General features: G+C 41.9%; 10 protein-coding genes across 17 annotated transcripts; 4 read left to right on the top strand and 6 right to left on the bottom strand.

The window, feature by feature from the left end:
• The first annotated feature begins 21,519 nt into the window (after nt 1-21,519).
• Nucleotides 21,520-22,986, top strand: LOC101168843 (uncharacterized). Its single transcript, XM_023963539.2, has 5 exons — nt 21,520-21,649; nt 21,723-21,775; nt 21,860-22,294; nt 22,373-22,877; nt 22,941-22,986. Exons 1-4 carry the CDS (start codon nt 21,621-21,623, stop codon nt 22,849-22,851), a joined length of 996 nt encoding a protein of 331 aa, XP_023819307.1. The 5' UTR covers nt 21,520-21,620; the 3' UTR covers nt 22,852-22,877; nt 22,941-22,986.
• Nucleotides 22,987-32,046: 9,060 nt separating this feature from the next.
• Nucleotides 32,047-33,436, bottom strand: LOC111948799 (uncharacterized). The gene is made up of 4 exons (XM_023963537.2): nt 33,347-33,436; nt 33,221-33,273; nt 32,701-33,135; nt 32,047-32,622 (listed from the first exon to the last, which is right to left on the bottom strand). Exons 1-4 carry the CDS (start codon nt 33,373-33,375, stop codon nt 32,144-32,146), a joined length of 996 nt encoding a protein of 331 aa, XP_023819305.1. The 5' UTR covers nt 33,376-33,436; the 3' UTR covers nt 32,047-32,143.
• Nucleotides 33,437-43,953: 10,517 nt separating this feature from the next.
• Nucleotides 43,954-45,433, top strand: LOC101171517 (uncharacterized). Its single transcript, XM_020709299.3, has 4 exons — nt 43,954-44,091; nt 44,165-44,217; nt 44,299-44,733; nt 44,812-45,433. Exons 1-4 carry the CDS (start codon nt 44,063-44,065, stop codon nt 45,297-45,299), a joined length of 1,005 nt encoding a protein of 334 aa, XP_020564958.2. The 5' UTR covers nt 43,954-44,062; the 3' UTR covers nt 45,300-45,433.
• Nucleotides 45,434-50,564: 5,131 nt separating this feature from the next.
• Nucleotides 50,565-52,020, bottom strand: LOC144981275 (uncharacterized). The gene is made up of 4 exons (XM_004076936.5): nt 51,877-52,020; nt 51,740-51,792; nt 51,221-51,655; nt 50,565-51,142 (listed from the first exon to the last, which is right to left on the bottom strand). The coding sequence occupies exons 1-4, from the start codon at nt 51,903-51,905 to the stop codon at nt 50,658-50,660; spliced, it is 1,002 nt and encodes a 333-aa protein (XP_004076984.1). The 5' UTR covers nt 51,906-52,020; the 3' UTR covers nt 50,565-50,657.
• Nucleotides 52,021-58,166: 6,146 nt separating this feature from the next.
• On the bottom strand, nt 58,167-59,582 carry LOC101171273 (uncharacterized). The gene is made up of 4 exons (XM_023963525.2): nt 59,436-59,582; nt 59,297-59,349; nt 58,777-59,211; nt 58,167-58,698 (listed from the first exon to the last, which is right to left on the bottom strand). Exons 1-4 carry the CDS (start codon nt 59,462-59,464, stop codon nt 58,220-58,222), a joined length of 996 nt encoding a protein of 331 aa, XP_023819293.1. The 5' UTR covers nt 59,465-59,582; the 3' UTR covers nt 58,167-58,219.
• Nucleotides 59,583-70,568: 10,986 nt separating this feature from the next.
• On the top strand, nt 70,569-78,678 carry LOC101171025 (alpha-internexin-like). Its single transcript, XM_004076935.5, has 5 exons — nt 70,569-70,965; nt 73,989-74,219; nt 74,324-74,851; nt 77,754-77,878; nt 78,052-78,678. The coding sequence occupies exons 1-5, from the start codon at nt 70,663-70,665 to the stop codon at nt 78,242-78,244; spliced, it is 1,380 nt and encodes a 459-aa protein (XP_004076983.1). The 5' UTR covers nt 70,569-70,662; the 3' UTR covers nt 78,245-78,678.
• Nucleotides 78,679-82,396: 3,718 nt separating this feature from the next.
• pcgf6 (polycomb group ring finger 6) lies at nt 82,397-90,324 on the bottom strand. Of its 7 annotated transcripts, none has more exons than XM_078931684.1 (11): nt 90,195-90,324; nt 89,759-89,861; nt 88,785-88,884; nt 87,644-87,740; nt 87,379-87,434; nt 87,193-87,252; nt 86,968-87,085; nt 85,620-85,647; nt 85,386-85,484; nt 84,031-84,117; nt 82,397-83,092 (listed from the first exon to the last, which is right to left on the bottom strand). In XM_078931684.1, the coding sequence occupies exons 2-11, from the start codon at nt 89,831-89,833 to the stop codon at nt 83,042-83,044; spliced, it is 771 nt and encodes a 256-aa protein (XP_078787810.1). In that variant the 5' UTR covers nt 89,834-89,861; nt 90,195-90,324; the 3' UTR covers nt 82,397-83,041. The 7 variants fall into 7 exon arrangements, with proteins under 7 accessions (XP_078787810.1, XP_023819269.1, XP_078787809.1 ...); XM_023963501.2 differs by having other exon boundaries at nt 82,397-82,961; XM_078931683.1 differs by having other exon boundaries at nt 90,015-90,251.
• Nucleotides 90,325-97,090: 6,766 nt separating this feature from the next.
• xpo1b (exportin 1 (CRM1 homolog, yeast) b) lies at nt 97,091-118,641 on the top strand. Of its 2 annotated transcripts, XM_078931682.1 has the most exons (26): nt 97,091-97,483; nt 99,634-99,765; nt 99,913-100,014; nt 102,095-102,167; nt 103,005-103,053; nt 103,543-103,604; nt 105,348-105,392; nt 107,345-107,526; nt 108,539-108,587; nt 108,698-108,817; nt 108,909-109,037; nt 109,109-109,267; nt 109,426-109,623; nt 109,997-110,135; nt 111,222-111,403; nt 112,706-112,862; nt 113,685-113,848; nt 113,941-114,075; nt 114,159-114,342; nt 114,963-115,069; nt 115,158-115,352; nt 115,440-115,608; nt 116,048-116,182; nt 116,286-116,445; nt 116,522-116,618; nt 117,383-118,641. In XM_078931682.1, exons 4-26 carry the CDS (start codon nt 102,099-102,101, stop codon nt 117,527-117,529), a joined length of 3,033 nt encoding a protein of 1,010 aa, XP_078787808.1. In that variant the 5' UTR covers nt 97,091-97,483; nt 99,634-99,765; nt 99,913-100,014; nt 102,095-102,098; the 3' UTR covers nt 117,530-118,641. The 2 variants fall into 2 exon arrangements, with proteins under 2 accessions (XP_078787808.1, XP_004076981.1); XM_004076933.5 differs by lacking the exon at nt 103,005-103,053.
• Nucleotides 118,642-120,312: 1,671 nt separating this feature from the next.
• sanbr (SANT and BTB domain regulator of CSR) lies at nt 120,313-131,051 on the bottom strand. Its single transcript, XM_011484095.4, has 21 exons — nt 130,865-131,051; nt 130,339-130,490; nt 130,100-130,268; nt 128,130-128,223; nt 127,820-128,058; nt 127,565-127,623; nt 127,185-127,345; nt 125,196-125,282; nt 125,010-125,120; nt 124,811-124,934; nt 124,591-124,743; nt 123,753-123,895; nt 123,514-123,607; nt 123,394-123,426; nt 123,176-123,275; nt 121,395-121,480; nt 121,203-121,231; nt 121,041-121,114; nt 120,878-120,966; nt 120,665-120,747; nt 120,313-120,582 (listed from the first exon to the last, which is right to left on the bottom strand). Exons 2-21 carry the CDS (start codon nt 130,486-130,488, stop codon nt 120,546-120,548), a joined length of 2,115 nt encoding a protein of 704 aa, XP_011482397.1. The 5' UTR covers nt 130,489-130,490; nt 130,865-131,051; the 3' UTR covers nt 120,313-120,545.
• Nucleotides 131,052-131,652: 601 nt separating this feature from the next.
• Nucleotides 131,653-134,395, bottom strand: pex13 (peroxisomal biogenesis factor 13). The gene is made up of 4 exons (XM_004076932.5): nt 134,054-134,395; nt 132,830-133,554; nt 132,493-132,615; nt 131,653-132,401 (listed from the first exon to the last, which is right to left on the bottom strand). Exons 1-4 carry the CDS (start codon nt 134,125-134,127, stop codon nt 132,055-132,057), a joined length of 1,269 nt encoding a protein of 422 aa, XP_004076980.1. The 5' UTR covers nt 134,128-134,395; the 3' UTR covers nt 131,653-132,054.
• Nucleotides 134,396-140,007: the final 5,612 nt, after the last annotated feature.

Genomic DNA, 140,007 nt, shown 5'->3' with positions numbered 1-140,007 from the left:
GATGGGAAAAGCCAAAAGAGAAAGAAGAATAAGACTGATCATTTGGGTTTTCTGTTTACAAATATATATATATACTTATGGAAATAAGATGAGTGATATTATTTGAAAATGCCAACTATTGGATTTTGAGATATCAGATTAAACCACCTTGATTATTTCCTCATATTCTGTTTCTTTACTAAATGTATATTTATTTGACTTTTTTCTTCATAAAAATATATTTTTTTTACATCGCAATTCCTGGTTGATTAAGTGTAAGTGAATAAATATCGACCAAAACCAGATTATGGCTATATGATAGTCACTTTAATTTTTCTGTAGAAAGTAATACAGAGAACAGGTAGCCGCCTCTCTGCAGCGCCAGCGGCTCCGGTTTGTTAGGACTTTGTTAGGACTTTGTCAGGACGTTTCGTGTCTTTTTGTCTTTAGTATTTATTTTAGTCTTGTTCTTTTTTGTCTTTTGTCATCTTCTCTTACATGCTTCAGACATCACCATGGTCAACAGCATGGATTTTTGTCGCTCCAAACTTATGTGGCTACTACTTTTTTTGCTACTCTCGTTACTCCTCGTAACTGAGTGCAACCCGCACTGCGGCAAGTCTATTGTTTACACCCGCGATCAGCTGTTTGCTCTGAGCAGGCCCTTTCTGCCTCTGGGCTTTAGAAACAACATCCCAGGAGAAATTTTGAAAAGACGGCGGGGATGCCGGGCTGGAGCCCGGGTCAAGGCAAAGAAGTGAAAACAAAAGCCCGCTGTTCCGGCGATCATTACGGGGAATGTACGCTCTTTGGCCAATAAGACGGATGAGCTGACAGCAACGATCAACATGCAGAGGGAATACAGGGAGAGCAGTTTATTGTGGCTTCATCCACATCTCTCGGACCACAGTGTCGCTTTACCTGGCTTTGTGACTGTGCGAGCGGACAGAGACGCCGTTGCATCCGATAAGAAGAAAGGAGGGGGAATAATACTCTACGTGAACGAGCGATGGTGCAATCCAACACACAGGAACAACAACCAAAACGCATTTATAATTATCACGGGGGACTTTAATCATGTTAACTTGGACGGGACTCTTACTGAATTTACGCAGTATGTTGACTGCCCCACCCGTGACAACAAAACCCTAGATCTGCTGTATGCTAATACCCTGGGAGCATACAGCTCTTCAGCCCTCCCCCCCTTGGGAGGTCTGACCACAATCTTGTACTGCTTTCTCCTAAGTACATTCCTTTGGTCAGGAGAATACCCCTGTCCAAAAGGAGGGTGAAGAAGTGGACTCCAGAGGCTGAGGAGACCCTGCAGGACTGCTTCGAGTGCACAGACTGGGATGCTCTCTGTCTGCCCCACGGTGAGGACATCAACAGCACGACTGACTGTGTCACAGAATACATTAAATTCTGTGAGAACACCATCATGCCCACGAGGACTGTCCGCTGTTACCCCCACAACAAACCGTGGATTACAAGTGACCTGAAGGCCCTTTTGAATGAGAAGAAGAGGGCCTTCAGGTCGGGTGACAAGGAGTGGCTGAAAAGAGTGCAGCACCAGCTGAGAGACAAGTTGAGGGAATGTAAGAATACCTACAAGGGAAAGCTGGAGGCAAAAACTCCAGCAAAACAACATGAGAGAGGTGTGGTCTGGGATGAAAAGGATTACTGGATGCGGTAGGAGAAGCAGATTATGTGAGGGCGACAAAGAAAGAGCCAACGACCTGAACATCTTTTTCAATAGATTTAGCTCTCCTACTGCACAGGTCCACCCCACCCCCCCTCCGGCATCCTCACAACCACCCATCCCTCATTATGCAACCCCCCTTCAACCCCCCTCTCCCTCATCTTCCTTTTGCCTACCTGACCAGACTGAAACCACCCCCGACCTTGCACCAACCCAGCCCCCCCAGTTGACTGTGACGACCGACCAGGTGAGGAGACAGCTGGAAAAAATTAACCAACGGAAGGCTCCTGGCCCAGACGGCATCAGCCCCAGGATACTGAAGTCCTGTGCCGCCCAGCTATCCACTGTTTTCCAGCACCTCTTTAACCTGAGCCTCAGTCTGATGAAGGTGCCGGACACCTGGAAAACCGCATGTCTGGTTCCTGTTCCCAAGAAGACTGCACCCTCTGGACCTAGTGATTACCGCCCTGTTGCCCTCACGTCCCATGCAGCTAAAGTTCTGGAAAGGATTTTGTTGTCCCACCTGAGACCTCTGGTGAAACCATCTCTGGACCCACTTCAGTTTGCCTACCAGCCACGATTGGGGGTGGAGGATGCTGTTATTCACCTGCTGCAACGTGCTCACTCTCACCTGGATGGAGGGGGGGACACTGTGAGGGTCACATTCTTTGATTTCTCCAGTGCGTTCAACACCAACCAACCCCTTGTTACTGGGCGAGAAGCTGCAGTGGATGGGTGTGGACAGCGCCTTGGTCTCCTGGATCATTGATTACTTGTCAGACAGGCCGCAGTTTGTCCGGCTGGGCGGTGTCCTGTCTGACGTGGTGACAAGCAGTGTGGGGGCCCCACAGGGAACTGTGCTCTCTCCCTTCCTGTTCACTTTATACACCAGTGACTTCCAGTACAACTCAGAGTCTTGCCATCTTCAGAAGTTCTCTGATGACTCTGCTGTTGTTGGCTACATTAATGGTGGGCGGGAGGAGGAGTACAGGGATCTTGTGGATAAGTTTGTTATATGGTCTGGAGAAAAAAACCTGCTGCTGAATGTGGAGAAGACCAGAGAGATGGTGATAGACTTCAGGAAGAAACCACCAGCTTCCCAGCCTCTCAGCATCTTGGGCAGAGAGGTGGCAGAGGTAGAGGAGTACAAGTACTTGGGAGTAACCATCGACAACAGACTGAGCTGGAAGAGCAACAGCACTGCTGTGTATAAGAAGGCCAGCAGCAGACTCCATTTCCTGAGGAGGCTGAGGTCCTTCAACGTGTGCAGCAAGATGCTTGAAATATTCTACCAGTCTGTTGTGGCCAGCACTCTGTTCTTCTCGGTGGTCTGCTGGGGGGGCAGCATATCTGCTAGGGACAGTAATAGACTGAACAAACTGATCCGAAGAGCTGGCTCTGTAAGTGGTTGCAAAATGGACACATTTGAATCTGTGATGGAGAGAAGGACTTTAAATAAACTGGTATCCATCATGGATAATCCTGAGCACCCTCTCCATCCTGTACTTGACCGTCAGCGGAGCACCTTCTCCAACAGACTAAGGCAGCTTCGTTGTCACACAAACCGCTTCAGGAGATCTTTCATACCTCACTCCATTGGACTCTATAACTTGTCCATCCAATAGATAAAGTCATTTATGGTCCGTCTATTTTCTCTCTCCTGATGTGGCATGCAATACGACTGTGCTAATTCACTGATGTTTCTTTCCGATTGATTGTTCTGGTTCTCTGTCGTCTATTGTGTGTATGTTTGTATCTTGAGCCTAACGCCGATGCTGCAACAACTGAATATCCCAAGCTGGGATCAATAAAGTATCTTTATCTTATCTTATCTTATTAAGCCTATAATTCAGAAGCAGAGGAACTTCTTTGAGACTGAAAGCACAAAAAAATGATTATATCAGAAAAACCACATGAAGCTTTAATTTTAGGTCTGCATGTTCACAAAAAGTTGAAACAAATCCCTAAATGAACCGAAAGCTGGATTTATTTTATTTAGAAGACTTTCATGTTCATCCATCCATTTATTCATCTTCCTAATCTTTTTTTTTTTTTTTTTTTTTTTTTTTTTTTTTTTTAAACTTGTCCTGTCCAACAGCTAGGCAAACAGATGAGAGCTGAGGGCCTCTTGTGTTGGACATATTTTATTTTAACAAGAGGGGTTATTAATCTTCAGACAAACCAAAGGTATGTCTGAATAAACCCCTTTTGTAATTGAGGCCAAACTTTATTAATTTCAATCATGTTTGAAAATCTTTGGTGTTGGACCGGACGGAAAAGGAAAGAGGGGAAGAAGAGAGAGGGACGTTAGAGAGAGGGGGGGTAGGAGGGTGATAATAGGAGGGGAAGGGGGGTAAGACCATGAAGCAGCATAGAGCAGACAGGTTTACTGGTTGTTTATCACCACGGTACGGTTCAAATGTAGTAAAAAAGGGCGGGGCCTGTTCACACACACTCAAATATTATCAACACACCTGCTAGCTGAAAAATGTCCACATGTCAACATGTACACAAAACAGATAGTGTTCACAAACGCATACCTATGCCTTTAAACCAACTAGTGTGAATCTTTCATTCATTCAATCATGCAAACTATTAGTGCAAAGGTGAGCTAACACCTGTGCTCAAGTGAGTGTTTATGTTCTTCTAAAATGGATGGTGGAATGTGAAAAGAAGGAGGAGGAGCGCCCAGCCACCCCCACATCCAGACCCCAGCCGCAGCAGCAGCGGCAGCCGTAATTCCCCCAATTCCACACGGGAACAGGCAGGGAACAACCGCCCCCCGGGCGACCAAGACCGCCATCCAGGCCAGGGCCAGCAGGACCGCCGCGAGGCCCCCAGAGCCAGAGAGCAGGGAGGCGCAGAGGGAAAGAGAGCGCCGCCCCAGCCCAGCCAGGAAAGCAGCCCCCCGCCGCACCGGAAGAGCCCAACGCAGGGCCCCACCGGAGAGGGACGCCCACAGCCCCAGACGAGCACCCCACCACCACCCAGGAGTTCCGGGCATCCCCCCGCCCCGACCCCAGGTACGAGCCAGGACCCCCCAAGGGAGACCCGCTCCGCACTCCAGGCAGCCACCCACCCGGCCCACGGTTGGTCCAGGTAGGAGCAAGGCAGGGGCCCGCCGCCCCCGCCCAGGAGGGGGGAACCCCGGGGAAAAAAGGGTGGCCCACAAAGGGTGTTATAAATATGGCCCGACCAGGCTCGGCCACGTTGGAAGTTTGGCGGGGCCCAGCGCCCAGGGGCAAGGACCAGGACCCACCCCCAAGGGACACGAACACCCCCGGCTCAGGTGTAATATGAACCCCCCCACCGTGCGGAGAGAGCACCGCCGGGCCCAGGGAGCCGGCACCCAAGGGACACGGCCGCCATCGCCAAGAGGCCCACACCCCCCACCAGGGAAGGGGTAGGGGACAGATGGACCCAGGTCCCACCTTCCTTGTAAAATGTGTGTGCGTGTATGGGTGTTTGAGAGGGTGTTTGTGTGCATGTGTGTGTGTTTATGTTTGAATGTATATATTGAAGGGGGAGGGGTGTGTGTACTAAGGGGGGTGCAGTTAAAATTGGCGAGTAGGGCACTAAGGGGACATCTCCTGATTACTCACAGTGATGTCCCCTCACCCTCCACACCAAGGGGCCCTAAATGTCTAAGGTGCGGTTAAAATTGGCGGGTAGGGTGCCAGGAGGACATCTGCTGCTTGCTTGCAGTGATGTCCAAGCACCCCCCCTACCAAGGACCCTACATGTCTAAGGTGCAAATAAAACCGAAAGAGGGGGGGCCCACTCCATACGGCAACCATAGGAGGGGGGCCACTCCCAGGTAGCCCCCCCCCCCCCCCCCAAGGCGCATCGCAGGCTAGACCCCCCACCCCCTCACCCTAATATGAGGTTATATGAGGAAGGGGGTAAGTTGGGGACAGCTGGTAGACTGTCCCCCGGTGGTCAAACAGCCGTCCCCCAGCCCACCCCCAGCAAAGGGGCCAGGGCCACCCGGCCCAGGGGCCCCACCCCCGGAGGCGCCGACACCCCAGGCCCGGCACCACCCACCCCACACAGAGAGAGAGGAGCCAGAAAGCGCCGCCCCCCCCGGAGCAAGCCCAGGCCCCCACCCCCAGACGCCGGCCCTAGATGAGCTCTGGTCAGGCCTCGACGGGACCGAGGAGGCCAACCGGCCGAGGCAACCACTGATTGCCTCAGCGGAGACCCCGACCCGCTAGCCCCCCCGACCCGTACCGATAATGGGCCCCCCCTCCCCTAATCATCTTCCTAATCTGCTTTATCCCTTTCAGGGTCAAAGGGTTGCTGGAGCCTGTCCTGTTGGGCAAAGTCAAGGTACACTTTGGACATGTCGCCAGTCTTTCACAGGGCTACACAATTACTCACACATTCACACCTCACCAATATCTATGAAGTATTTTCTTTGACTATAGGAGAACCCATGCGTACATGAAGAGAACATTTAAACCGTCCCGTCTGCTGGGATTTAAACCAGGCCCTTTTTGCTGTGGGGCAAGAGCGCTAACAACTGTGCCTTATCTAATTATCACAAGTGTTTTTGCAGTAATGGTTCATAAGAAAAGAAGTATGCTAATCAGAGATGTAAAAAGTAATTAATTAAAATCAAATGTAGTACGAATGTGTGTTTTATGTTGTGGAAAAAGGTGTATATTGAATAAAAGCAGGAAAATAAAGATGTACTGTTTCCCATGTTTGTCCATCTGTTAGCTCAACAGATAGACTTGTGATTAAGTCTGCCATCATAACCACCAACTGAAGTCATACACTAGTTCTGACCCCAGAACTGTTTTTTTTCTTTTAAAGAATGTGGCTTCCCATTTCCCCAGACTGTGTCAAACTGTAACAAATTAAATCAGGTCGTTAAATACAATTTTAGATACATTAAATAGACCAGTGTTTTTCAACCAGTGTGCCGCGGCACACTAGTGTGCCGTGGGAGATGGTAAAGTGTGCCGTGGGAAATTGCCCTCATTAACTGCTCTAACAACATTTTCCATCTCCAGGAGATCAGCTCTTTGTTCATCCAAACAGGCCCTGATAAAAAACTGAGTAATTAGGAATATAAAAGATCTTAAAATTACTTTTTCTTTGTGTTTATTTAATTCTATTAAAGACATTTTGATAATTATGACGGAACAGCGATTTACCTGCAGCTATAACAGTTTGCGGAAAAGTCCCGCCCCTTTAACTGTCTCCGCCAATCTTTCTTGAAGGCTTAATCACATATCATCAGTCTGACCAATCAGAAGTGCTTCTGTGTTAATCTGTTCACTTCCTTGTTCTTAATTTTGCTGATAAAGTCGCTCAGTTCTAACAAAAATACCAGCTAAAGCTCGTCTTTAGCGGTGTAGCTTTCCACAGAGTCCGGTGTCAGACCGTGGAACAAGTGAACAAAACAATGAAGCTCAGAGACGCTAGTCTTTCTGCCCCTTTTCGGACGTTTTCACACTACATCTCCCATGATGCATTGGCTTAAAGGGACAGCGCATAATGAGTCGACCTTGTGAAACGTCTTTAAACCACAACAACAAACAGTTTCTACATTTTCTAATTTAACTTTTATTTCAGCTCTTAGAAAAAACAGCCGCAACGTCCTGCTTTTTCCACTACAATTATCACAAAAATCCACGTGAGATTTCGGGGGGGGGGGGGGGGGGGGGGGGGGGGCGCTGTCGATCAATACAGACCATGAATTTCTTCTTTCTTTTTTTTTTTGGGATGCTTTTTTTTGGTGTGCCGCGGGATTTTTGTCAAGGTTAAAGTGTGCCGTGGCTCAATAAAGGTTGAAAAACACTGAAATAGACCATAAAGTTGACGGATTAAAACCTTTTCCTGGCAGGGATAAACAAACAAATGCTGCATCATCTATTTTGAAAGCCTTTGCCTTTTTTCTTTAAGCCTTGACAAGAGCATTTTGATGATTAAATAGCTCTTTTTTGGCAAACATAAAAACACCATTATAAAAAACTACAGAGAACACCCCAAAAACATGTAAGTTTAAAAACCTACTCTGGTGAAAATTGTTTTTCATATGTTCTTGTGGTATTTTTCTCACGATGGAGGACATGTATGAAGAGTATTTCTTTATTAAATTGTTGTGAATAAAAGCAAATGAAAAAACTGCCATTTGGATAAAAGGATATTGTGATGTAAAAACATGTGCAGGGCGGGCCAAAAGCTTCCAGCTCCGCTCCATTCTGATGCATCCACTTTCAGACAAATAGATATGTGGACGTCTTTGGTTTCCTCGTCTGACCTCTGGCTCAAAACTGTACGTCTGGATAGCTCTGATGTTCCTCACCATTTTTGTTGAACTGCTAATGGGTTGTAAGTGGCTGTAGGCTAGCAGGAGAGAGCATAAACAAAGGGCTGTTTGGAAATGAGGGAAGACTTACTTCGAGCCGATAGTCCCTCCCTCAACTATAAAACTCCTGCCGCTCTGCAGAAACTATGTCCTAGAAAACGACAGGTTTTTAATATTTTTTAAAAGAGGCATAATCATAATAAAAACACCACCGGGGAATGCTTATAGAATAGATTAAAAGACTATTTTAATAGAACTTTTGAGAGCTTGATGACCTCTTTTTCATAGTTTATAGTCACAACTTTTATGGTACCAAAACAGCAGACAACAGGCTTGTGAATTCAAAATTTAATGAGAAAGCTGCAGTGTTGAGGCTGAGAGCAGGTTTATTTGCTAGTGTAGTGACATTCAGCGTTGAGGCTTTCCAGGCATGTGTCGAGTAGTGAAGGGGGGGTTTGTCGACTTATTTATTTTATTGTTAATATGAATACTGTATGTGCTTGTTTGTTTAAAACAGCAATAAATGTACCGGCAGACTTTTTCAGACGCTTTGAAAGAAATATGGGTTCATGATCAATTTTTGCTATGAAGATTTTTTAAATAGTGTTATGTCTATTTTACCGATATAGTGTTATTTTTTTTTAATCATATACATTGTTTTTATAAGTAACATAATCTGCCCATATACTGGTTCTCCTTTATTAGGTGTTTGCTTGAGAATATACGGTACATAGAGTATCACTTCCAACAACTGTTTTTCGTTTGATAGTGCATGTGGGCTGTAATGACACCTCCCGCCGGGAATCTGAAAAAACCAAAGCGGATTTCATGGACCTGATTAATTTTTTGAAAAACTGTGGAAAGACAGTTCTCATCAGCGGTCCTCTGCCAGGATTATCCCGGAGCACGGAACGCTTCAGCCGTCTACTAGGTATGAACACCTGGCTACAAGCTGCTTGCCTGACACAAAAGTGCTGTTTTATTGACAATTTTAATCTTTTCTGGAACCGCACTTCTTTTTATTGTCTGGATGGAACTCACCCAAACAGGATGGGTAGTTCGATTTTATCAGCAAATATCAGATATGCCGTTCAGACAATACCACGTGACTGACTGTTTTCACAACAAAGCGCTCCCCCAGCTTCTTCTTCTGCTACTAAGGAGCCGCACGGCTGTCTCACCAGCTCCCCCTGTTGCCCAATTACCTCACAGAATCCCAACTGTTGCGCATTTATTTCCCAAAGAAAATCCCCTTTGTTAGTATACAATTGTTCAGCACAATCTAAACCCATTTGTAATATAACTGTCTTATATAATAAGAGGATTCATCCACTCAATTCATATTACAACCAGCTAAAGAACCATTATCCTCTTAAATATAGGAGGTCTAGAAATCCTCATAACATGATCACTATTAATCCTTTGTCAAACCCTGCGTCATATCTGACAAACTTTGGACTTCTGAACATTAGATCCCTGGCTAACAAATCGTTTACTTGCCAGGACTTCATTACTAGCAATAAATTAGATTTTCTAATGCTAACAGAATCCTGGCTTAGGGATGGAGACTGTGTTCCCCTAATAGAATCCTCCCCGCCCAATTTCTCCTTCTTTACCAAACCCAGACCCTCAGGGAGGGGTGGGGGACTTGCCATTCTATACAACAATAATTTTAACTGCACTTCAGCCACTTTTGGTGATTTTAAATCTTTTGAGTCTTTATATTTTTATATAACTGGTTTGAGTAAAGTTTTATGTATTCTTATTTATAGGCCCCCCAAATCAACCTCTGGTTTTATTGAGGAGTTTGCTGAACTTCTCTCCCTGGTTATGCCAACACATGATAAAGTTATTATTGCTGGAGATTTCAACATCCATGTGTGCTGCCCAGATAATCTACTAGCAAGGGAATTTTTAAACATCATTGATTCTTTTAACCTGGATCGAGCTATCACTGGATCAACCCATATGACCCAAAGGTCATACACTAGACATTATTTTAACATGTGGGATCTCAGTCCCCAATGTGTCATGTATGGATTTTATCATGTCTGACCACAAGTGCATTTTATTTTCTCCAGAACTAAATGGTAATCCTCCTGAGTCTAAGGCTAATTTCATGTACTCACGTGTCTTCAACTCATCTACTGCAGCAAATTTTGGAAATATTTTCTCGGCCCCTTTGGTTTTAAATTCTGATGCAAACAGTATTTTATCAAATTTTAACTCAGCAACTGCACGCATCCTGGACCAAATTGCCCCTTTCAGGTTGAGAAAAGTCCAAAATAAAAATCTGCCTTGGATGACTGACAGTATTCGCAACTCGAAAAGAATTTGTCGCAGAGCTGAGCGCAAGTGGAAAGCTTCTAAATCATCTGTGGACTTAGAAACCCTGAAAAACCACATGAATAATTTTAACCGTCAAATGAAAAAGGCAAGATCAGACTACTTCTCACAATTAATTAATACCAATAGAAATAATCCCAGGGTACTTTTTAAGGTCATTAATCAGCTAAGCGAAGCCCCACATACTAGCAATTTACCGACTTCCCCAGTAATCTGTGAGCAATTTGCAAATCATTTTATTAACAAAATTTCTAACATTAGGTCTCAGATATCCATTACCAAATCTCTGTCACCTCCTTTTCTGCCAACTCCACCTGCAAGACCCACAGTGATCTTTGAAGACTTTCAGGCAATCTCCCCCAACACTCTTTCTGAGATTGTTTATAAAATGAAACCATGCCATTGCTCTCTGGACATTATGCCAGTTAGATTTTTTAAAGAAATATATGGATCTGTTAGCTCCCACATACTGTTCTTAATGAACACATCTCTTTCAACTGGCACAGTCCCAGATGATTTTAAGGCTGCTATGATTCAGCCACTATTGAAAAAACCCTCCCTGGACCCAAGTTGCTTTGAGCATTACAGACCAATTTCAAACTTACCTTTTTTGGCTAAGATCCTGGAAAAGCTAGTAGCTGAGCAGGTAATTTCCTTTTTAAATAAAAATAAATTATTTGAGACCCTTCAATCTGGGTTTAAGGCCAACCACAGCACAGAGACTGCCTTGCTGAGAGTAATGAATGACCTTTTAATGGCTGCAGACTCAGGAAAAATATCGATTTTAGTTCTTTTAGATCTCAGTGCAGCATTTGATACAGTGGACCACTCCATTTTATTACAACGTTTAAAATCTTGGGTTGGGTTTTCTGGCACAGTTTTTAACTGGTTTTATTCTTATTTATCGGACAGGTTTTTTAATGTTTTCATCGGCAATTCTTGCTCATCCAAGGTAAAAATGACATGTGGCGTTCCCCAGGGTTCGGTACTGGGTCCTCTGCTATTTTCAATTTACATGTTACCACTGGGGGAGATAATACGCCAACATAACCTTAATTTTCATTTTTATGCCGATGATACGCAACTGTACTTATCTTTTAAACCTGGTGACCTTGGTCTTTTAAATAATCTCAATAGCTGCATTGCTGATATTAAAACCTGGATGGCCCAAAATTTTCTGCAGTTGAACATGGGCAAAACTGATGTGATTTTTTTTGGTTCAGTTGAGGCCCGACATGGTGTGGCTTCGAAATTGGAGTCTCTATCGAACAATGTCTCTTCAAGCTGCAGAAATCTGGGGGTGATTTTTGATACTGATCTTAATCTGGAGACACATGTTAAATCAGTGGTCAAATCTTGTTTCTGGCAACTACATAGGTTATACAGGATAACCCCCCTCCTATCAAAAAAATGTCTTGAGATGGTGATTCATGCTTTCATTTTTTCCCGTTTGGACTATTGTAACGCACTCTACACATGCCTTTCACAGCAGAGTGTGTATCAACTCCAGTTAGTCCAAAATGCTGTCGCCAGACTCATAACTGGAACCAGAATGAGAGACCACATCACTCCAGTTTTAGCGTCTTTGCACTGGCTCCCAGTCCGTTTTAGAATAGATTTTAAGATTTTATTGATTGCTTTTAAAGCACTCTGTGGTCTGGCCCCTAAATATATAGCCGATCTCCTCACTCCTTATGTACCTGGTCGCAATCTTAGATCTTTGGCAAAAGGCCTTTTAACAATCCCACAATCTAGATTGAAGACCAGGGGAGATAGGGCCTTTGCTGTAAGAGCCCCAACACTCTGGAACAGTCTCCCTGAAGAGATCAGGCTCGCTGGGTCCCTACCAGTATTTAAATCTCTTTTAAAAACTTACCTCTTCAGGTGTGCTTTTAATGATTTTATTGGTTCTTAAATCTAAACATTGCATTTTACTGATTTTATTGATTTTATCGATCTCATTGTTTTCTTGATTTTATTGATTTTACTGATTTATCTATTTTATTGATTCTAACCACTATCACCATCTCATATGTGTGCTGGTTTTATTTCTCCATACTGGAAACTGTTTTTAACACTGATTTTGTCTCATATTAACTGTACAGCACTTTGTAATCTGGATTTCGAAAAGTGCTATATAAATAAAGTTTATTATTATTATTATTATCTGACTGGTTTTATTGTACTGCAGATGCTGATGGTCAATGCATATTGATGGAACCTCCTGCATCACCACAGTCTGTCGTAATTGTAATTGATTAATGTCCTTAGGTCCTTAGTTGTCTGTTTGGTAGATCAGGCATCTTTACACAATTACACTGCAGGATGAGGATGAAAATGAAGAGGCGGCATCTGCAGTGACAGATATTGACAGACCTAGACCCATCGAGGTATGTGATGTCCCGCCACTCTTTTAATTCATGTTTTCAACGAGATACATATTGTCATTGCAATCTCACAGAGTATTGCTGGGGATGTTAATGCAGTTGAGGGTCAATGCAGCTCCACCATGAAACTTGGCAGTGTAAGAACATTTCTGCAGATACAATATCTCATGTTAATATTTGGTTTGTCTTGCAAACTTCAAATACCAATCATGTGGAATTACTTTGTCTTTGTAGTCTCCTGCCAAAGAGCTGTACAAGGTCTATCTACAGCGTAAAATAAGGAAATGTGACCTTGAAATAGAATTGCTGGAGCATCAGCTGAAGGTGAGACACATATGTGAACATTTAATATGTTATTTGTTGAATGGACGATTAAGCAATAAAGTCACTTTATTTCATTACAGCAAATAAAGAAATAAAACTATCAGCCTTTGAGTCATGTTTTTTTCTTTTTCGTTTATTGGATGTAATGTAGGCTGATTATGTCCCGTACCACCCTGCCATCTCTTTGGTCTGCAGTGTGAAATGGGGCATCCTCTGGGCCGTCTTCTTCAAGAGGTGGGGGGGCCCTCTCACCACTCATGGTGGCAATGTTGTGCAGTACTGCACATGCAGCTATAATGTCACATGGCCTCTCTGGTGTGACCCTGAGACCACGTAAGCACTGAAATCGAGCTTTCAGTATTCCTGTGGTCATCTCCACCCTGGCCCTTGTTCTGCTGTGTGCCAGGTTAAATTGTGCCTGTGGTCCAGGCTGAGTTTCAGGGTAGGGGGTCATCAGGAATGGTAGGCAAGGATACCCCCTGTCCCCTAGTAAGTAGCCATTGAAATGTCCTATAATGGCAGTTATATCGTATAATTTACATCACATTAAATGCATGACATTGTAGAAGGAACGTTAAGCAATTTATACCCTGGTGGAATTTGGGACCCAATGATGACTCTCTACATATCCTGGCATCATGAACAGAACCGGGCCATTTGGTTCTATGTTTGTGACGAGGTGGGTGGCATCACATATTAACCAGATGGTGGGGAACAGTAATCAGTATGAATAAAGGATGATAGGAATTATGATACAACCGCCATATATTGTTACCTGCACATTGATGCTATGCATGGACTTCCTTTTAACATACTCTCCTTCATTGACTGAAGGAGATTTAATAGGAATGTGAGTTCTATCCATGCGCCCTATCACATTTGGGAACCCTGAAATAGGAGGATATTTAATTAGAAACAATGGAATGATTGTGACTGAAAACAGTATGGATCTATTGATAAAGCAGAGTGTAACTGTGTCAAATAAAATTAACTGACAAACCTGCTATTCTGTGGAATTCCTCTTTAATGACCCTCAGTGGTTTATTCCCAGGGAACTGCACAAAATATCCCAGGAGGCGTTTGAGTGCCAGACATGCTGTCCGAACTGCCCCACACACAGTTGCCTTTCCCACATGTTCTGCATCACCCACGCTGTATAGAAAACTCCCAGTCGCAAAAAAACGAAGGGCAATGCATAAAATGTTCTCGGTGCTCAGCGCTGTTCCCCGATGTGTCGATATGTCGATAAGTTCGATATGAACGGCTTCAAAAGATTTGTTAAACAAATTAAGGAGTCTCTAGAAAAACGGTAACACTCCACTAAAGATCATTTGGAAACCCAAACACATCGATACGTGGTCTTAACACCCTCTCACGGCGGAAAAAACTCTGTATTATCCTCGCTTCTTCGTCCACTATGTGCTCTTCAAATGGACATGCCATGCTCCTTCACCCCTCTGAAAACAAACTAATCTTCAACTAAACCTGCTCCAGACCAGGTTAGGTTCAGAGCATGAGTTGCCATGGGAACTAAGCATACTCTGAAACTTACCTCTGTTTTTGGAACCGAAAGCGGTGGTTGTACACTTCTTCAGCCTCAAACTTACCGTGGGAGCTAGCATAACCTGCTTTCTGGAATAACCCCCAGTTTCGGCTTGCAGAGCACTGGTGAAGTAGGGTGGGATGTGGGGAGTGATGGAAGCACCTTCCTTTTGCCAAAGCTGTCCAGTGAGTGTTTAACAAAAGTTACCAGGCGTTTAATAAATGATTAATGGATTAAATGTTGCTTTTCAAATCTAAATCCTGCAGCCCCCCAAGAAAGGAGCTAAAAAACACATGTAACGTTAGCAATAAACATTCAGCTTACCTGAGAAGTCGTCTGCTGTTGCACACGGCATTCACTTGCTGGACTGTATCTTCACTTTAATGCAGTGATGTGCGGTGAGGTTGATGGCTGGTGAGGCACTGACTCCTCTGGAGTCCGATTTACATTGCAAGAACTGAATATTTCACCCTTCATCCAACAGCAGGTAACAGCATATAAGATACAAGAAGATATTTGTCTTACAGAGAATTTTTCTTTTATAGACATGGATAGACTTCTTGTGTATAAATTATTCCTATTTACTGTAAACAAAAAAAGTATATAGATGTGTTCAGCACACATTTAATTTTGACCTTTTGTAACTATTTCTGGTATTTTTCCAACTTCAAATTCTGGGGCTTCAATGTTATCAAATGCTGTCTGTGAAAATGATTCTTTTAGGTCTAAAATTTAGTTTTCAAATACTTACATTTTTTCCCCTTACCCATGTTATTTTTAAAAAACAAAGATTAAAAACCATGTTTGGCCTACTTTTTAAGTCCATGCACCGATCCTTCTCCACAAAAAGCTCTATGATTTGTTGGAAAAGTCTTCCTTATTTTCCTTTAGTCTAATGAGTCTATGCTGTGCTGGAGAAAGATGTCCTTAGTTTGTTCTGTTTCTACTACAAAGCAGCTGTCATCTCAAGTCTGCCCCCGCTTACAGCAGCATTCTGACCGCACATCTCTGTTAACATTGATTCTTGCAGTCAGACATGAGGCAAAGCACTCCAGAACCTCACCCAGATTTTCCGCTTCGTATGTGATCGTGCAACACACAAATTCTGCGATTTTAACGTCAGAAACTGTGGAAAACGTGTCGAGTCAACTGAAAATTTATATTTTACACGGATCAGTGGAAAATAACATTTACTTGATGTATTTTTTCCTATTCATTGAAATGACAGGTGAGGCCGAGTCTCACTTGCCTAGTCTGTCCGCATGTCACTATTTTGATAGCGTTAACTTGCTGGACTTTATGTGTACTTCGACTTTAAACTCATACATTTACGAGATTTAACCCTTGTGCTATCCTAGGCACTTTAACATTGGGGGTTGGGTCATCTAAACCCACTAGACAGTGCTCTGAACCTTTTTTCTCCAATGATTTGTGATCTTCACTGGTGTCAATGGACTACATGAAATCTTTCCACCTTTATCCACCTTTGTCATGGTAGGGAGAACACGTCAAAGTAAGGGTGGGGTCATCTAAGATAGCACAGGGTTAAAGTCATAAAATGTACATGTTTTTGTCTTGTAAAATTCTCGATGGAGTTTTGGGGCCAGTTTAACAAATAAAATGTAACAATTTTTGTTGGTGTTTGTTGAATCTCCTGCAGCGGACTGCTCCCGAGTTGCGCGCGTGCTCCCACCTGTGCTCTCAGGTTCAGACATTTCTCTGGAGTATTCACTGATACAAACGAGACTGGAGGCACTTTCAGCTTTCCGGCAGCCATCAACCAGGTCACCACGAAGAACTCACAGCAGGTGGCTCCGCCTTTATTTATACTGACAGGTAACTGTGCGCAAAACAAAATAGTTCCCCAAACAAGAACACGTAATGATATTCATCGTAGTTCAACACCCCCACTCGATGAAATCACAGGCTTTCACATAACATCAGTATTAATTTCCAAACATATAAGAACTAAACTTTTCAATCTTGGCTCTTGGAGCAGACTTCGTGAACACATCTGCAACCATGTTTTCTGTCGGGCAATACTCCAAAACAACTTTACCCTGCAACACATTGGACCTGATGAAATGATATTTTATATCCACATGTTTGCTCCGCTGGCGATTTACAGGGTTCCTTGCTAGGCGTATAGTCCCTTGGTTGTCCTCGAACAGTTTGGTTGTTGGTTCAAAGTTGGGGTCCATATCCTTCAAAAGTTGTGAGAGGTGAAGCGCTTCTTGAATGGCGGCGGCTAATGCCATGTATTCAGCTTCACACGTTGACAGAGCAACAGTTTGCTGTTTCTTTGTTTTCCAAGACACAATGGCTCCGTTTTGGCTAAGGCTGAAGCAATAGCCTGTAGTACTCCTTCTGTCCTCTAGGTCGTTAGCCCAATCAGCGTCAGAGTAGCCCATCAGTTCAAGTTCAGTGTCACATTTATTATAACACAGTCCATAATCCTTGGTTCCTTGTAAGTATCTGTACACATGTTTCAGTGCTGTCATGTGTTTTTCCCTGGGATCAGACATGTATTGAGACAGCCTGCTGACAATCCAACTTATGTCCGGCCTAGTACAGGTCATGATATAGATAAGGCTTCCTAACATGCCCCTGTATTTCCTCTGATCTGTTTTGGCCCCTTCTGGAGTTAGATCACATTTGATTTCACTGGGAGTTGCCCTTGATTTGCAATCAGACATTTCAAACCTTTCCAAGATTTTGAGAATGTACCTGGTTTGATTCATTCCAACAGAATCCTTTCCCTGTGAGAAATCAACTCCTAGAAAATGAGCAAGTTGCCCGAGGTCTTTCATTTTAAATTTACTTTTTAGTTTTTCCTTGACCTCCTTTAAACACACCTCATTGTTTGCAGCCACAACTATGTCATCAACCCACACTAACAGGATGACCTTTTCCTCCTCAGAGAGTTTAGTGTAAATACAGTGATCAGTCTGACTCTGCACAAAATTGTTCTCAAGTAGAAAATCATGAAGCATGAGATTCCAATTCCTACCAGACTGTTTGAGTCCGTAGATAGATTTGTTTAACTTGCAAACCAATTTAGCACCATTTTTTGATTTAACCTGAAAACCTTCTGGTTGGTCCATGTATATTTCGCAATCAATAGGTGCATGCAAGTATGCTGCTTTAACGTCCATTTGGTGTAGCGTCAGGTCATGCTGTGCAGCCAGCTGCATCAAAACACGCAATGAGGTCAAGTCAGCTGTCGGGGAAAAAGTCTCAGAATAGTCAAGTCCTTCCACCTGACTGTATCCTTTTGCCACATACCTGGCTTTGTAAGTTTCTTTCCCTGTGTCATCTTCTTTAAGAGCATACACCCACCTTCCCCCCACTGTCTGTCTACCCTCTGGTAATGGCACAAGTGAGAAGGTGTCAGTCTCTTTAAATGTTGCCATCTCATCTCTCATGGCCTTTTTCCATTTCTCTGCTGATGGTGATGCCAGAGCCTCTTTAAAGGTTTGTGGCAGTCCAACTGTAGCCCTGTAACAGTAGTCAATAGTCAACTCACGGTCATGTACCACACACTCATAGTCCTCCAAGTACTTAGGCTTTTTTTCTAGCTCTACCAGTTGAAAATTGAGTCTGTGTGTCAGTGTCTTCGTTAGTGTCTGGTTTTGTGCTCTCTTCCCTGTCTGTTTCTTCTCTTTGTGTCTGCGTTTCTGTCAGTTCAGGTAGTTTAGGTACCCACTCCATGTACTGGTCCTCCGCTTGGTCTGCGTCAGTCTGTGTCTGACTCTCAGTCTTTTCATTCGTTATAAACTGGACCAGCCTGTGTTTCTGAACTTTGTTTGACTCTGGAAAATAAATCATGTAAGCCGGTGAATGGCGATCGAAACCCACAAAAATTCCCTTTTCGCCTTTTGGGTCAAGCTTTTTCTTGTTTTGTTCATACACCACACAATCTGAACCAAACTTTTTCATTTTTGACAGATTCGGTCTCTTTCCAGTAAAAAGAAAATATGGTGTTTCCCTTGTCCTCTTACAATAACACCTGTTTCTTACAACTGCAGCTGTCCTAGCTGCGTAAGGCCACAACTCTTTTGGCAGGCCTGATTCTATCAACATGCAGCGCACCATTTCAAACAATGTGCGCCAGTTCCTCTCCGCAGTCCCATTCTGATGGGGGGAGTAAGGTGCAGATCTTTCATGCTTAATAGCATTGTCTCTGAGTAGTGACTGGAACTCTTCAGAGATGAACTCTGTGCCATTGTCTGACCTTAGGCGTTTTACTTTGCCATAAACTGCTGTATCTGCTAGGAACTGCTTTGTGGCTTCAACTGCTTTGTTCTTACTCCTCAGAAAATACACATAAATGGCACCAGAAAAATCATCGGTAAAAGTGATGGCATATTTGTACCCTTCTAGTGACTCTGGGGCTATAGGCCCACCCAGGTCTGTATGGATGAGCTCTAATGGTGCTTTAGCTCTTACATCTGCTTCCCTGTTTCTGCTTTCAGTGAATTTTCCCTGCAGGCATGTTTCACACACATTAGGCTTACACTTTTTACCTTTGATTTTCATTCCATCCACCACTGTTTCGAGTTTGATTATGTCATCATAATTACAATGACCCATTACTTCGTGCCAAGTTTTGAGATCATAACATGCATTACAGGTATCATCACAGTTCTCTTTTGCCACATCCAGGTAATACAATCTGTCTTTTACCTTCATTTCACATGTCGTACCGTTGGGAAGTATCATTTTGTTGTTGTTCTTTTCAAAGTTGAACTTTGCTCCCTTTGAAGATGCAGCTTCCACAGACAAAATGTTTTGTGGATATCCAGGAATCAAAAGTGCATTTGTGAGCTGGACACTCACCACTCTGCCATTGCTGTCAGTAAGTTTGATCTGGGCGTCCCCCTTTTTCAGTACACTGCCAGCAATCCGGGTTCCATCTGCCAATTGCATGACGTGGTCCTTGGGCCGAAACGTCTCGTCAAACCTGATGAATGCTTCTTCGTTGGTCATGATGTGAGCAGATGCACCACTGTCCACAAGCAATCCCTCTGGTTGTGCACAGTGAGGTTGCCATTCACTCGCCCGGAGTATGAAGGTCTCCCGCTCAGCAGGGTGCTCGTCTCTGGCCTGTGCGGTGCTCAGCCTAGTGTCCGTAAGGATGGCCATTTTGTTGCTATTTTGAGTGTAAGCAGGCCTGAAGTTCCGCTGTGGTTTCTTAGCTTTGCTTCTGCAGTCTTTTGCTTTGTGTCCAACTTTTTCGCAAATGAAGCATTCACCGTTGAAGTATTTCTTCTCATTATTTCTTGGTTTGGTCTGCTTTGCTTTGTAGTTGACTGTCATTACTTCGTCTGCTCGTGGCCTTGAGCGGTAGCGAAGTGAGCATTCAAAGCTCCTCAACCTAGCCTTGAACTCACTGAAGGTCAGAACCTCTCTTGTCTGCGTGACATGCACAGAAAATGGTGCATATTCATCTGTGAGTCCTTTTAACACCATGGCCACTAACAGTGCGTCGCTGAGGGTCTCTTTAGCTCTGTTCAGCGCTGCCACAATCTTCTCAACACGTGCTAGATAATCTGCTAGCTCCTCTTGATCAGCCATCAGCACGTTGGTTAATTCTGTGTAAAGTCCAACAATCCGCGGTTTTTCTTCTGATTCAAAATGGCGTCTCAGTATTTCTAGACTCTTCTTTCCATCGTCTGGCGCTTCATACAGGATTAGCATTAGCGTCTTATCATCCAGGCAACCACATAGTTCTGCATAAGCCAGCTCGTTTTTCCTACCGGCTTCTGGATCTGCAGCCCCCGCTTGCTGGCTCCCGATAATAGCCTCCTTCAGGCCGAGCGTTTTCAAGTACGCTAAAAATCTGGCCTCCCATATGTGGTAGCGTGCTTCGTCTCCGTCGAACCGCGGCGGGAGTCCGCGTCCGTGTATGGCCGTGCTTAACATTCGACTGGGCCCATAACCTGTTGAATCTCCTGCAGCGGACTGCTCCCGAGTCGCGCGCGTGCTCCCACCTGTGCTCTCAGGTTCAGACATTTCTCTGGAGTATTCACTGATACAAACGAGACTGGAGGCACTTTCAGCTTTCCGGCAGCCATCAACCAGGTCACCACGAAGAACTCACAGCAGGTGGCTCCGCCTTTATTTATACTGACAGGTAACTGTGCGCAAAACAAAATAGTTCCCCAAACAAGAACACGTAATGATATTCATCGTAGTTCAACAGTGTTTTTTAAAGTTACAACTAAAAAAGTTTTTGGTGGCCCTAAAACTCCATCGTACTACAGGCTGAGCAATTTACGATCTAAGACTTTTGTGAGGGACACTTGCACGCACATTTGCCCATATTTCAAACGGCTGTTAGGGCAGTTTTGACTGAGGCATAAACCACAGCTCATGTTGTTTGTCATAAGTGTTGCAAGCACAACGGCTGAAGAATTGATTGTTTCTGTCTGTGTGGCCATGTGACTTTTGACATCGCTCAAACAGCCCGATAAAGTGCTACCAGGACTTGGTTCATAAGCTTGAGACGGAGGTAAGCAGGGGGGTCAAATGGATAAACACCTTCCTCATAAAATGCTTTTCAAAAATTCACACCATTTGTTAAATTGAGAGGTTTTTGGTCATTTATATTAATCTTCAAAAAAGAAGGAAGTTGGAATAAAAGTATTAAGGCCAAACCATGATTTTCTCATTAAATCATCAATGAAAATCATAAAGGAACAGCTTTAAGGCAAGAATCAACTAAATACACAACAATTATTTAAAGAATAAATCAGTAAAAAGTAAAAAATAGTTTACTGGTAAGTTCTTATCTAAAACCTGTTCTTTACCTCAAAACATTGGTTAAAAAAAACAGAACACTTAAAAAAGTAAAATCCTACATGTCAAATGTGCAACAGTGCAGAGGTCTGATAGTCTCTTCCTGAGAGTTTGTGTCCAGCAGCTGTCTGTTGTTAACCCGTTAAGCTCTGATTGGTCAGGACTGGTCTCTGCTAACATTGATAAACCTTCACCTATGAGCCTTTCTGCACTGTGGCCTTCATGATGGAGACAGCAAGGTTCCCTCTGGGGTAGGACAGACCTTGCTTCAGAAATGTATACTCAAAACAATTGTATTTTACACATGACTCTTGATACTTTCAGGTTTTCCCTTTTTGTTCTGCTGGTTGTTCCATCATGTGGTTTCCCTGCCAAAGGTGATCTTTCATTCCCTTTTGATGACACATCAACATAGATGTTGTGTTGATCTTCTTCAGAACTTGTGCTCTTTCTGCTTTCAGGCTCCAAATCCACAGATCATGGCAGTGGTGACCAAAAAGCAGCAACTAACTTTGCTTCCCACAGAGGAGCTCAGATGAGCCGCTCTGCTCCTGTGCATTACAGCTCTCATTCAAGCGGCGTCTCTCAGCCAGTTCCAGTGTTTGTGCAGAATCCTGGTGTCCCTCAGTTTGTTCCCATGGTTCCATCAGGCAGCAGCTTGAGCTCTGCTGTTGCAGGATACCCTGTGGCTGTTCAGACAGGATCTACTGTTCCTGTGTTTTCCGGTGTTCCTGCAGCAGGAGTCTCTGAGGCAGTTCAGGTCCCTGTGCAGGCTCCTGGTTTCTCCCAGTTTGTTCAGACGGGCCCAGCAATGGTTGGCTCTGCTTCCCCTGTGTTTGTGCTGCATGAAGGAGCTGGTTCCACACAGCCAGGACCTGCTCAAGCTGCTCTGCCAGGTGACTCCTCTAAAAATGTGCTGTGAATGTTGTTTTCCATGAATCCTCCCCTTTCTGACAAGTGTCTTGTTTGTCCAGAAACCCAGTGGGCTGTTGCTCCTCCATCTTTCTCTGAGCAAGCAGCAGCTGATGCCCAGGCTGTGGGCTCCAGTGACTTCCTGCCACAAGTCCCTGCCCCTCCAGCTGGCCCTGTCCTCCAGTCTGGAGAGACTTCCAATATTGTGAAGGAAGCTGAACTTGGCAACTACCAGCAGCAGACGGAAGAGTTTGGTTACCCGGCTGAGGCGGCGCAGCCTGGAGCTGCTTTCACCAGCGTGCTTGTTCCAGGCCAAGGACTTGGTGGCTTCTGGGCTTCTCCTTATCCTGGCTTTGACTACAGGCTCCTGTATGGTCTGTACCCTCCAGGCACCTACACCACCTTCAGCCAGAACCATGAGAAGGGCAAAGACTACTACCAATCCATCCACTACTTGAAGGAGCATGTTTCTGAAGACCAAGGTCCTCAACAGCAGCAGCTTCAGCAGAAGATCTTCCATGGTCATCCCCAGAGATCCTGAGGCTCATTGGCCTGGTGGCATACTGGGTATGTTCAAATATTAATAAGGCACATTGTTCGTTGTTTAAAGTTTTTCATTATTTTTTCCAGGATTGCTGGCTGAATTTGTACGAAATAAAGGATCAAAAGAATCTAACTGAAGTGTTCTCTATAAATTAAGAATTTGCAATACAAGGATTAAACTGTGGTTCAGAGAATGGCCAAGCATCACTAAAACTGATATTGTTTAACTATTGAAAGTTAAACTCATTAGCCATGTTTTATAGAAACGTATGAAAACCTAAACTTCGTAGAAATTTCATTGTCCAAGAGAAGCAATGCTTAAATACTGTGGCACTTTGGGAGTGACTTCTTACTAAAGTTGTAGATCCGTAAACTATTGTAGTTAATCCTGCTAAGCTACTTTTGGCATTTCCAGGAGGTCATTAAGCGTCTCAAACTGATTTTTTTTTTTTTTGACGTAAACTATAATGTGCCTTTACTGTAAAGTCATGAGGACTGAGGAGACAACTCTTATAAAAAAAATAAACTATGGAAAAGTTTAACTTGACTTGCATGGAGGTATTACAATGACCAGTCCACCAATCCGGTGTATACACACAGATCCAGGTACGTTGTCTGACCTGGTAAAGAACTACAAAGCTGGGTAGCTCAGATTTGATCCACCTGAAATGTTGGGATTGTAAAATGGGGACCGGCTTACTAAGCACCAGCAATTGACCACAACCTGGAGGCAAATTTCAGAACTTCTGCAGAGACTAAAAGTCTTTGTGGCTAAATGAATAAAACATTAAGCTGTAAATCTAATGGGCTTCCAAAAATATGTAAAACCTCCAGATTACTTCAATTGTGTTTAGTCTTTCCATCTGCTGCGCAGTGTTCACTTGCTGCACTGTATGCTCACTTCAACTATAATCATGGAAATTTACAAGAAAGTGGCAAATGTACAACTTAATCTCAAATTTTTGGCCCTAAACTGTTCATTTTCTTTTCTGCAAGCTGAGAATTTCTTTTTTCCATTGCTTTGGCCAGACGGGGTGAAATTCTGTTCAAAACCACAAGTGAATACTTCGGCTTGAGAGCGGCAGCTCAAATTTCCAAAACGGTTGCTGAAAACTTATTTTATTCTAAACAGAACTTTACTGTAATCTCTATAAAACCAGTAAAAGGCTCATTGAGCAACTAACAGAAAAATAATCAAGCAGAGGTAAACTCATCTGCAATGCTCAACTAAGATCTTACATTTTCATTCCATTTGTTCAAGTGATAAACTGCAAAAAACTTTTAGAAGAGTCCATAGCAACTAAGCTAAAAACATACATTTAATGTCAACACTAGCAAACAAGATCTGTCCTCACTTTCACTTGAAAATCAAGTTCTGTACATGGACCAAAAATATTTCTTGAATCAGTGCTCTCAGTTGAAGGCCTTTAAAACAATTTAGACTTGGCCGCTTTGACGTTCCTTGACTCTGCCTTGAGGAAATTAACCGGAAGATTTCCTAGCGCTGTTTGAAGCATGTCAAGTCACATGACCACAAAAATAAGGCCTCTTCATGTCAGATCTGTCTAGCACAGAGGTGTCAAACTCATTTTAACCGAGGGCCACGTCAGCATAGCGGCTGTCCTCAAAGGGCCAGATATAACTTATACATGTAACTAAATGTAATGAAAAATGTAACTACTCCCTAATGTTAAATAACTCATAACTTTTTAAAGTGAAAATTACAGTTGCATAGAAACATGATTGCTTGTTTGACTTTAGCATTGATCTTTCAAATTTGGTGCTGTCACGTTAGGTTATATGGACAGTGTTTAAGTCCTAATGTTTAGTTGTCCAATCCAATATTTCAAGTTCAATTCCCCCTAGATATGAATAAATACACACCAATTTTTATTTTAAGAAATTAAAAACTTTTTGATCACCGCGGTGATGAACCACCAGGGGGCGCAGTGTCGCGCTTAACCGCAGCCCCCCCCCCCCCCCCCCCCTCTCAAAAAAACCACACAAGATCTATGGAGTCCTATACTGTTCATAATTAAATAAATATTTAATAAAATAAATATGGCCTCATGCAAATACACAATCAACCAATAAATCTCTCATAAATATATAAAAAGATCGTGAAATGCTGAAAAACCTGCACACTGATTTTAAATTAGCCATTATATCATTCAATATATTTCATTTTGCTTTAAAAACCTGTCCCTTATTTTAAAACAGCATTTTAAAATATTCATTTTTAATCATGTGGAATATTATTATAATTCTGTCTTTTTTCAGAAGCTCGTATTTCAAAATCAATATTTTCCAAAGTAGCTTTGTTTTTATTTCATGTTGGTGTTTTTCAGAATGGCTTATTTCATGAAGAGCTTTTTCAGGAGAATGAGTCTGTCAATCAGTAAAAGTGGGCGGGATCTAAACGCTCATTGGCTCATCCATGGATATCTACTCTTATTCCTCGATACCCGCTCAGCGGTGTGCCAGTCAGAGAGATGAAATATTTCAGCGATATCAGTGCGGCTTTGCTGACATTAGAGGATCAAATATAGACAAACTATCTGTCTGCTGCAGAAGATGCAAATATGAACGACTCTGTTTTTGTAGTTTGAGGGTTTGTGTAGACCAAACCACAGAGGAGTTTCGGTCGTCCACGTCTATAAGTCCCCCGTTGAAACACTCTTCATTCTTACGCCATTCACTCAGAGCTCACATCGTGCCTCACACCCGTGTCGGCTCGCAGGAGGTGAGCTGCGCAAAGCGGAACAAGCCTGCTCAGGCCTCCTGAACCTTATATTTTTCTATTTTCATTGAGACAATGATTATAATCAGGTCCTCTGATTTTATTTTTCGCTCCCGGGAATATGTTGAACCTTTCCTGCGATGACGTTTCTGACCGTGGTCGGAAAACGCAGCGGAGATCTGGGATTGATTGAGCAAAATTCTGCAGCCAGGGCTTACTCCAAGAATCAGGCTCTGTACTTTGGAGGAAACCTTTTTTTACTATTACTTTTCCAGGGGACAGGGCAACAGACCCTTAACTTGCGCTCACACACTCACTCTCGCGCTGCCTGGGCGCTCTGATTACACGTGATTTAAGACGTAGTAGAGACTCTCTCTGGGATGATCTCATGAACTCAAACATGGAAAAATTGTTATAATGTGAAACTATTCAAAATAAATAAACCTGATCTTTTAACACTCCATGTGCATTGTGCATCCATGCATTGTTACTGAGATAAGCGCAGGCAACCGCTCCATGTGGCTAACAGGCTAAAAACATTAGGTGGTAGCCCCTCCCATACGCGGCATGGTGCGTTCATAGAACTCCAGTTCTTTTATGTATGATTTATTTATACACTTTTCAAAATAAGAAAAACAAAAACAAAAAACAATTCAAAACCACAATTGCAAAGAAAGAAAAGAAAAGGAAGAAATGAATACAATCTTACAAACAATATACTGTGCTACCAACCTATAAACAGCAGAGACACTGCACACCTTATAACCGTTAATGTACCTGAAAGTTCACTGGGTCATTTCTAAGGTCAAGGACATGACATGCTCTAAGAAAGGTGACCGAATTTCAGAGAATTTACATGCAGTACCATTAAGAGAATGTCTGATTTTTTCCAGCTTAATAAAAGAAAGAGAGTCTTTTATCCACTTTGAGTGAGTGGGTGGGCGAAGATCTTTCCAGTGCATCAAGATAGTCCGACGTGCAAGTAGTGTCAGAAAGGCAATGAGGTCCTCTAACCAAGGAGGGAGAGAATGATTGTCCGGAGGTATACCAAAAAGGGCTGTCATTGGGGATCGGTGTACTTTGACGTTACAGACAGAAGATAAAGAGTCAAATACAGAGTCCCAAAAGTCAGAAAGCGACGGGCATGTCAAAAACATATGGGTAAGATTTGCAGGGCCGAAATTACATTGTACACAGTTAGGATCAGTACCAGGAAAAACTCTGGCAAGTCTGCTTCTAGACCAATGAGCTCTATGAACCACTTTACATTGAATAATACAGTGCCGGGTGCATATTGATGAGGAGTGAATTCGCCCAAGCACAGATCTCCACTGATCATTTATGTCTAGATGAAGCTCTTCTGACCAAGCCACACGTAGCTGGTCAGATGACGAATCAAGGGTGGATAGTAAAAAGCTATAAATTTTTGATATTGTACCCTTCAGAGAGGGGTTTATCCCCATGAGATTGTCAATCATAGTGGCTGTTGGGGCACTGGAAGGATCAGGGAAATGACGACAGATAAAATTACGAGCTTGCAGATACCTAAAGAAGTGAGTGTTGGGCATATTAAACTTTTTAGCTAATAACTCAAACGGAGCTAAAGTTCCATCTATGTAAAAGTCTTTTACTGAAACTAAGCCACGACTTCTCTACAGGGCAAAAGTCTTATCAGTAGACGATGGAGGAAACAGAGGGTTAAGATAAAGTGGGGACATGAGAGAGATTTTTTGAATTACCAGGTGCTGTTTCAGTTGAGTCCATATCTTTAAACAATGCTTCACTATGATGTTATCGGTGTAAGATGTGAAAGATAATTTAAGAGGCAGACTCAAAAGAGACAATAAAGTAGCAGAGGCAAAAGTACAAGATGATTCCTCCATTAGTAACCAGACTGGCTTAACAGTGTGACTATGACACCAAAATAATATTGTTCGGATATTATGGAACTCCAGTTCATAGAAGTTTTGTGGAACTCCAACAACCACCCAGCCTAACTTAGACCACTACTAGATGTTCATGAGAAGAGGAAAATAGCCGAACCGACCACAAAATCACCCGAATTATGCACACTCGGCCAAAGCCACTTTTGTCCGCAAATTTAGAACAAAAACTGCCCAATTTCGTGTAACACTGTGGATGTGTTGAGGTGCATACTCTCCCTAGTGTTGAGGAGAGTGTATTGCGCCGTCACGTTTGGTGAAGCATCTTGGATCGATGTAGTCACGGTGCTGCTGCTCATGTCTGAGTTAAGGAGTAGCCAATCACAAAAGTGTCTCCGCCTTGTGTAGTTTGATTGACAGACAGACACAGTCTCCTGAAAAAGCTCTTCATGAAATAAATACGCCATTGTGAAAAACAACAACATGAAATAAAAAAAAAATACTTTGGAAAATATTGATTTTGAAATCCGAGGTTCTGAAAAAAGGCGTAGAATTATATTAATATTCCACATGATTAAAATGAATATTTTAAAATGCTGTTTTAAAATAATGAACAGGTTTTTAAAGCAAAATGATATATATTGAATGATATAATGGCTAATTTAAAATCTGTGTGCATGTTTTTCACCATTTCATGATCTTTTTATATATTTATGAGAGATTTATTGGTTGATTGTGTATTTGCATGAGGTTATATTTATTTATTTAATTAAATATTTATTTATTTAATTATGAACAGTATAGGACTCCATAAAAATCCCCCGGCGGCCGTATCAGAAATAAATACAATTACAACTTAGTATTCTTTATTAACAATTAACAGTAACAACTAACTACTACCTAACTCAGTGGCGGTTTTTGATATGGGCGATGTGGGCGGTCGCCCAGGGCGGCACTTCATAGGGGGCGGCATTTGCCGTGCCAGAGGCGTTACACCTAATGTGCAACATACTATATTCAAAGAGGAAGCTTGAAGCTTTTAATTTGAAATTACTTCAGCAGCCGACACTTACTGCTTTTAGTTTGGCACATGAGACTCTTAAGAATGTCTTCCTCCTATTTGCTCTTCACACTTATGGTGAAAAAAAAAAAAAAAAAGAATACCTCAGAGTGAAACAACGTAAAACAGGCACATGAAAAGGAATTAGGCAGAACAAACACCCGTGCTCAACCCAATTTCGAAAAAAGCAGGCAATGGAGATTATTTCCCACAATTCTTTGCTCCGACACAGCAGACCCGATGCGCACGTGACCACCGCCCTCTGCTGCAAGACGCTTGCGGCCACACCTCTTTGCGGTAGTCTTTGGAACATTAGTAAAAAAACTCGAGAGGGGAGCGCAACTCGCCGGTGGCTGGCTGAATCACACTAACAGGTGATTGGGAGTCTTTTTCTATCTAACAATCAACTCTGGGCCGCAGCTGCGCCTCCCGTCATAGAGACGGAGCCGCGTGTGTCAGAGGGAAGGGGAGGGGGGGGAGGGGGGATGAGATCAGACCATTTTTTTAGGATTGAGTTTTTTTGGAGGATTTCTGCTGTTGATGTTGCACAAATTTAGGGAAATGCCAAATATTTTTGGAGTAATCCCACTGATGAGTTCTAAGATTTAGTCTTTAATGTTTTATAAGACCTAAACATATTAATCACAATAAGTTTTTTTTAAGATCTAATCCCTCTGATATGTTTCACAAAGACACACACAGGACGTCACACATTAAGACATTATTGCTAAAAATGAAGCAGGAGTCCAGCTCTAAAAAAAAATTTCTCTAAAAAATGATGAAAGAGTAAAAAAAATGGAATTATTTGATATAATTTCTTATTAATATTTCCAGGCTTTCTTTGCTTTTTGTCCTGCAGCATGTTCATATTTGTATAATTTTGACAGAATATATTTATATGGAGAACAAAATATTACAACTTATTTAAGGTTTAACTTGTGTTCCTGTTTTTATTCATATTTATGTTCAAAAAGTTCAGTTTAAAAGGTTTAAAAGTTTAGCTTTAGTGTGTTCAGTAAACATTTATCTTCTTCGGCCCAAAACCTTAAGCGTGTTTTTAACTTAGGCCCCTGTGTGACTGAGTTTGACCCCCCTGTAATACGAGTCTAGAAAATTCATGCATTTTTTGTGTAAAATGGCTAAATAGAAGATAGGGAACACAGCAGGATGTTGTCAAATTTTGTATGTGGGGGGGGAGGGGGGCGCTGGTGGGGTTACTCGCCCAGGGAGTAAGTTAGTGTAGAACCGCCACTGACCTAACTAATGAACTAATTATATAGGTGTTGTAGATTGACTGTGACTGTGCGAGGGCGCTGCATCGTGTGTAGGACTGTGAGGAGGGAGCGCGCACATGTGTGTTGGGGGTGCGTGTTGATTCCTCTGCAGTGGACCGCTCTCTAGCTGCACGCGAGTTTCACCTGTGCTCTCTGGTACAGACATCTTCTCAGAATATTATATATTACCCAGTAATAAACAGACTGCAGACACTTTGTCACCTTTCCGGTAGCCATGAAGCCTGACACCCATGAAGAACGTGGGGCAGGAGGCTCCCCCTTTGTTCATACAGACATGTAACGTTGCGCTGCAGCTTGTAACGGAAATGAATACAAATGGAAATTAATAATTAGAACGCAGTAAATTTGTTGTATTTCCTCAGGAGACGGAAACTTCTGTTGTAGAATGAGGATGTGTGCTTCTGAAAGTGCGCACCCGTGTGTGTAAAGGGAGCCGCGTGCCACGTGCAGCGCAGAGGCAGTGAGAGCGCGTGCCGAGACAGACAGTGACAGGCGTGGTGGGAGAGAAGGAGAGAACAGTCTGAAGGAAAGAAGGAAAGTCTGAACACAGGACTAGCAGAAAAAGTAAATTATCAGCAAAGATGAACTTGTTTAATGTGTTTCTTATAGTTCCAATCACGCACCATATGCTGAACTTTCAAAAAAAAAAAAAAGTGCAGTGATGAGGTCATCATCACAGACCTACTTGCGGGCCACAAAATGACATGGCGGGCCACATTTGGCCCGCGGGTCTTGAGTTTGACACATGTGGTCTAGCAGATCAGTGGATTTTTGAAGGGTTTGGGTTTCTCAAAACCTAAGCAATCCTACAGCAGTTGAACTTTCACTTACTGGTATTTTAGATGTCAAGTGGAGAACATTCACATCAAGGCAGCAGACGCCATGTTAGACCCTCAATTCTAAACAATTGACCAACACAGGTTGTAGTTTAACCATTTTTCTTTTATAAACTGGTAAGCCATGTCTGCCAGCAATCCTTTGTGCAGGATAGTTCCAAACTATAATAGCAGATTTAAGGCCAACATTACAAGCACATTTAGACTTTTGCACAGGAATCCTCCATTTTTTAATGGGCATTTCTTTTTTTAACTTGTCCAACAGCTGAGCAAGCAGATCAGAATTGAGTGCCTCTTGTATTGGACGGATTTCATTGTTACAATTTGGGTTTATCGATCTTCGGTGTACATTTGTATAAACCCCTTTTCGTATTTGATGCCAAGCTTTATTTATAAAAATTATCTGTATGCATTCCTTGTAGGACCGGACAGATAAAAGAGAAAGAAACAGTGGGATGTCAGAGATGGGGGATAAAGGGTTGGGAGGGGGGGGGGGGGGGGTAGTCGATATTACAAAGTTAAAAAAGTGTCCTGATTGCAGTACATAAGTCTGCACACAACTATTTACAAGTTGGAGGTATAATCATACATGATTAAAGATTTCTCCCAAAATTTCTGCACAGACAGGTGCACACAATTTTCACATTACCGATATTCATGAAGAGGGGTGTGGAAAAAAAGACGATACCAAAGGTGCAAAGGTGAGTAAGCAGGTGGGTGGAATGAATGTGTGCCTCTTAAATACTTTGATCACACTGAATGCTCCAGCAAAGGCAGGAGGCCCAGCACCCCACACCCCACAGCTAGGGGCAGACAGCGCAGCAACCCGGCCGATCCAGGCATCCAAGAACTTCACCGTCAGATAAAGATCCATGAGCAACCACCCTCCTGTGCACCTGACCCCCACCACAGACTGAGAGGTCAGGACCCAGCAGCCCCCCGGCCGAGGAGTAGGAGGAACCGAGCATGTGCAGAGCCGGAGCCCCGGCCCTATAGCCAGTGCTCCGACCAAATGAGACCTACGCCGGTGCCCACAGAAGGCATGCCACCGCCTGAGAGTCCGAAGCCCCCTCCCGCCCCCAACCCCAGAGGCAAGCCGGCACAGCCCCACTGAGGTTGAGGGCGTGGCAGAAAGTGACCGCCCGAGCGGTGAGACCGACAAGTGACCAGCAGAGGCCCCAGACGGGGCATTTCTGGGTCATTACAAAACCAGAGTTTATTTCTCTTTGCCAACAGCATGACTACTTAAGGCAACTTCCCCTCATCTCCCACCTTGTAGTGCCACTTACTGTCAGAAGCAAAACACGTCACTACATTATATCAGGAAGTGATTCAATGTTTGAGGCTGGTTTTAGAAATCCTCTACAGAAACAGGTAAATCCAAGTTTCCAGATCTGTTTTTATTAGGTCAAACTTAAGCATCCAAGTTCTAAATGAGGCTGAATGTGCTCATGATATCCTCCACGTTGATGAGCCTCAAGATCTCTGGGGTTGACCATGGAAGACCTTCTGCTGAAGCTGCTGCTGTTGAGGACCTTGGTCTTCAGAAACATGCTCCTTCAAGTAGTGGATGGATTGGTAGTAGTCTTTGCCCTTCTCATGGTTCTGGCTGAAGGTAGTGTAGGTGCCAGGAGGGTACAGACCATACAGGAGCCTGTAGTCAAAGCCAGGATAAGGAGAACCCCAGAAGCCACCAAGTCCTTGGCCTGGAACAAGCACGCTGGTGAAAGCAGCTCCAGGCTGCGCCGCCTCAGCCGGGTAACCAAACTCTTCCGTCTGCTGCTGGTAGTTGCCAAGTTCAGCTTCCTTCACAATATTGGAAGTCTCTCCAGACTGGAGGACAGGGCCAGCTGGAGGGGCAGGGACTGGTGGCAGGAAGTCACTGGAGCCCACAGCCTGGGCATCAGCTGCTGCTTGCTCAGAGAAAGATGGAGGAGCAACAGCCCACTGGGTTTCTGGACAAACAAGACACTTGTCAGAAAGGGGAGGATTCATGGAGAACAACATTCACAGCACATTTTTAGAGGAGTCACCTGGCAGAGCAGCTTGAGCAGGTCCTGGCTGTGTGGAACCAGCTCCTTCATGCAGCACAAACACAGGGGAAGCAGAGCCAACCATTGCTGGGCCCGTCTGAACAAACTGGGAGAAACCAGGAGCCTGCACAGGGACCTGAACTGCCTCAGAGACTCCTGCTGCAGGAACACCGGAAAACACAGGAACAGTAGATCCTGTCTGAACAGCCACAGGGTATCCTGCCACAGCAGAGCTCAAGCTGCTGCCTGATGGAACCATGGGAACAAACTGAGGGACACCAGGATTCTGCACAAACACTGGAACTGGCTGAGAGACGCCGCTTGAATGAGAGCTGTAATGCACAGGAGCAGAGCGGCTCATCTGAGCTCCTCTGTGGGAAGCAAAGTTAGTTGCTGCTTTTTGGTCACCACTGCCATGATCTGTGGATTTGGAGCCTGAAAGCAGAAAGAGCACAAGTTCTGAAGAAGATCAACACAACATCTATGTTGATGTGTCAGCAAAAGGGAATGAAATGATCACCTTTGGCAGGAAAACCACATGATGGAACAACCAGCAGAACAAAAAGGGAAAACCTGAAAGAATCAAGAGTCATGTGTAAAATACAATTGTTTTGAGTATACATTTCTGAAGCAAGGCCTGTCCTACCCCAGAGGGAACCTTGCTGTCTCCATCATGAAGGCCACAGTGCAGAAAGGCTCATAGGTGAAGGTTTATCAGTGTTAGCAGAGACCAGTCCTGACCAATCAGAGCTTAACGGGTTAACAATAAACAGCTGCTGGACAAACTCTCAGGAAGAGACTATCAGACCTCTGCACTGTTGCACATTTGACATGTAGGATTTTACTTTTTTAAGTGTTCTGTTTTTTTTAACCAATATTTTGAGGTAAAGAACAGGTTTTAGATAAGAACTTACCAGTAAACTATTTTTTACTTTTTACTGATTTATTCTTTAAATAATTGTTGTGTATTTAGTTGATTCTTGCCTTAAAGCTGTTCCTTTATGATTTTCATTGATGATTTAATGAGAAAATCATGGTTTGGCCTTAATACTTTTATTCCAACTTCCTTCTTTTTTGAAGATTAATATAAATGACCAAAAACCTCTCAATTTAACAAATGGTGTGAATTTTTGAAAAGCATTTTATGAGGAAGGTGTTTATCCATTTGACCCCCCTGCTTACCTCCGTCTCAAGCTTATGAACCAAGTCCTGGTAGCACTTTATCGGGCTGTTGTTTGAGCGATGTCAAAAGTCACATGGCCACACAGACAGAAACAATCAATTCTTCAGCCGTTGTGCTTGCAACACTTATGACAAACAACATGAGCTGTGGTTTATGCCTCAGTCAAAACTGCCCTAACAGCCGTTTGAAATATGGGCAAATGTGCGTGCAAGTGTCCCTCACAAAAGTCTTAGATCGTAAATTGCTCAGCCTGTAGTACGATGGAGTTTTAGGGCCACCAAAAACTTTTTTAGTTGTAACTTTAAAAAACACCAACAAAAATTGTTACATTTTATTTGTTAAACTGGCCCCAAAACTCCATCGAGAATTTTACAAGACAAAAACATGTACATTTTATGACTTTAACCCTGTGCTATCTTAGATGACCCCACCCTTACTTTGACGTGTTCTCCCTACCATGACAAAGGTGGATAAAGGTGGAAAGATTTCATGTAGTCCATTGACACCAGTGAAGATCACAAATCATTGGAGAAAAAAGGTTCAGAGCACTGTCTAGTGGGTTTAGATGACCCAACCCCCAATGTTAAAGTGCCTAGGATAGCACAAGGGTTAAATATCGTAAATGTATGAGTTTAAAGTCGAAGTACACATAAAGTCCAGCAAGTTAACGCTATCAAAATAGTGACATGCGGACAGACTAGGCAAGTGAGACTCGGCCTCACCTGTCATTTCAATGAATAGGAAAAAATACATCAAGTAAATGTTATTTTCCACTGATCCGTGTAAAATATAAATTTTCAGTTGACTCGACACGTTTTCCACAGTTTCTGACGTTAAAATCGCAGAATTTGTGTGTTGAACGATCACATACGAAGCGGAAAATCTGGGTGAGGTTCTGGAGTGCTTTGCCTCATGTCTGACTGCAAGAATCAATGTTAACAGAGATGTGCGGTCAGAATGCTGCTGTAAGCGGGGGCAGACTTGAGATGACAGCTGCTTTGTAGTAGAAACAGAACAAACTAAGGACATCTTTCTCCAGCACAGCATAGACTCATTAGACTAAAGGAAAATAAGGAAGACTTTTCCAACAAATCATAGAGCTTTTTGTGGAGAAGGATCGGTGCATGGACTTAAAAAGAAGGCCAAACATGGTTTTTAATCTTTGTTTTTTAAAAATAACATGGGTAAGGGGAAAAAATGTAAGTATTTGAAAACTAAATTTTAGACCTAAAAGAATCATTTTCACAGACAGCATTTGATAACATTGAAGCCCCAGAATTTGAAGTTGGAAAAATACCAGAAATAGTTACAAAAGGTCAAAATTAAATGTGTGCTGAACACATCTATATACTTTTTTTGTTTACAGTAAATAGGAATAATTTATACACAAGAAGTCTATCCATGTCTATAAAAGAAAAATTCTCTGTAAGACAAATATCTTCTTGTATCTTATATGCTGTTACCTGCTGTTGGATGAAGGGTGAAATATTCAGTTCTTGCAATGTAAATCGGACTCCAGAGGAGTCAGTGCCTCACCAGCCATCAACCTCACCGCACATCACTGCATTAAAGTGAAGATACAGTCCAGCAAGTGAATGCCGTGTGCAACAGCAGACGACTTCTCAGGTAAGCTGAATGTTTATTGCTAACGTTACATGTGTTTTTTAGCTCCTTTCTTGGGGGGCTGCAGGATTTAGATTTGAAAAGCAACATTTAATCCATTAATCATTTATTAAACGCCTGGTAACTTTTGTTAAACACTCACTGGACAGCTTTGGCAAAAGGAAGGTGCTTCCATCACTCCCCACATCCCACCCTACTTCACCAGTGCTCTGCAAGCCGAAACTGGGGGTTATTCCAGAAAGCAGGTTATGCTAGCTCCCACGGTAAGTTTGAGGCTGAAGAAGTGTACAACCACCGCTTTCGGTTCCAAAAACAGAGGTAAGTTTCAGAGTATGCTTAGTTCCCATGGCAACTCATGCTCTGAACCTAACCTGGTCTGGAGCAGGTTTAGTTGAAGATTAGTTTGTTTTCAGAGGGGTGAAGGAGCATGGCATGTCCATTTGAAGAGCACATAGTGGACGAAGAAGCGAGGATAATACAGAGTTTTTTCCGCCGTGAGAGGGTGTTAAGACCACGTATCGATGTGTTTGGGTTTCCAAATGATCTTTAGTGGAGTGTTACCGTTTTTCTAGAGACTCCTTAATTTGTTTAACAAATCTTTTGAAGCCGTTCATATCGAACTTATCGACATATCGACACATCGGGGAACAGCGCTGAGCACCGAGAACATTTTATGCATTGCCTTTCGTTTTTTTGCGACTGGGAGTTTTCTATACAGCGTGGGTGATGCAGAACATGTGGGAAAGGCAACTGTGTGTGGGGCAGTTCGGACAGCATGTCTGGCACTCAAACGCCTCCTGGGATATTTTGTGCAGTTCCCTGGGAATAAACCACTGAGGGTCATTAAAGAGGAATTCCACAGAATAGCAGGTTTGTCAGTTAATTTTATTTGACACAGTTACACTCTGCTTTATCAATAGATCCATACTGTTTTCAGTCACAATCATTCCATTGTTTCTAATTAAATATCCTCCTATTTCAGGGTTCCCAAATGTGATAGGGCGCATGGATGGAACTCACATTCCTATTAAATCTCCTTCAGTCAATGAAGGAGAGTATGTTAAAAGGAAGTCCATGCATAGCATCAATGTGCAGGTAACAATATATGGCGGTTGTATCATAATTCCTATCATCCTTTATTCATACTGATTACTGTTCCCCACCATCTGGTTAATATGTGATGCCACCCACCTCGTCACAAACATAGAACCAAATGGCCCGGTTCTGTTCATGATGCCAGGATATGTAGAGAGTCATCATTGGGTCCCAAATTCCACCAGGGTATAAATTGCTTAACGTTCCTTCTACAATGTCATGCATTTAATGTGATGTAAATTATACGATATAACTGCCATTATAGGACATTTCAATGGCTACTTACTAGGGGACAGGGGGTATCCTTGCCTACCATTCCTGATGACCCCCTACCCTGAAACTCAGCCTGGACCAGAGGCACAATTTAACCTGGCACACAGCAGAACAAGGGCCAGGGTGGAGATGACCACAGGAATACTGAAAGCTCGATTTCAGTGCTTACGTGGTCTCAGGGTCACACCAGAGAGGCCATGTGACATTATAGCTGCATGTGCAGTACTGCACAACATTGCCACCATGAGAGGTGAGAGGGCCCCCCCACCTCTTGAAGAAGACGGCCCAGAGGATGCCCCATTTCACACTGCAGACCAAAGAGATGGCAGGGTGGTACGGGACATAATCAGCCTACATTACATCCAATAAACGAAAAAGAAAAAAACATGACTCAAAGGCTGATAGTTTTATTTCTTTATTTGCTGTAATGAAATAAAGTGACTTTATTGCTTAATCGTCCATTCAACAAATAACATATTAAATGTTCACATATGTGTCTCACCTTCAGCTGATGCTCCAGCAATTCTATTTCAAGGTCACATTTCCTTTTTTTACGCTGTAGATAGACCTTGTACAGCTCTTTGGCAGGAGACTACAAAGACAAAGTAATTCCACATGATTGGTATTTGAAGTTTGCAAGACAAACCAAATATTAACATGAGATATTGTATCTGCAGAAATGTTCTTACACTGCCAAGTTTCATGGTGGAGCTGCATTGACCCTTAACTGCATTAACATCCCCAGCAATACTCTGTGAGATTGCAATGACAATATGTATCTCGTTGAAAACATGAATTAAAAGAGTGGCGGGACATCACATACCTCGATGGGTCTAGGTCTGTCAATATCTGTCACTGCAGATGCCGTCTCTTCATTTTCATCCTCATCCTGCAGTGTAATTGTGTAAAGATGCCTGATCTACCAAACAGACAACTAAGGACCTAAGGACATTAATCAATTACAATTACGACAGACTGTGGTGATGCAGGAGGTTCCATCAATATGTATTGACCATCAGCATCTGCAGTACAATAAAACCAGTCAGATACTCTATGTACCGTATATTCTCAAGCAAACACCTAATAAAGGAGAACCAGTATACATTATACATCATATGCGGTAATATTGAATAAAATATACAATGGAAATGCATAACACATAAAAGTAATGACTGAAATATGCGTTCTAAATGTGTTTGTTAAATGATGAGTGTATATTTGATGTATTCAACACTGATGCACAGTAAAATCATCAATTCGTCATGACTTATAATGTGAAATACCTACATTTGACTAAGTCACTTATGTTTGTGGCCACGTCCTATGAGGTGCCCCCTGGAATCCCATCCACGACTGGTCGCCTTTTATTGAGGGACAGTGCCAGCTCCTCAGCTGGGGTGAGGGAAGGTAGAGGTGGACCCCCGCCTGTTGGACGGGCCTCAGCCTTCTTTCTATTGGCTACATAACCACATTACATGGAACATTGTGTTTCATGACAATTCCTCTGTGTTGGTATCTTGATATTAATATTTTACCTTGTTGGAGAATGTTCTTGTGCTTCATCTTGACTTGGGTCAAGGTCCTCTTCGTTTTGGATGTATTACAGCTGATAACAGAGGAACCACAAATCATTCATTAGTCTTAGATATATATGTAAACTGCTTCTCATCTCCCCATAAGCAGTTTGCATCGCTATGACTATGGAAATAAGATACTCAGGCGTTCACTCTCAGTTATTTTTTGCCAAGCAGCCATTCGGTCTCTCGCTGATGCTGCGGTATTACTTTTCCTGGTGATGATAGGCTTAAATGCCTCATAAGCCAACATCAAAATCTCCAACTCCATCTCGCTGAAGTGTAACGCTCTCTTTTTTTCTCCACTCGTTTCCATGGTGACTCGTGAAATCTGCGATCCATAGAGAATGTGTTATGTACCTGCCGTGTCGGCGCATTAACCCAGGGTTACCAAGTCGAGCGTAATTACGCTAACTCATGTCTGTTGTTTTGGAACCGACATACCCAGAGTAAGCAAATTCAGGCGGATTTCAGCCAGAGTTCAGGGTTAAAGTCAGGGTAGTTTAAACATGCTTTCTGGAATACGCCCCTGGTTCGTACTAGGTAACGCATGCCTCTCATGTCAAAGGATATGTTGCTGCAATATATTTATTTTATTACTGTGACAAATAAATTAAAAAAAATAAAGTGGCTCAACAGAGGCTGAGCTATTTCCTAGTAAGTGAATGACTGACAGTTCTGAAGAGAGTTGGACGGAACTGTCTCGAGAGCAAGCAGATGGCTAGATCCAAGTGCAGCAGGTTTATTAGCTCAGCTAAAAGTCAACAAAGCTAAATCAGGGACAGGAAAGGGGTCAATTATAGGCATGAGATCTTCCAAAGAGAAGGAGATAGTCAAGATCCTGGTGAGAGTTTGGGCAGGGGGCAGGCAAACAGAGTCAGAGAAACAGGGTCAGAGGACAGAAGATCAGATCTGAATATAACGCTCGGTAATGAAGGCAGAGTGGCAGAAAACAATACCTTGCACTGAGCTTCACTCAGTGCAGAGCATAAGTAAGCTGTGGTTGATGAATGAAATAAGGGTCAGGTGTGCGGCTTCCAGGAAGTGTGTGCTGGGGTTGCTGGGACTTGTATTATGGCTAAATTCTGGGGACGGCTCCCGCCGGTGACCAAAGAGGAAGACAAAGTCATGACTTCTGACAGGAACAGTATAGCGTCTGTGTCCTCTTAGCGTGATGCAGAATTTCAGAGCCACTTAACAGTTATGCATAATCAGCACATTTATTCATAACAGAAACATTCCAGAGAATGTTTCTCGGAAACTGCGCAGCTCAGCCGCAGCGCCAGTCTCATCGCTGTCATCAGATTAGTGTAAAACACAGTACCGTTTATGAACAGACACTGAAACATACATTCTAACTTTGCCGTAACACATTGAGTAAGAGTGCAGGTTCAAATTCCAATTTTGACAAGATTGTGTCTGTGGGCAAGACACTTGATTTGATTTGATTTGATTTGAAATAGTTTATTTCAAGCAATCAAATAAGAATAATACACAAAAACAATACAACAATCAGTTATACATTCATACAATGACGTATCAAACTTAGGATAATTAGACATAAAATTAAATATTGCTTGAAAGGGAGTGGAAGGAAGCAAATTTATATAATACCACCCTGTTCTATCGTGACAAGTTTATTTCATGATTTATCGTTATCCAGTTCCTAGCTTTTATCAGACAGAATTAACAATCCTTAGGTATCAATAAAGCATATGACAAAGATGAATTACTTAAATTATTATGTAAAAAATAACTATTTTAGAAATCAACATGGCAAATGCAGATCATTTATCCAAAATATATGCAGATTATGTTACTTATAAAAACAATGTATATGATTAAAAAAAAATAACACTATATCGGTAAAATAGACATAACACTATTTAAAAAATCTTCATAGCAAAAATTGATCATGAACCCATATTTCTTTCAAAGCGTCTGAAAAAGACTGCCGGTAAATTTATTGCTGTTTTAAACAAACAAGCACATACAGTATTCATATTAACAATAAAATAAATAAGTCGACAAACCCCCCCTTCACTACTCGACACATGCCTGGAAAGCCTCAACGCTGAATGTCACTACACTAGCAAATAAACCTGCTCTCAGCCTCAACACTGCAGCTTTCTCATTAAATTTTGAATTCACAAGCCTGTTGTCTGCTGTTTTGGTACCATAAAAGTTGTGACTATAAACTATGAAAAAGAGGTCATCAAGCTCTCAAAAGTTCTATTAAAATAGTCTTTTAATCTATTCTATAAGCATTCCCCGGTGGTGTTTTTATTATGATTATGCCTCTTTTAAAAAATATTAAAAACCTGTCGTTTTCTAGGACATAGTTTCTGCAGAGCGGCAGGAGTTTTATAGTTGAGGGAGGGACTATCGGCTCGAAGTAAGTCTTCCCTCATTTCCAAACAGCCCTTTGTTTATGCTCTCTCCTGCTAGCCTACAGCCACTTACAACCCATTAGCAGTTCAACAAAAATGGTGAAGAACATCAGAGCTATCCAGACGTACAGTTTTGAGCCAGAGGTCAGACGAGGAAACCAAAGACGTCCACATATCTATTTGTCTGAAAGTGGATGCATCAGAATGGAGCGGAGCTGGAAGCTTTTGGCCCGCCCTGCACATGTTTTTACATCACAATATCCTTTTATCCAAATGGCAGTTTTTTCATTTGCTTTTATTCACAACAATTTAATAAAGAAATACTCTTCATACATGTCCGCCATCGTGAGAAAAATACCACAAGAACATATGAAAAACAATTTTCACCAGAGTAGGTTTTTAAACTTACATGTTTTTGGGGTGTTCTCTGTAGTTTTTTATAATGGTGTTTTTATGTTTGCCAAAAAAGAGCTATTTAATCATCAAAATGCTCTTGTCAAGGCTTAAAGAAAAAAGGCAAAGGCTTTCAAAATAGATGATGCAGCATTTGTTTGTATATCCCTGCCAGGAAAAGGTTTTAATCCGTCAACTTTATGGTCTATTTCAGTGTTTTTCAACCTTTATTGAGCCACGGCACACTTTAACCTTGACAAAAATCCCGCGGCACACCAAAAGAAAGCATCCAAAAAAAAAAAAAAAGAAGAAATTCATGGTCTGTATTGATCGACAGCGCCCCCCCCCCCCCCCCCTCCGAAATCTCACGTGGATTTTTGTGATAATTGTAGTGGAAAAAGCAGGACGTTGCGGCTGTTTTTTCTAAGAGCTGAAATAAAAGTTAAATTAGAAAATGTAGAAACTGTTTGTTGTTGTGGTTTAAAGACGTTTCACAAGGTCGACTCATTATGCGCTGTCCCTTTAAGCCAATGCATCATGGGAGATGTAGTGTGAAAACGTCCGAAAAGGGGCAGAAAGACTAGCGTCTCTGAGCTTCATAGTTTTGTTCACTTGTTCCACGGTCTGACACCGGACTCTGTGGAAAGCTACACCGCTAAAGACGAGCTTTAGCTGGTATTTTTGTTAGAACTGAGCGACTTTATCAGCAAAATTAAGAACAAGGAAGTGAACAGATTAACACAGAAGCACTTCTGATTGGTCAGACTGATGATATGTGATTAAGCCTTCAAGAAAGATTGGCGGAGACAGTTAAAGGGGCGGGACTTTTCCGCAAACTGTTATAGCTGCAGGTAAATCGCTGTTCCGTCATAATTATCAAAATGTCTTTAATAGAATTAAATAAACACAAAGAAAAAGTAATTTTAAGATCTTTTATATTCCTAATTACTCAGTGTTTTATCAGGGCCTGTTTGGATGAACAAAGAGCTGATCTCCTGGAGATGGAAAATGTTGTTAGAGCAGTTAATGAGGGCAATTTCCCACGGCACACTTTACCATCTCCCACGGCACACTAGTGTGCCGCGGCACACTGGTTGAAAAACACTGGTCTATTTAATGTATCTAAAATTGTATTTAACGACCTGATTTAATTTGTTACAGTTTGACACAGTCTGGGGAAATGGGAAGCCACATTCTTTAAAAGAAAAAAAACAGTTCTGGGGTCAGAACTAGTGTATGACTTCAGTTGGTGGTTATGATGGCAGACTTAATCACAAGTCTATCTGTTGAGCTAACAGATGGACAAACATGGGAAACAGTACATCTTTATTTTCCTGCTTTTATTCAATATACACCTTTTTCCACAACATAAAACACAAATTCGTACTACATTTGATTTTAATTAATTACTTTTTACATCTCTGATTAGCATACTTCTTTTCTTATGAACCATTACTGCAAAAACACTTGTGATAATTAGATAAGGCACAGTTGTTAGCGCTCTTGCCCCACAGCAAAAAGGGCCTGGTTTAAATCCCAGCAGACGGGACGGTTTAAATGTTCTCTTCATGTACGCATGGGTTCTCCTATAGTCAAAGAAAATACTTCATAGATATTGGTGAGGTGTGAATGTGTGAGTAATTGTGTAGCCCTGTGAAAGACTGGCGACATGTCCAAAGTGTACCTTGACTTTGCCCAACAGGACAGGCTCCAGCAACCCTTTGACCCTGAAAGGGATAAAGCAGATTAGGAAGATGAATAAATGGATGGATGAACATGAAAGTCTTCTAAATAAAATAAATCCAGCTTTCGGTTCATTTAGGGATTTGTTTCAACTTTTTGTGAACATGCAGACCTAAAATTAAAGCTTCATGTGGTTTTACTGATATAATCATTTTTTTATGCTTTCAGTCTCAAAGAAGTTCCTCTGCTTCTGAATTATAGGCTTAATATATTTTTTCTCGGTATTACTTTCAACAGAAAAATTAAAGTGACTATCATATAGCCATAATCTGGTTTTGGTCGATATTTATTCACTTACACTTAATCAACCAGGAATTGAGATGTAAAAAAAATATATTTTTATGAAGAAAAAAGTCAAATAAATATACATTTAGTAAAGAAACAGAATATGAGGAAATAATCAAGGTGGTTTAATCTGATATCTCAAAATTCAATAGTTGGCATTTTCAAATAATATCACTCATCTTATTTCCATAAGTATATATATATATATATTTGTAAACAGAAAACCCAAATGATGAACCCTGGTTTCACGGACGGAAGGTACCGCAAACCAGCATGAGCTAAACCGGTTCCTTTAATGATCAGTCTTATAATGTGTGTTTATTTTTGAAATGGTTACAAATAATTAAGAAAGTAATATATTTGCCAGATAAACCTCTGTGATTAGTAAAACTGACCAAACTTGACTTCTCGAAAAGGTGTTTAAAAGTTCAACAAACTGGCACTCAAAGATAAAAAAAAAATCCACAATATATGAATACAATCGAGACTAGTGTAAAACAAAAAAGAAACAAGAAAAAAAAATCTACCTGCAGCAAAGTTAAGCTAATTTGTTGACAACTGTTTTCAGAAAGAAAATGAGCAAAAATAAAAAACAAACGATAAAAATATACTGCTTTTAACTTCTTTAAAATTATATTTATATGTGTAATCTTTGTAACAGTGCAGAGGTCTGATAGTCTCTTCCTGAGAGTTTGTCTCAAGCAGCTGTCTGTCGTTAACCCGTTAAGCTCTGATTGGTCAGGACTGGTCTCTGCTAACATTGATAAACCTTCACCTATGAGCCTTTCTGCACTGTGGCCTTCATGATGGAGACAGCAAGGTCTTTTCTGGGGTAGGACAGGCCTTGCTTCAGAAATGTATACTCAAAACAATTGTAGTTTACACATGACTCTTGATTCTTTCAGATTTTCCCTTTTTGTTCTGCTGGTTGTTCCATCATGTGGTTTTCCAGCCAAAGGTGATCATTTCCTTTTGCTGACACATCAACATAGATGTTGTGTTTGATCTTCTTCAGAACTTGTGCTTTTTCTGCTTTCAGGCTCCAAATCCACAGATCATGGCAGCGGTGACCAAAAAGCAGCAACTAACTTTGCTTCCCACAGAGGAGCTCAGATGAGCCGCTCTGCTCCTGTGCATTACAGCTCTCATTCAAGCGGCGTCTCTCAGCCAGTTCCAGTGTTTGTGCAGAATCCTGGTGTCCCTCAGTTTGTTCCCATGGTTCCATCAGGCAGCAGCTTGAGCTCTGCTGTTGCAGGATACCCTGTGGCTGTTCAGACAGGATCTACTGTTCCTGTGTTTTCCAGTGTTCCTGCAGCAGGAGTCTCTGAGGCAGTTCAGGTCCCTGTGCAGGCTCCTGGTTTCTCCCAGTTTGTTCAGACGGGCCCAGCAATGGTTGGCTCTGCTTCCCCTGTGTTTGTGCTGCATGAAGGAGCTGGTTCCACACAGCCAGGACCTGCTCAAGCTGCTCTGCCAGGTGACTCCTCTAAAAAGCTGCTTCGAATGAAGTTCTCCATGAATCCTCCCCTCTTTAACAAGTGTCTTGTTTGTCCAGAAACTCAGTGGGCTGTTGCTCCTCCATCTTTCTCTGAGCAAGCAGCAGCTGATGCCCAGGCTGTGGGCTCCAGTGACTTCCTGCCACCAGTCCCTGCCCCTCCAGCTGGCCCTGTCCTCCAGTCTGGAGAGACTTCCAATATTGTGAAGGAAGCTGAACTTGGCAACTACCAGCAGCAGACGGAAGAGTTTGGTTACCCGGCTGAGGCGGCGCAGCCTGGAGCTGCTTTCACCAGCGTGCTTGTTCCAGGCCAAGGACTTGGTGGCTTCTGGGGTTCTCCTTATCCTGGCTTTGACTACAGGCTCCTGTATGGTCTGTACCCTCCTGGCACCTACACTACCTTCAGCCAGAACCATGAGAAGGGCAAAGACTACTACCAATCCGTCCACTACTTGAAGGAGCATGTTTCTGAGGACCAAGGTCCTCAACAACAGCAGCAGCAGCAGCTTCAGCAGAAGGTCTTCCATGGTCATCCCCAGAGATCTTGAGGTTCAACTTGCTACTATGTTGCAGCATATTCAGCTTTCTTGCAGGTCAAGGTTCAAGTGCTTTATCTCAACCCTGAGATCTTCAAGTGTTTTACCTGCCTATGTGTAATAATAAACTGGTTAATCCACTGAAATGTTTTTTTTTTCCCCATTACTACGAAATTAAGTGCTCCTTTGTTGGTAAAATGTTAATGCCAAACTTATAAATTTGGCAGACAATCAAAAGTTAAAGGAGGTCCCCATTTATGCCTAGCACTATGTATTTCTGTAGACTTTTTACTGTTAAACGGGGTTCTGCTGTATGAACACCTGTGGGCACGGATAAATTGAACATGAAGATATTCATTTTATCTCAACCCCTTGGGGTTGAAGCCAAAAATACCCAGGTGTGCAAAAAGTAGGACTGCAGTATGCGTTGGCTCGGCTACAGGGGACGCCAAACCAAAGGTGGGAAAATTTCACAGCATTTTTTTTTTTGTAAATATTTGCATATGATCAGCAACGGAAGACCAACTGTGCGCTGCTCCTCCCAGTCTTGTACAGAACGCGGTCCAGCATAAGTAAAGAACTTGCTGGAGCACGCTGTCACGGAGACATTTGGCAGCGCGCTAAAGATGTCTCTGTAGCACAGTCTCAAACTTTCAGTTGAACTTGCCCTAAATGTCAAGTGGAGAACATTCATGTCATGGCAGCACCTTAGACCCTCAATTCTAAATATTTTTTAGGCAGAATGCACTGCCTGAAAATTAAAGCACAGGTACTTTCGTTTCGAAAGTCCAATATTCCTTGGTTCTACATATTAGGTGATGGAATAGCTGCACTAGCCACAACACCTGACCAGGAAATCTTAAAGCCTTTTGATAGCCAAATGGCACATTGCCACAGAGGTCCAGTGTTCTACCACTTCAGGAGAGGACCCCCCCCTCCCTATTATAGGGGTAACAAGTAGCCGTGTTTACATGGCCAAAAGTAATCGGAATGAACGCCTGATCGGAAAAAAAGTGTCATGTAAACACGCCGTTCGGAATACTCTGCCCCGATCAGACTCGTTCGGATCAGAATTTCTTTCCGATCGAGATAGGTGGGTTATACCAATCGTTTATCCGATCGTGGACCATGTAAACGGTCATTCCGATCGTGTGTCACTACTGCTCTGGTTTACGTCACGCATAGATGGTGTTTCGCTGTGAGAAAGCTTTGGAGCGCATACGGGACCGACCAGCTGCTCTGCGGACGCCCCGTGAGAAGCGCCACTCCGCTCTCGCCCCTCTTTCACCACTCACGAGGTAGATGCGGGGAAGGGGCGCTTCGTGCCCCCCCGACGCTCACTCGGTCCACTGGCACCCGAGTGAGCAGAACAGCTGGATTAATAACTTTGTGTCTGAAGGGGGGGAGGATGCTTTTTTACGTGTGCGTTTTGTTATGTGTGGGAGAATTCAGACTGCGAACCGTCCCGCTGCTCTGTACGGTGGCCCAGAAGGGTCACAACACAACACATTAACTTTATACACAACACATTAACTTTACACACAACACATTAACTTTACACACAGCACATTAACTCACAACACAACACATTAACTCACAACACAACACAATAACTCACAACACATTAACTTACCTCACAACACTTTAACTCACAACAGAAGTAAAGCTGCAATGGAAGTGCTTTTATTTTTTTTTATTTGAGCAAAAAAAAAATGCATATTTTCAGCTGTTTTAAGGTCGGTTCAGCGGGTTTTTTCCCACTCATGAATATATAATAGCGGCCTACGTTAGGCCGTGTGGCTTTTGGAGTTCTACTGAAGCTCCGTGAACGGCAGAGCTTAATGGACCGGGCTCTGGACCTGTTGTTGGGGGAGTGCAACGCCCCGCCTCTTAGAAATTGTGTTCATTAAAGCCTGACAGTGCGATCTCTCCACATTTGTCGTGTCAAGTGTTGGGGACCGCTTGCGTGCGTGTGTGAGAGGAAGAGGGAGGGGAAGAAAGGAGAGGAGGTTGTGCGGGGACTGGGAGGGTGTCTGGGTGGGTGGGGGCTGAAGAACAGAGAGTAGCGGAGCACGTGCAGCGACAGAGAGGGGTGTGAGTGCAGCGCGAGGAGTGTGCGTTAACATTGTGTAGCTTCTCTTGTAGAAGAAACATGCTCCCTCCACAGCTCACTGTGACGTTAATTTCAGAATAAAAGCACTTCCATTGCAGCTTTACTTCCGTTGTGAGTTAATGTGTTGTGTTGTGAGTTAATGTGTTGTGTTGTGAGTTAATGTGTTGTGTTGTGAGTTAATGTGTTGTGTTGTGAGTTATTGTGTTGTGTTGTGAGTTATTGTGTTGTGTTGTGAGTTAATGTGTTGTGTTGTGAGTTAATGTGTTGTGTTGTGAGTTATTGTGTTGCGTTGTGAGTTAATGTGTTGCGTTGTGAGTTAATGTAAAGTAACCATCGACAACAGACTGAGCTGGAAGAGCAACAGCACTGCTGTGTATAAGAAGGCCAGCAGCAGACTCCATTTCCTGAGGAGGCTGAGGTCCTTCAACGTGTGCAGCAAGATGCTTGAAATATTCTACCAGTCTGTTGTGGCCAGCACTCTGTTCTTCTCGGTGGTCTGCTGGGGGGGCAGCATATCTGCTAGGGACAGCAATAGACTGAACAAACTGATCCGAAGAGCTGGCTCTGTAATTGGTTGCAAAATGGACACGTTTGAATCTGTGATGGAGAGGAGGACTTTAAATAAACTGGTATCCATCATGGATAATCCTGAGCATCCTCTCCATCCTGTTCTGGACGGTCAGCGGAGCTCCTTCTCCAACAGGCTAAGGCAGCTTCGCTGTCACACAAACCGCTTCAGGAGATCTTTCATTCCTCACTCCATTGGACTCTATAACTTGTCATCCATGTGCAATAGATAAAGTCATTTATGGTCCGTCTATTTTCTCTCTCCTGATGTGGCATGCAATACGACTGTGCTAATTCACTGATGTTTCTTTCCGATTGATTGTTTTGGTTCTCTGTCATCTATTGTGTGTAAGTTTGTATCTTGAGCCTAACGCCGACGCTGCAACAACTGAATTTCCCAAGCTGGGATCAATAAAGTATCTTTATCTTATTATCTTATCTTAATGTGTTGCGTTGTGAGTTAATGTGTTGTGAGTTAATGTGTTGTGTTGTGAGTTAATGTGTTGCGTTGTGAGTTAATGTGTTGCGTTGTGAGTTAATGTGTTGTGTTGTGAGTTAATGTGTTGTGTGTAAAGTTAATGTGTTGTGTTGTGACCCTTCTGGGCCACCGTAGCTCTGGGTTAGCGGCTGCAGCACTCAGGAGGAACCGTGTTCAAACAGAGCTCAGGCCGCTAGCTCACAGAGTGGCTTTGGGGTCTGTGTGAACTTTTCAGAGCAGAAATAAATGTCGCTCAATCCTCAGAAACTGTTCCAACAATCACGTGGATTTGTGTTTCCAGTTGTGTCCCGACAAAATAAAGGCTGATGTTATTCCCAGACATTTACGTGCAGCCAGGATGCAGATTGCTGCGTTTCTCGCACGGTCCTGGATTTTGTGTCCATCAGGCTAATGATGTTAGCCCATGTTAGCCTGTCTTAAGCCTTCTTCCAGCTTAATTCTTCCACAAAAAAGCACTGACCACACGGATTAAATGCAACGATGAGCGAACAGGCGCTTCCTTATATTCATAATAAAAGCACGTTTGGAAGAGTCTCGTATTACGGAGCTGCTCCACATGCTGTCTGTGGCAGCGGTTTGTTTACAACGGGACCTATTTCCGCATCTGGGTGATTTTACACTGCGCATGCCCAAATGATTCATTCCGACCGAAAGTGTGATCCATGGGAACGTTTCTAATCGGAAAAAGGTTTTCTGTGCCCATGTGCACGGGTCAATTTTAACCCGACCATTGATCAAGATATTCTGCCCATGTAACCGCGGCTACTGGCTGCATTTAACCATGCATCTGCCATCAAGTCTTTGTGCAGGATTGGTCCAAGATAGACCAGACTAAACCCTTGTGCTATACTAGGCACTTAACATTGGGAGTTAGGTCATCTAGACCCACTAGACCAGTGTTTTTCAACCAGTGTGCCGCGGCACACTAGTGTGCCGTGGGAGATGGTCAAGTGTGCCGTGGGAAATTGCCCTCATTAACTGATTTAACATTTCCCATCTCCAGGATTTCAGCTCTGTGTTCATCCAAACAGGCCCTGATAAAACACTGAGTTAGGAATATAAAAGATCGTAAAATACTTTCTTTGCGTTTATTTTATTTTATTAAAGACATTTTGATAAGAATGACGTTACCACGATTCAGCTGCAGCTCCGGCTGTATTTTGGAAAAGTCCCGTTCCTTTAACTGTCTCCACCAATCATTCTTGGGGGGCTTAATCACATGTCATCAGTCTGACCAATCAGAAGTGGTTAAAGTCTTCACTTCCTTGTCCCGATTTAGCTCGTAAAGTCGCTCAGTTCTAACAATACCAGCTAAAACTCGTCTTTAGCGGTGTAGCTTTCCACAGAGTCCGGTATCAGACCGTGGAACAAGTGAATACAATGAAGCTCCGAAAAGCGATCTCCGCCGGCCGTTTCATGCACTACATCTCCCATGATGCATTGGGTTGTGAGAGTGACAGCGCACAAGGAGATCTGTTAAAGGTCTTGAAACCAACGAACACACAAACTGCTTTTAAATCTTTTTAGAAAAAAAAGCTGCAGTTTCCATCTTTTTCTGCAACAATTCTCAAAAATGCATGCGAGACTGTGGAGGGAGGGGCTGTAGATCAATACAGACTGAGTTTCTCCTTTTTTTAATTTAGGATGCTGGTGTGCCGCGGGATTTTTTTTAAGTTTAAAGTGTGCCGTGGCTCAGAAAAGGTTGAACAACACTGCACTAGACAGTGCTCTGAACCTTTTCCTCAGTGATTTGTGAACCTCACGCGTTTCCAATTACATATCTTTCCACCTTTGTCATGATAGGGAGAACACGTCAGGGTGGGGTCAGCCAAGATAGCACAAGTGTCAATGCGGATGTTAAAAAAGCAAATTTAGACCTACACAGGAACTTTCCATCAACTTTTAAATGGAGGTTTTAGAATCATTGGCTCCATTACAAAAATCAAGATCTTTTAAACCTTCGTCAATGACAGCATGATCACTTGAGCACTTCCCTCATCTTCCACTGAATGTGCCACCATGTCAGAGGCAGCAACACATTTATGGTGACTGGGTTTGAGGCCTCGTTTTAAAATACTTAACAGAAACATAAGTCAAGTCAGGTTTCCAGGTCTTTTATTACGTCAAACTTTAGCTTCCAAGTTCTAAATTAGGCCTAATGTCCTCATGATGTCCACCATGTTAATTGACCTCAAGATCTCTTGGGATGACCATGGAAGACCTTCTGCTGAAGCTGCTGCTGCTGCTGTTGAGGACCTTGGTCTTCAGAAACATGCTCCTTCAAGTAGTGGATGGATTGGTAGTAGTCTTTGCCCTTCTCATGGTTCTGGCTGAAGGTGGTGTAGGTGCCAGGAGGGTACAGACCATACAGGAGCCTGTAGTCAAAGCCAGGATAAGGACCACCCCAGAAGCCACCAAGTCCTTGGCCTGGAACAAGCACGCTGGTGAAAGCAGCTCCAGGCTGCGCCGCCTCAGCCGGGTAACCAAACTCTTCCGTCTGCTGCTGGTAGTTGCCAAGTTCAGCTTCCTTCACAATATTGGAAGTCTCTCCGGACTGGAGGACAGGGCCAGCTGGAGGGGCAGGGACTGGTGGCAGGAAGTCACTGGAGCCCACAGCCTGGGCATCAGCTGCTGCTTGCTCAGAGAAAGATGGAGGAGCAACAGCCCACTGGGTTTCTGGACAAACAAGACACTTGTCAAAAAGGGGAAGATTCATGGAGAACAACATTCACAGCACATTTTTAGAGGAGTCACCTGGCAGAGCAGCTTGAGCAGGTCCTGGCTGTGTGGAACCAGCTCCTTCATGCAGCACAAACACAGGGGAAGCAGAGCCAACCATTGCTGGGCCCGACTGAACAAACTGGGAGAAACCAGGAGCCTGCACAGGGACCTGAACTGCCTCAGAGACTCCTGCTGCAGGAACACCGGAAAACACAGGAACAGTAGATCCTGTCTGAACAGCCACAGGGTATCCTGCAACAGCAGAGCTCAAGCTGCTGCCTGATGGAACCATGGGAACAAACTGAGGGACACCAGGATTCTGCACAAACACTGGAACTGGCTGAGAGACGCCGCTTGAATGAGAGCTGTAATGTACTGGAGCAGAGCGGCTCATCTGAGCTCCTCTGTGGGAAGCAAAGTTAGTTGCTGCTTTTTGGTCACCACTGCTATTATCTGTGGATTTGGAGCCTGAAATCAGAAAGAGCACAAGTTCTGAAGAAGATCAACAAAACATCCTTGTTGATGGGTCAGCAAAAGGAAATGAAAGATCACCTTTGGCAGGGAAACCACATGATGGAACAACCAGCAGAACAAAAAGGGAAAACCTGTAAATAAAGAAACCCATTAGAAGGCAATTGCATTTCACATTAAAGTTGATAAAACCCTGTAAGGAGCCATCAATTTCCTACCCCAGAAGGAAACTTGCTGTCTCCATCATTAAGGCCACAGTGCAGAAAGGTTCATAGGTGAAGGTTTATCAATGTTAGCAGAGACCAGTCCTGACCAATCAGAGCTTAACGGGTTAACAACAAACAGCTGCTGGACACAAACTGCTCTGCAGAAACTTGAGAAATGTATTATGTGTAGTAAGGGTTTTGGACGGTAGCAGGTGGTAAAGTGGACAGCGGGTCATGTCTTTTTTCTTTATTTTTACTTTAAGTTTTTAAAAAAGGGTAGAAATAAAATAAGAATTCAAACATTTTTAGTGTTCCTTTTGAGTCTTGAAGATGTGTGGACCTGTGTTGTGTAGACATTTTTACTATGGTGTGGTACACTTCATGAGAGGAACAAATAAAAAGAACAATAACAAGAAAAACAACATAAGCAGCCATTAAAGCCTTAAAAAAAGACTTAACACAAGCATGGAAAAATACAACACTTCTAAATAACAAAACCCAAAATTAAAACAACAATAAAGTTGTTTGTTCGAGATTTAAGTTTCTTTTTGATTTTGATTATTTAGCAGCTGGCAGTTATGGGGCAACCTGTCTCTTCATGGCAGATCGGCAACTTTGCTGTTTAACTTTGTTTAAATCTTGTTTTAGCTACTATATGGAGTCCTATACTGTTCATAATTAAATAAATAAATATTTAATTCAATAAATAAATATGACGTCATGCAAATACACAATCAACCAATAAATCTCTCATAAATATATAAAAAGATCATGAAATTGTGAAAAACCAGCACACTGATTTTAAATTAGCCATTGTATTATTCAATATATTTCATTTTGCTTTAAAAACCTGTTCATTATTTTAAAACAGCATTTTAAAAATATTCATTTTAATCATGAGGAATATATTATAATTTTACGTCTTTTTTCAGAACCTCGGATTTCAAAATCAATATTTTCCAAAGTAGCTTTGTTTTTATTTAACGTTGCTGTTTTTCACAATGGCGTATTTATTTCATGAAGAGCTTTTTCAGGAGACTGTGTCTGTCTGTCAATCAAACTAGACAAGGCGGAGACACTTTTGGGATTGGCTACTCCTTAACTCAGACATGAGCAGCAGCACCGTGACTACATCGATCCAAGATGCTTCACCAAACGTGACGGCGCAATACACTCTCCTCAACACTAGGGAGAGTATGCACCTCAACACATCCACAGTGTTACACGAAATTGGGCAGTTTTTGTTCTAAATTTGCGGACAAAAGTGGCTTTGGCCGAGTGTGCATAATTCGGGTGATTTTGTGATCGGTTCGGCTATTTTCCTCTTCTCATGAACATCTAGTAGTGGTCTAAGTTAGGCTGGGTGGTTGTTGGAGTTCCACAAAACTTCTATGAACTGGAGTTCCATAATATCCGAACAATATTATTTTGGTGTCATAGTCACACTGTTAAGCCAGTCTGGTTACTAATGGAGGAATCATCTTGTACTTTTGCCTCTGCTACTTTATTGTCTCTTTTGAGTCTGCCTCTTAAATTATCTTTCACATCTTACACCGATAACATCATAGTGAAGCATTGTTTAAAGATATGGACTCAACTGAAACAGCACCTGGTAATTCAAAAAATCTCTCTCATGTCCCCACTTTATCTTAACCCTCTGTTTCCTCCATCATCTACTGATAAGACTTTTGCCCTGTGGAGAAGTCGTGGCTTAGTTTCAGTAAAAGACTTTTACATAGATGGAACTTTAGCTCCGTTTGAGTTATTAGCTAAAAAGTTTAATATGCCCAACACTCACTTCTTTAGGTATCTGCAAGCTCGTAATTTTATCTGTCGTCATTTCCCTGATCCTTCCAGTGCCCCAACAGCCACTATGATTGACAATCTCATGGGGATAAACCCCTCTCTGAAGGGTACAATATCAAAAATTTATAGCTTTTTACTATCCACCCTTGATTCGTCATCTGACCAGCTACGTGTGGCTTGGTCAGAAGAGCTTCATCTAGACATAAATGATCAGTGGAGATCTGTGCTTGGGCGAATTCACTCCTCATCAATATGCACCCGGCACTGTATTATTCAATGTAAAGTGGTTCATAGAGCTCATTGGTCTAGAAGCAGACTTGCCAGAGTTTTTCCTGGTACTGATCCTAACTGTGTACAATGTAATTTCGGCCCTGCAAATCTTACCCATATGTTGCCCGTCGCTTTCTGACTTCTGGGACTCTGTATTTGACTCTTTATCTTCTGTCTGTAACGTCAAAGTAAATAAATAAATCATACATAAAAGAACTGGAGTTCCATGAACGCAACATGCCGCGTATGGGAGGGGCTACCACCTAATGTTTTAGCCTGATAGCCACATGGAGCGGTTGCCTGCGCTTATCTCAGTAACAATGCATGGATGCACAATGTACATGGAGTGTTAAAAGATCAGGTTTATTTCTTTTGAATAGTTTCAAATTATAACAATTTTTCCATGTTTGAGTTCATGAGATCATCCCAGAGAGAGTCTCTCCTTCAGGTCCTGCAGTCAAACTACGTCTTGAATTACGTGTAACTCAGAGCACCCAGGCAGCGCGAGAGTGAGTGTGTGAGCGCAAGTTAAGGGTCTGTTGCCCTGTCCCCCGGAAAAGTAATAGTAAAAAAAGGTTTCCTCCAAAGTACAGAGCCTGATTCTTGGAGTAAGCCCTGGCTGCAGAATTTTGCTCAATCAATCCCAGATCTCCGCTGCGTTTTCCGACCACGGTCAGAAACGTCATCGCAGGAAAGGTTCAACATATTCCCGGGAGCGAAAAATAAAATCAGAGGACCTGATTATAATCATTGTCTCAATGAAAATAGAAAAATATAAGGTTCAGGAGGCCTGAGCAGGCTTGTTCCGCTTTGCGCAGCTCACCTCCTGCGAGCCGACACGGGTGTGAGGCACGATGTGAGCTCTGAGTGAATGGCGTAAGAATGAAGAGTGTTTCAACGGGGGACTTATAGACGTGGACGACCGGAAATCCTCTGTGGTTTGGTCTACACAAACCCTCAAACTACAAAAACAGAGTCGTTCATATTTGCATCTTCTGCAGCAGACAGATAGTTTGTCTATATTTGATCCTCTAATGTCAGCAAAGCCGCACTGATATCGCTGAAATATTTCATCTCTCTGGCTGGCACACCGCTGAGCGGGTATCGAGGAATAAGAGTCGATTTCCATGGATGAGCCAATGAACGTTTAGATCCCGCCCACTTTCACTGATTGACAGAAAGACCCATTCTGCTGAAAAAGCTCTTCATGAAATAAATACGCCATTGTGAAAAACAGCAACATGAAATAAAACAAAGCTACTTTGGAAAATATTCGATTTTGAAATACGAGCTTCTGAAAAAAGACAGAATTATAGTAAAATTCAACATGATTAAAAATGAATATTTTAAAATGCTGTTTTAAAATAATGAACATGTTTTTAAAGCAAAATGAAATATATTGAATAATACAATGGCTAACTTAAAATCAGTGTGCTGGTTTTTCATGATCTTTTTATATATTTATGAGAGATTTATTGGTTGATTGTGTATTTGAATGGGGTAATATTTATTTATTGAATTAAATATTTATTTATTTAATTATGAACAGTATAGGACTCCATACTACTAGTGCTCTCAATAACAACAAGCAAAATTATGATGTAGTTAAATGCGGGTCACTAATACTAAACATTAGATCCATATCCCTCTTAGTCAATGAGTAAATTCATTATGACAAACTTAGTCTACTAGCCTTAACAGAAACTTGGCTACAACAGGATGACTATGTTAGACTGAATGAAGCCCCCCAAGTTTTAACAACTATCAGAAATGCAGGATTTCAGGGAATGGAGGTGATTTAGCAGTAATGTCACAGTTAAGCTTACTTCTTAGCACTAAAGTCAAACATGTTTATAATTCCTTTGAAAACACCATACTGTCTATAAATCACACAAACAGGAAGACTCAAAAAGCAGTTTCATTCATAATTGAAGCCGCGAGCGGCTTTGTATGGTCTGCAGGCGCAACCCCCCCCCTCGCCCTCAGAAATGGTTTAGAAAAGGTTTACATGCCACAGTCATTTAAATATTCAGTTGTTAAACCTCCTCTGAGAGTTGTAGTAAAGCAGCTTTACTGCCACCTACAGGACAATAGCCATTTTGAAGATTTTCAGTCAGTGTGCAGACCACACCACAGCATTGAAACTGCACTAGTTAAAGTCTCTAATGACTTATTCTTGGCCAAAGAAAAAGGACTACTCTCTATTCTGGTTCTGTTAGACCTCAGTGCAGCCTTGGACTCTATCCATCACAGTATTTTACTCCAAAGTTTAGAGCATGACTTAGGGATCAGAGGATCTGCCCTACAATGGTTTAAATCGTATTTATCTAATAGATACCAGTTTGTTAATGTAAACGGACAGTCCTTTCATTGCACTTGAGTTAGCTACAGAGTCCCACAGGGCTCAGTTTTAGGACCCATCCTGTTTATGCACATGCTGCCCTTAAAAACATAATCAGGAAACACAGCATTAATTTTTCACCGTTATGCAGATGATACACAGTTGTGTTTATCCATTAAATCTGACGAGAATGATCATATAGGGAAAAAGAACGCCTGCATCAGAGACATCAAGACCTGGATAACAATTAATTACATCCTCCTAAACCCAGAAAAAACAAAGGGTCATTATACCAGGTCCTAAAAACCTCAGAGATGCTCTGTCTGATCACATTGTCTTCCTGAATGGTGTAAACATAGCCTCCAAATCCACAGTTAGAAACCTCTGGGTTTTATTTGACCAGGATTTATCATTCAAGGCTCACATATCACAGGCTTGTAAAACTGCATTTTTTTTCACCTACGCAAAATATCAAGGGTCAGAAATACATTATCTAAAAGTGATGCTGAAAAGCTAATCCATGCGTTTGTTAAGTCTAGGCTGGATTAATGTAACTCCTTGTTAGCAGCGTGTCCTAAGAGTTCCTTAAGAAGTCTCCAGCTTGTCCAGAACGCAGCAGCTAGATTGTTAGCAGGAACTAGCAGAAGAGATCACATCACTCCTGTGTTAGCTTCACTGGCTCCCAGTTGAATCTAAAAATAAGTTTAAAATCCTCCTGCTAACCTATAAGGCCTTACATGGCATGACCCCAGCCTATGTTAAAAATCACATTGTGGCTTACTGACCAATCAGAGCCCTTCACTCAAAATGCAGGACTGCTTGTGGTTCCTAGAATTTCTAAAAGTACAGTTGGAGGTAGAGCCTTTAGCAACCAAGCCTCTGTTTTATGGAATAAGCTCCCAGCTCATGTAAGAGAGGCCGACACAGTTTCTACATCCAAAGTTAGGCTTAAAACATTCCTGTTTAGAGAGGCTTATTGCCACACTATTAATCAGAGCATATTTAACACATTGCTCTCCTAACTTACCTACTGCACTGAAGTTTCGAGAATAATTATAATTTTCATTACATCCATTATACATATTTCTCTACAGAGGGAACATTGTTTCATGATCCAGGGCGGCCCATTCCCCCTGCTTAGACTAATGCTATATTCTATTAATATTGATATGCTAAAAATGTAGATTTTTTGTCATTACTATCCACTATATGTGCCATATTGCATGTAATTTACTGTTATGTAATCCAATCTTTGATCTGATCAAAAACATTCTGCATATAAGACTGCAGCTACTGCCACACCCACGGCAAAATGGGAATAGATCAAGTACTGCAGTTATTTCAAGTTTACTCTAGACTAAATCCAGGTAAGATGTAGTTTTCCCAAATTGATTCTTGGTGCTTTAACCAGTTTGAACCATATGAAATGAGGGGTGGGATTATACAACTTCCTTCCAGTTGCTTCCAATCAATATGTCTAAATATCTAAGGTTTGTGTATTCTTGAAATAATCCATTTGAAAACAAAATCAGTGAAGTTTATGCAGCTGCTCATAGAGCATTACCAGTTAAGCAGCGATCTAGAAAACAAAGCCTCAAGTCCCAGGAACCACCTAGGGAATTTCCTGAAGTGTTTGTCGTGTAAAATGGGTCTCATCTCCAGCTGAAGCGGTCCAAGTTTGTTTTACCCCCAGCCGGTTTCAAAACCACTCGACTCTAGTCATGGAGCCCTAACAGGCTTTTGTACATTTAAAATACCTTGGGGTGTTGTCTCATGGCTACATATTGGGGGAAGGAACAATTTTATTTTTCCTAAATTAAATTTTCAGTGAAACCCAAAGTGCAAGCATTACAGATGTTTTAAACAATAGATGCCAAGACACAGCTCATCTGATAGCTTTTATTCAGAGCACTCAAGATCCAATCATGGTAAATAGCTTTATGATCTCTGGGGATGACCATGGAAGACCTTCTGCTGAAGCTGCTGCTGTTGAGGACCTTGGTCTTCAGAAACATGCTCCTTCAAGTAGTGGATGGATTGGTAGTAGTCTTTGCCCTTCTCATGGTTCTGGCTGAAGGTGGTGTAGGTGCCAGGAGGGTACAGACCATACAGGAGCCTGTAGTCAAAGCCAGGATAAGGAGAACCCCAGAAGCCACCAAGTCCTTGGCCTGGAACAAGCACGCTGGTGAAAGCAGCTCCAGGCTGCGCCGCCTCAGCCGGGTAACCAAACTCTTCCGTCTGCTGCTGGTAGTTGCCAAGTTCAGCTTCCTTCACAATATTGGAAGACTCTCCAGACTGGAGGACAGGGCCAGCTGGAGGGGCAGGGACTGGTGGCAGGAAGTCACTGGAGCCCACAGCCTGGGCATCAGCTGCTGCTTGTTCAGAGAAAGATGGAGGAGCAACAGCCCACTGGGTTTCTGGACAAACAAGACACTCGTCAGAAAGGGGAGGATTCATGGAGAACAACATTCACAGCAGCTTTTCAGAGGAGTCACCTGGCAGAGCAGCTTGAGCAGGTCCTGGCTGTGTGGAACCAGCTCCTTCATGCAGCACAAACACAGGGGAAGCAGAGCCAACCATTGCTGGGCCCGTCTGAACAAACTGGGAGAAACCAGGAGCCTGCACAGGGACCTGAACTGCCTCAGAGACTCCTGCTGCAGGAACACCGGAAAACACAGGAACAGTAGATCCTGTCTGAACAGCCACAGGGTATCCTGCCACAGCAGAGCTCAAGCTGCTGCCTGATGGAACCATGGGAACAAACTGAGGGACACCAGGATTCTGCACAAACAGTGGAACTGGCTGAGAGACGCCGCTTGAATGAGAGCTGTAATGCACAGGAGCAGAGCGGCTCATCTGAGCTCCTCTGTGGGAAGCAAAGTTAGTTGCTGCTTTTTGGTCACCACTGCCATGATCTGTGGATCTGGAGCCTGAAAGCAGAAAGAGCACGAGTTCTGAAGAAGATCAACACACATTCATCTACACTGATGTCAGCAAAAGGGAATGAAAGATCACCTTTGGCAGGAAAACTAAATGATGGAACAGCCAGAAGAACAAAAAGGGAGAACCTGAAAACAAAACATTTACATAAAAAAACATTAGAAAAGTCTTCTATTGCATTAGAGCTGACCTGTTTTAAAATTTTCTTTCCTACCCCAGGAAAACCCTTGCTGTCTCCATCATGAAGGCCACAGTACTGAAAGGTTCATAGGTGAAGGTTTATCAATGTTAGCAGAGACCAGTCCTGACCAATCAGAGCTTAACGGGTTAACAACAGACAGCTGCTGGACACAAACTCTCAGGAAGAGACTATCAGACCTCCAGGGGGTATTCCAAAAACTAGGTTATGTGAGTTACCACTGTAAGTTTGAGGGTAAGGAAGTTGATAACCTCAGCTTTTGGTTCCAGAAATGGAGGTATGTTTCAGGGTATGTCAAGTTGCCATGGCAACTCATGCTCTGAACATAACTTGGTCTGGAGCAGGTTTATTTGAAGGTTAGTTTTTTTTCAGAGAGGTGAAGCAGCATGACATGTCCATTTGAAGATGATTTAGTGGATGAAGAAGCTCAGATAATACTTTTTTCACCGTGAGAGGGTGATAAGACCACGTATGGCTGTTGGAAATATAAACTTTTTACATTGATCAAACTTAATTATGTGCTTCATAGGTAAATCATTTTTTTGAGTTCAGTCAACTTCAAAATTAAGACAGAGTATAAGGGCCACCACAAAAAAAAAAAAAAAATTATGAGATTTTATCTTGTAAATTAGGAGATAAAAACTCGTAAATTTATTGGAAAAAAACTCGTAAATTTACAATCAAAGTGGAAGTGAGCATGCAGAGCGGCAGGTGAACGCTGCTCAACAGCAGATCAGACTGACTAAACTCAGTTGAACAGGTGAGCTGAATGTTTATTGATAACGTTCCAAATGTCTGGAAGCTCATTTGATTGATTTACAAGTTATGAAAGTTTTATTTACTGATGGGTGGTTTGCAGGATCTCTGCAGCCCAATCATGAAGCCATCAGTGTCCCTGCACTTGTCCACTTCAATCCTTTCTTCCTCCACCAAAGACCAGGGGCCTCATTTATAAAACTTTGCGTAGGATTTGCGTCAGAAGTGGCGTACGGATGAAACATAGGACGTGGGTGCGCACCGAAATATTCGGATTTATAAAACCGTGCGCACGCACATCCTACGCATCTTTCCCTTATTAAATCACAACCAATTCTAAATGCTGCGCAGCTTTTGCGGCTTCGTGACACGCCCATAGTTGCCCATAAATAGTCCGTGAAACGCCCACAAATGAATATTCATTGATTGCGAAATCATGGCAAACACCGAGAGGAAATGAAAAAAACGTAACTTCACTCAATGTGAAGTAGAAGTTATCGTTGGCGAGGTGGAAAAGAGGAGAAAAGTGTTGTTTGGAGGGCACAGTGTGGGCATTACTATTGCCAAAAAGGCACGTGAGCGGCAAACGGTGGCAGACGCCGTAAATGCTGTAGCCTCACAACCTCGGACCGTGGCCGAAATAAAAAAGAAATGGTCGGACATCAAAGTCGAGGCAAAAAAAATGTCTGCCGCTGCATCGCCAGAGTGTGTCTGCCACCGGGGGGGGGGGGGGGGGGGGGGGGGGGGGGGGTGTTACACTGGTGCTGACTCCTCTTGATGAGAGACTGGCGGCAATAATTGGGGAATCCCTTAAGTGGAGTGGTGACTGAGGCGCAGGGGGGTCGCCGACACGCCAGATGCACCGGGTGACACCCCCCCAAAAGCCCGCATAGGTCCAACAGGACGGCTCGAGGAAGTCGGAACCGGCTCATAAGCCACTCGTCCTCGTTTGCCAGCAAGTCTTCTTGCTGTCTAAAGATGCGTTCATTCCGAATTCTTCCATTTGCCACATCTTCTAAGAGTGCAAGATCAGCCATTGTGCGTCATTACGCATTGTGATGGGACATTTTATTTCCCTCCATTTAACTACATCTGACAAGCTACAGATGTCGGTAATAATCGACGTGGAAATGGGAAATTGATCAGCGCAAATGTAATTTCTTGTTGCTTTCTGAATGGTTGAGACATACGCCATACATTGTTTTATCCAAAAATAAAACAAACTAAAGGAATATGCATGAATACCATGATTCCGTAGCTTATGAAGAAATGTTTTAATATGAAAACAACTTTCCCCAGTGGACAATTAATCTATCTATCTATCTATCTATCTATCTATCTATCTATCTATCTATCTATCTATCTATCTATCTATCTATCTATCTATCTATCTATCTATCTATCTTATCCATCTGTCTGTCTAATTGCACCTATATCTGCTCCGCCAGACGGACACATTAACGAGAATATCAGTTTTGTACATTATTTCGTTCTGTTAAATATATTATTTATGAGGATGAATTGCACAACATGCCAATATTGCAGAACATATTTCACTTTTCTTTCTGCAAATAAGTGTTTGTTTGAATTTCTGTTGTAATTTTCGTTTGTTGTTTTGTTTGTTTCACTGCTGATCGATCAAACGGGTGTTCGTGTAGGCTGTTAATTGTAAGACTTGCTTTGTGAAGTCTTCATGTTATTTATGAGAGGCAGTATTGTCATTTTCACTTTCACGTGTTTCTTCCATCTGCCGACCGTGTCGCCGTTTCTCATTTCACCCGTTTTTGTGCGTACGCCTGGGTCAGAGCTTGCGTGAAGGACCGCACATTTTCCCGTCAAGTTTGCTTTTTATAAATCTCAACTATTGTGTAAAGAGTGCCGTACGGCTTCTTTTGTGCCACAGCTATCATGTGCTCCTCAAGATCTCCAGCCATGCCACGCACCAAGAACTCAAGCCACAAACTCTGTCTAGCCCCTCGATCAGGGAGCTCTCCACAACCGGTACCAGAGCCTTCAATCAAGAGCTGCAGCCACGTTATCCACAGCTTCGCCAGGATCAACCAGTAACTCTAAACTTACTTACCTTTCACCTGTCTCTGCCTTCTGGGTTTCAGCATCGGGGTCCGTCCAGCGTTCTAGTCATGACAATTTAGTTAGATAAATATGTAAATTTGAGTTGTAAAAAGTCATTAAAAAAAATTAAGTTGGATAAGTTTCATATATATATATATATATATATATATATATATATATATATATATATATATATATATATATATATATATATATATATATATATATATATATATATATGCGTCACAATGAAAATAGAAATGAGACAGAAACTCGTGCGTTTATTTTTGTCATTTTTCTACAAGCAGAAACTCTTTTGCTGATAATGCAGCCGTATTACTTTTTTGATGGACGTATAATCTTCATACGCCGTCATTAAAATCTCAGACTCCGTCTCACTGGAGTGTAGCACTCTCTTTTTCTCTCCACGTGTTTCCATGGTCAATCTGGAAATCGGCGATCCATTGAGAATGTCTTCATGTACTTGCTGTGCACGAGCATTAACTCAGGGTTACCAAGTCAAGTGCAATTACACTGACTCATATCTGGTCTTTTGGAACCGACATACCCAGAGTAAGCAAGTTCAGGTGGATTTCAGCCAGAGTTCAGGGTTAAAGTAAGGGTAGTTTAAACATGCTTGCTGGAGTACCCCCACTGAGCTCATGACCCTGTTGTCAAAAAGAAATGCACAAAACAAAAAAACTGCCTAAATCAGAAGGAAATGCTGAAAGGATTTGTGCTGGTGCGCTTGGTTTGTTTCAGTTTCAGCAATGAAAACAATGGAAAAAGATAAATATATACTCAAGAGAATGCCAAGATGTGGAAAGCAGTGATCAAATCAAAAGGTGGCTACTATGAAGAACCTAGAATGACATTTTCAGTTGTTTCACACTGTTTTGTCATGTATATAATTCTACATGGATTAATTCACAATTTTGATACCTTCAGTGTGACTCTACAATTTTTAGTCATGAAAATAAGGAAAACCCTTTGAATGAGGTGTGTCCAAACCTTTGGTCTGTACTGTGTGTGTGTGTATATATATATATATATATATACACACAGATTTGGATTAATTGCATGAAAGCCAGTCAGAGAGGGCAAACTATAAAGTCCTTAAGTCTCACCCCAGGGGTGATCAGAAATAAAGGCTTAAACGCTTAAAGTGCTGCATTTTGCCAAGAGATGGCGCTGTTTCTCTTTGCTTCACATAGAAGCAAACATAGAAGACCTCATCAGTGGAGGAGCACCAGATTAAGAGAACCCTGGAGAGACAGAAGAACTTACCATACAGAAGGAGCAGTAACAGCTTAGTTCAGCAAACTCAGTGGACCTTTCAAAGAGATGTTCTATGAACTCGTCTGCTTAAGGAAGATTGCATTGTGCAGCTTCATGTAAGCACTTTTGAACACTCAGTGGTTAAAACATACCAAAGATCTACTCGAATGATTTTTGTCGCTTGTTTTGCTGAAAATCCCAACAATCAGAGGTCACAGATGTAAACAGACGATCAGAGTTCATCAATCCGCTTTCTGAGAGCTGCTCCCTGTTGGCATTTACATCCAGTGAGTCCAGTTTGTGATTACATTATTTGCTCTCCACATTTATCCCATCCCCTGGGGTAGCAGTGAGCTACAGAAGAAAGAAATATTTGGTGGTTTTATCCCTCAATCTAACCCCTCAACGCTGAGAGTCAAGCAGGGAGCATTTGGTCCCATATTTAGAGTTTTTAGTTTGACCGTGGATTTGAACTCACAACCTAACATAATGAAAATAAATAGCAGAATCAGTGAAGCTGAGTAACACGTAGGAGAAGTGGGGGCAGAACTATGTTAGTAGGAGAAACAATGAGTGAGTCAGCAGAAAAGGCTTGTTGCTAAAGTGACGGATCTGGAAGGGCAAACAAGACAGGAGCATAAACGCATCTAAGGAGGGCCAGAGGGCGAAGAGGAGGGCTCACAATCGATGTCTACATTCATAAAAAGTTTGCTCAAAGGAGCTCTGGTAGCTGAATATTAAGAGGGCACGCTACTCGCTCGGTCATTGAGCACCGCCTAACCCCCCCCCCCCCCCCCCCCCCCCCCCCATGCTCCATTGTTGCAGGGTTAAGGGCGACGTTTTAAAGCTCATAGAGCAAAAAACAGGGCTTCTACAAAGAGAAGAAGATTTCACTCAACGACAACACTGCAGATGTTTTCAAACGCAGACGTGAGTAGTGAATTAGCGAAGTGGAGAAGCTGCTGCGAGAAAAAGCAATATGCTTTCAAACCCCCTACCTGGCCAAACTGAGTGTTTTTCAAGGGGGAAAGACTGGGTGCAGAGAGGCTGGTCTGTATCAGTAATTCAGACAGCGGCTCCCACTCTGGACAGTCATGTCGACCATGCGTCAGAAAGGAAGTTGCAGGGAAACAGTGTCCAAAGTGGATTAAAAGGTGAAATTAGGTGTTTTTCATAAGGATTGATTAAAACTATGAGTGAGTGACAACGACGAGGAGAAAGTTGTTTTGCAGTTGGATGTTCTTCAAGTTGAATAACAGAGAGAAAAGGGGCTGCAGGTGAATAGACAGACATAACGGTGATGCGCCACAGGGGGCCCCCTGCCAACCAAGAAGAAGATTGGGATTCATCCTCCCCAAACCACCTACTACCCAACACCTGGACTCATCAAGAGCCACAAGGAAGACCCCGGCCTTGGAAGTCGCAATGAGGTTTGTACTATCAGCTTCGGTTGAAGTGAAGGGTCAGTTATCTGTTAAGGTTTTGTGTTCTGTGATTGTATTTTGTTTTTATTTTGGATGGTGGACGGGAATACAGTGGTTAGAAGGTGTTTTAAACATAAATGGTTAAATCATCAACAATGGGAATGATTTCATATAATGTGAAGGGTCTTACAAACGGGATCTGAAAAACGATAGAAACCCTGGAGAGAATTTGTGTCATTCAGATCTGATTTTTAACTAAATCCTGAGTAACCACTCATCTTATTCTATGTAACTGTGCTGATTTTTGTTTATTATTTTACATATGATTATAAATTTCAGTATGTTTATTTTAAGCTGGGTTGTTTCTATGTTCTATGTTCAAAACAAGGCTTAAAAAAAGAACTATAGATGTACTAAGTACAGTTTCAATGTACATACATCTCGTTCTTCATAAAAAACTTTCAAGAAAAAAAGTGGTAGCACTCAGCACAACTGTGTACATTGTGTTACATTTGTGTAACTATAATTCCATAATTCATTGTTTTATGTTTTCCTATTTTTCCTTTAAATCACATGTTCAAAATATCACATTTTATCATATCATACACTATATTATCAAAAGTATTTGCTCACCCGTCCAAATGATCAGAATCAGGTGTCCTAATCCCTTCGCCTGGCCACAGGTGTATAAAATCAAAACTCTCAGGCATGCAGACTGTTTTTACAAACATATGTGAAAGGAGCTCAGTGAATTTCATCGTGGAACTATCATGGGACGCCACCTGTGCAACAAATCTAGTGGTGAAATGTCCTCGCTCCTAAATATTCCACAGTCAACTGTCAGCTCTGTCAGAACAAAATGGAAGAATTTGGGAACAACAACTCAGCCATGAAGAGGTAGACCATGTAAACTGAGGGAGAGGGCTCAGCGGATGCTGAAGCACAAAGAGGATGCTGACTTTCTTTACAGTCAATTGCTACAGAACTCCAAACTTCATGTGACCTTCAGATTAGCCCAACTCCAGAATGCAGAGAGCTTCATGGAATGGGTTTCCATGGCCGAGCAGCTGCATCCAAGCCACACATCACCAAGTTCAATGCAAAGCGTTGGGTGCGGTGGTGGAAAGCACGCCGTCACTGGACTGTAGAGCAGTGGAGAGACGTTTGCCGGAGTGAGGATTCTCGCCTTTTCATCTGGCAAATTGATGGACGAGTCTGAGTTTGGAGGTTTCCAGGAGAACGATACATTTTGGAACTGCACTGTGCCGAGTGTGAAATTTGGAGGAGGAGGAATTATGGTGTGGGCTTGTTTTTCAGGACTTGGGCATGGCGCCTTAGTTCCACTGAAAGGAACTCTGAATGTTTCAGGACAATCAAAATATTTTAAACAATTCAATGCTCCCAACCTTGTGGGAACAGTTTGGAAAAGGCCCCTTCCTCATCCTCATGACTGTGCACCAGTGCACAAAGCAAGGTCCATAAAGACATGGATGACAGAGTCTGGTGTGATGGACCTGGACCCGATAGAACACAACTGGGATGAATTGTAGTGGAGACTGAGACCCAGTATGGAATTACAAATCTGCCAATAAGTGAAAGGGCGTAAAGACAACTAAGCGGGCGTATTTAGGAACTGAGTGAGTGAACCTTAAAACCGCGCAGGCGCAATCCTAACTGAGCAGTGATCTTGCGCGGTCAATTCCTTTTTGCGCGCTCATGTGGATTTACGCTCAGTGTTAATGGGGCGTTTTTGTCACTTTTGGGGCAGTAACCTTACTGGTTGATCTGATTGTCCAAAATTTGCATCTCTTATCGGCGAGGCAGAGGGGCGGGACTTTCATTTTTCAGTGGGTGACGGGCGGCTCTTGAGCTGCAGCGGCTCTTTGCCTTATATCATATTTTCTATATTCAGTACTTTCACAACCATAAGGTGAAAGTCTTACATTTTCTCCACAATGTACAGAGCGGCCCTAATGTTTTATTGTGTGACTTCAGTAAAGAGGATCTAGGAGAGAACAGCATGATGACGGTATGGAGAGAAGAGAGGGACCCCCCCCTCAGGGTACAAAAGTGCAGATATATGCATAATGCAGAACAACGTCGTTTGGAAACCCTGGAAATGCAAAGAGACTCGATTATGAGGCATAGTTTAAACTGCAGCTATCAGCTACGCGGAGGAACACGGGAATAGAGCAGCTGCAGTTCGGTTAAATTAGATCTTCAAAGATTCGGACTTCCTGCTTCAATAACTCTTCTGATAAACTTTCAAATGTGTCAGCAAGTATGTCAATTATTTTGTATTAACACAGGGAGTGAACTACAAAAGCATTTTGTAATGCAAAAAGATTGTTCTTATTGCTTTTTAATCAGAATTGTTCGTTTTAAGCTGTGAATGCAAACAGAGCAGCGAGCCGGCTGCCAAGGGACCGTCAATACAGTGCGTACCCTGTGAAACAGCATTCTGTAAAAATCAGTGAACTTTTAAAAAGTGAATACATGTCTATATTTATATGAACTGGTAATGAAGACTTGTCAGCATAGTCATGCTACATTATTATTATACTAAATTTTGTTAGAAAGTCAACCTCTATTTTCTTGCTTATAGTTTTAAAATTTAATAGAGATGTGAATCATAACAGAAATGCTCAATAGCTTTGAAGATGCTGTAGTTACTGACACAAAACTTCCTGTACTGACTAATCATGACCTTATTTTCCTACTACAATAAAGATTATGTAAAATAAATTCTAGCATGTTCAGAGCTATTGAGGATTTTTGACCAAATCTGATCCATTTGTAAATATGAAAAATTCCTAAAAATAAACAATGTACAAACAACTATTCACATTCTTTATTTTATTATGACAATAAAGTCATGTCAAGTTACTGATAACTTTAGTCATGATTTGTATCTATTAAAATTTGAAAAAGTATATGCAACAAGATAAAATAAAGATGGACTTTCCTACAAAATATGTATTGTAACAAGAATATGCTTCATAATAATTTTATGCATTTTTTGTGAGATTATTGATTTTTACAGAATGTGTTTCACAGTTCACAGAGGTTGCACTTTGTTGACGGTCCTTTGACAGCCGGCTGCTGCATGTCTGCATTCACCGTTTGAAGCGAACAATTCTGATTAAAAAAACGATCTTTTTTCTTCTGAAATGCATTTGTGGTTCACTCACTGTGTTAATACAAAAGGATTGAGATACTTGCTGACATATTTGAACGTTGATCAGAAGAGTTATTGAAGCAGGAAGTCCGAATCTGTGGAGATCTTTCTAACTTATCGAACCTCAGCTGCCAGAGAATTTAAAATAATGAATCCATGGTTCACAAGTGAGAACGCTGGAAAACCAACTCCGACAAGACAAGAAGACGCAGCAGCAGCTGAGTTTCCGGGGATAAGGAAAGGCCTGTGTAGGAAGATCGACTCGAGGCTCAGCGCTGAAACTCCAGCAGATGACTGTGAAAAGAGCCATCCTCCCCCCTTACCGGGACCCAGGGCCGGCGAGTTACGCCACACTTTGGGACTGCAGGACTTAAACTTGGGCTGAGGTGTCTGCTTTCACTGTTCTTAGGAGCCGCATAGCAAAGAGACGCTGTCTGATGATGAGGAAAGGGAAGCCGGCGTGTCTGATAGAGATGTAGTCCAGCTGTTTTAGATGCAGAAGATGAGGACTTTGATGGATTATAAATGCTGATTGATGACTGAAAAAATAAATCACAACCAACTCAGTTTTGCGCTCGCTGCCTTTTTTAAAACCCACACCAGCATGCACGTTTCACCGGTATGTGTGTTCACGTTAAATACAGAAAAAAACACTCAAAACTGAAACGGCTCCGTTTAATCCATTGCTGTTGTAAGGAGAGGAGAGGAAGGGGTTATGAGAAATAATATGGCTTTAATTGTGTGTTTGTCTGCCAGGTCAGTGTGTGGTGTGGCTCTTTGACTTTCACAGTTAAAAATGTCAGCTCCTTGTGTCAAACTTGTTCGCCCCCCCTCTCACCTGTTAGAGGCATTCATAAAAAAAAACCCGGATGTAACGTGAATTAAAACATTAACCAACGACCCAAAACTAAGGTAAGGAAGTGCAGCGTTTTTTTTTTGTGCTGTAATTTTTTTCTCATGTGAAATTCACTGCATTTGTTATCGTTTTAATGCTTTTAATCCACGTTACAGCCGCCGTTCCTTTTCTATTAAAGCCCCAAAATGAAAGTCCCGCCCCGCTGCTTGACATGCACATTTTAGCCAATCAGATCAACCAGAAAGGTTCCTGCCCCTAAGTGAAAAACACACCCCTGAACACCGCCCCCAAGTGACAAAAACGCCCCCTTAACACTGAGCGTAAATCCAGGTGAGGGCGCAAAAGAGAATTGACCGAGCAGGATCACTGCTCAGTTAGGATTTCAGCCGTTCAGTTGTAAAATACGGGTCGCTTGGTTAGAATTGCGCCAGCACGGTTTTAATGTTCATTCACTCAGTTTCTAAATACGCCCGCTTAGTTGTCTTTACGCCCTTTCACTTATTGGCAGATTTGTAATTCCATACCCAGGCCTGGCCAGGTTTGCTCCTCATTTAAAGATAGAAAAACACCTGAGATCAAGAAACAGCAACACTTGAAACATCAGACAAGATTTCTTTTCAACCCACTCCTTTTCAAGCACACTCTATTGCTTTATCTATATATTTAAACTACCGTACTGTGTTTCTTTTTCATTTATGTATGAAATAAAGAAACTGAAACTAAAATGCTCTCTTTTAGATTTTGGGAAAAAACTTTAAAAAAAAAATGACAAAGTAAATGCTGCATTCATTTTTGACCAGAAGAGGCAAAAGAACAATATATGTTGAGGAATTTATTCAAAATGTATTTTTAAATGAATTGAAGTAGGTAAGTTCACGCTCCTTCTTAATTTGTTACATTACTGATGTTACTGCTTTGTGCAGAGTACGAAGGAGCCCCTAAAGGACCATTAATGAAAAAAGAAAAATTTGAAGCAAAAAAAAACAACAGGTGTTAGTTGTTTTTTTCGTTTTTTTTTTACCTCAATTGGTTATTTGTTTCTTTCACCAGTTACTAACAGACATTAATACAAATAAATGGCTTTATTTTGTCATAAGAATCCAAATGCCCAATTTAATTTGGACCCTTTTTTGAAACAAACCACATGACTTTAAAACCCGTTTAAGATGACGTTCAGAGATGATGTAATTGTAACGGTAAGCAAGCAAAGCTGCAATCTCAAGTCAATAAGCAAAGTAAAACTCAATTAGTTCATGCAATGCCATTTCCAGGTAACTTGGGAACATCTGTGCGCAAATTACCTAGTAACAGGATGCGCACAAAAAGTTTTTTTTTTACTATAATTTTTTCTTTTTTATTGAAAAAAAATTTTTTGCTTCAATTTTTTTTTTCTTAAATGGCCCTTTAAGGGCTCCGTACAAGGGGAGCAAAATCTTAACTTAAAACTCTTATCACATCAATTCGTCATCAAAACACACAAAAGAGGCATTTTTATTATTTTATTCATCATGTTTATAATTAATACAGATTAGTAGTTTAGAAGGCCGGAACTCTGAAGCCAAACTGTAGACTTCTTTGTGCGTAAAGTGGTTCACTCCACTCCAGCCGTTAAGCTGGAGGCTCCAGTAAAGCTCTTTAGATCAGATCCGACATTTGTGTTACTGAGTCATAGCAAAGATGAGCTTCGGGGAGCGGTACGCAGTGTCATCCTACCAGAAGATTTTCGGGGACTCTCCCCGGCTGCCGGCCTCCTCCTCCTCCTCTCGGTTGAGCGGCGGCTCACCCCGCGGCTCCCCGGGGCTCCGGTCCTCCATGGCCACGGCGCGCAGCGGTGCGCCCTCCCTTAGCCTTTACAGACGGGCCGGGCGCTCCTCCACGCATTTCGCTCCGGTTCCGAGCGGCTCGCTCGACTTGACCCAAACCTCCGTGGTGAACAACGAATTTAAAATCATTAGAACGAACGAGAAGGAGCAGCTACAGGTGGGTGAGACTGGAGAAAAGAGGCAAAGTGGACTAAACATCTATGAGCGCGAGGGATCAGCAATGACTAATGTTTACCCTTTAGATGATGGATGGGTGGTTGGATAGATACTTTAATTTATTGTATCTAATAGTTTTTAAATAGTTAACAAACATTTGACTCAAACTATTTAGTGCACAATTTGAAGCTGCTTTAGAAGCACAGTAACCCTGCGACAGACTGGCAACCTGTCCAAAGTGTCCCCTGCCTTCGCCCATAAGTGGCCGGGATAGGCTCCAGCAGCCCCACGACCCCGAAAGGGAACAAACGGAAGATGAATGAATGAAAAAGAAGCAGAGTAGATAATATTGTGAAGGCCCCATAGTTTAAATAAGTTATATATTACAGTTTATTCTTCATCTTGACAACGGAAAAGAAAGTGGAGGATTTGTTGATGGGGGGGGGTGACTTTCAGAAAAGGGAAAACAAAATATTGGTTAAGATAAAAATCAGCACAGTGACGCAGCTGTGCCACACTGGAAAGACCATTTCCAAAAATATATCATGGAAGACTATTTAGTTTTGTAATGCCATTTTTTTAAACTTTCATAAAATACAGATTCAGAGCCCTCTGGTTTCAAGTATTTATATTTACATTAATTGGAGTTCCGGCTTACAAAACCCACAAAAGAAATACAGAAATAAATCACCCTATACTGTCTCAGTTTTCGCGAGACAGAGATCATGATCACATCAAAGTAATCAAAATCAAGTATTTATAAATCGTATGTCCATCCTCTGTACTTCAATAGGGGGCAAGGTCCATCTGGAAGAAGAAATCTTCATCTCCATCCAGATACTCAGCAGAAGGAATCATGAAGTCCTCTAGAGCATTCTGTTAGACTGTTGCAGGGATTTTGGATTGAAGGAAGCAGAGTTTACCAACACTGGACATTGCAGCCCAAATCATGATTGACTGTGGCGATTTCACACTGGACCTCCTGCATCTTAGGTTCTGCTTCTCACCGGTTTCCCTCCAAAGCCTGATTCCCAAATTTTTTGATTTGATTTGAAATGGTTTATTTCAAGCAATCAAATAGAAGTAATACACAAAAGCAATATAATCATCAGTCATACATTCATACAGTAACTAATCAAACTTAGTATAATTAGACATAATTAATAAAAATTGCTTGAAAGGGAGTGGAAAGAAGCGAACTTATATAATCCCACCCCGTTATACTATAACCATTTTATTACATGATTTATCAATATCCGGTTCCTAGGTTTTATCAGACAGAATTAAGAATCATAAGGTATCAATAAAGCACATGCCAAAGATGAATTACTTAAGTACTACGTCAAAATAACTATTTTAGAAATCAACATGGCAAATGCAGCATCTGAAATATATGCAAATTATGTTACTTTTAAAAGTCATTCATATGCTTTAAAACATAATACTATATCAGTAAAATAGACACAACACTGTTTCAGGAGTTATCATAGCAAAATTTCATCAAGTATCAAAAGTTAAAAACGTGCAAAGTTATGCTACATAAGGAAAGATTTTTGAATCATTTTATCAATTTTAGGAGCTAGTGAAGTAATATCATCAAAAGTCAATCAATTTAACAATTTTCAATAAGTGATTAATCATTTGTTTTACTTTTTTTAAATATTTTTTTGCATTTTTTATTTTTTTATAATAAGTTAATGCTGTAAGGGAAAAAAATAAAAAGGGTCCATAATCTGTCGATTGTCCAAGGTTGGTATTTCTTCTTTTACTGATAACAGCTGATCTCCTGGGTTCAAAACAGAGTTTATAGTTTTCTTCCATGTTATGTCTGCAGACATTAGATTCAGGTCCATATCCTTCTTCAGCTGATATCAGCTGCGGTGAAAGTTGAGGTCAAGTTGTCTGCAGGTCAGAACTCTGCTGCTATTCAGGTGACGTCAGGCAAAAATGAAAGGCACACTTTACTTTGGAGCTTAGATCACTGGCCAGCAGTCCAGTCCTTCTTTGCCTGACCCAGTTGAGACATTTCCTCCGTTGGCCCAGGCTCAGTATTGTCTTTTTGATAATCTGCTGAAGCCCCCAGTCGTCTCTTTTGCTGCTGCATCTTTTCCTGCCACATGTTTCCCTTCCAATAGACTTTCCGTTGATCTGCTTGGACAAAGCACTCTGGGAACAGCCAGCCTCCTTAGCCACGAACTTTTGTGGCTTACCCAAACTATGGAGGGGAATCAATGATGGTCTTCTAGCTAGTTGTTAGGCCTGTATTTGTTTCCCATATTGAGCCAAGCTGAGACAATTGGAACAAACTGAACCTATTTAATGACATCTGGGGAACCTGTGCAGGTGTTTTAAATTTAGTAGATGATTAATTGTAGAAACTTAGTTTAAAACATTCATGTCTTAAAACTTTTGGGCAGACTTCTCTACAGTATTGTCATGTTTTTAAAGTCTGTTTTTGTGGTTTTTATGAGCTGGAACTCCAATTTATGTAAAAATAAACAAATATTTTAAATTAATGAAGCAGTTGGCCCTAGATCTATAATCTATCAAAGTTTGATTTTTTTAAAATAGAATTATGGAAATGAATACAATTTTAGATGGTATTCATTTCCATAATTCTATTTTTTTTTTAAATCAAATTTTCTTCTGGAAAGGGTCTGTATGTGGGTATTGTATCTACTGTGTTCAGACTAGAGACCAAACCTGGGATATACTAGGCCTTGGGGGTGTGGCATCACCTTAGACATCAAATTATAGCTTGTAAAGTAAAACCAAACCTCAGAAGGGTTTCACGCCCAATTTAAATCATTTCAAACAGAAAAGCAACACACTTATACCAACAGAAATAGGTGGAATAAAACAGCACTTTTTCATGTTGTCTAACCTGTGGCCACTTCCTCTGATTCAGTAAAGCTAATTTAAATTAAACATCACTCTTTAAGATTTAGGCCACAAAAATCTGTGCATCTTTCCAATTTCCAAGGAACTGTATGATGATAAAGAATCATGTACACTGTTGCACAGGGTCTGAATGACCGCTTCGCCACGTTCATCGATAAAGTCCGACAGCTGGAGCAGCAGAACAAAGTGTTGGAGACGGAGCTGGTGACTCTGCGACAGAAGCAAAGCGAGCCGTCCCGTGTCGCTCAGCTCTACCAGCAGGAACTGAGAGAGCTGCGCTCACAGCTGGAGGAGATGAACAGGGATAAGGGCCACATCCTGATCGAGAAGAACAACATGGAGGACGAGCTGCAGGTCAAACCCAACCTAATGGTTTCTGAATTGGTTGGAGTGGTCAGGTTTACTGTTTAGAAGTGTTTTGCCTAATTTTTCTGAATTGCGAAGCTTTCTCCTTTCAGAAAGTCATTGTAAAATATGAGGAGGAGGTGAGGATTCGGGAGGAAACTGAGCAGACCTTGAGGTCCTTCAAGAAAGATGTAGACAACGCGGCTGCCATTCGCTTGGACTTGGAGCGCCGGATGGAGACTCTGATGGATGAAATCTCTTTCCTCAAGAAGGTGCATGAAGAGGAAATTGAGGAGTTGAGCAGCATGATAGGGGCACAGGAGGTCCCAGTGGGGCTTGAGCCCGCCAAACCTGACCTCACTTCAGCCTTGAAAGAGATACGAAACCAGTACGAGTCCATCGCCTCCAAAAACCTGCAGTCCGCCGAGGAGTGGTACAAGAGCAAGTTTGCGAGCCTGAGCGAGCAGGCCACCAGGAGCACTGAAGCCATGAGAGCCAGCAGGGAGGAGCTCACAGAGTTCAGGAGACAGCTGCAGTCCAAGACTGTGGAGATAGAGACCCTGAGAGGCGCCAACGAGTCTCTGGAGAGGCAGATTGGGGAGATGGAGGACACACACAATGCTGAAATCACTGCCATGCAGGCAAGTTTCTCTCATCTTAAAAAGTTCTCCAACAAAATTAATCTTCAAAGTTCTGTTGAGGGAATGATTTGAAGTTGAAGAAATTGCTGACACACAAGAACATCATGAATTCATACACCAGGAACAATTTATAACAAAATGCAAAAGTTTGAAATAGTACATAAAAGAAAAAAATGTCCCAAGAACGTGATAAACGCACAATCTTGAACTGGCATTTAGCCCATGGTGTTCACACCGGACAAGTAGGGAGGGGCTTCTTCTTTTGTTTCTCTACTGATTGGTAGCACCTGTCCACCATCTACAGTTGGATAAGGTTTGGTGCATGGTGGAAATCTCATGAGTCTTACCCCAGGTTTTTTTCTTTCACAGCTGTAATCTGATGTATGAAAGACTTGGCGTCATATATTTCTGACTGGGCACAAACCACCATTATTAATTTCTCCTTCATGATCAATTTTCAAATGGTTGGCACTTCCGTAATTAAAAGGGATGCCATACATTGGTTACTGCCAAATCGGAGTACCTGATTGGCCAAAGTTCTACCTGGTTTGACTTTCAACGCATGTCAATGGCTGCGCGTTTTGTACGTAGAGCCCAAAAAACTTGAATAGTTACATGTGAACGTAAGAGTTTTGAAAGCTGAAACCCAAAAAGCGAATTTACGCACATTTACAAAACAGACTTTTTATTGGAAGAGACCATTTGAAGGCACGTGTAAACGTAGCTTCAAAGCTGCAGCATTGTCAGCTCAGACTCATTTAGGGGTGTATTCAGACTGGAAAAATCCTTTGTTCCGGATCGAGTCCGCTTAAGTTGTTTCGGATCAAGTACTGAACCTTGCGTTTGGTCTGTATTCAGACTGGCATCAAGCAGGCCATTCTGTTACGGACCAGGGCTTGTAGACAAAACCAAGTGACTAAAGATCTCATCAGTCATTGGCCAGGAACTACGAGGGCGGGTCAAAACAACAAGAGAGGGACGGACGTGCTGCGATTTAAAATCCCGTTTTGGTCCAGTTGTTCTGCTCCAAGGACGGACTGAATTCCGACTGAGGAATATCAGAGCGAACCAAAACTCAGTCCGATTGGTAATGAACGGAGACCACCTCGATGTTCCTGGTCCCGTCAATGATGTCAGCGCTGGTGTAAAGCTGGCAGCCACCTGTGCATAGCAGGCTATCGCCCTATTTTTACGTGACAAAGACTCAAAGCAAACGTGAACCTGATAAAGAGTTTGTGCTATAACACTCAACCAGACCTAAACAGGATACATTAATCTCAGCTAGCATTACTGTATTGTCCATATTCACATCCATTTGTTCATATTTTTAAGCCGGCTCTGGGTTGGAGTGCGAGAAGATTCCCAAACTTCCATTCCTCAGACGGCTGAACTGGGTCACCTGAGGGGACGGCGAGGAGCTCCCAGCTATAAGACAGGATAACGTCTCCAGTAAATCCTGCCTCCCTTGGCCCTATAAAAAGCTGTGCTGGAAGAGTCTGGAAGGATTTCTGACCAGAAACTGAACCTACCTGAATGCTTCCTTTCAGCATTAATTGACAGAAACTCAATTTGTAAAAGTTTTACTCCAGATTTTTTAAGCTCCTCAATTCCCCGGATTCAGGGCATCAGTTCAATTATTCTGTGAGAAAATCCACCTTTTTTTTATTTTAAATGTTAAAGAAAAGGATCAGATCAAGAGTGGTTATTCTAATAAATAGAATGGCTAACTAACAGCCGTTTATTTCTTCTTGGGACCAGAACTTCCACTCAGTCACTCAGTCCATTTCTGACATACAGTCAATACAAGGGACTCAAGGAAACTACTTACAAAACATTTCAAATTGAGACTCCAAGATTTTCTTCCAATTTAGATTTTGGGCTCTTTCATTTTTCTATATTACAGTTCATTCATTCATTCAATTTTTAATTTCAAATCAAAACAAAAAATTACATAAAATAAAATAAGTCAATACAAGACTTTGAAAATTTGATTTGAAAGGGGATTGGAAGAAGCTTTAACTTATTTTATGTTAAAATGTGGGTCAATTGATAAAGGGTTTGCACTTCAGTTCATTTCTTTCTTTAGCATATAAACACACAAAATCTGAATCTTCTGACGGTCTTCAGCTAAGTTCACTCTCTACTACAGTAAAATAAGGACCTGGATGACCATAAATAGTTTGATATTCCAGTTTTTCTGTCTATCTGAGGCCTCTTATAAATGAGTCAACAAATCTTACACAATTGGCAGATTTTTTTTTTGATTGTTTAAAATGGTTGCAAAATAGTCTGACCAAGAACTCTTATTTTAAGAACAAAATTCTAATCACTAAGTTATTTTTTCTCAAACTAAAATTATTAATTAGATATTTATTTTTCTTGCAAGATAGAAAATAGGAATATTTTTCTTGAAACAGGGCTTTTTTTTTTGCTACTTCTTTTTACTTTACTATTTTTTCAAGGTATAAATTCCAGTGCAGGGGTGTCCAGCTTTCCTTCTTTGGACTGTATGAACTGTGCACATGGAGCAACCAAAGAGAGCAAAGACATCCAGGTGCTACGCAATGCCTCTTACTTTGAGGTGAATTCAGGTTCATTTCCAGTTCAGGCTGCGACCTTTGACAGCGAGCGCCTGTGACGTGCAGACAGCTGAAGGCTTTCTTAGTGCTGGATTAATCTACGACCTGCTAAATACAGGAAGGTAAAGTGAACGTCTTAGGCTTTTCATAGAGACAGCTAAGCTCTAAAGATGGTGACAGAAAAGGAAATCCCCTTATCAACTTTATAAGGGGACTTTTCAAGCTTTACATGAAACTAATGACGCAGTTGTGATAAAGGTTGCCAATGAATATCCAGGAAATTGTGAAGTTTTCTAATTTTTGTCTCTTTGAAATTGTTTCAGGACACCATTAATCACCTAGACAGCGAGCTAAGGAACCTGAAGGGCGAGATGGCTCAGCATCTGAGGGAGTATCAGGACCTGCTCAATGTCAAGATGGCTCTTGACATCGAAATAGCTGCGTACAGGTACTGGATTAAACTGTGTCCATAGATATCTAGAGGCAGACATTAAGGCTTTAAATAAAGACGTGGGAAAATAATCAAGGGAGACACAGGTTTCACAGAGTTTTTCTTACACTCTATATCAAAACGGAGTTTTGACCCCGGGGTTGTTTGTGGTTCTGTTCTGCTTTTCTCAGGAAACTGCTGGAGGGGGAGGAGACTCACTTCAACTCTGGAATGTCATTTGGGACTGCCAGCTACAATTACCAACCCCGAGCTTCAGCTGGCCCCTCCAAGAGCAGCAAGAAAGAGAAAGAAGGAGGCACAAAGGAAAGTTTTAAGGATGTTGGCGAGGATAAGGATGAGGCAGACATCAATTCCAACTCCTGAGGACAGACAGGGAAAGCATCAAGACAGATGTAGTTCATTTAATGGAACAAATTAACTCAAGTGTTTGACATTAGATTACTGTTTCACATAGGATTGTAGGAATTGTTGTCCGCTTTTACTTATTTGTGAACTATAATATATAGCTATTATTTATTCCTGTGACACAAAGACAGTTTTAGTTTGGGGGACAAAAACCAAAACAACAAAGCCGTACATTAGATGTGTGGCCAAAAAATGAATTTTAGTTGAATTTATTTTTGTGGAATGAAGTTGGACCTGTACAACCAATAAAATCTCCCCTCATGGGATATCCTATCTGATCTTATTTAATCAATTAAAAAGTGTATTAAGTTGGTGTTCAGGTACTTATAATATCATCACCAATGTGGATTTTATCAATTCAGTTGAAAAATAAAAACTAACATTGATTTAAATGCTCAGATTGACCTTTTTAAGAGTTGTTTCATACATTTTTGTGGAGATCTTATAGCAAAATGAAAAACATAATCAATTCTGTATTCAGAAATATAAAATATGTGTTCTTTTGGTGGCGTAAAAACATTTAAATAACCCATTTTTCTGTGAATCTCCTCACAATTCCTGAATGGGCTTCAAAGTCGTCTGTTTCCTTTGTTGAACTTCCTAAAGCTCAGCCTGCTGTGTGAACAGGCGCACCTCCAAATTCACACGGGGTGTCGGGTGAAACCCACTTTATCTCGTACTGTGTGGCAGACTGCTTTAAATGGCAAAACATTTAAAAAGAGCTGGGAAATCTTTTTTTTTTTTTTTTCATTTTCTTAACCGTTTTTCCCTTTCGGGGTCATGGGGCTGCCGGAGCCTATCCCGGCCACTTTTGGGCGAAGGCAGGGGACAACCTGGACAGGTCGCCAGTCTGTCGCAGGGTATTGACTGGGAAATCTGTGTTGCCATATCTGTAAAACAATCCAACTCCAGTGACCCCTAACAACTGTTTTTAGGAACTCTGAAAGTCAAAAGTACAGAACACTTTAAGGCAGGGGTCTGCAACCTGAGGCCCCAGAGCCACATGTGGCTCCTTCATTCCTCTATTGTGGCTCTTTGACTATCACTACGTTTTGTATTTAGATTTTTAACATGTCAGATAATAGAGTTAAATGATGGTATGACATATTTAATCTACTGTCAGAGTGATTTATAATTAAAATAAACTTAAGGCTCATGTTCTGATCTTCTGCTGGACAAGAGCGTCTGGGGGTGTATTCCGACTGGACAAATCCTTTGTTCTGGATCCAATCCCGAACCTTGCGATTGGTCTGTATTCAAACGGACCATTCTGTTACGGACCAAAGCTTGTGAACAAAACCACTTGACAAAGTAACTAGGAGGGCAGGCCAAAATAGAGAAAGACAGACGTACTGTGCTTTACAAGTCTTGTCGGGACAGTTAACTTATTAAAACTTTACATTTCGATTACCAGTTTTGAACGTTACTTTGGTACGGCAGAGAAATGCTGCAAGGCGGTTACTGGCAAGGCAACGTGCCATTTATGCTTTAACTTAGAGGATGCTAGAAAGTGCAGAGATGAGGAGATGTAGGTATGAAGTAGAGGATGACACGGGAGAGGATTTTCACTCCCACAGAGAGTAATCCTGTCCCATCCCACTCCCAGACCAAAGTTTAAAACATATTCTTGTCCCATCCCACTCCTGGTAATCTGACTCCAACTCCCGTTCCACTCGGGTTCAAAACGATCCCGCTCCTGTGCTGCTCCCTCATGTAAAACATTAAATGTAATTTTATTGTAACGTTTTGGGGTTTTATAAGGCAAATGACAATGTAATTTCTAATTGCAAGCTCCACATGACGTTGCATCACCATTAATTGCCATACATTTTTTCTTATTCCATCTGACTTCCCTACCAGCTCTCTGAACTTAACAGGAGAGTCTTGCATCCTGACTCTTCGCTGGATGTCATTCATTTCTGTCATCAAACTCGCCGAGGGTTGTAATTCTCTCCATCGCTGCCATCGATTTATGATTGCTGCAGTTTAGATTTAAGTGACAAACCGTGACTAGGAACACTGATTATATGCATATTATCAGAAAACTACTAAATGGTTCTGCCTTTAGTTTTTTTGTCACCATCATCATTGGTTGTAGTGATGGGAATTCTGGCTCTTCTTAGAGATCCGGCTCGATTGGAATGACTGACTAAATAGAACCGGCTTGTTTGGCTCCCAAGCGGCTCTTTAGGTTGTTTTATTAATTTTTATTTATTCCTTCCACAATAAAATGTGCAGAAAAAAGGATAAAAACAAAACCAGCTTTTTACAAATCAGCTTTTATACATTTTTTTTTCCTTTTACACAAATCTTAAGCGAAACAAGACAAAACACTGCAACGACAATACAAAATACAAATTAAAATGTGCAAAACCAGGAAAAAAAGGCTTATGCACAATAAAGGTGGGCAAATACAGTTTTTAGGAAGGTTCTCTCAGTCTTCAGGTACCTGCACAGGTTGGCTTTGGAGCCTGTTCTACATGGAATTGTTTTCCTGCAGACTCAACAGTCTTCCTTTGTATTATCAATAATAGTGAAATGGTTCTTAACTTTACTTGATATTTTTATGTTGTTGTAGTTTCTTTTTGAACCTGGCGCTCTCTTGATCGTACTCGGTTCATGTGCCGCGCGGGCGGATTCACTGGTTTTATCCCACTCCAGTAAGAATCGGATTCCGTCCCGGTCCCGTGATTAATGTTAGAGGCGAATCCCATCCCACATGAATACATTGACCTTTGGGAATCCCGACAAATGTCATCCTTTAGCATGACTGTACGCTGATAAGTGTTGAAGACATAAATTCTTTTGGTCCAGTTGTTCCGAAACCCAAGGATGGATTGTATTCCGACTGAGGAATCTCAGAGCGAACCAAAGGTTTCCCCTTTCTCTGGCATGATTGATTTGTTTTCGTAGCCCTCATATTATCTGTGTCGGAGCAGGGAATTGTGGGAAATAATCCCCATTGCCTGCTTTTGTCGAAATTGGGTTGAGAACGGGTGTTTCTTTTGCCTAATTCCTTTTCCTGTACTGTTTTACGTTGTTTCACTCTGAGTTATTTCATCTTTTATTTCATTATTTTTTTTGCACTATAAGTGTGAAGAGGGAATAGGATGAAGACATTGTTAAGAGTCTGATGTGTCAAAATGAGAGTGTGAAGTGTCGGCAGCTGCAGGCATGTCAAAATAAGAGCTCAAAATTGCCTCTTTGAATTTAGTAGCACATTGTGTGTAATGCAACGGGCATGGAAAATGCCACCCCCTGTGAAGTGCCGCCCTGGTCCACCGCCCACATCAAAAACTGCCAACTGTCGTTCTTTTACCAAAAACGTGTGGACCCAAGCTCCCTGCTCCATTCCGCAATGGGGAGAGGGAGGGGAAGGGGGGCGGGTTTACTCTTGCCAACAGACCTGCCCCAAACTCAGAGGTGAATTTCTAATGAACTCCTGCCGCTCACAAGCAGTTTTATCATAATTAAACACCGTTTAATTTGGATCAAAAGATGATCCGAGTGGGTTAGGTTTTAAAAATGTACCACTTCTTTTCTCAACCGACTGCGGTTAAGAATCTCTTCTATTATCTAAATGGTAGTTGCAGGAAAAACGATAAATTATTGAAGTAGCTGTTTTTCAATCACATCTTTCACTTACAGCTGAGGAATAATGAGAGTAAATGAGACACCAGACAAAGGAAGTTCATTATTTCTGCTTTTTTCCACCAGAAATCTCTTCAGTTTTTCATGTTAAACAGGCCTGCATGAAGCGGCAGTCCTAAAACTAGATCCTGAGTGATCAAATTCTCCACCAACACGCGATTTGACAGAAATCAAAGAGTCAATGTAATCAGTCGTTCTTCTCAGAGACAAAAAGGTTCTAACAGAATAGTTTTTTTTCTGGACCTACAAGTTCTTTTTCCTGAAGGACATTTCAAAGTTGAACCATCTAAATATGTAAAACACTAAAGATTTGTCAGTTAAAAACAATCTGGTCCTGTAGTTTTGGTTACCCATCAGTGCAACTTTTTTCTGTTTCTAAAAAGATCATCAAGAAAAAATGAAGAGCTCCATACTCGTGTATCAGCCTTGACTCTTGAACTCACAGAAGACACAATAACATGCAAACATTTCTGGTTGTTTTATTTATTTTTTGAAGTTAATAAAATACAAAAGTTTTTTGCAGGAAAACTTCCAGAAAATAGCATTTCCATTAAAAAGAAAATGCATTTTCATCCAAAGGACAAACTTGACCACTGTTCAAACCTTCAGGTCCCATTCATTCACTACTGTGGACACATCCAGCTTTGAGGTTTACAAACGTCTTTGGTATTTGCAATTTTTCTTACTTGGAATCACATGTACTCCTTGAAGAAAAGAGATCCAGGTGAATGTTGAACAGATATTGAAAGAAACTGAAGTTAAATCTAGTTTCAGCTACAGCAGCACTAGCTTCTAACAAACTGAGCCTTTCATTCACATGTTCCTGTTGGTGTGGTCCTTACTTCAGTAAACATGTTCCTAGCGTTCAACTCCTGAATGGATGAGTTGAGGTTTTTTTTTGGTTCATGTCAGACCGTTTTTCAGGAATCCCAACAGCTCATTTGTGACAGATGTTCTCGTCAGCAGATTCTGAAAAGCTGTGGAGCTTCATCCATAAGTCCTGCAGGAGTATTAAGGCATTGATCTGTTGGTGCAAAAACAAGCCGTCTTTCTTCAAAATGTTGAGAAGATCAACAAAAAAACAAAAAGAAGGCCACTTTGTGTTCAGGACTGGGAAGGCAAGACCAAACCAAAGTGTAGAACCAGCAGCCCGTCCTGCAGCAGAGACAATCAACACGAATAGAATAGTTAAAAGTGTTCATGAAGAAAGCTAAAGCTAAAGCTGCAGACCGGTTTAATGTCACACCATATGTTCACAGAGCAGCTTGTACAAGGCTGAAAGTTTGCTTTTAGCTTCCAGTTTCTCTGAACTTTTCAGGGTAAAGTTGATCCTGGTCCTCTGTTAAAAACTCTGCAGCTGCTTTAAACTTTATTTGTTCTCTAGCTTTCGTGTAAGAACTATTTAAATGGACCCATAACTGTCAAAGTGGAAGCTAGATTTATTTTATTTTTTTTAAATCAGACGCCAACTTCAACCACATCCGACTTTAAAGGTGCGACAAATAAACGCACTCAGACAAAAACGGTCACTAGAACTGGTATTTTCCAAAAAGAATCATAAATGGGAATCCACCATTTGAGCATTTTATTAGCAACATCCTCATAACATTAGACAGCCGGATGCTGAATAATATCCATTATTATTATTATGGTCTGTTGTAGTAAATCCATATTTGGAGGAAAGACTTTTGATTTTTCTGTTAAATGCAGCAGACTTTTATTTTGAAGTCAAAGGCTCTTCTGTTGCCTCATCGATTCTTTTCTGTATAAACAAACTTTCCAAATATGTTTGTTCTTTGTTAACTTTAGGGGTCTAGTGGTCGGTTAAGAAAGTAGCAAATGGATTTTCAACGTGGGACCGAGGGCCTTGACATGCTTCACAAATCAGTTGGATGTGGTGAAGAGAATCCAGTAGTTTTCCAAAATAAAACTAACTTCAGAATCAGATTGGAAATAAAACAGGACAAAAACCAATGGCCGAGTTTTTTTTCCTCAGCAGCCCCGTGGCAACTATTCCACAGACCGATCACGATCCGCAAGACTTGGGGAGGGCCGAGCTAAACATGTGCGCTGGTTTGTCTGGACTGTGGTACCTGTAGAGCCTCTTTGCCAACAGACTTTTGCACGTCTTTCAATGACTGGTAATGATCCAGAAGGTGATCCCCACAAACCATATCCACCTGCAGACACACGAACATTTACAGTTTTCATTTAGATTCCTGTAATCAATCAGTTCATTCTGTCTTTCTGTAATTGAAAGGCAACCTAGAAAGTTCCTCTGACATCAAATGCATTTCAAAGGAAAAATGAAAAACACAGGAGGAGCATCGCTGAGCAGGAAGTGGCGTCCAGCTTTGCCCAGACCGGCAACAGCCGTGCAAACATTTGAGGCCAGGAAATCAGGGTAAGCTGCTAATCCACTAAAGACTCCACTGCCTCCACCTGCACTCTTCTTGCTCTGTCGCATGTTTCTGCTCTAAACCCTCAAATGCTGCTTTTCAGACGCAGAAGGTAAAAAGTTTTGCTGTCATGTTAAAGTTTTTTTAACACTATAATCTCTCCTAAAAAGACATTGGATGATCTTCTGCCAAAGTTAATGAAGCCTAAAATCCCACTGATGAAAGCTGTGTTTTTATGGAGGACATATATAAAGAAAATTAAGGTTAAAATTGCATTTCTGAGCTTCTTCTTTATTCAAATTGCGAATCGGGAGCAGACGAAAAAAAATTCAGTTTGATAAAAGATCACATTTGTGACGTAGGAAATATGCGGGGGGGGGGGGGGGGGGGGGGGGGGCACAAGCTCCTCTGCTCCATTCTGATCATCCACTTGCAGACAAATAGATCCAGGTACGCCTGAGCTGGAATCTGGTTTAAAACTGTACGGCTGGAAAGCTCGGAACTCGCTCGCCGTTTTTGTTACACTGGTAATGTTAAGTTGGGGGAGTGAGGGGCTGTAAGCAGATGGGAAGTGGGGGTGGGGTTGCTCCCCCCCACGGTCCAGCCCAGAATTAAGAGGTGAATTTCTATGAACTTCTGCCGCTCTGCAGGAACTATATCCCAGTTGTTTCAAGTTTTTTTTTTTTTACAAAGACCAGCATTAACCACCACTGGGGACGCTTTTAAAACATGAAAAGATGATCTGAGAGGGACTGTTCTATTCTCCACATTAGTGACGGACAAACGCCTTCTTCCCTGTACGTACTCCAACTCTAAGCTCATGATAGTCCTTGAAACTGATCTTAGGAAGCGCAAGCTCACAGACACAAACTGTCCTTCACCTTTACCATGCAAACAGGAAGGTTTTGGTCTGTTCAAATTTGCTTTGATATCTTAGAGACACACAAACATGACCTCTCAACGACCTGCACATAAGGTTGCAGTCATTGAAGCTGATGTGCTTTAAGTTTGGCCACATTTTGGAATGATTGTGTTTGCTCCAGACTCACCTGGCAGGTTGAAGTCAGTTCCATCTTCTTCCTGATAAACAGCTCCACGTGACGGACAGTGGCCTCCCCCGACACGCGCACATACCTCCTCTCTAGCGGCTAATAAAAACGGCGTTTGAAAGCTTATTCAGCAACAGAAAATAAAACTAATAAAGCTAACACACAATCTCCACATGCAAATAATGAATAAAGATGTTCTTATTTATAACAAAGAAGCTGTAAACCATTGAATACCTTAAAATCACAGATTCCCTCTTCTGCTCTGAAAAACATACAAAAGACAAATGTTTCAAACAGTCTTTGCTGGGGCTCCTTGTGTGAAGTATCATCATCTCTTTCAGTGTAACAGACACTCCTCGTGTCTTATGTTCTATCACTAATGGGTTTTTTGCACTCATTGTTCATGATGTTAATTCCTCACAATATTTTCCAGATCACCAGCATTTCTGAAGATTTACAACTTTGAATGTTTTTCAGTTCAAATGTTAGGGGCGTCACAGGAAATTGACCTAATTTCTATTCCTACAATCAACTCAGATTGATCTGTCTGATGTTAACTGTTACTTGAATCGAACTGTATCCTTCCTCTTTCGGCTTCTCCCATCAGGGGTCGCCACAGCGAACAAGTTGCATGGTAAACTTGGCAATGTTTTACGCCGGATGCCCTTCCTGACGCAACCTTCTCAAACCGGGCTTGGAACCGGCACGGAGGCAGAGAAGGGAACAGGGAGCAGCCTGGAGTCGAATCCTGGTTTCACGGACGGAAGGCGCCGCAAACCAGCACGAGCTAAACCGGCTCCCTTGTATCGAACTGTATAATTTTTAAAAAATAATTTCAAAATAAAATTAAAAAATTTATATTGATATTGGAAAATACCATCTGGATCAGTCCATCATTCCAGCACAATGTGTGGAAACACTTTAAATTTAACTAAGTCATGTGACCATACCGTGTGCTAGAATGTTCCAACAATGTTCCCTTTGGATTATTTGGATGTGGAAAAACAACAGTGGGCTGAACTTTAGGAAACTAAACTCTGGTTTACATCTTTGTTTGTACACATATTTCATTTACTCTTTATTATATTGAAGAAATACAAGGAATCTGGAAAACTTCACCTGCAGTTAACCAGGTATTTCTCTCTCAGTCTCACTGGTTGAAGAACTGTTTCAGTGACCACAAATTATGATAGAAATTGAAGTTCAAATGAATCAAGCATATTTACAAAACCTGCTTATGTTTCTCTTGAATGCGTTAAACGGACTTGTTACGCCTAAAGAACAACGCAGCTCAACGGCACCAATAAATAACATGTTCAGCACGTTAGAATTATGACCAGAATTAGGCCAAAAGTTACAACATTAAATGAAAAATTGCAGAAATTATATCTGTTAGAAAAAAAACCCATCTTAAATTATATCTATATTAGACTTTAAAAAATGCAGCCGGTAAAGAAGATATAAATAATGTGGATACAAATAAAATACAATAGCAGCCATTAAGAGGTTTAAATGGCTGAAAATCTTAAAGAGAGTCAGTATTTTGAATTGCCAGCCTATTTTATGGACTTGAAGTTTCTACCCGACAAACTCCAGCAGAAGCGACACATCCAGCTCAGGGGGGATGGTGAACACGGACAGAGGAAAGCTGTCCCTTTTCTGTCTCTTCACCACACCGGGACCCTGAGGGGAGAGGACCACTGAAAAGACAGGAGGTCATGAGGACATCAGCTCTTTTAAATCTAACGATGGGTTCTACATCTATATACTGACAACAGGGTGCATCATCAGCATAGAGCATCATTACCTGGTTTTGGTACAGGAAGACCTCTTTCCTTGTAGAAACTGCATATTTGTTGTCTTTCAACTGTTGATTTTAAACAAATGACACATTAAAAACATAGCACAGTAAACAGAATGCCCAGCGTTAACCCCGTCCATGTCGGGCCCCTGATGAAATTTAAAGAAGAACTTGCTGCACGTCTGCACTCACGTCCTTCCAGGAAGGGAACCATTTTGTAAACAATATCCTGCAGCTGCCTGTCAGGTCTGGAAATGAGCAGAACAACAACATGAAGGTGTAAAAGAGGTGCGAGTGAGAGTTTATGCACGTCACTTCCTTACAGGGAAATATAATCATCTGGATTTCAAAACATTTATAAAATATGAGAACGCTTTCCATCTCGTGAAACCCGGTTAAGAGCGATCATCTTGGAAATAAAAGCATTTTTTTCTAGGATGAGACTAGAAGAACCCACCTGATATTGTACAGAGGCTGTGTCTGATGGACCACAATGGTGCACGTGGGGCACCGGTTGCTGTGGAAGAAATGCCTCACGATGCAACTTTTGCAAACTAGAAAAGACGAAACAAAGAAAGACAGAAGGGTTTCAACCTTTATTTTACTCTTAATTTAAGGGGGGAAAAACCAGCTTCAATCACCGTGTCTTACAGATGGGCAGACTTGGATCATGAAGGTCAAGCCTCAGGCTTTTCATTTTATTGTGACTTTTACATTTAGAACCCAAGTCTGCAACCAAAGACTAAAAGTGGCTCTTTTACCCCTCCATAGTGGCTCTCTGGCTGAAGAAAATAATATAGCATTGATTTAATTTAGAGTACTTACGTTTGTAGTTTCATTGCTAAGGTGCACCAAGAAGTTCGATGAATTATATAATAGTTTTTACATCCCTGCCGACATAAGAGGCCTTGTTCGCTCCACGCTTCCTCCAGAATGCAGATTTCATGTACTAAGCAAACCTTTAATCAAAAGTCTGATCTTTTGTGATTGATCAGTCTACTTTATGAGTTTAAAGCACATATTACCTTGCTACACAACAATGGGTAGCAGCTGTTCAGAGGGGAGTTGCTACAACATATTTGTATATTCTTTACATACCTTACTACTGGATAATAAACCAATGAATTAAAGTTTGTGTTCAGGTTAACAGGAGTAGTTAAGTAGGAAAGAATGGAGGACAGCTCACCAAAGTAAATGCCATTGTTGTCCTGCATTATTTAAAACCTTTTGTAGGAGTACCATTAGCTGCATTGAGATGATCCTGTTTGGCACAGGAAGTCATTTATTTTGAAACGAAGTCACATGAGCTTTTGTCCAAAGTAAAAAACAATTTCACATTTCGGGGGGAAAAAACGCAAGTTTCTCTTTATATTTCTGTAATTTCTTGATGCCAAAAAAAAAAGGAAATATAATTCCTATGTATTATAAAAATAACAATGTAATGAATCCAAAGCAGTATCAAATGTTTCTAAAGGGTAAAATAAGACGTTGTGGCTCCTACTAATTTTTGATTAGTGAGGAAAAGGAGACCCAAATGGCTCTTTTACTGTTAAACGTTGCAGACGTCAGGTGCAGACATCAACTCCTGAAGCACTCACATGTGTGCAGGCACTCTGTGATGGTGGTGGCATCGATGAGGAATCCACAGCAGAGGCCACAACGGATGTACGGATAGAACTGATTGAGGGGGAGCTTAGTCTGTTGAAACAAGAGGACAGAAAACTGACGACTCAAAACTAAGTTACAAACACTTACCGACAGTACTTAGTACAATTACTTTTGTATGTACTACAACTACATCAGCCAGATTATTGCCCTGGTTTTTAGCAGTTAATAAATTAATATTAGATAAGAACAGTTATATTTTTAGTCATTATTGTGGACGTGCAAAATCATTACTGAATCAATAAATACAATATTAGACCAGTCATTCTCTTTTGTATATTTTGAAATACTTTATTTTCTTATCAGCAAGATCTATTTTTGATATATTTCTGATACGATTAGTACTTGAGGTGATTTAATACGTTTGGAATGATGGCATTGATTATTACTGCTGATGATCGGTCTGATTCCTTGATGTTAGCTTTTGTATGTTAACGCTATGTTCAATAAAGCTGGAAAAAAAAACATTTAAGACAAAAATGACTTGTTACTGGGAAATAGAAGAGACCTCAAGTTCTTAAATCTTCAATAAATTTCACCTATTGGACAACAATGGCAAAAACATTTTTAAAAAACTGTTATCTTACTACTGAATTCTAGAAATCAGTGACAGCCTTGCTGTTTGTAACAAGGGGTTATTAGTATTTATTTTAATATGTGAAAACAGAAGAATTTGAACTATTTCTCTGATTTAGTAAGTTTTAAGATTTTAAAAGTTCAAGCTGATTTTTTTCATCAACATTGGCACTTTTACGTGAGTGTAAGTAAGTATGCATACTTTATAATTCTACTTGAGTAGTATTTTGAAAACCCCTTTGACTCTACTCGTCCATGATGATCACGCATGAGCTCTGGCACACAGTAAATGACAATAGCTAGAGGAAACAGGCGCGTGAAGGTAACGTACCTCGTCTTCTGAGTCGCTCTCAGATACATTTGTGGACCCTTCATTATTATTCCAACGACCAGCTGGACCAAACATTCCCACCTGACTCCTGCAACTAGTTAAACTAAAGAAGGGGGAAATAAAAATATACAAATAATAATAATAATAAGGGGGAAAAATTACCCCAACTTTAAGATAAATTATACTTGTGATTTTTTCAAGAGTTTTCCCTTAAAAAACGTTCAGTCATTTAGCAATGCGGGTCAGGTCAGCTAACCGTTAGCCTCGTTAAGGCTTAACGAGTAGAGAAAAACAGCTCGTTTCGACTCCCGCTTCTCCTCTTGAGTCTGTTAAGTCGAACCGTCCTTCTCTTCAATTCTTTTCACCTTAAATCTTTTGACAATACATTACAAAAAACGCTTTAAAAGTTTCTGTTTAAAATCATTTGGTGATATACCTCCTGTAACTTTATCTAGCTCGCGCGTAGTTTCGCGTGCGTAAAAAAAGCCGATTTCCGGTTTGTACTTTTCAGAATAAATGTGACGTTGGCAGACAATTGACCTTAGATATTACATTGTGATTCGTATTTCTTTCCTCGTTTCACCAATTCCATATTTTCATGAAGTGTATCAAAACATATCCATTAAAATGAACGGTTAGCGTCAACGATTTAAAGTCAGTTGTAACCATGGATTACCTTGTGACGCATTCCAAAGCTTTTAAGTCAAAAATTTAGACTAGAGTGCTGTAAGGAATAAAACGTTACATTAGGTTTTCAATTTATTTTAAAAGTTTTACAATCATAAGTCTTAAATAATACTTGAACTTCAAAATTGCCCATGATCATTTTCTGTTATTTTCATACATTTATTTTGAAGGTGACGTAAAGTGACGTACAAGTTGCATGTGAGTTTCTGGACCAGGGGTCTGCAACCTTCAACACTGAAAGGGCCATTCCGGTGTGGGTACCGGATCACCGGCCTGTTTCTCATCTTGTTTCACCCTTTGAAAAAATTCTACACTCCTTTGTATTTATATTAGCCTCCTTAATATATGTAACTAAATAGAAATACATTGAAATAGGAAGACAATATAGCATTTTATTCTAATAATAAAAATGTTTTCACTCTTGGCAATGGCACACATGAGTTCTTTTTATATTAAATCACTCTAGGTTGCATCTGCAAAACATGTCCTTCAATAAAAAAATGACCTGAAACTGTGTTGGTAAGGCAGTGAAAACAGATGAAAAGTTATGAACCGTATATTGATAAATCATGTAATAAAATGGTTACAGTAGAACAGGGTTGGGATTTTATAAATTCGCTTCCTTCCACTCCCGTTCAAACAATCCTTGATTTATTATCTAATTTGATATGTCTTTGAATGAATGTATGAATGCTTATTATTGTATTGTTTTGTGCATTATTTTGTGATTTCTTCAAATAAACCATTTAAAATCAAAATAAAATAAAATAAAAAATGTTAAACTATCCAAATCAGCAAAGGCATTTTCTTTTGTTGTAGAATTTTACTTTGGCGGGCTGTCATCCTTTTCCCTACTTACTGATGTTAACCTGAACATAAATATGACTTCATTGATTCAAGATCCAACAATAAAAGCATATAAAGTAAGTACAAACACATGTGTTGTATCTTCTCCTCTGGGGGGAACACAAGGCCTATTGCTTTAATGTAAAATCAACAGTGTTATAAGATAAAAAATGTACAAGGTTTATCTTTCTGTTACAGGAGCATTTTAGCATTGACCACAATGGAGGGGTAAAAGAGCTGCACGTGGCTCCAGAGCCTCAGATTTCAGACCCCTGCTATAGACCATGAGATTGTCATGATCTGTGAGTCAGCAGAAGTTGTGCTAAGATTTAAATTTATGGAAGATCCTGTACAACCAGTACAGGTGGATGCTGGTTTCTTTGTGTTGGTCTCCCCATCAGCACAATAAAAATGGTTCTGTGAGAACTTTAGCTCCAAAGATAAATGGGTAAATTTAACAATAAAGAAGGAACTTTAGAAACACTCAGATTTAAGTGGTTTAAATCGTGACCTTGAGTGCAAAACTGTACAGAAACAAAGTGAAAGTTGTGGAGTAACATTTACAGATGTGACCCAAAAAAAATACATTTACAGTACATAAATAAAAAAAAAATCTTCTTTGAAGGTACATTTCAAAACACATTTTGATAGAAGTCACCTCTGGTATGTAATGATTTCACATCAAGCGATTTCACATCATTCTAACGCGTGTCATTCTCAAAAGTTCAGTCTTTTTGTGGCATTTAAATTGACATCATTTCCGTCCCGAGTCATGTGTGTTGCTGTTTGGGGTGACGTAAACGAGGATGCAGTTGAGTCATGTGACAATGCTGGCTGATGATTCATATCTTAGAATCTGGAAGACCCTGGCTGTCACCGCATTTATTCGCAACTACTTAGCACAAGGAGCTTAGTGGCCTAGTGGTAGAGTGTCCGCCCTGAGACTGGGGGACTGTTTTGTCATCCAGTCAGTCTGACGTACACACACCACATCCCACAAATTGTAAAAGACATTTTGTTTCAGCAGATCAGGGCGCTCTGTTGTACTGAACTCTGATGCTCACATGTCCATTGTCAACAAATAAGGATCAGCATTGACACCATGATAGACCTGCTGCTATGCAACCCCATAATAAACGCTCCAAACGGCGATTCACAGTCAACTTTCTGCTCATTTGAACACCGCACGCTCAAGTATTTGATCATATCATGTTGGCCAGACCAAAACCTTATCAGTATTTATTTGGCTCCATCAACCCGTCGCTAGTTTGACTATTTTCCTCAGCAAGTCAGTACAATACAGATGTATGATGCAGATGTCCTGAGCCAGTGTTTGGGTTATAATAACTTTGTTTTCATCAGACTACAATATTTCCATTTTTCTTATTTTAAATATATAAAATCTTTATAAAACCCATTTTTTGGTTGTTTTTTTTTTGGCCATCTGCCACATCCCTCATAAACCCAGGATTCATAAAGGACCTATCAGCTTGATTCATTTTAACCATATGTGGTCATAATGTCATGTATGATTGGTGCACATATTTTCACACAAAGAAATTCACGTCAAACACATCTCATTTGTTTACAGACGGTCACTCCTTTAAAAGCCTTTTTTTTCTTATTGTAAAGACAGTTGATAATAAACCAGATGTTCCTCTTGGAAGAGAAAAGTACTTTAACAGAACATTAAACTCTTTAGAAATAGTTGTTTACCGTAATTTTGTCTGAATACAGAGAACTGTCCAGCTGTCATTTGTGACTGTTGTGTTTTTGGATTACATTTGAGGTCACAGGCATTGGTGCCAAAGCACATTCTACACTACGGGTCTGCAACCTGAGGCTCTGGAGCCACGTGTGGCTCTTTTATCCCTCCATTGTGGCTCTTTTATTTTGAAAAATGCCAACAATTTGAACAAATAATAGGTTTGTCAGTTAAGTGTTGTCAATTATTTTTTAAACCTTTAAAACTGGGGTGATCACACATTAGTTAAATGTAACTGTCTTTTTTTTTAAACTGCTGCTGACATTACACTAATGAAGAGGCATTGAGAGCTTTATCTTTAAATCCAAAATGCACATGTCAGATAACAAAGCGAAATGATCTTTTGTCAGATTGATTTATTATTAGATACACAGTTCTTAAAGTATAATTACAAGTAAACCTGGGGCAGCAGGAGGAACTCATTTAAAACAGAATGTATTTTATTTTGAAAGGACACTGTCTGTGCTGCTGTCAAAAGGAATATAATAGAAATATAACACTGTTGTAATTTGATCATTGTAAGTATTTAAAGCTGCATTTTTATAAATGAATGACTCAATGAACATAAAAATAGGAAAAAAGCGTATATTTCTAAACAGAGTAGCAGGACTTGGCGGCTCTCGCTGGGCTTGTTTTGCTCAGCACGAAACTGGACCATATGGCTCTTTTAGTGTTAAAGGTTGCAGACCCCTGTCTGATACTGAGGATTAGTGAAAACGTCACAGCTTCTGCTGCAACGTCTAAGAAAAAGCCCATATGTTGAACTCACAAGTCTGCAAGAAGAAAAAAGGGGATGCTGCATCCCAGTGGCTTGATGAAAGCTGATAAGATTCGGGAAACAGAGATTTAAATGTAAACTTTAAAGTTAAAACACTGTTTTGAGGAGAAAACGATAAAGAGAAGAAGGGGGTTTGAATAACTTAACTGCTTTGATAACTGCATTATCAAGTAAGTGTGTTAATTCCCAATAGGTCAGGAAAAATAAAAAAATAAATATGATTACATGTTAACTGAAACCCAAGTATACATCACATTGTCAAATGAATTATATTACAATTATTATCGTCTGTGTTTTTGTTGTTGCTGTGTGGTAGAGCATATCAAATATAACTTTATTTATTTAAAAAAACACTTCCTGCTCTGAGCTCATTTTGTCTTTGATGGCCAAAGATAAAATAAAACATAAAATAACATTTTTATTTAAAGCACCAAATTATTTACTATAATGGCACAATCATAAACTCTTAAAACACTTTTTTCTTTCCTAACCAACTTTTTGAGTTATTTGTGCTGGGATACATTTTTAAATTAGTTTTTGGAGCAATACTCTAATGTTTTGCGTTATGTTGATTTCATTTTAACCCATATTTATGTTGTTGGTTTTATTCTTAGTTAAAACTTAAGTTATTGTTTGTAGTGAATAACACTATAAGATGCTTCTACACATATATTTTAAGATCTTATGATAAATTTCTTTCTGGAAGCGTTTTTTTCCCCCTGTATATTTATATTTGTACTTACTTAAGTGTATTTACTTAATTTTATTTTCTCTATTGGGTTTAAAAAATACTTTTCCTAACGGTCTTTAAAATAATGTTAAATTGAGTGTGGCAACGTTATTCTTATTTTCTGTACAAACAAAAAAATTCCACTCATTTAAAAAAAAAGTTTTCCACGAAAATAAGTTACTAATCAAAAGATATGAATCATATTAGGAAAGTTGTGGTAACAGTCGCAGGAAGTAGAAAAGCAGTATCACAAGTTGTCCAGCAGAGGGCGCTCCATGATTATGAATGGAAGGGTCAGTGTAAAGAGGGGCACTGCAGACTCAAGCTGTGTTCAGCCTCATGCAATAACAAAAAGTAAACTTTTTCTGTTATTTTCAATAAACTTTTAATCAATTTGCCGGTGAACTAACAAAAACAGATGTTAGTTTTTCTAGTTTTTGTAACCCTGAACATGTGGATTGCAGACACATTGGCACGATGGTGAAATTATTCAAGGGAAACGATAAAGTAGTTTACTTGTGCACATTAGCCAGCGTGTAGTGCTGAGGCGATGCAGCAAATCGTCTTTTTTTCCCTCTGTGGATTGCCTCATAGAGGTCAGCCCCCTGCTATGGTGCAATGAGAATATACAGTATGTAAATGGTCTACACTGGTCCAACCAGACTGAACAAGATTTAACCAGCCTGTGCCTGACTGGGATTGCTTACTTTCAAACTTCACACAAGTTTGACGATAAATTCCAACAGTGAAAGGAAAAAAAGCCCCATTAGTCTGTGAAGGAATGAAGGGACCCGACTAACCGTCAATAGGCATTCAAAATGTAAATAAGAAACTTCCAGTGTCTGATGCATCTGTTGTCACAAAGTGAATTTTATACAGTAACTTGAAGATCAAAGAAAGTCACTTCCTGCTGGTGTGGCATCAAGAAAGGTCACATGCGAGAGTTGGACATAGTTAGCACTCAGTGGTTTCATTGTGTTTTCTTGTCCTCCGCACATAAAAAAGGAAAAGTAATGAGCCTGCCGTCCTTTGTTTGCAATGTCAATGTCACAAAAAACAAGTCACAAGTGGATGCCACTGTAAGCATGCAGCACATGTAAATGATCAACCACAACAGTTGCTGCAGAGATCTGCCACAGAGCAGGCATGGCTGTCTCTTTATGGAACACGCTTTTATCTCTTCATGTGCACAAAATGGACTTTAGACAACTCTGCCTCCGAGTCCCTTCAGTTCCTCAAAAGTGGACTGACCTGTTTCTTTCTAGAAATGTGTGATGCCTTTCAAGTGGTCCGGTCTAGGAAGGCAGAGGGCAAAGCCGGCGCTGTTCATGAATGCACCCATAGATAATAGGCTTTGAAATCTTACTTGTTAATAATAACAGGAGCTCACATGTAGGCTGCCTGTCTCAGGCGTGACACAAATCCAAGGGCAGGAACATGACAGATAGGTGAAGCAAGAATAGTTTACTCCTTTATCTATCAAAATAAAATAAAAAAGGAACTGCACGCGCCTTAAAAGTTTGAATAAATCTGTCATTCTAAGTGCCTCCTGGTAGCATTTTTTCATGGTAGGTTTGTGTTTGCAAACTCAAAAACAGGGGGATTTTAGTGCGAATGGGTGGAAATAAATTCATGCAAGGAGCCAGGACCAGTGTTGCTGGGTAAACGTCACAACAGCCTTTCAAAAGCCCTCTCCGAATGACTTTACAGGCTTGTGTACTATCGCCACTACACACCAAATCCAGTATTTTTCCATCAAGTAGCGCGCGGGACCACGTGACCGCGGAGGAGAAAAAAAACTGCTGTCATGTTTGCATCCTCCGTTGACAGCGGTTCTCTCACTATAAAGCACTAAAATGTCCGGGGGGGAAAAAAGCTCCCTACTTTCCTACATGGCCCCGTTTGCTCCCCGTGACTTGTAATCTGGCATTTTGAGCACAGTTTCCCACTCAGGAAACTACATTTTCCTCCAGGTCGATTTCTAACCCCGTGCGTTCATGAGCATGTAACCACTCCCACTCGTGGCTGGTGGAAAATTACCAGCTTACAAGCTACAGGCAAATGAATGGTCCCTGCACGTCGTCATGTCATACAAACCATCCGTCTCCTTGCATGTGACAAGTGTCTTATTTGGAATATATTACGCTAAAATGAAACCGATCTGTCGCTGCCGACCTAAGTGGGAAGATTTGCAACTGTGCGCCTGCTTTCCACCCTTACGTACAACTTATGCATGTGTAAAAACAAAAAATAAACTGCACGTGTAATAGGATTATTCGAGTTCTATTCAATGTTTTAACTCCAAATCTCTCGCGCGGAGTCGTGTACAAGTCCGTTCTGTATAGGAGTCTGCCCTCTTTTTTTCTCCGGGCGGAGTAGTTGGATGGCCGCTCCGGCGAATTGAAATTGACTGACAGCTCCGTTATCCAATGAGAGCAGAGGTAACGACTCTCCGCCAAAATAGCAGCCAATCAGCTCTCGCTGTGGGCGTATCCTTGGTCCAAACTTTGCGCGGCGCCATCGGCTGAAAACTAAACCGAGATGGAATCTCCCAGTCTGAACCGGTTTCAACCGGTTGTGAGTTAGTTGCTTGAGAGAGGATAGGAGGCGCAGGCACACAACATCTACACCGCCCGACTGGAAATTCACTAGAGTGACGATTAATTACTAAATTAAGTTTTATTTGTTTCTTTAAAATGTTTCGGAGTGATAAAATGCAAAGTTTGCCGTAGTAGTAGCTTAGTCTACAGTAGTAATTCTTGCCAGCCAGACATCCCTCACTGCTGGAGCTGGATCATAGGCAACGTTACAATATTGGTATTTTGTTCCCCTGTCAACAGTGGTACTGAAGTATCCACTATCTTGTAGCTTTTTTGGGGGGCAAACGCCACTCTTTTGAGTCAGAGCCTTGGACATTAGGTAGGTAACTGGAGTCAACTACAACCCTGCCATGCAGTATGAACTATTTCTGGCTTTGTGTTTGCAGTGAACCAAATGCAATTTTTTGTTGCTTTAGGCTTTGAACTACGAAACCTGCACAGACTGTCATTGCGCCTTTTTTCTTTTTGAAAATACATGATGCTATTGTAAATCTATGGAATAACTAGCTCGCCGCTAGCTAGCATTTACCTCCGTAAGATGAATGACTGAGCCAACAGTTAAGATATTGCAAAGTAAACCAAAAATATTCAGTAAGTGCATTGGAGAAGGTTACGTGCTAATTCGTTAATCAATAAGTACCCAAACGCAACCTGATTAAAATCCTTGCCTCTCCCACCAAGGCAGCATCACTCGAGTGCGTGATCAGAGCGGATGTTCAGTTGATGTTGCTAGGTGCTCCGCGGTGGCGCGTGCTAACTGTCTAAAACGCTGCTAATAATAATAATTAAGACAGAAAGAAAAGTCCTCTCGCCGCGGACTGCAGCCACTCGGTGACACATTAACTTCCAGAGGCTGCGCAGGCAAAAGCTGCCCGTCTAAAAGCAAATGTATGGACGTCCTCCGCGTCTGGCATCCTTGGTGGGAGTGGTTGGAGCGAGAACGTGAAGGACCACATGTGATTTGATCATGCACGCGCCATCCACTAGCTGGAAATGCAGCGTACTTCTCCAGCTAATTTTAGCAGAGTGTGTAAGACACGCTGCTGCCACTGGCACACTGTTTACAACGGCGTTGCTCTGCCTTCTGTTACTACTATCATCGCTTATACAACCCCATCCCCAAAAATCCATCCGTTATTCGGGTTTCCCCGAAGTATCTGGGATAGTGAATTCCATCACTTGCGGATGTAAACAACATGACGTCGGTTTGTGTATCCGGCACGTGGTTCCCCAAAACTTTATACAGAAGAGTAGAAAACAGATGGTTTTAAGTTAACCTTCTTTTGCTTATTGTGTATTTTTATTTCTCCTAACAATATGCCCTCATAACTGCACCCTTAACAAAAAGTAGTACTAGATTAAAAGAGAGGTAATATGCTTGAACTTTATGTTTCATATATTATGTATGTTTTGTAAACTTAAGATGCTCCTACTTATTCTTAAGACGTTTTCAGTTAATATATTTCCTACACTACATGGTCTGTAGTAGTATACTCGCTATATTTATACTTAATAGAATTAACATAAAGTGTACTACTTTGCTAAGGGCACACTGGATCTCAGGATTGAATGTGCATCTATGCAACAGTCCTTAAGTCTATAATCCCACCTGTTTGGTGGTTTATTTATATTCTTTGACATTTTTTCCCTTGTATTTTATATAGTTGGCTGCTGCTAGAAGTCTTAAAACTACTAAATAGAGTTGATTATCTATGTTGAAGTTTTTACAATGTTACTATTTTATTTCAACAACCATACCTAAAGCACTTATTGGCATACATATGGCAGAGATGGATCTGTTTTTACCTTGATTTGGTGTGTTTAAGTGTAAGTTTGTGTGTTAAAGACCCACTCCTATGAAAATGATGTTTTTAACATCTTCTTGTGGCCTTTTTCGCATGATGGACATGTATGAAGAAAATTAAGCTTAAAATAGCATTTGTTTAACCAAATCCTTTTGAATCTGGAGCAGAAGAAAAACAAAACGGCCATTTGAAAAATCTTGTTTATGTGACCACAACGCCAAGCCGCAAGCTCCCTGCTCCGTTCTGATGCATCCACTTCAGACAAATAGATCCATGAACGTCTTTGGTTTCCTCGTCTGAGCTGGAATCTCACTCAAAACTGTACGGCTGCAGTATTGATCGCCATTTTGTTGCACTACTCATGTTGTGTTGGGGGCTGTAAGCTAGCTGGAGACATGTAAACAGATGAGTGATGGGAAATGAGGGCGGGCTTACTCCCCAGCAGCAGTCCAGTAGAAACTATGTCCTAGAAAATAAGTTTTTTGTTTTGTCTTTTAAATTTTGGCTAAAAGTGGCACAATTGTAATTGAAAGACCACTGGGAACACTTTTAAAATAGATCAAAAGACAATCAGGGTGGGTCTTTAACGGCTAGTTCACGACATCCCCATTTAACCTATCCTAAACACTCATGCCCCCCCCCCCCTTCGATGTCCTTGCCACAGACCTCTATGCCAGCAGTTATGACAATGTTAGCAGACCATGCAGCACAGCAGCTGCTGGACTTCAACCAGAAATTGGATATCAACCTACTGGACAATGTGGTGAACTGTCTATATCATGGCGTCGGACCTCAGGTATGTTGGGTTCTTTTGTATTGTTAACGGTCGGATTATAGCCACAGTCTGCTTGTGACACGGATTATTTTTACATTATCGAGGTGTGATGTGTACATTTTAGGCTTTTTCACAGCCTGCAGGACTTCATAACTTTGATTTTTACAGCAAAGAATGGCGCAAGAGGTGCTGACACACTTAAAAGAGCACCCTGATGCATGGACACGAGTGGACACCATCCTGGAGTTCTCTCAGAACATGAACACCAAAGTAAGCAAGCAAATGTATTATCTATAGCCTATTTTAGGATTCAACGATGTCGACTCATTTGCTTTCAGCAGCATCATCTGTATGTGTCTTATTCATTCTGCGACTGAACTATTCAGACCAACACAGCACTGCCAGTGTTTTTTTTTCTTACTTGTAATAGTTGACACAAATGAGTTGATAACAAATAAGGTAAAACGTGAACTTCCTGGTTACAGTTTGATTTACTTTTACTAAGAATTCAAACATTAGTGCAAAAAAGTACAAAATAAGAAGTTTAATCACAACTGGCACAAGGATTCCCTCATTTCTTAGTCTAACCGCAATATCAGCATCAAAAAGTACATTTTGTTTGAGATGAATGCTTTCTTTACATGTTAGATTTAAAAAAAACACTTTTTAATGAGAGTTAAATTCGTGCTGTCCTTGTTAGCCATTAAATCCATGTGTGTATCAATGAAAAATCAAAGTTCTGACTGTTTGACTTTAACAACTGGTTTTTTATGACTTGTGATAGGAAGAAAATTGATGCTTCATCTTGTGCCTCTGGACACAGATGGAGTTTGATGGTAGACCTCCACAAGGTTTACCTTTCTTCTTGAATTTCTGTTATATAAATTCTGTTGGTTAACTTTCATATCATCTGTATCATTAAGCAGAAAATGCTTCAAGATCTGATACATAGAAACAGTCAGAAGACATTGTTCCTTTCCTTTTAATTACCGTTCAGACAAAAATGCTCTAAATAAGAACCGGCATGCAAACTCATTCAGTAGTTTTTGCTTCTTATGGTAGTTTGTGCAGAAAAACGGCCAATTGTGCAATTTAAAACCGCTTTCCCATAATACCTATAAATGTCACACAGTTGATGGGTGACAGAAAATATCTTTTCGTGTTTCTGCATGGTGTGTAGCACATGCCTTTAATCTGAAAATTAATGTACTTGAAACATTTTCAAAATAAATGAAAAATGAGCCAGTCAAAAACTTTCTCTTCAATTTAAAAAAAAAAAAGCAATAGTGTATAGTAAAAGTCAGATTGTTTCCCTGTTTTTACATCTTTCTCCCAGTTTTTATTTAATAAAAAAAAAACAAGTATTTTAGACCGGTTTGTGTAGATTAACAGAAACAGTTTTAGGAGGTACATTAAGATGTTCTTCAGATGGATGACTGCCAACATGGCACTTCCTGCTAGGTCTACTCTAAAGTGAGCATTCATTACATGGAAGATATACAACCTTAGTTAACTACTCCTGAGCTATTTAGACCAAATTAACCCAAGCAGAACTAAAAATGATCATTCATCTTTGGATAAGATGCATCATCAATGAACATGATTTAAAAAGTGAGGGGATGCTGTGTTTAAGCTATGAAGTCTACTCTAGTTGTTGTCATATTTCAGTATTTTAGACAATGAAATAAAGTGTTTTATCCATGTTTTGATGCTCTCTGCATCCTTCTCCCATGGGCCCTTTATGGGCACTCGACACATAATGACAACCTAAAGAAAATGACAAGATGGATCCAAAGTCTGGAGCCACCTTGGCTTGTTTGTCATCGGTGGCTCTGAATGACATTCACATTTTACACCTTGTACATTGATGTGCTGTTGGCTTTGGTCAGCGTCAGTTTAAAGCGAAAGAACCTGTAAAGGATAGACAAGTAAACAAGGTTTGTGTTTTGGTAATAACACCAGCACTTCCCTTATTCCATTCATTCAATACCCTAAACATTCAAGTCAAAATTTGGACTAAAGGTTATCTAGGTTCCAAACACTAAGCTGCTAGGTGCATTTAGTTTAGTTCTTTAACCTAATTCTTCTTGTTCAGTTTTTGTTGCTCCCTTTATTTTGATTCAAAAACATCACTGAAGTCACCCGCCTCACTGGGAACAACCAGAGCTCAGCCTGGTTCTTTGTTCTGGCCCATTTTCATGACTGTGTGTGAGGTTACAAACATGGGGCTTATGCTGTGTTCTGGAATAAGTTTACTTAAAAAAAAACAATTCAGATGTGCAGTAAATGTCTTGAAATAAACGTGCAAAGAAACAGGAATTAACCTCTCTCGCCTGCCTGTATGTTGCAGTACTATGCTCTTCAGATATTGGAAACGGTTATCAAAGCACGATGGAAGATTCTTCCTCGAAATCAATGTGAAGGTAAAAGTACAAAGTACTTATCTAGTGGGGGGCTGAGGGGGGTGTTTGCTGTTGAGTGTTCCTTCTTTTTTGTTTTTGTTTTAATGTGAAGTGCGGTTGCCATGTTGAAGACTATTACCCCACTAAGACTTCTGGTTTGTTTTCTGCTTGACTGGCTTGGCCTGATTGCTGCAAAGAGGTTCAATATTGCACTTCAGCAGCTAGTTCAGGAAGAAAATGACCAAAAACACCCAGATTTTCCTGAGCTTTGTGAGGGGCATCTTTCAAGGCGTACGGCGGAAAGATTTCGGCTTTGTTTGGAGTACTTTCAAAATGCTAAACCCTCCTGTAATCCTCACCCTTAATGCTTTTCTTTAAGTTAGATGGTGCTGCCATAGTCGCTTTGGCAGCACGAGACTGTAATCCCTCCCATGCGTCCCTTAGTTTGCACTGCTTGCCAGTAAAAAGCCGACAAAAGTCTTATTTTGAAAAGCTAGAACTTCAAACGGAATCTGGATGTTTATGAATAGATGCACATTTTCTGCCTTTTCATTTGTTGACACCGTTTCACACTTCTAAAGAGGAACATTTCCATGTAATGATCCAGTCATTTTGATCAAACATGTAAGCTGACTTTAATTCTTGCCTAATTGCCAATTGCACTGTTTTCTAGCTCTGTTGGTGACAAAATACAGATGGCTGAAAATTGCCGTCCGTTTTTCTCTTGTATCAGCGAAGGGCAGTAATAATTCATAATCATTGTCAAATCGGTTGATTCTGCCTCCCTCCATTCTTCTATAATTTTGCTAAAAATTCATTTTTCCCATTGACCTAAGACTTACCTGCTTCTGACCGTAGATGCCTGAATTTTGTTCAAGTGGCAAACCCAGAGCAGGGCGACCGGCAAGTATGTCTTTTCCCCCTTGTGTCAGAGTATTGCCTCGTTTTCGGCTCCTCTCACTACACCCCAGCACACAGTTTTTCAGTTTAGCTGCAGTGCAGAAGCAAATGCAAGGGAGCTGAAAACACAGTGTTTTAAGAAGCTCTGCTCACATTGCATATGTTGACTGTGAGAGCTTCAAGAAAGGCTTCAACTTCCACTGAACCCGCCCCAAAACCTCTTTTGCCCTGTAGGAGTTCAGTGGCAGTTGCAGTCCACATCCATATGCTTACCAACATGTTGTGCAACAGTGTTAAAAATGGAGGACCACACCCGCTTGTGTGTGAACAAATTCTGGATCAAATTGGCAGAATTAGCAAATGAAATGCCAGCAGAGTGTGTGAGGGTTACTGATAAAGTGCTCCAGGCAGCTGGTCATGTCAGGATATGTTGCTGTGGATGCTTGATTGACGCGCGTTTAACATTCCCTTTCCGATGTCTTTATGTATTTGTTAGGTATTAAAAAGTATGTTGTTGGACTCATTATCAAGACTTCGTCAGATGCATCAAATGTAGAGGTGAGTGAACCGGGAGATGACGCTCATTGAACTGGACCTAATACAGGTAGAACATTCAAGAAATGGGACAAAATAAGTCACTTTTCCAAAAGTGAAATAAAGGATACTAGAGTAAAAAGCAGAGCAGACTTGTTTTGTCGCTGGAATAGCTCTTTCCTCTAATACCCTGGTACTCCAACCTTTTTCAGGCCATGGTCTGCTTTAGTGTCAGACAATATTTTCACAAATGGGCCTGTAGGTGGGCTGAAGTAGACCTTCGGTTTATGTTTTGAGGACAAAGTTTATCTTCATCCTCTGTAAAAATATCTGCAGCTGCTTTAAACATGTTTTGTAAACTAGATTTTGTGTAGAAACTATTAAAATGTGACAGATTGTCCATTAACCCATAACCGTCAAAGTGGAAACTACAAAATCAGCCTCGTCCATCTTTTAAGGTATGACAAAGAAACATTCTCTGGTATTTTGTGAATACCAATAAAGGTGAAGCTACCATTTGAATAACTTTATTAGCAGCCTCCTTGTAACATTAGACAGCTGGTTGCTGAATATTGTGCATTATTATGGTCCGGTACAAACGGACTCACAGATTGGTGCCGGTCTGTGCAGTTACGCCCCTTCTTGTGTCTAGGGAGACCTAGAGGAGCAGAACATAAACAGTCAAGTTTTTGCCAGTTTAAAATAATAACCAAAACACCAAAAGACTGTCTCCATACAAAAAATACCAAATGTATTCACAAATTAATAAATAACAACCATAATCAACTTAAAGGTGAGGCAAAAAAGGCTTCAGGGTGAACCAAGGCCAAACGAACAAACAAACCCCCCAACTGAAATCTGTAATCTTACCTGGAAATGGAAAAAGGGAAATCAATGACAAAACACTAACCTCCCTAGACTAACATAAACAGGAGAAAACAAATGTCCAAGAAAATGGCAGTTCACCCCTACAGCTTCACTTAAACAAAACTACACAGAGTGGGCCTCAACACAAAAACACAAAACTACAAAGTGCAACACAACAAACAGGTGGAGAAGGGCGCCAAGCTGCAGTGGAGACATGTTGCAGCAAAGCAACCTTCTCACAGGCTGGAGGTCCAAATGCTGCTTTTAAAGGACCCTCAGTTTGGGTCCAATGGGAGCCACACCTGAAAATAATCAGACAAACAAAGACCCACAGGTAATAATCAGACAAACAAAGATCCACAAAAACAACAGAGTCCCACTCTGATAGAAACAAGATACACAGAACAAAAAGAACGAACAAAACGAAAAATGGCGGGTTGGGGACCACTGCTCTAAAGCTTTTGACTTCTTGTAAACGACTCAGGTGATCCTCACTAAAGTGTTTATACATTTTGATTCTAAACCAATCTGTTTTAGTGTAAAATCACAAACATATAGCAACAATTTGAAGCATTTCTTGCCTTTCCAGATTTGGACAAAGTCCACCTAAAATTAGAAAACTTGACACCTCAGTTCCACCTTTAACTCTTAATAAAACGTCTCCAGAATTAATCTGTGGTCAAAATCAAACATGTGTTTGTGGTTTTTCAGTTTGACCAACCTGGCAAAATCTTTAATACCAAACAAGTGATCTATATGATTACAAGGTAAATGATTCCTTAAAGGGATTACATTTACTATAGTGGGTGTTCTTCATCCGACTTTAATGAGATGATGAAATGACAGATCCTACAGTGTAACTGAATCTGACGACTTTGTATTTGTCTCCTTACTTTTTAGAAAGAAAAAGTGTACATTGGAAAGCTGAATATGATCCTTGTTCAGGTAAGATTCACCTCACAATTTCCTCTAAAAGGCCTCCTCAGTCTGACCGTGCCGTGTGTCGTTGGGATTTCAAACCTCTGCCCATAAAGTTTGGGTTTCTGTTCATCACAAGCTGAATGAGAGTGGGACATCGGTGCAGGCTTTATCTGGAGCTTTCTAAATGTTGCTCATCTTCTCAAATAATGATTTAAAAGTTGTTTCTGACCAACAAACCTCACACAATTTCCACCTGAGTTAGAGCACGGCTCAAGGAATCAATAGGTTCAGCAATTGATGATGTTGTGTTAGAGCTTTCTGCTCACATTTCAAACAAAATCGGGCTTTTCTACTGATCTCCAAATGAGAAAAAAATGTATCTTGATGACAAAAGTCATTTTCCTAATATCACGACTTAATTACCCATTTTCTGGAGAAAGCGAGCTGTAATTATGTTCTGTCATCTCAAGAAAAACAGTTGATGTCAAACCAGTTATTAGGTTTTTATCTATACAAAACAAGCTAAAAATGATATAAGCAGACGGCCATTCCTGTCTTCTGTAGAAATGACTTAAAACTGAGTCTAGTAATAATAGAAATTGTTCATAAAATGTTTAAAACATTAAAAAAAAGACACACACCAAGACAAAAATAATGATAGTTTTTTTGCAACCTTTTAAGGGCACTTAATTTAAAACACATAATTCTATTAAAGTTTGTCAGCAATAAAAATGGCAAAAGAAGTGAGTGTTTAGAAGGCCGCTGCTGGTGGGTTTTGTGTTGTTGTGTGACTGTGCAGAAATTCTGCATGTAGATTTTCTATTAATGGTTTTGATCTGTAAAACAAAATAAAAGCCTGCAGAGTTTCTACAGCAGTGCAAGGAGCACTTAAAGAACTGATCCCTTTTCTGTAGCCCTATGGTTTCACCAAGAAGACTCATCACGTGACCTTTCTATTACCAACATTTCTGTCAGCTAAGTCAGTGTTTTTCAACCAGTGTGCCGTGGGAGATGATCAAGTGTGCCGTGGGAAATTGCCCTCATTAACTGATCTAAAGACATTTCCCATCTCCATGAAATCAGCTCTTTGTTCGTCCAAACAGGCCCTGATAAAACACTGAGAAGTTAGGAATATGAAAGAGCATAAAATACTTTTTCTTTGTGTTTATCTGATTCTATTAAAGACATTTTGATAAGAATGACAGAACCGCGATTTAGCTGTAGCTTCAGACATTTTTGGAAAAGTCCCGCCCCTATAACTGTCTCCACCAATCATTCTTGGAGTCTCAATCACGTCATCAGTCTGACCAATCAGAAGTGGTTAAAGTCTTCACTTCCTTGTTCCGATTTAGCTCATAAAGTCGCTCAATTTAAACAAAAATACCAGCTAAACCTCCTCTTTAGTGGTGTAGCTTTCCGCAGAATCCGCTGTCAGACCGTGGAACAAGTGAACAAAACAATTGAAGCTCGGAGAAATGATCTCCGGCCGTTTTCACACTACATCTCCCATGATGCGTTGGGTACAGTGACAGCGTCTCAACGCACAATTGGTTTTCGTGTTAAACGTCTTGAAAAAACAACGAACACACTTCAAACAGTTTTTAAATCTTCTAACTTAACTTTTATTACATCTTTTAGAAAAAACAACGACAACTTCCAGCTTTTTCTGCCACAATTGTCTCAAAAATGCATGTGAGATTGTGGAGGGGCCGTAGATCAATACAGAATATGAGTTTCTCCTTTTTTTTTTGGATGCTGGTGTGTCGCTGGATTTTTTTCAAGGTTTAAGTGTGCCACGGCCCAAAAAAGGTTGAAAAACACTGAGCTAAGTTAACTTGGGCTGTGTTCATTTTGTGTGTATTTAGCAGGTTAAAAAACTCTGTTCTGTTATGAGATGTTTGTAGAAATGTCTGTAAAGCAGATGTACCAAACCCCCTCCATCCCAGTCACAGCACCCCGTCTGCCCCTGTCTGCAGATCCTGAAGCAGGAGTGGCCCAAGCACTGGCCCACGTTCATCAGCGACATCGTGGGGGCGAGTCGCACCAGCGAGAGCCTCTGTCAGAACAACATGGTCATCCTGAAGCTGCTCAGCGAGGAAGTGTTTGACTTCTCCAGTGGCCAGATGACCCAGGTCAAGGCCAAGCACCTGAAGGACAGGTGAGCAGGTCGCACAAACACTCTGAACTAGGTATTGGTTTAATGTGGAATATTCCTGAGGAAAAAAGAGATTATGCAAGAGACGAGGGATGTCCCAATCGAGTTCAGTCATTTGAATTTCAGTTCAGATCCGGTACTTTTGTAACACATTTAAAAAATGTGTTATTTATGAACCTTTTTTTTTCATTGAACACTTAAACAAAGCATTTCTGTGAAGTAGCTTGAAGAATCAGGCAAAAATAGTGCAACTAGAAACAGTAGTTAACTATTAACTAGTACAAACGGGTCATAATTAGTCATTTTCAGATTTTGTTGACGGTGGTTTTAGGATCTTCAGAAGAACCTTTTAAAGCTCCAATTAAAATGGCTAAAAATAATTTTCTACCCAAATCGTTGTTGTAGCACAAATTTGATGAGTATTTCTTGACAAGTTCCTATCATCATGACCTTTTCTATTTTTTTTCCGGTTCGTTTTTTCTTTTTTTTGGAGAGATTATGGATTTTTGGCACTTTGTAGACGGTCCCTTGGCAGCCGCCTCACTGCCGTTTCTCTATTTGCAGTATGGAGAGGAAACAAAAATCTGATCTTTTTTCTTTTCAAATGCCTTTGTAGATTGCTGTTTGAGTTCAGACCAGCCAAAAGAGACACTTTAAATGTTTATTAAGAGTTAATTATCCCGGATCTCTGATTCTGTGAATATCTCACTAACGCCACTGAGCTGCATTCGTCTGCCTCCTGCTCACACTAGTGCCCTATTCTGCTGCATTAATAAATAGTAAATAAATATTCAATCCCTGATCGGAGTGCAACATCAAGTTCAGAACGAGTCTGGAACGATGCAATCGAACCTAATTTCCAATCAGGGACATCTGTATTTATAACACACTAATCCACTGAAAGAGACGGTAACAATGTGAAAAAAGTCAGGTAATATAAATGTTCATGAACTGTAGGGTTTGTTCCCATGACCAGTTATTACAGGATATCTGTGTTTCTGATTGTGTCCTTTAGCATGTGCAACGAATTCTCCCAGATCTTCCAGCTGTGCCAGTTTGTTATGGTACGTGAATCGCCATCATATCGGCAGCAGTGATGTGCTGTAGTGTTTTAGTTTTTAATTTACCATCCTAGCACTTTCTTCAGCTGTTTGTGTCTGCGGTTTACCTGCAGGAGAATTCCCAGAATGCCCCGCTTGTGCACGCCACCCTGGAGACCCTGTTGCGTTTTCTGAATTGGATTCCGCTGGGGTACATCTTTGAAACCAAGCTGATCAGCACACTGGTGTACAAGGTGTGGATGCAGACACTAATGCTGCTGCTCGTGGTTGTGGATAACCCGTGTGAGTGCAAAGACGCTGAAAAACTGCCCGACCTCTTCTCAGTTCCTGAATGTTCCCATGTTCCGCAACGTGACGCTGAAGTGCCTGACGGAGATCGCTGGTGTGAGTGTCAGCCAGTACGAGGAGCAGTTTGTCACGCTCTTCACCCTCACCATGTGTCAGCTCAAGCAGGTGAGCAGCAGAACAGACGCGTCCGGCTCGGGTGTAGAGTTTTCTTCTAACTTGGAAGCGTCTGCGTTCAGATGCTGCCCCTGAACACCAACATCCGGTTGGCCTACGCCAACGGGAAGGACGACGAGCAGAACTTCATCCAGAACCTCAGCCTGTTCCTGTGCACCTTCCTGAAAGAACACGGGCAGCTCATCGAGAAGAGGCTGAACCTCCGAGAGACACTCATGGAGGTAGGACAGAATATTTTTAGTGGCAGAAACCTAATATTTAACACGTGGGACTGGAGACGCTCAGGAAACCGGGGCAGCCCGGATGTACGTGGCAGTACAACACTGAAAAATGCTGTTCCTATGCGCTCATTTCTGTCTGTCATCTCTTGCTTCCTCAGGCTCTCCACTACATGCTCCTCGTGTCAGAGGTGGAGGAGACCGAGATCTTCAAAATTTGTCTGGAGTATTGGAACCACCTGGCAGCAGAACTCTACAGAGAAAGTCCGTTCTCCACGTCCACATCTCCTCTGCTGTCCGGGAACCAGCACTTCGACGTTCCACCGCGCAGGCAGCTCTATCTGCCAGTGCTCTCCAAGGTGCTGCCAACGCTATCAGACCTATCAGCTTTATTGGTGCAATATAATCCTAAATGAATCCATAATGTGTTAAGAGTTTGTAGACTCCAGAGGCACTGCACATGTCGTGGAGCCGTTTCACTTCTCACAACTCATTGGCAGAAGAATCAGTTTTCTGCAGCGACAGAGATGTGGTTTTTAGTTGCACAATTGTTAAAAATAATCAATCTCGGGGTACAAACATGGAGCTTTTCTGCTACTCTGTGCTCATTCATAAACCGCAACAAACCCCTGTGTGACATAAGTTCACCAAAGACGGATTTCAAATGAGAAGTGCGTCTTAGAATCAGCTCAGAGCTCTTCTGAGTTTAATGTCTCGTGTGTTCAACGGCAGGTCCGTCTGCTGATGGTGAGTCGGATGGCCAAGCCGGAGGAGGTGCTGGTGGTGGAGAACGACCAGGGGGAGGTGGTCAGAGAATTTATGAAGGACACAGACTCCATCAACCTTTACAAGAACATGAGAGAAACTCTGGGTATGAAACGCAGAAGACCGTCTCTAAGTCCTGAGGGTTTGTGTGATGGTTTATGTGGAGCTGCAGCACAGCAGGGGACTTTTAACCGTGGACCCCACAGCCCCTCTAGGAATGGCGAGTGCAGCTTTACACGCGCCGCCGCCAAGTTCCAGCTGAATGGAACTGGGTGGAGTTGATGATTAGGAGTACAGGGAGTTCTTCTGTGAACACAGTTGTACTTCATGTACGTTCAGAAACGTTGGTTCCAATCAGAGCAATGAGTCAGTCAGGTTAGTCTCTCGTTTTCAGGACTCCTTAACTTCATCTTTTTGTTTCGTTGTCATAAACACAAATTTTTCTGTCTTCCAAATGAAAGATTGACTAACTTGTGTGGGTACTCTCCATCCTCTTCAAATGTATGCCAGATTCACAGTACCATATCTTCTGCACTGATGCACCGTCAATACATGGTCTATTTTTGAACTTATGTCATGTGATGCACACCAAACTATAAGGTTCATTAAGTTAGGCAAAAGAGTCAGAGATGGAGTATTCACAATACCTATAACTGCCAACCTGGTTAGTAACACGGAAAAACAGAACTGCCCTACATGTTAACAACGTTATCGTATATTCATAATAACACCCAAACCAAACATGTTGACAGACATCTCAAAATCACTTCTACATCAGGAAGCACAACCAGAATTGATCCTGGAGCTCCAGATTATATGACACTTTTTTTATCCTTTTTTTTCCCTAAATAATCAAGGCTTTAAGTGTGCCCTACAGTGTGGAAAATACAGTCCTATTTAAATATTTTAGGGGAATTGGGCTTTGAGTTCTGTGCTGGGTCCACATGGGAATTCTCTGCTTCCACAGCCTAAAGAGATGCCGGTAAGATGGATCAGAAACGAGGAAACAGAAAAAGCCGTTTTCACTCCAAGGTGGATGTGAGGAAAACTGGAGCGTTGAGCTAAACCATGTTAGATGGGAGGATTGTTATGTAACATGAGAACTGTCAGCTGATACTGAGTATTTTCTGCTTTTGTAACTTCATGGAATGTAAAAGCCATCGGGACTGACACGAGTTCTGCTGCTCTGCAGTCTATCTGACTCACCTGGATTATGCGGACACGGAGCGCATTATGACCGAGAAGCTCCACAACCAGGTGAACGGAACCGAGTGGTCCTGGAAGAACCTCAACACCCTGTGCTGGGCCATCGGGTCCATCAGTGGAGCCATGCATGAAGAGGATGAGAAGAGGTTCCTGGTTACAGTCATCAAGGTGAGGAAAGCAGGTGATGCAACAGCACTAAGATGGCTGTGGATCATTACATGAGTGGAGATCATGATTTAATTCACAGATCAAACCATGATTCTCCTTGTTTAATATGGATGAATGGTTGCTACATGTCTGTCTTTTTCCTGGATCTATAACAATGAAAATATGCATTGAAATGTTGTCATGAATACCTGTTTATTTAGAACAGTAGATCAGAATCAACAAGACATAACGTAACAGAAAGATTAAAAAAACAAAAACAAATGGTATTTATCACCTAAAATGTTTCCCACAGTTTTTCCTTCCTCAAAGTTTCACTGACTACAGTTCCAGCAGGCAAGGAGATAGTAAATAAAGGCACAGCACCTAAATAAAAATGGAACAACCAGAAAACACTCACTGTCCTTTCATCGGAACTGACAGATTTGTTTTATAAACTAACTTTTCATTGTTTGTTGAAATACCAAAAAAATTTAAAAAACGCTCCCAAAACATCAGAAGCACCTTCCAGTGCGGCTTCTCCACCATGCTAGCATCAAGAGATTCACCTAATATTAGTAATGTATGTATGTAATGCTAATGTATGTACAGAATGGTTTATCCTTTAAAAAAAAGTAATGGCTGCTGCTTATAATCAGGTGCGCTCTATAGTCTGGAAATTACAGTAATCCTGTGTGACAGTAGTGGATTCCACTTTTTAGTTTATACACTTAAAATCCAACATCTTTCTGTAATGTAGACCAATCATTACAGTGTCTGAGGGGTATTTTTACTACACTTTACTATATTTATAAAAATTAGGAATCTGTGAACTCGGAAATCACAAATGTTCATAATAATGTAATTTTTGGGAACAGATGGTGAATATCTGAGTTTTTAGCTACTTTTTACAGCCTTACGCCAGCGGCACTTCACCTCGCTTTTCTCCCTCCTGTAAAGGCCGCTTTTCTTCACTGGAATCCACTGGAATGACACAAACTGCATAAACGGTTACAAAAGAATGTAAACCATGGAGCTAATCTCCTGTATTTGGGCGTTCATCAATATTGACTTTATCTCTTTTTTGGAACATGGCTGAACAGAAGAAAATGCATTTTGAGCGGATAAAACTCTTTATTCAGTGTTTGTTGATTTCCCAATGAACACAGCTTCAAGAAATTGCGGGAAAACCCTCATTTGACTGTAAACCACAGCCTGTTTGTTTGTGTTTTTTGTGCCTATGGTGCTGAAGTGTGATCAGACGTCAAAAAAGGTTTTGTCCATGCGGTCCCGGCTGCTGGATGATCTTGTTGGTTTCATTTCCAGGATCTGCTGGGTCTTTGCGAGCAGAAGCGAGGAAAAGACAACAAAGCCATCATTGCTTCAAACATCATGTACATCGTGGGCCAGTACCCACGCTTCCTCAGAGCTCACTGGAAGTTCCTCAAGACGGTGGTCAACAAACTCTTTGAATTCATGCACGGTGAGAGCTTCAAGATGAACAAAGGCTCCCAGAGTTTGACTGTGATGCTTCCACATGGAAACACAGAGCTAGTCGTAGATCTTTTCAACCGTCCTTGGTGCTGCTGTGTGATTGTGTTTGATCTCTGCCACCTGGGAGATGTCCTTGAACTAGGGCTGCACGATATGAGGAAAACTTGCGATATGCGATATTAGTGATCAATATTGCGATAACGATAAATTTGCGGTAAATAAACAAATAGAAAAATAAACAAAAACATCATTCCCATTTCATTGCAACAGTTTAAAAATTATACTCCAAATGACCCTCATCGACACGGGGGACAAACGTCAGGGTGGCTAACCCTGGTCCTCAAGAGCATCAACCCTGTCTGTTTTCCAATTCTCCCTAAACTGCTCGATAATGATAACCAAAATCAGGTGTGTTCAGTCAATCAGGATGTGAAATCACTTGAGTCAGCCAATCAACAGCAAGCTGGTTAAGGAGAGCTGGAAAACAGGCAGGGTTGAGGCTTTTCAGGACCAGGGTTAACATAATAGGCCTCCATCTGATTGGTCAACAATGGGAAGGCGTCCATCTGATTGGTCAAAGCATAAAGGGATTTATTTGATTCGTTAAATGCTTCAAGCTGCTAGAAGATTGTTTTAACACATTTTGGGTTTGCGATTTATTGCGATATTCGCCGTCTTTTGCGATATGCATATTGCAGAGCTGGATATTGCGATAACGATAAATTTGCAGTATATTGTGCAGGCCTACCTTGAACTGAACACACCAGCCCAAAGTGCAAAAAGCTGAAACTGAGCCTTGCTTTCTGAGCAGAAACCCACGATGGCGTTCAGGACATGGCATGCGACACCTTCATCAAGATCGCTCAAAAATGCAGGCGCCATTTCATCCAGGTGCAGGTGGGAGAGGTGATGCCGTTCATCGACGAGATCCTAAACAACATCAACACCATCATCTGTGACCTGCAGCCTCAGCAGGTGAGCAGATCTTCATCACAGCAGGCGTGTTTCCCACCTTAGCGGAACGCCGTCTCACGTGGAGCCCCACTCTGCCCCCCTTCTGCGCGCAGGTTCACACGTTTTATGAGGCGGTGGGCTACATGATCGGGGCTCAGACGGACCAGGCCGTTCAGGAGCACCTGATCGAGAAGTACATGCTGCTGCCCAATCAAGTGTGGGACAGCATCATCCAGCAAGCCACCAAGGTCAGAGCCGCCGCTGAGGTCGCTGGCTTAGGTGACGGAGGCGGCCCGGTCGTTCATCCCTCCTCTGTGCCTCTCCCGCTCAGAACGTTGACATCCTGAAGGATCCAGAGACGGTCAAGCAGCTGGGCAGCATCCTGAAGACCAACGTCAGAGCCTGCAAAGCCGTGGGACACCCCTTCGTCATCCAGCTGGGACGGATTTACCTGGACATGCTGAACGTCTACAAGTGCCTCAGCGAGAACATCTCTGCTGCCATCCAGACGAACGGTGAGAGGCGGCAGTGTGTCTGAATCCCATGCTGAAGCTCCCAAACTGTTTCCTTTCACATGTTTGGACTGTTTTTCTGCTTAGTTTAAAATACTGGTATTTCTGTGCCGTTATATTTTATATCTTATACTATTATTCTTCTTAAATCAGAGTACGTTTGTCTATCAGATAAATTAGGGGTCTACAACCTTTAACACTAAAGGAGCCGTTTGGGTTTGTTGCTTACTGACCAGAACGAGAGCTAGAAAGTTCCACTTCCTGTCTAAAAAAAATACACTTTATATGAGTTTTTATGACCATAAATCCATTCATTTATTACACCTATCTTTAAAACATTTTTTTAAAGTTTAAAGCTGGATTTTTACTTGTATAACAATTTTAACTTTTTTTACTTTTGACAGAAGTCCCTTTCAAAATAAAATGTGTTAAAAAAGATACTGGTTAACTAAACCAATATGACCAAAACTACAAACCAAATGTTTTATTCAAAGCCAAGTGGAGGAATAAAGCAAGGAGCTGAATGAACGATGGAGAAAAGGTTGTTGATCAGCTCCAGCAGGCAGAGCTGAAGCTGTTGCTCCTGCACTGTTTCTCAAACTAAAATCTCTTTTGAGTTGTAGGCGAGATGGTGACCAAACAGCCGCTGATCCGGAGTATGAGAACGGTGAAACGAGAGACACTGAAGCTGATCTCAGGCTGGGTCAGCCGATCAAACGACCCACAGATGGTGAGAGCCGGACCGCGTGTGGAACGTCTGAGCACAGCTCGATTCTCCTGCTGACGGCATGTTTGTGTCTTTCCGTTTCTTTCTGTAGGTTGGGGAAAACTTTGTTCCTCCACTGCTGGACGCCGTCCTCATCGATTACCAACGCAACGTCCCTGCAGCCCGGGAGCCAGAGGTCCTCAGCACCATGGCAACCATCGTTAACAAACTGGGGGGTCACATCACCAGCGAAATCCCCCAAATCTTTGACGCAGTCTTTGAATGCACACTAAACATGATCAACAAGGTGAGATTGTTGGGCCTCGGGTGGATGTTTCTGTTCAAGTGAGACTCCAGCAGACAGCGAAGCCCTTTTTTCTCTTTCTTGGAGCAGAACTTCGAGGAGTTTCCGGAGCACAGGACTCACTTCTTCTACCTGCTCCAAGCCGTGAACTCGCACTGCTTCGCTGCTTTCCTGGCCATCCCTCCAGCCCAGTTTAAGCTGGTGTTGGACTCCATTATTTGGGCCTTCAAACACACCATGAGGAACGTGGCCGACACAGGTACGGAGGCTGAAACGCACAGCAGTTAGAATGCACGGCAACTTTATCCTCATTAAAATGATGAAAATGTTCTCAAATTTACATCATTTTCGTACAATTATGACTTTTATGTCCTAATATTGTGACTTTACTCTTATAAAATGACGACTTTCTCGCTCATAAATTTACATTATTTTGTAAATTGATGACTTTTTTCACATAATAGAACTTTATTTTTATGGTTGAAGGACAATAGTGTTTAAGCTTCGCTGAAAAAGGGTTAAACTATAACATTTTTCCACATCTCTCTAAAATTCATTGTTTACATGTTTAGAAAGACATCGTCTGTCTTTCTTCTTGTAACTCTGCGGAAGCAGCAGGACTGTTTCCTGGGCTTGTGGCTGAAATGTGTGGGATCATGTTGTTGGTGATCGTCATCTCAGTGGTTCTGCTCACCCAGGTCTGCAGATTCTCTACACATTGCTTCAAAACGTGGCCCAGGAGGAAGCGGCCGCTCAGAGCTTCTACCAGACCTATTTCTGCGACATCCTGCAGCACATCTTCTCCGTGGTCACAGACACGTCACACACTGCTGGTGAGGCTTCAGACCAAAGTGGAAACATCTTCCGAAGAGGATCAGATGTGGAATGAGCTCTTTATCCGCATCTTTGCGTGTCTGTGTGCGTTTGCATCTGCAGGCCTGACGATGCACGCATCCATCCTGGCGTACATGTTCAACCTGGTAGAAGAAGGGAAGATCACAGCCCCGCTGAGCCCCGCCAACCCCTCCAGTAACCAGGTGTTCATACAGGAATACGTAGCCAACCTGCTGAAGACTGCCTTCCCCCACCTGCAGGAGTACGTGTAACACGGCGTAGAGCGTCTGTCCTTAGGGTGGTGGTCTGTAACAGATCTGTGTGCTCCTGTCTGTTAGTGCTCAGGTGAAGGTGTTTGTGACGGGGCTGTTCAGCCTGAACCAGGACATTCCTGCCTTCAAGGAGCACCTGAGGGACTTCCTGGTCCAGATAAAGGTGAGCTTCCTGTCGTTGTAGTCTGCCGACCTTCAGCTTTTCCTCCTCAGCTTTGATGTGATCAGAAGCGGATGTCTGGAGGCTGTTTTCTTTGATCGGATGCCTCGGCGTACCTGCAGCTCTGTTGTTTGGGAAGCGGGAGCTTTGGCTCTTCTCACAGAGGTTATCAGACCCAGCATGCCTTGCTGCTTAGCTGCTGTTGCCACAAATAACTCTCACGTGGAAAAGGTCGTCCTACAAAGTGGCCGGATGCTTTTGTTGGACTTACACACCCACTCTGATGAAAATCGCGTTTTTAACGTGTTCTTGTAGTATTTTTCGGATGATGGAGTAGAAAATACAATGGTTAGCGGGGCTACAGGGGGACAGTTGCCCCATAGCAAAAAGCCCCCACCACCTGCCCCCCAATTTTTGAGCCATTATTTGTCTAATTACTGCCAAAGATTAGGAAATCATCAATCACTCTTGTGCTCTCTTGTGGGGTCATCTGGACTCCACAAGAGAGCACAAGGGTTAAGTGTTTTTAAAAATTGCAAAACATCCGCTCCATTCTGATCATCCACTTATAGACAAACAGATCCATGGACGTCTTAGTTGACACCGCTCACCATTTTCGTTGCACCACTAATGATGGGTTGAGGTTATGAGGGGGCTGTAAGCTAGCGGGAGAAATTGTAAACACGTGGTGATGGGATGCATGGGTGGGCAGTGGGCCTTTAACACATTCACGCCGTCAACTTGCGCCCTCTTCCTCTGTGTGGCAGGAGTTTGCGGGCGAGGACACCTCGGATCTGTTCCTGGAGGAGAGGGAAGCCTCGCTGCGGCAGGCCCAGGAGGAGAAACACAAGATCCAGATGTCGGTGCCGGGGATCCTCAACCCCCACGAGATGCCGGAGGAGATGTGCGACTGAGCCGCAGCTCTCTCCCCCCCACCTGTACAGTATCTAACAAACACGCAAACCGTGGCGAACCCAGAGAGGCACTTGTGCGGCGGGAGGCGGCCCGCCCTCCACCCAGCGCGCCAGCCTGGTGGACGTCTGTTGACCAAATCCCTGTCAATACTATGTAAATGAGTACCGCGTCACCCTGTGGCCCCTTTTTACATAACCCCCGTTTTCTATGGAGATTTTGTGTGTTCCCGTTTAATCCACATCTATGTTTGGTCGTTCTCTGCTCCATGGCGCATCTGCATGATGACCTACAGATTCAGACCCACGGTTTGGTTTCCTGCTCCCCTCTGTCCGCTCATTGGTTCAAGTGTAGATGTTTTCTACGGACCGCGTGTAAAGATGGCATAGAAGCTTCTAGAGTGGCGTCTTTTCAGACCCCGCCCCCCCTCCTGGTCAGGTGGGACAATGTGAATTTGACAGAAGATGAATGAAGGCTGCGAGGTGCTGCTGCGTCTGCAGGAAGGGAAAGCAAACGCGTGCATATCATCCCAGTTGTATAGCATCTTTAATACCACGGGAACATTTTCTTTGTGTTCTGCTGTTTTTCTTTTTTTCTTTTTTTTTTGTTGTGGGTGTGCGCGCGCGTGTGTGTGTGCTGTCGCTTAGTCGACATCAGCGTTTCGTTTTCCTCTAAGAGGATCCTCGCTCCGTTTGGAGCCTTCATTAATGGGATGTTTTCAGACATGACGCAGGTATTTATGGCTTCTGGGTTGGCGGCATCTTTTTAACAGCTCCTGTTGAACTCGGATGGCTTTCGGCATTCTCCTCACTTTAGATTGTTTACTGTGCTGTAGTGCTTCAAGACACTACGTCCTAGAGCAAATTTAAACGATTAAACTGGGTTTACATTTAATTTTGTACTTTTGCATTTGTTTTTCCATTTGTATTAAGTTCTGTCCAGATGAAGTTTTCTTTTTTTGTCCAGAGAGCAAATTAGTTGCCAACGAGTTGAATTAAGACAGAATGTATAAATCCAAATGAGCACCCATTTTCTGACAGCAGATTTCTCTTTAAGGTGTTACTTTGTTGTGAACTTTTTGAACTAATTAAAGTTGAGAATTTTATAACCCTGATTTTGTTTAGATTCCATCATTTTCCAGCTTTTAACCATTGACTGTAGAAGAGAACTGGACTGACTGACTCCTCCCCCCCGGTGTTCTAGGAAGTAGCCGCTGGCTCCAAGAAGCCAACATCCCATAGACCTCTATAGAGAAACAAACAGCTCAGTCACTAACAATCCTCTTGATATTTTTCTCTTTATCGGCACAAATTATTCAAGTTATAAACTGACCAATCAGAATCCTCAATTAAAGTATGGGGTCTCACGTTAAATGTTCAAAATGTCTGACAGATTTTGGGGTGTGGCCTTCCAACAAGCTTGTTTTGGATTGGTGAGTGGTTGCCATAGAAATGACTGAAGGATTCCGACTAATCGGAGCTTTTTGACGTTGTCTGGATCCAACATGGAAGCGTTCACTGAATTGCCTTCCTGTGGGTGGAGCCAGAAGTCATTTTCTCTAGGTGATATCACATCGACTCAGTCCAGTTCTTTGATAGTCAATGATTGTTTTCCTGGGAAGCTCCGCCCCCTGAAACCATTGATTGTGCTTGTCAGGAAATGTCTGTTTTTATTTGTGTTGACCCCAGGACTGCAGTTTGTTCCACCTTTCAAGTAAAAGTGTGAAGAACCAAAAGGGACAACTTACTAAAGTCTGATCAAACCAAATCAATCCCTAGAAAGTGAAAGAGCATGGAGCCGATTTATTTGAGTAGTTTTGAGTCAAAATGATAATTTTCTATTTATGATGGAAAATCCACATTTTTATCATCATAATTCCAGTATAATTTCATAAATGAAAACAGTTTTTATTTATAACTAAATAGAATCGTATTTGTGTCTGTTTGACAAATCAGTGTTTGTGTAACCCTTGTGCTATCCTTGGTACTTTAACATTGGGAGTTGGGTCATCTAGACCCACTAGACAGTGCTCTGAACCTTTTTTCTTCAATGATTTGTCATCTTCACTGGTGTCCATGGATTACATGAAATCTTCACGCAGATGCTACCCCACCGGCTCCCATCCCACTGGCTCCTGTGCTTTTCTCTGCATTAAACTGTGAATCAGTGGCAACCTTCCGAGGATGAAAAGCCCCGTCATAATCCTGAGACGGCGTCCGCTCACTTCCGCTCACACGTCTGTCCTGGCTCTGTGGCGTGAAACGCGACCCTGCCAGTGATCCCGACTAACGCGCCGCTCTCACATTCAAGGATACGACCCAAGTCAGGCAGAGGAAGGAGGCACTCTGGCTCCAGCCCGTCAACCTTATTTTATATATTTAGTCGGATGTTTTGGGATAAAAATTTTCAGACTCAGCACTTCCTGTAGATGAATTTGAGTGGGTTTCCATGGCGACTCAGCACCCCTGTCAGTCACTGGATGTTTGGTGTGTTCGGCCTTCCTTCTGAGTCCGACTGTAACTGGACCCCTTCCCAGCCCCAGTCATTCCTGGTATCTGCCGTTGAGGAGAAAGTGGGAACAGCTGGGTAACACCCCTCCACCCCCCCAGCTCCGCTCAGGAACCCTGATGTTGGAACCCGAGTCTGAGTCCTGGCTACCACTGGTTAAAGTATTAGTGCTGGGGGGGGTCATGTTCAAACTAGAGCAAAGGCGATTGTTCAGAACCCGGTGACCGCCCCTCAAGGTTATCGTCTGCCATCTAGTGGAGGAACCGGCAGCAGCAGCTGGGTTGCATTTCTCTTTTAATCGGTCACAATTCAGAGCTACAGGAGAACACTGAAGGAGGACGAATGTGGGACCGTAGGGGAGGGGGAGGCCTGACGGCCTGGACTCCGGGTTCAAGCCATCGCCGGACAACTGCAGGGGCTGTTTCCGGCGGCAGCTGCACAAACAGAACCGGGCTGTGGAGGGCGGCGGTGACCCATCAATGGGTGACTGAAGATGATCAGGAGTTCTTCTTATGTCGTCCGGACTTGAGCGAAGCGCATTTTGGGCCTGCAGAGGCACACAGGGAGAAGAGGGCTTGAGCTGCTGACTTGCAGGGGGCAGGTGTGTTTGAGTGCAGCAGTGAAAGGACCTGGGCGTCTTCTCAGCGCTCTGCCTGGCTTGGGACGAGTTCTTGAACTGCGCTTCGAGCCGGGCGTAGATTCCCCCTGGAGGCTGCGCAGCAACACAAAAACACGTTCAAGAACAACAACGGCTGCACAAACAACTCCTGCGGCTCAACTGTGGAGAAGAAAATCCAGGTCAGGCCTGAACTCATTGTCTTGTTTCCGTGAGGACCACAGACCTCCTTTGTGTCCTTGGATTTACTCTGCTCCTCATCTCCAAACCTCATCCTGGTCAGGTGACTGATGATCTCCACCATGCGGCGCTGGTCTGGTAACACAAAGGCAGAGGCTGATGTAAACCGGGCCTCTTCCGGGAGGCGGAACAACCGAGCTGGGCATCACCTTCTTCCCTCTGGGCGTCCTGGTTGTAGCGCAGGGAGCGGGAGACGTCCCACTTGCTCTTCTGGATGCTCACTCTGCAACAAGAAGGCGGCAGCCTGAGAAAGGGTTCGGTTCGTGAGGAAAACGTTGGAGCGTGAATGAGGGGGCGGGGTCTGAACGTACGTGAAAGGCGTGCTGTCTCTGCCCTGCGACTGGGGAGAAACAGACATCAGTCAAATATTCAGCTGTAGAACCACCTTCTTACAAACAGAAACTGTTGTTCATTTATTTTACATTTAGGAGCGTATTATTTGATATTTTCAGGAGTGTTCAGGTTAATTTGCTGACCCTGATGTGCGTCGCAGCCAAACTCACCTTCTCTGGTTTCTCTTTGCGCTGGAAGTTGGGAGAGGACAGCTGCTTCTTCAGAGGTCGCTGACCCCTCTTGGCCTTTTTAGCAGCTGGAAACAAAAAGGAAAAAAGGTTCAGAGGCGCCATCTGCAGGCTGCTAAGAGAAACTTCTTGTACAACACTTTAGCACAAATTTGTGGTGTTAAAAATAGACGTGTGCTAAAAAGAGAAAGTGGTGTCGCGTTTGGACTTCCTGTCTTTAGGATCTGCAGCGATCAAAGCAAATCAACCATTTGAGGCCGATCGTGTGTTTCCTTTATTCTTTTCAGGCCAGAGAACCGAGCTCTCTCAGATACCGAAACCTTCTGACGAGAAACGTTTCAGCAAGGCAGGAAAAACTTACATTGACCAAACAAACATACATCTTTCTTAGTTTAATTAAAAAGCAAAGCACCAAAAACATAACAAAAGAAGATTTTTTTCTGTCTTTGGCTCATTTAAAACCCACTGATTAAAAAAAAGGCATTTTTCTGAAGATGAAGGTCAAAATTGCTTTTCTGATTATTTCGTGATTCAAATTGTTGTGAATCAAGAGTAAATGAAAACAAAAAATGCCCACAACTCTGAGGGGAATTTCTGATGAACACCTGAAACTGTGTCCTAGGAAACTACAGCTTTTTATGATTTTGCCTGAAAACAACATGAGACCACTGGGAACACCGCGATAGCACATCAAAGGACGGTCAGAGTGGGTGACTTAACCCTTGTGCTATCCTAGGCACTTTAACATTGGGAGTTGGGTCATCTAGACCCACTAGACAGTGCTCTGAACCTTTTTTCTTCAATGATTTGTGATCTTCACTGGTGTCCATAGATTACATGAAATCTTTCCACCTTTATCCACCTTTGTCATGGTAGGGAGAACACATCAATGTAAGGGGGGGGTCATCTAAAATAGCACAAGGGTTAACCACCTGAGTTCATTTAGCTTTCTGCCTGTTCAAAGTGGAGCCTTCTCGCCATGTTTGGATCATTTTATCTTTTAAATCACAACTTCCAGAGCATAAAGAAGCAAAGCAGCCCCACACCATCACACTGCCACTACTGTGTTTGAGTGCTACTGGGATTTTTCTTTTCTTTTTTGTGTAGTTAGTTGGACGTCGTGTTCCCAGTAATAGGTGTAATCCATGAAGTGGGTTTACAGATGTTTAAAGGCTGTAAAACTCCTCACTGCACACTTTACACACGTTTACTTAGACAGACATGAACATTTCTCTCCTGTTTAAACTCAAAGTTCAAACCTTCATAGAGAAATGAGTCCAATATTACAGAATGAAAACAAAGATCTGACCAGGATGGAGGAATCCTATCGGTTTGGGAAGCTGACAGCGTTTCGGTACGGGAGACACGGCATGAATATCGCCTGATGAGGTCTACAGCCAATAGGGATGCAGAACGCAGTGCTCTGTAAAAACGTCTGGGACACGGTGAAAGGTGAACCGCGACGTGGCGAGGAAACACAGAAGTCCACGGAATATTTCTTCACTCATTTTGGGGGAAAAATCTAGATGTTTTGATTAAAAATGTGTTGCTCAGCCGTGGATCTATTTTTGTCTGGCAGCAAAATTAACTTTTTAACCCTTTGATGTCAGAGACTTTCTTTTTCTCTTCTGTCCTTTAATTTCTTCAGATAAGTGATTTTTTTTTTTAGATCTTTTATTGATGATATAAAAGAATCGACTGCAGCTTCTGATTCTGCATCTCAGCTTGAAGAAACTTCCACCCTAAAAAAACTGAGGTCCCACCTTGTTTCTTGGACTGCTCCTCTTCGTCCCCGACCTCGTCCTCGGTGACCTCTGACCCTGTGGTGTAGTCCTCATCCTCCGACAACAGAGACTGCTGCTTCTAAACCGACACGGGCCCCCCCGGTGTTAGACTAGAAACAGACATGCTGCTCTTTTCGGCACATCAACAGCTGTGGGCAAAACGGGCAGAATTTTCAAAAAAGCAGGAGAGGTCCTACCAGCTGGAGACTCCAGTTTTTCAGAAAGGAAAACTGGTAACAGAGGAGAGATGGATGAGTTCAAATCTAGAAAAAAAGTAGTGCAGGAAAGCCTGAACAGGGAAAATCAGAGACGCTCACAGAGCTGCCGCCCCCCTTCAGAGGTCCCAGGAGCGTCGGCTCCAGCAGAGAGTCGCAGTCCTGGACCTTCTCGGGTCCGGACGGGCTCTCCTCGCTGCTTTCAGAGACACACAGGTCATTTCCCGGAGTCGCCATGAATGCTAAAAGCTGTCCTGGAACATCTCAACTTTATCTTGAAACAAAGGGAAAAAGCAGCGGAGCAGGAAACGGACAGGAAGTCTGCGGGAACTGAGGCTCACCTGTCCACAGGTGAAGAGTTGGACAAACACACGGCGTCTCTGTGCAGCAGCAGGTCGTTGAGGACTCTGACCTGCGCTGACGTGGCCTCGTCACAGCCTTCCTCGCTGGGGACGCTCACTATGTGGTCCCGCATCTTACAGCCCTGCACACGTGCACGCACGCACACACAGGCGAATATTTATTTACGCCTCGTAGCACGCGGTGATGACAAATGTTTACAGCTAAAGAGCTGACCAGCATGTCAGAGACTCCAGTAAAAATCACAGGAAGTAGTTCAGGCTTGTTTTCAACACCAAAGGTTTTTGCAGCCTCTCCCATTGAACAGGCGGAGTTTTGATTGACAGGCTGCAGGTAGCAATTCTACGGACGCTGCATCTGCAGCTCCTGGAGGCTCATGTGAAAGCTCTGACTGACTCCATGATGATCCAGAGCGTGGATTCCAGTTTTTCCAAAAATGCTCCATGTAACCCTTGTGCTATCCTAGGCACTTTAACGTTGGGAGTTGGGTCACCTAGACCCACTAGACAGTGCTCTGAACCTTTTTTCTTCAATGATTTGTGATCTTCACTGGTGTCCATGGATTACATGAAGTCTTTCCACCTTTATCCACCTTTGTCATGGTAGGGAGAACACCTCAATGTAAGGGTGGGGTCATCTAAGATAGCACAAGGGTTAAAGGATCTGGAGGCTATTTTTTTAAATTAGCGAATATAAGCTAAAGAGACACATTTAGTTATTTTTAGAACTGATAAACAAATACGGACTTTAAGAAGCACTTTTTATTTTATTTCAAAGACTAAAAAGGGAGATGAAATCAGAGAGAGTGTGTTTCTGAACCTTTGGCGTTCCCGTTGGGTCGAAGCGGAGGACCCTCTTCCTGCAGCAGGGGTAAACTCCCGCTCCGTGCCAGCCTTTGTCTGCCCCCGCCCCCGGGTACAGCACGCTGTCAGGGTGGTACCTGCAGCACGTCAGCTCTGCACACACAAACACCTGCGCACAAGAGCGGCACTCACAACCAGGTTTAAAGGGGCAGGAGGGGGGCGCTGGCGGATCTGACCTGCTGACACCGGGAGCAGGTCAGGTGGTTGATGGTTCCCCAGATTCTCCAATAAACTGAGACCCAGGACTTGAGCTCCTCGTAGAGACCCCTGATGTACTCGTGGACATCCCAGCTCTTCTGCCTGCATGGGACAGCAGTTCTGGACGGGTCAACGGACGAATCCTCGGCTGCACCGAGTCCCAACCAACACCCATACCTGGAGTGTGTGTAGACGATTTCTCCTCGAGCATCCACGTTGATTTTTCCTGGAAGACAGGAAATGCTCCTCTCCGTGTCTTTGGTCAGCAGCTTGAGGCACTGTCCACACCTGCGTGGTTGACGACCAGAAGGTTCGTTAGGAACGCCGTGGCCGCAAGCGCGGAAGAACAGGAGGACGCCTGACCTGTACAGGGAGGAGGCGTTTCCCGGAGAATCCCTGCTCCGGCAGTTCGGATCAAAGAGACGCTCGATTTTCTTCTGAAACAGTTTGCTGTTGAGGTGGAGGAGAACTCTAAAGTGACTCAGCAAAAACAAAACCTCCCGTCAATTGTTTGTTGCATTGTAGTGAAAAAACCTTGATTCTTTTTTGCACAAATATTGAAAAAATGTCACATTTTTACAAGAAGTTAGGAACTTTGACATCACAGAAATGTTGTGTTATCCAATAAAAACTTTTCTTTTTATGAAGTAAGAGTTGTATCTCGGTGGGTAGCGACGTCTCCTGACGGTTAAAGACATGAAGCTGCAGGAAACAAACATTAGCAGATGTTTTTTCGCCAATAACATCTGTCAAAATAAGAGAGAGAGGAAAAACTCCTATTAAAAAGTCTTGTTCACATTTTTAATTTTTAAACCCCATGTCACATTTTCTGACTCATAAAAAACCCGAAAGAGTCTGAGATATGAGGGGGGGAAACTGAACTGTTGAAAAAATTCTGTCAATGTAAGCGCTGGAGCAAAGCCCATCAAACACTGGAAGACGTTACGCCTTTATTTTGAAAGGTCCTGACAGCAAGCCCAATAAATTGTCCTACAAAAAATGAAATAAAATAAAAAAAGAGCTGACACTCAAGAATAAAAACTATCAATTCATTAAGAAAAATGGAATTAGCAACAAATTGGTGTGTATAAAACGCCATTTAACCCTCAATTAACCTCATTTAACCCCAGCATGGGATGTTGCCAATCTGTTTACAACCATGCAAGAATGACACCCACATTAGTACTGTATTCATTTACAATGTAACGTGAAAGGTATAAAACTTTGAAATTCTTGATTGACAACAAACATAAACACAAGTTATTATAGATAATTGTGGACCTTTTTATTTATTTATTAATATTTTTACAGTTTTTACCTTCATTTTGCTTTGTCTGTGGATTTAAACATTTTTATTTTGTCTCTACTATAAGTATTAAAAAAATAAAAAACAGTTTATGTCAGTTTTTTGTGATGTTTACAGTAAAAAAAAATGTAAAAACTTTGCCAATTGGGTTTGAGTTTTTTGGACAGTTTCAGGTTCACGGTGGAATTATTTGGGCGATAGAATGAAAACATTTGTACTACAATGATTGACATCAAGAATCGCCACAAAGACAGTTTCAATGATAAAAATAATAGAGCAAATTGTAAAATGGAGAAAATGCTCAAAACGGCCCCAGAGTACAAAGGGTTAATGTAAAAAGACTTGCAAGTGTGTCCGTTTTGGTGTTTAGGAGTAATAAACAGAGATTAAAAAGTGATCAAAAACAAAGTGAAAACAGTAGTTAATGTGTCAACATCCTTCACAAATGCTGATAACATCATTTAAGATTTGGTGAGACACACTAATGATTTTTTTTTGTTAACCTATGGTTCTGTCCCAATCCCCCACTCCTCACTATTTAGTGCTCCGGATCTAAAATGTGTAAATCTAGTGTCCTGGAAATTCCTCCTTCTGGAAAGGTATCCAGTATGCATCAATACTCACTAGAAAAGCACATATAGACCACAATGCATTGCGTTTGAACAATTTTTCATTTGAAAAACTGTTTTTAAATTTATTTTTTAAAGATTTTCAGAACCCAGTGGATTCATAAATAGTATTAAAATGTTCATGTTTATTAGATTTTCACTTCAGCAAATGGGTGACATCATATTTGTCGTTAAAAAAAAAAAGTAGGGAGTATGTGTCCGAGTTAGCTTAGTTTAACGCCAGGGCACTAGATAGTCCTGCACTGTATCATTGTTAAGTAGTTAGGAAGGGAATTCGGACATTGACTAAATAACGGCCTGTGTTTGCAAAAGCGTGTCATTCCTCACACTGACAAAAGAGGGCGATGGTGAGCTACAAATCCCAGCTTCTTCCTTGTTTCGTGCAGGTTTCCTGACTCCACCTGAAGCCCTTCTCACCTCTTGAACTTGTCCTTTTTGTCCCGGATGTCGTCGGCTTCGTTGTGGTTGAAAAGCTCGGCGATCAGCGTGGTCAGGTTGCTGTTGATGCAGTTCATGTTGCAGGGCGTGGCCACAATGGCGCTCATGTGCTTGTGGCAGTACTGGATGCACTCATCCACCTGTAATCGGGGGACCAAAGGACACCCGTAACCTTGCAAAGCCTTTGAGCTGCGGCTGCAAAAGCGGCGAGAAGGATTTTACGAAAACACATTTCCACGGACATCCATGCAGCAAACGAGCTCGTTTTAAAGGTTGTTCGTCAAAAACAGACAACGTGCAACAGAACTTTTTCAAAAACAACCTGAACGGAGAGCCTCACTCTGCACCGCATCACTTACCAACGTGTCCATCTTCAAGAACTCGGAGGAGATCAGGATTGAGATGACATTGCTGGGCTCTGTAACCGACAAACACCACGTGACCAACCAAGCCAACCCCACAAATCCACCAACAACACCGAAACGCAACAGACACACACACACCACGATCAGTGGGAAGAAAAAAAAAAAGAGATCAAGGAAGCACCGATGGAGAAGATGAGCACCTCAAGCATTACCGAGAGTGATCGTTTACGACCTGTGCCGGAGATTTACCCAGCCGAGGCTTGTCCCTGTTCCCCTCTCCGGCAGAGTTCCTCCTCACGTAGTTCATGAGCCAGTCGAAGATCTGCACGTCGCAGTGAACCGAGATGTCCACTTCCTCCCACCTCTGCGCGTCCACGGACAGATACTCAGCAAAGTAACGCATCTCTTTGACCAGCAGATCTCTGGGACACGTGAAGTCCTGCTTCAGGTTCTTGGTCTCGTCACAGACGTGGATCACCATGTTGGGACTGAAAGGGAGGGTTCAGAAGAGTTCACGTCTAACGGAGGCGCCGCTCCTTTCTGCCAGGAGAAAACTCACTCTCCAGACTTTTGGGGCGTGTCCTCCTCCACCGCAGTGGCTCGTTTCTCCTTCTCCACAGGATCGCCCCTTCCTGAGGGGATCGACCTCCCGCCTGCAGACATGAGCGGATCACACAGTCTAAACGAAAGGACCAAATCCAGTGGAGGACGTAAGGATTTGATCTCTGGCTGATTTTGTCGGGTTGCCCGCCTAAAACGAAAGGGACAGTTTGTCGTCTTCTTGCTAGGTTCATTTGAACAGTGAGTGAAAGAAAATCAAGAAATCCACTTTACAGAGTTTATATACATTTATTTGCATTTCATGGAAGGGAATAAGTATTTGATCCCCAAGTAACCATGTAACCCTTGTGCTATCCTAGGCACTTTAACATTGGGAGTTGGGTCATCTAGACCCACTAGACAGTGCTCTGAACCTTTTTTCTTCAATGATTTGTGATCTTCACTGGTGTCCATGGATTACATGAAATCTTTCCACCTTTATCCACCTTTGTCATGGTAGGGAGAACATCAAGGAAAGGTGGGGTCATCTAAGATAGCACAAGGGTTAAGCTATGTTCACTCCACCCTCGACAAGCGACTACGTTTAGTGACGAGTCAGTGTACGGCGTTCTTCGGGCTTCCGCTGTCAAAAATCAGATTCACTCTTAGCTACTCAAGTCTTTGGGCCCTACGTACAAAAACGCGCGGCCATTAAACGTGCATTGCAAGTTAAACCAGGTTGAACTTTGACCAATCGGGACTCGGGTTTGGTAAAGATGGATGGATGGTGTCCCTTTATTTTCACTGCAGTGCCAACTGTTTCAAAATTGAATGTGAAGGAGAAATTTCATTTATTCATTCATTCATTGAATGAATGAATCATTGCGGTGATTTGCATCACTTTGACATTTCACGCCAAGCCTCATCCCACTGTAGTCGGCGGACACGCGCTAGTAAACAGAAGAAGAACAAAAAGCCCCTCCCTGTATGTCCAGTGTTAACACCATGGGCCAAACTCGCGTTCCAGAACCCACGTTTCAGCACGTTCTTGAATGTGCGTCACATGCCCGGTGTGAGAATAGCTTTAGTCATGGTTCACACCGATCAGTTAGACTCTCCTAATTAACCTGCCACTAAATTAAAGACACCTGTGTGAACTGATCACCTGTGGAAAAGACGCCTGTCCACAGGATCCGTCCATCAGTCAGACTCCAAACTCTCCAACATGGGAAGACTTTCAGAACCGACTGCAAAACTATTAGCAACAAGCCGGGGGTGAAGGCCACAAACTGTTGGTGCCAAAACACAAGACCATGACCATCACCCCACCTTCAGGTCTGGGGCTCCAAACAAGGTCTGACCTGGAGGGGTTTCCATGACAACAAAGAGAAATGGTTTTAAAACAACACGGCAGCTGGAACCACAGTCACCAAGAGAACCATTGGTGCTACTTTACCCCGCACTGGTTTAGCACATCCCAGTGCTGACAAAGCCCCCATGCTTAACCCTTGTGCCATCTTAGATGACCCCACCCTTACATTGACGAGTTCTCCCTACCATGACAAAGGTGGATAAAGGTGGAAAGATTTCATGTAATCCATGGACACCAGTGAAGATCACAAATCATTGAAGAAAAAGGTTCAGAGCACTGTCTAGTGGGTCTAGATGACCCAACTCCCAACGTTAAAGTGCCTAGGATAGCACAAGGGTTACGGAGACACGTGTGCAGGCCCGCCTGAAGCTTGCTGAGGAGCACCTTCATGATTCAGATTGGAGGACAGTGCTGTGGTCAGATGGCACCGACATGGAGCTCTTTGGCATCTACTCAACCTGTTTGGAAGGGGAGCAATGCTGCCTTTGACCCCAAGAACAGCGTCCTCACTGTCAAGCATTTAGGATGACAGACTGTTCATTTCTTTGAAAGCGGGAAAACCTATAGAATCAGCAAAGGGTGCAATCCTTACTCCGTATTTGATTTCCCTGACTGACCTGGTGTTTTGCTCTGGCTGCTTCCCTCCTTTTCGACCACGGCCTCCGTGTCCAGCAGCGTGGACGTGCCTTCTGGAGCTGGCGTGCCTTCTTCACTTAAGGTGTTGCACTGATAGTCCACGTGTGGAAACGCCCCCGAGCTCTTCAGCTCCTCAAAGCGACGGGAACACTAGGATCACATGAAGGATGAGGTCGATGCTGACCCAGACAAGCGGGTGCAGGTGGAGACGTCCGCTTACCTCTTTGGGAGTGAAGCCTGGCACCAGCTTGGCAACATTGTCCCAGTTTATGGGCTGGACCACATCCCACAGAGAGCCCAGGACCATGTCCAGCACCAGGTTGTTGTTGTCATTGGGGAAGTTATTGTTGTCCGCACAGAACCGCCTCATCTCTACAGAACCCAAAACAAGAGAAAACGCAGAATTAATCTACAAGAAAACAAAACATCCTCAGATCCAAAAGTTTTACAGACTATTTTGTCCTATTCTTGAGATTACTAGATGTCTAACAAAACTGTCATGATGCATGTTATATTCGAAACCTATTTTCTTTTTAAATAACTAAATATAAGTATATATGTATTGGTCTATTTCAATCTGGTGCGCAATTATTTTTACTGTGGAAAAACTGGCGGTGATGCGTTCACAGGCCAGCCTCCTCGGCTCCTCATCATCCTGAGATGCATTTGGGTCAAATCAACTGTTTCTACACAACACTCACTCGAACAGCTAAACTAAGGCATACTTATCCGGGGATATTTCTTACTCTGGTCTCGTGGAATCAAGGAAGTGTGGGAATATTTTGCGTCATTGCGTGGGAAAGATGCTGCGCTGTAATTCCATGGGTTGCTAAGGCTAGCTAACTTTGCCGGACGGGACAGTATCTGCTGCCTTCAGGGAAAGCTCGTAATTTTTATACCAACAAAGCAAAGATGCGACAACTAATAGTGACGCGTTCATGTCATCATACCTAAAAAGTGTTAAAATAAGATGGTTTATCTGAAATATTATATGTTGCGCTATAAGCCCGTATTAACAGAACAATACGATATGGATTTAATTTTCATATTGATAGGACCATATTGAGCTTTGAGTGGGCTTTTGAAAATGTAGTATTTCCGATGTTCTGCGAATGCAGCATTAGTCTAAAAAAGCTGGCATAAATATTCAGCTTTTACGGGCCGTATTGGGGTTTTTAGACACACGAAAAAACAAACACTTAAAAGGAAAATATATCGATATAAGAGCAAATTGTGGTTTTAAAAAAATAGAATAGATATAAATGCAAATAAATGAAACATAAAGCTGGCCGCTTCTTCTGCGGAGTCGCCCCCGATGTCGCACTGCAGCAGCCAAGGGCGTCCTGTTGCCTGGAAACGAAAACCGTAAATCCAAAATTTCTGTCGTACATCAAACAGAGCTGTCATTTCCACACGCACGCACGCAACATTTTTCGACACAAATAATAAAATAAGACGTGCTTTTTTTTGGTTGCAGATTAATACTGCAAAAAATAATCCATTAGATTTATTTTCAAAATAATTATTTTAAGTATTTACAAAATTACATTGGACTAACAAACTTTAAAATGTGCAAAGCTAGTCTTTCTTATTTCTGAGTGAATCAAATTTCACTTGATCCAAAAAAAAACAACAACCTACAGATGTCCACCCGGCTTCACCTGAGGGTGAAACCTCACATGTATATCATGACATCAACAACCCTTTTACATTTCCCATTAACATACATCAATGCATCCCATAATTGGACTTCACAGAACACAAAGACGATGTAGTACACATCATCTCACACAAAAACGATTCTGAGCCATTTTACTTTAAGAGGAAAACTGTGCTGATGAATGAAATCAAAGACCTACAGAAGAATTGATTAGTGAAATGATAAACTTGAACTGACTGACAGACGATGTAAATGCAACACATGCACACACAGTCGTCACAGGTCCGTCTTTTCAGGGATATTCAACACTGTGTCAGAGCTCATGCTGGAGTTGGATGTTCCCAGAGCGAAGGCAGCTGGGATTTCTCTGTATACTGATTCTAGTAGGTGGTCTGTCGAGGGAGCCATGGAGGCTGTGGAGAGATCTGAAGTGGAACCATGCGCAGCTGCTGGTGTTTGAGAGGCCCGCTGGTTCTCCTCCTGGACCTCAGCGAGCCGTTCCATCTCCGCGTGCTTGCGGCCTCTCCTCTTGCCAAGGACTTTCACATAGTTAGCTGGGACCAGTCCAATTGTCTGGCCATCCACACTGGCCAGCAACCAGCCTCGCACCCGCGGTTGCTGCTCTGCAACCAGAATTTAAATATACCAATTGTTAATAAAGGCAGTTTTATGGAATACTTTAATTAATCACGACACATTTGAGGAAGGTCTCACCTTTAGGGGCCAGGTTTAGCATGTCTCCAGCCCGCAAAGGAATTTCTTCTTCAGAAGCTGCTGAGAAATCATACTCAGCCCGAGCCACGACATGATCGTCTTCCCCGCTGGCCCAGTTTGTACCTGAAAAAAACAACAACATTTCTATTGAGCACATCAAGTAGAAGAAACACGATTACATCAAGATAATTGAATAGTATTATTAAATGAATAATACTTTAATCGACAACTCCACACTGTGGTCATTGGTTTGGTGTTTTTATGATCTTCTGTTGTAAATTCTTCAAACAAACGGAAAAATAAACCAATAAAATTAAGGATTCAATGCCAGCCTTACTATTTTCATCAGAGCTGGGGCTGGAGCTCAACAACTTCCAGATGAGGTAAGGTCCACCCAGAACCACAGCAAAAAAGAGGAAAATAGGCCAGGACTTCACGCTCTGTTCATCCATTCCTGCCTCATATCCCCTGGAGGAACCCGCCACCACAGCATCACTTGTGCTGTCAGCCCACAAGTCCTCCACATCTGACCTCCTCCCCAGCAGCCGCAGCAAACGCTGGTAGAGATACCGCAGCGTGCGCACCAGAGCGAAGGCTGACAAAACTCTAGTGAGGTGAGCACGCAGCCTTGTTAGGTGATTGGCTACGTCCAGCACGGCACGAAAACTGTTGTACACGGCGGAGAAGGTGGCGTCCAGCATCATGCTAACCGAAGCAAAAGCCTGGACGATGCTTTCAATGGACTGGAAGGCTCCACGGCTGCTCTCCTCTGCCTGCTGCACAAACCGGCTGGGGGCGATTTCTTCTGTGTGGGGTAAACGACTGTACCCTCCCGGACCATAGCTGCCACCGAAGCCACCGCCATAACCGCCGCCATAGCTGTAAGGGCTGTAACCCCCATAGATGGAGCTTCCATAGGGGCTGTAAGAGGAGGTGAAAGAGGAATAGGATGGGCGGTATGACTGCTGGAGCGGGCGAGCAGGCACTGGAGGAGCCATTCTGGTCAGAACTGGAGGGCCAGCAGGAATGGAGGAGCCTGCAATTGGTCCAAAGTCTGTCGATCTGTGTGTAAAGAAAGTGATGGAGCTAAACCAGCAGGACAACCAAGAAATCTGAGCAAAATAACAAGACTTTCTGCTTTTTCGTTCTTAATGGATTTAAAACTGCTACTATTAAAAAATCAAACAGAAAGATAATATCTTTCAAAAAATTCATAGCAAAACTTTTGCGTTTATTAAGGCAATGCAACAAATATCTGGCAACTACGGGGGCCTGGCTACTATGCAAACTAGTAGCAACAAGTACTAAAACAAGTCTAAAAACACAGTCTAAAAACAATTAGACGAATTTTAAACATATTTGAAATTAACTAGTGTACCTTAGATACAACTATCCTGATTATAAATCAGTAATAGCTTTAACCAGCGTTTCATATGGTGTTTCGTTCTGTTCTGTAATTGTTTAGCAGTAGCTCCTTTAGCAACGTTAGCATTAGGCTACCTAGGAAAACTTCGAAACAACAACTAATAACCCTACAAATAACTTCCTGAATCTCATTTACCTGTAGTTTATAGGTGCGCTCATACCCCCAGGAATTCGCCTTTCCCACGGTTTGAGTGGGGGCTGTGAATCCATCGCGAAGTTTGTGATGGTTAGCTAAAAAATATCTGTGATGACAGATGTCCTCCTGTGACTTGCCGTGTTGCCTTCCTGAACTCCTTGTTTTTTTCTTTATTCTAAGGGATTTGATTTGTAATATTTTTGTATGTTTCTATTCTCTTTTTTGTGGCTTTTCATGTAACATGTTTTACTTTGGCTGATCAATAATGGTTATTTCAACAAATGAAACACTAGCTTACTAGGTAGTTTACTTTTATCGTTTTGGAATTTCCAATTTATATTGAAGGTACCACTTTAGCAATCGAAAACAGCAAGTCAGGCAAGACTAGTTGATATTCGTACCACAAATCAATCCAAACCGGTCTAAACACTTCGGGACTTCTGAATCTTACTATGTTATTCAATTTGTATAGAGATTTTTTTAAAACAATTTTTGCTTTTTATTATTTAAATTATTCAAAATATGGGCGTATCGATGAAATCAACTCGATTAGTACTGTCTGATCATTTTAATCCACCGAAAATCTCATTTTACCTTTGTCCACCAGAGGGCGCAAAGAATCAACAGAAAAGTGATGGGTAATGACAAAATCAATTACTCTTCTCTCATAAATTTTGAACCTCAAAATAATGTATATTAATAAATAATTTATGAACGATGTAATGACTTTAATACATTTTTATATATTTAAAACAATATTCAAAATGTTCATTATATTTATTTGATCTATTTAGTAATAAAAACAACAAATTGAAAGAGGAGTTTCAGTATGAAACTTATGTTTAGTCCACAAAAGTAACTTCAATATTGTTCATGTTTTTTTTAACTGCCATGAAGGGATGCTTACATATCAAGTGTTTAATGTCTTTAAATTGATCACAAAAGCTTAAAACTGCATCCAGATCTTTATTACATGCATGTATTTCATTGGACGAACAGTGAAAATCTGATGTCAGTTCTTTGCCCCCCCACTAACCAACGTCAGTCAACCCTAGCTGAGATGGGGAGTGGTGAAAAAGGCTGCTCTGAAGAGCCTCAGTGTGTGCAAAGTGAGCTGTGGTTTCAAGAGGGAGTCTCTGTGATGTCAAGTGTGAAGGCAGGAGATGTGGGGGAGCGCGTGCAGAGCTGTCGATTCGCATTCTATCAGAGACGAGCTCTGTGTCATCCCCACAGTGTGGGCGTGTGAGGCCGACTCCGTCATCTGTGGCATCATGGTATTTGGTTTGCTAGATTAAGGTGGGAATCCTAAGTGTCATCTGGTGAGAAGATGCCAGAGTTCTGAAGATACCTGATACAAAGTGGTTTGGTGGGATTGCCTGCGATGCTTTGCAAGAGCTTTGTAAAAGCTTTTTTCTGTTGTGACCTGGTTTTGGACTTGAGTTACCACTCAATCGAAAAGTGGTAGCAAAGCAAACCAAGAGTCCCTTCCTGACTGTAAAACATCATATATAAAAATATCGTTTGTGCTGCATGACTCAATAACCTGAAGAAACATCAGGAGTAAGCCTTGAAGCAACCGGCCAGCAGCAAATGTGAGACTCACATGTTTTATCTTGTCTGATATGCATGAAAAAATGTGCACATAAAGCTGAATGAAGCTCTATTTCTATCCATATAACAGCGAAGAAACAATGTCTGAAACTGGCAGCCAATATGGAGCTGAACACAGATCCGCTCTGAAAATCAACTTATAATTGCTCTTTAACAGATCAGAAAAATAGTTTTCAATTCAAATTCATTTAAATATTGCTTCCCCTTCTGGTGACCTCTGTCTGGTGGCGCTTGGTCCGCAGGGCCAACATGAAATGCAACCTCCCTGCACGGCCCTCTGGAAATCCTGGCTTCCTGCTGTGTTTTTTGGCGGATTGGCCTGAAAGTGCTGTAGGTACTTTCTGATGCACTGGGGGTGGTTGTGTGTTTGTGCGTGTGTGTACGTGTGTAACACAGAGAGGGAGACAGCATTGCATAAAATCTGCGTATCAAACAGGGAAGTTTGAGGCATTTACAAAAGTGGAACTGACAACAAAATATTGTTGGAACGTACAGAAGCAGCTTTATGGCTTTGACATCACTAGTTAGTGATGAAAAAAAAAGTCAAACAAAACAGGAAGTTGTTTTAAAAATAAATACATCCAGACCAGGAAAGGCTTGTTGGTTTGTAGAATAAGGGCTACAGGACTACTTTTTTGGTAAATAAATATAAACAAACAAGCAACAAAACACAGGTTTAATTGACATTTTGTAAAATCTGCAGCTTTACCTCAAGAATATTCTATTTAGTGCTAGCTAAATTAATATTTGCTAACCAGATAATCTTGCAAATTATTTACTATTTATGCTTGGAAATGTTTTCATTTCCCTATTTAACATTTTAAATGCCACCAACCCGACATGTATGACTACCACTCAAGTCAGGAAACACGCAGCATAAGGCTGGAAGTGGCTTAAAATGTCGTTTTAAATGAAAGATTTGTGTTTTATAAAAAAATTAATTTTCACAGTGAAACATTGATTCATCACGTTCAATAAGTGATTTTCTTCTAAAAGGTTTCTTTTTTTTCCAACCAACCCTTAGCAGAAAGTAGTCTATTTAAGTGTACTACAAGTGTACTTAGTCTACAAGGGAGGCAGTGTACTTGAAGTGTACTTTTTAAAATATGTTTCGACTTTCTCTGAAAAAGTACTCAGTTAAGATACTTCCTATATGTACAAGGTCTGTAGTATACTTGCTATACTTATACTTGAGTATATAAAAAAAACTTCAAGTGTAATATTTTTTGCTAAGGGAAATTCTTCAGTGTAAAATTCAACATTTTACTGATAAAAGTTACATTTTTGTTCAGTTTAAGTTACTAAAATGAGAGAGAAAAAGTTCTATTATCCAACAGGATTGGTTTTAAATGATGAATAAATTGAATGAAGCATGTGAAAGCAGTCAGCAGTGACATCTCCAGATCACTCCAGACATCCAAGGTAAATAGAACGCAGCTTAACTTGGTTTCCACACTAGGATAGCTGAAGCCCATGACATGATAAGTGATCGGTCTGCTTTGTATTGTCAGAGAAATGTGGTGAGTAACCGGCTGCATTATTAGGTTTCAGTGGATGCACAACGTTCATCATCTAACTTTGAGGCATGTTTTAGTTAACAGTTTGAGAAACTGCCTGACTTCTGAAAGTAAGAAAATGACTTTCATTCTGCTGGAAGTCAGGTCTGTTTAGGAAGAAACAGAAAGTTTTTCTCCACAGACTTTTATTCACGCTTTACTTCTGAATAACACGCAGCTCTGAGGCCGGTCAGACAGAACCCAGCGAGGGCTTCGGAGGGATTTTCCCAGCTCTCAAACATGAGTTAGGTCTTGCAGAAGGAGCCATTTTTGCAGTGCATAAAGTGTAAAACCTGTAATTAAAATGTGCTGGAGGAAGCTTGCAAATTGCAGGAGAAGATCAGAACCTTTTTTTTTCTTTCTTATTTTATTGGGAGGTTTTGGTTCAGTGGAAAAAGAGCAACTGTGAGTCACACAATCAGAGGGAATTGTGTTGACAATGATTCTGAGCCGCCTTGAGTAGACCGAAAATTGGTCAAATGTCACAATTATACCCCCTGTGCTGTCTTGTGAGGTCCAGATGACCCCACTCCCAACGTTGGGAGTGGGGTCATCTGGACCCCACAAGACAGCACAAGGGATATTATGAGCAGGTAGTCACATGATGCACCTTTTGACAAATATGCGTAAAAATGAGTATTGCTTCAGGTGCTTGTACAGAGTTTAGTGATCTCCAATAACTTATTAGTAATTTGGAGGTTTCTATGACGACAGAGCCGCTGCGTGACGTCTCCTCCTCTGCTACAGGGACGATCAGGTGGAGAGTGACAGAACAGACGAGGAGGAGGTGGAGGCGGCGGGGTGAGAGGGAGGGCTTACAGCCGCAGAGGAGGAGCTTTACTGGAAACAGGTGGTTAAGCAGGTTCAGCTCGCCTTTTTCCAGGACATGGGTAGGAAACATCAAATGAAACTGACACAGTGGCAGTGAGCATGAAGGCACGCTCCGGCACGTGCAAAACACAGACGTGCAGCACTTTCATTCTGAAGAAGCTCTAGTCGGGTCCTGCAGGAGTGAGAGCAGTGATGCACAAAGTGACTCGACGCTGATCCTCCACGCCAGGAAAGCTTGAATGTTGTCCTTGGTTTCAGAGGCAGTTGGAGGATTTATTCATTCATTCGACACTAAAGTATCTTTAAAAAACTCATTTAGTAATATTTGTGTGCATCCATTGGATTCAATAAAAACAACACATTGAAACTTTGGGGAACTTTAACAGCTTTTTCTTCTTTTTTTATGATTTCCCACCATTTGTGAGTCACCTTTGCTGTTAACCCTTGTGTTGTCCAATGGGGTCAAGATGACCATTGACGTGCTTTTCCTACCATGACAAAGGTGGATAAAGGTGGACAGGATTTCATGTGATCCATGGACACCAGTGAGATTCAAAAATCATTGAAGAAAAAAGGTTCAGAGCACTGTCTAGTGGGTCTAGATGACCCATCTCCCAACGTTAAAGTGCCTAGGATAGCACAAAGGTTAAATGGGGATGGAATTTTATTTGGCTTTTAAAACACAGAATCCAAAGTCAATTATGCAAAAGGATGAGATAAACAATTACTTGACTATATAGGAAGACTTGCATTCAAACACAATTTTGATCAAAGTGGGTCTTTAAAAAAACAACAAAGACCTGAGACTTCTCTGCTTCAGTCCAATAGATTTCTTTGGGGGGTAATATTTAAAATTTTTTTGTTTTATTATCAGTATTGTTGTCAGGAAGCGTGTGTGACAGTGACATGAGGACCATTCAAAAATTAAATAAATAAAAAACATCACCACACCTGACCCGATTAAACAAACCAACACACACCGGAAGGTTGGTGCAGGCGTCAGAATCTCCTCATTAAGTATTACAGCTAAATGACAGCAACGTTATAAGGACAAGTGCAGCTGTGAAGCCATCAAAGCGAAAGCAAAAACTGCTGTAACCTGTGCAGTGAGGTTAAATCAGGGTTCACTGTGGTTCTTCACACTGAGGCAGGAAGGAAGCTACACGCAGCATTTCTCCCCAATCTGCTGCTACTAGAGAAACAAACAGCGTAGTACATCCTTGCTTCTTGGGTAATGACGCCCGAGGACAACATTGATGGGAATTCTCAGATCGCTTTTAGGAAACTAGATTGCAATCAAATATTGTGTTGGGAAGAGTTCACTTTTCTCAAACAGTGCAGGTGCCTGAACATCACAGAAGACAGATCTCTGAGAAAAGCAGCAGCTTCAAACGCGTCTGTACTGTAAGGAAGAGTCGCTGCACTGAGGAAAACGCGGTCCTTGAACCCCTGTGAATTCCCCCCAACATTCGAGGAAAGTCTGTCAAAATCAGAAAGTTGCATCCGTGCACATAGACAGAGGTGAGCTGTGAGAGACAAATATATATATAAAAAAAGCTTTAATAGAAAATGAGTCAGCGAGAGCTTCATCATGTAGAGAAACACGACGCCTCAAAGGTTTTGGCCTCTGCGCCTCATCCTAGACTGATGTTGCCCAACAGCAGCGGCAGGATTTCCTTTATTATGCAAGGGAAGACTTCTCATTTTGATCATGTGAAAAGGTTGACATTTTAAAGGAAAACTGAAAACACACCAGTCATTACACAGACGTTTCACATTTATTAACCAAATCATTGATTTAAAGTCACAGAGTGGAGCTTCTGACATCAGCTGAAGCAATTTCTGTTGATTTTACAACAAACTGTAAAAACCTCAGACTCCTATCTAGTAAAAGTGTCTCATTTGTGGTCAGATGAACAACTTACACGCAATGAAGAAACACAATAACTTCAATGG

The sequence above is a fragment of the Oryzias latipes genome, chromosome 15, assembly GCF_053564925.1.
Source record: "Oryzias latipes strain Hd-rR chromosome 15, Olatipes_Hd-rR_3.1".
Classification (NCBI taxonomy): Eukaryota; Metazoa; Chordata; class Actinopteri; order Beloniformes; family Adrianichthyidae; genus Oryzias; species Oryzias latipes.
Note: the sequence above shows the minus strand (reverse complement) of the source record. Positions and strands in the feature narration are given on the sequence as shown.

What these genes read in the sequence shown, in the direction of transcription:
- pcgf6 (XM_023963501.2), bottom strand. Translation starts at nt 89,833, where the DNA reads ATGTTTGGTCCAGCTGGTCGTTGGAATAATAATGAAGGGTCCACAAAT. An exon ending in TCTTCCTGTACCAAAACCAG is followed by an intron (nt 87,086 to 87,192) that starts GTAATGATGCTC and finishes CTGTCTTTTCAG; the next exon opens with TGGTCCTCTCCCCTCAGGGT. An exon ending in AACTGACTTCAACCTGCCAG is followed by an intron (nt 84,118 to 85,385) that starts GTGAGTCTGGAG and finishes GTGTGTCTGCAG; the next exon opens with GTGGATATGGTTTGTGGGGA.
- LOC111948799 (XM_023963537.2), bottom strand. Translation starts at nt 33,375, where the DNA reads ATGATGGAGACAGCAAGGTTCCCTCTGGG. An exon ending in ACAGCAAGGTTCCCTCTGGG is followed by an intron (nt 33,274 to 33,346) that starts GTAGGACAGGCC and finishes TGATTCTTTCAG; the next exon opens with GTTTTCCCTTTTTGTTCTGC. An exon ending in TGCTCAAGCTGCTCTGCCAG is followed by an intron (nt 32,623 to 32,700) that starts GTGACTCCTCTA and finishes TTGTTTGTCCAG; the next exon opens with AAACCCAGTGGGCTGTTGCT.
- pex13 (XM_004076932.5), bottom strand. Translation starts at nt 134,127, where the DNA reads ATGGATTCACAGCCCCCACTCAAACCGTGGGAAAGGCGAATTCCTGGG. An exon ending in CCCCAGCTCTGATGAAAATA is followed by an intron (nt 132,616 to 132,829) that starts GTAAGGCTGGCA and finishes TGTTTTTTTCAG; the next exon opens with GTACAAACTGGGCCAGCGGG. An exon ending in GCTAAACCTGGCCCCTAAAG is followed by an intron (nt 132,402 to 132,492) that starts GTGAGACCTTCC and finishes TTCTGGTTGCAG; the next exon opens with AGCAGCAACCGCGGGTGCGA.
- LOC101168843 (XM_023963539.2), top strand. Translation starts at nt 21,621, where the DNA reads ATGATGGAGACAGCAAGGTTCCCTCTGGG. An exon ending in ACAGCAAGGTTCCCTCTGGG is followed by an intron (nt 21,650 to 21,722) that starts GTAGGACAGACC and finishes TGATACTTTCAG; the next exon opens with GTTTTCCCTTTTTGTTCTGC. An exon ending in TGCTCAAGCTGCTCTGCCAG is followed by an intron (nt 22,295 to 22,372) that starts GTGACTCCTCTA and finishes TTGTTTGTCCAG; the next exon opens with AAACCCAGTGGGCTGTTGCT.
- xpo1b (XM_004076933.5), top strand. Translation starts at nt 99,640, where the DNA reads ATGCCAGCAGTTATGACAATGTTAGCAGACCATGCAGCACAGCAGCTG. An exon ending in TGAATATGATCCTTGTTCAG is followed by an intron (nt 105,393 to 107,344) that starts GTAAGATTCACC and finishes CCCTGTCTGCAG; the next exon opens with ATCCTGAAGCAGGAGTGGCC. An exon ending in GCCAAGCACCTGAAGGACAG is followed by an intron (nt 107,527 to 108,538) that starts GTGAGCAGGTCG and finishes TGTGTCCTTTAG; the next exon opens with CATGTGCAACGAATTCTCCC.
- LOC101171273 (XM_023963525.2), bottom strand. Translation starts at nt 59,464, where the DNA reads ATGATGGAGACAGCAAGGGTTTTCCTGGG. An exon ending in ACAGCAAGGGTTTTCCTGGG is followed by an intron (nt 59,350 to 59,435) that starts GTAGGAAAGAAA and finishes TTTTGTTTTCAG; the next exon opens with GTTCTCCCTTTTTGTTCTTC. An exon ending in ATTTAGTTTTCCTGCCAAAG is followed by an intron (nt 59,212 to 59,296) that starts GTGATCTTTCAT and finishes TTCTGCTTTCAG; the next exon opens with GCTCCAGATCCACAGATCAT.
- LOC101171517 (XM_020709299.3), top strand. Translation starts at nt 44,063, where the DNA reads ATGATGGAGACAGCAAGGTCTTTTCTGGG. An exon ending in ACAGCAAGGTCTTTTCTGGG is followed by an intron (nt 44,092 to 44,164) that starts GTAGGACAGGCC and finishes TGATTCTTTCAG; the next exon opens with ATTTTCCCTTTTTGTTCTGC. An exon ending in ATGTGGTTTTCCAGCCAAAG is followed by an intron (nt 44,218 to 44,298) that starts GTGATCATTTCC and finishes TTCTGCTTTCAG; the next exon opens with GCTCCAAATCCACAGATCAT.
- LOC144981275 (XM_004076936.5), bottom strand. Translation starts at nt 51,905, where the DNA reads ATGATGGAGACAGCAAGTTTCCTTCTGGG. An exon ending in ACAGCAAGTTTCCTTCTGGG is followed by an intron (nt 51,793 to 51,876) that starts GTAGGAAATTGA and finishes CTTTATTTACAG; the next exon opens with GTTTTCCCTTTTTGTTCTGC. An exon ending in ATGTGGTTTCCCTGCCAAAG is followed by an intron (nt 51,656 to 51,739) that starts GTGATCTTTCAT and finishes TTCTGATTTCAG; the next exon opens with GCTCCAAATCCACAGATAAT.
- sanbr (XM_011484095.4), bottom strand. Translation starts at nt 130,488, where the DNA reads ATGAGGCGGTTCTGTGCGGACAACAATAACTTCCCCAATGACAACAAC. An exon ending in ATCGTCTACACACACTCCAG is followed by an intron (nt 124,935 to 125,009) that starts GTATGGGTGTTG and finishes TGTCCCATGCAG; the next exon opens with GCAGAAGAGCTGGGATGTCC. An exon ending in ACCCAACGGGAACGCCAAAG is followed by an intron (nt 123,896 to 124,590) that starts GTTCAGAAACAC and finishes GCACGTGTGCAG; the next exon opens with GGCTGTAAGATGCGGGACCA.
- LOC101171025 (XM_004076935.5), top strand. Translation starts at nt 70,663, where the DNA reads ATGAGCTTCGGGGAGCGGTACGCAGTGTCATCCTACCAGAAGATTTTC. An exon ending in ACGAGAAGGAGCAGCTACAG is followed by an intron (nt 70,966 to 73,988) that starts GTGGGTGAGACT and finishes ACTGTTGCACAG; the next exon opens with GGTCTGAATGACCGCTTCGC. An exon ending in ATCGAAATAGCTGCGTACAG is followed by an intron (nt 77,879 to 78,051) that starts GTACTGGATTAA and finishes TGCTTTTCTCAG; the next exon opens with GAAACTGCTGGAGGGGGAGG.